At 33.8% G+C, this 144,179-nt stretch overlaps 9 protein-coding genes, 1 non-coding gene and 1 pseudogene across 10 annotated transcripts; 6 read left to right on the forward strand and 5 right to left on the reverse strand.

The window, feature by feature from the left end:
* The first annotated feature begins 5,728 nt into the window (after positions 1-5,728).
* Positions 5,729-10,533, forward strand: LOC123229944 (receptor protein-tyrosine kinase CEPR2-like). The gene is made up of 3 exons (XM_044656000.1): positions 5,729-6,256; positions 7,026-9,676; positions 9,956-10,533. The coding sequence occupies exons 2-3, from the start codon at positions 7,123-7,125 to the stop codon at positions 10,324-10,326; spliced, it is 2,925 nt and encodes a 974-aa protein (XP_044511935.1). The 5' UTR covers positions 5,729-6,256; positions 7,026-7,122; the 3' UTR covers positions 10,327-10,533.
* Positions 10,534-10,642: 109 nt separating this feature from the next.
* LOC123229945 lies at positions 10,643-11,986 on the reverse strand. Its single transcript, XM_044656001.1, has 4 exons — positions 11,517-11,986; positions 11,389-11,441; positions 11,122-11,292; positions 10,643-11,039 (listed from the first exon to the last, which is right to left on the reverse strand). Exons 1-4 carry the CDS (start codon positions 11,907-11,909, stop codon positions 10,823-10,825), a joined length of 834 nt encoding a protein of 277 aa, XP_044511936.1. The 5' UTR covers positions 11,910-11,986; the 3' UTR covers positions 10,643-10,822.
* A 6,461-nt stretch (positions 11,987-18,447) lies between these two features.
* LOC123228922 (serine/threonine-protein kinase-like protein CCR4) lies at positions 18,448-21,086 on the forward strand. Its single transcript, XM_044654424.1, has one exon. The coding sequence runs from the start codon at positions 18,589-18,591 to the stop codon at positions 20,896-20,898; it is 2,310 nt and encodes a 769-aa protein (XP_044510359.1). The 5' UTR covers positions 18,448-18,588; the 3' UTR covers positions 20,899-21,086.
* A 1,143-nt stretch (positions 21,087-22,229) lies between these two features.
* LOC123229703 (adenylate kinase, chloroplastic) lies at positions 22,230-30,696 on the reverse strand. Its single transcript, XM_044655617.1, has 7 exons — positions 30,447-30,696; positions 29,636-29,734; positions 24,265-24,393; positions 24,056-24,190; positions 23,732-23,878; positions 23,477-23,551; positions 22,230-22,475 (listed from the first exon to the last, which is right to left on the reverse strand). Exons 1-7 carry the CDS (start codon positions 30,639-30,641, stop codon positions 22,380-22,382), a joined length of 876 nt encoding a protein of 291 aa, XP_044511552.1. The 5' UTR covers positions 30,642-30,696; the 3' UTR covers positions 22,230-22,379.
* A 6,439-nt stretch (positions 30,697-37,135) lies between these two features.
* On the reverse strand, positions 37,136-37,815 carry LOC123228940 (molybdopterin synthase sulfur carrier subunit). The gene has a single exon (XM_044654450.1). It carries the CDS (start codon positions 37,772-37,774, stop codon positions 37,457-37,459), a length of 318 nt encoding a protein of 105 aa, XP_044510385.1. The 5' UTR covers positions 37,775-37,815; the 3' UTR covers positions 37,136-37,456.
* Positions 37,816-44,258: 6,443 nt separating this feature from the next.
* LOC123228763 lies at positions 44,259-47,335 on the forward strand (annotated as a pseudogene).
* A 164-nt stretch (positions 47,336-47,499) lies between these two features.
* Positions 47,500-49,112, forward strand: LOC123228764 (disease resistance-like protein DSC1). Its single transcript, XM_044654218.1, has 2 exons — positions 47,500-48,314; positions 48,444-49,112. Exons 1-2 carry the CDS (start codon positions 47,937-47,939, stop codon positions 48,648-48,650), a joined length of 585 nt encoding a protein of 194 aa, XP_044510153.1. The 5' UTR covers positions 47,500-47,936; the 3' UTR covers positions 48,651-49,112.
* A 17,219-nt stretch (positions 49,113-66,331) lies between these two features.
* Positions 66,332-70,997, reverse strand: LOC123228765. The gene is made up of 4 exons (XM_044654219.1): positions 70,884-70,997; positions 70,688-70,763; positions 68,986-70,555; positions 66,332-68,514 (listed from the first exon to the last, which is right to left on the reverse strand). Exons 1-4 carry the CDS (start codon positions 70,995-70,997, stop codon positions 66,510-66,512), a joined length of 3,765 nt encoding a protein of 1,254 aa, XP_044510154.1. The 3' UTR covers positions 66,332-66,509.
* Positions 70,998-71,247: 250 nt separating this feature from the next.
* Positions 71,248-71,354, forward strand: LOC123230225. Its single transcript, XR_006505037.1, has one exon. It is a non-coding gene; the product is annotated as a small nucleolar RNA R71 (small nucleolar RNA).
* Positions 71,355-82,709: 11,355 nt separating this feature from the next.
* On the reverse strand, positions 82,710-85,851 carry LOC123228925 (receptor-like protein kinase 5). Its single transcript, XM_044654428.1, has 2 exons — positions 83,392-85,851; positions 82,710-83,284 (listed from the first exon to the last, which is right to left on the reverse strand). Exons 1-2 carry the CDS (start codon positions 85,691-85,693, stop codon positions 82,947-82,949), a joined length of 2,640 nt encoding a protein of 879 aa, XP_044510363.1. The 5' UTR covers positions 85,694-85,851; the 3' UTR covers positions 82,710-82,946.
* Positions 85,852-115,695: 29,844 nt separating this feature from the next.
* Positions 115,696-121,640, forward strand: LOC123228766 (disease resistance-like protein DSC1; the record flags this gene model as incomplete). The annotated part of the gene is made up of 8 exons (XM_044654220.1): positions 115,696-116,219; positions 118,157-118,358; positions 118,692-119,222; positions 119,526-119,828; positions 119,924-120,187; positions 120,230-120,823; positions 120,899-121,422; positions 121,550-121,640. Coding segments are annotated over 8 exons (3,033 nt in total), but the record flags the coding sequence as incomplete, so codon positions are not given.
* Positions 121,641-144,179: the final 22,539 nt, after the last annotated feature.

The following is a 144,179-nucleotide window of genomic DNA, read 5'->3' on the forward strand; positions in this document are numbered from 1 at the left end:
ATTACCTGTCACATTAATATTGCTAATAAAATATTACAAATACATTTTTACTTATAAAAATGTAAATAACAAAATATATATTTTAGAATAATATTGATTTACCATCTCCTAAATAGTAGTATTTTTTTTAATGAGCATCTTAGCATGTTTGTTTATTTATTGAAATTACGTGTAAGGTTAAGTGAAAATAATTTTATCTATAAAAAAGATTAAGAAAATAAGAGATTCAATATAAATTCATTTTGTAATCAAATTATTAACGTTTATCTTCAATAATTTGATGTGATTTAATCTTAAAACAAGATTTTACAAAACCGAATTTCAATTTGTTAATAAATAGTGAAACCAGATTTTAGTCAAACCGAACTTGAGTTTAAGTTAACTCAAATTGGTTCAATTTGAAATGATGAACACACCCTCATATATTATAAAAAAAAAAAAATCTATACGAGGGTATTAAACTGACAACAAAAATGAAAAAAATATATACAATCAAGTTAGTTCAGTTTGCAATTCTTTGGCATTTTTGTAATTTTTTGACAATAAAAATGACAAAGAATATTATTACATCATCTTTTATCTTACTTGAATCATTTTGGTGTTTATATTTTATCAATTAGATGAAGAATTTGGGTAATATTTGTTTTCGATTTTAAATAAATGATTTTTTGAATCGATTCTTGCTTATTTTGGATGAGTTAGTTTAGGATTATTGTGTTATAGTAAGTTTATATTCATTTGTTGTTGAAATAGGAGCCAAAAAATGATATTTTGGTTGAAAAATTAGATTTACCTGAAATTTCATTTAACATCCTAATACATCGTTAGATATCGAAATGTCTCTATATTTTCTTAATATTTTTCATTTAATGGCTTCATATATGATTTAATATTAAAATATCTTCATATTTTTTTAATATTTTATTTAATCCCTTTATGTATTATCAAATATCCAAATGTTCCTTATATAAATAAAAGATATAAACTTGATTACCCAATAAATTAAGTTTTAGAATAAAATTTGTATATATACTTGTTATCATCAATTGATTTTTTTCTAATTTGAACTAACAAATACAAATTTTCTTTCTTCTGAACAAACTTATAATGTCAGATATTAAGTGAAAAAATAAAAATTTAAATGATGTGAGAGGTTACCATCTCCAGTCGCCGCCAAATATACTTTACAGTAATATATACATGTTAAACAAATACACCGCCAGCAACCGCCATTCAAGAAGCTTCAAGTCAGCCAAGGCAGCTCCATTCAAGAATAATCAAGAAAGTTGAAGTTGGTTACTATAAATACGCTTGATGCCCAGCCATTTGAATGTGCAAATTAAGAAGCGCAGAAAATTACGTGTGTGCCGTGGTCCTCAAAAATAAAGGGTCCTCAAAAATTAAACTTTACATAAATTAATTATAGCATGGTGAAGTGGTGATTATCATTATTATTTTAATTCTTTCTGCCTTCCATCTTTTTTGTCTTCTGATTCTCCCCTTTTGTCAGATTCCTCCTCAGTTCTATTTTTATTGAATGAACACTGACAATAAATGAAAAGGCCTCTTACACTATATTATGTTCGCCATTTTTCACTTATGATCAACAGCTTGCTATCCCCTACAAAAAATCATTTTAAAGTATGTCACTATTGATACAATTTATAATATTCTAATCATAAGATAAATTAGCGAAAAGTCTTATAAACTTTTTAAAGTATAGTAAATATTTAACTACTTGTAATCAATATAAACCGTTTTATACTATGATTGCATTTATAACATTTATTCAGTTTTTATGAGTAATTTTATGAAATTAATATATAAACTTCATATTATAATTGATAACAACATATTAAAAAAATTCACATCAATGATTAATTAATATATATTTTGTATATCAATTACATATATATACTGAGTAATGGTAAAATGTATTATTTGTAAATATACATATCATTATTAATATTTAAATTAGTATTTATTATAAATATACATATCATTTTTTTTTAAAAAGAGTTAGTAGAAAATTCTAAAAATGAACCTAGCTAGCTATAAATTAATCTATTTATTCGCATTTTCAACCGTCATCACCATCCCAAATACAATCCTTTCAATTTATTTTTTATTTTGCATTATTTGTAATTGGAGGAAAGCTCAGCAGATATAAAATGAAATATTATTAAAAATAAATTATTTAAAAAATTATTAAATATAAATTATTATTATATTTGATAAAAATGTAACAGTTATAAATAATTAATGTATTTCATTGGATGAAATAAAAGAAAATTAAGATGTTATTTATTTAAATGTCCTTAGATATTATTATTAAAAAAAATTTATATATGTTCCTTTTTATATTGATAAAAAATGAGGGCATTTTTATTTTAAAAAATTAATAATTAATATAAAATTATAACAAAATCAAAATTATCTTATAATATTCTAATAATAAAGTAGAAATGATAATCAAATTACCCATTATATTATTTATCACAACATTATTGATAATAAAATAGTATATAAATATTTTATTATTTATAAATTAAACAAAAATAATAGTTTACTGGAATAATTTTTTATAATATTATAATAAATATTTTATGAGGCAAAATATTTACTGAGTAATGGTAAAATGTATTATCTGTAAATAAACAAAGTTTTACTAGTTGAACCTAAAATATATTCTAGCCACTCAAGATTACAGTCCTATCTTTGCCCCTGTCTTATTATGAAATTAAAATTTCCATTGAATTTTATTATGTTTTAGAAATGAAAAAATAAAAAAAAAAAACTATATGTATGAATAAATTTTATTATTCATATAAACTAATCAAAATAAACAATTATATAACTAATCAGTCACATATTATTAATTAGTTTACATAAATAAATTAACAAAAGTGGTTTTCAAGATATATATTAATGGCGGATACTTAAGAATTATGTTGTCTGCATGGCCCCAAAAACCAATATCTCTTTCAGTTTCACCCACGAGAAATTTTTATGGAAACAAGTGGGGGGTCCATGAAAACAACGCAACATAATTTGTGGATAGGTGGCAAATACAGCACAACACAATACGACAGTGCTACCACATAAATATAAGATTCCATGCTTGAAGGAGAATGAAAGAAGCAAGCACTATTGACCAAAGTCTACTCATTCAAAGAAAGGGATGTCAGATAAAAACAACGCGTGCATTGTGATAAATATTATGTCTTTGTTATCATTTCTTGGAAGCATGTAGAGTTTTTCAAGCAGTCTCAATCTTCTCTTTAAGTGATTTCAAGGAATGAATTGAATGGTATGAGATATTTGGTAGGTAATGGAGGATCCAATAACGACTGGCTATGCCTCTGTGAAATTAATATGCTTTATAAACGTTACTTTTGACTTTGTTTTTTTTTCCGTAAAAAAACACAAATGGTAAAAATTCATAGTGTAAAAAAAAAAGATCATTTTCAAATTGAGGTTCAGATTCTAAATAGGTAAATTAAAATTGTGTGTTGTAAATGCGATATCCCATATAATAAAAAACTACATTGATTTAACATTCTAATATATTCATAGATATTTTGGGGTCAAAGTAGAAAAAAAAAAAAAAAGATGAAAATGTTTAATTAGAGATGAAAATGTTTTGTCATAGGTCGGGCTATGACACAACATGACCTATGAACATGATGGGTCATGCTAGATTCGACCTAGTACGATCTATTATCATATCTGGTCAAGGTATCAAAGCTATGGGCAGGATTTTACTAAGCTGTAGACTTCGGCTTGGAGAACTATTTAGTCACTCTCTTATGCTTTTTTGGTCTAATTGACTTTAGAGTTAACCCTCAGGGAGATTTTATTGAGCACACAACATTAAATTAACAAAAAGGGTCAAATTTTAGAGAATTAAAGGCCAACACAATTTATTCTTGATAAAAGAAATGATACGACAAAAATATCTTAAAACTTTCTTTTTTCGATCCAATAGAACTTGCCCAGAATTTTAAACTTTTCTTTTCTTTGGGCAATATGTTAACTTTAAATCTGATTTTGAATTTGATTGAACCTAATTCTACAAATATTCTTATGCCTAAGCCTAATCTCCAAAGACAGAACAGAACAATATTGATGGTTGAGGAGCCTTTTGACGGCCAGAAAACGTAAGAATTTTTAGGCAAAAATAACCAAATTATTCTTCTTTATCTCTTCATCTGCCTTCCATGAATCGAATACAAATAAATTCGAAAAATGAGCACATGTGACCTCCTACAATTATTTATGGCTTTGTTCATGATTATTAAAAATAATAATAATAATAAGAAATTGAGAAATTATAATTATTATAATTTGGTCATATGACTTGGCTTTAATCTTCCAAATTGTATTAACATTTTAATATAGGATTTAGGAAGGATTTGAGTTCATAATAACATAATAATATTTTAGCTACTACACTTTACGGATATTTTTATATAAATTGGTGATAAAAATTATCAAAGAAATAGACTGAATAATAATACTTTTGTCAAGTCAAAAATCTAACTCTTAGTGGGTTGTGCCTAAAAGTTGTGGCAGCATTTAGAATTTTCATACAACACGAATATATTTATGGACACTCAATTAGTAGAATTCCATTATTCAATTGCAATTTATTAAGTTGGATAAACAAATTTTAAAAAATGACATTATAATATTTTTTTTTTATATATTCATTTCTTATCATTATATAAATTTTATCAACTAGTGAAAGCTATATCATAGGGATAATATTTCTCTTTTATATGTCTATTAATTTTGAAAAATCCACACATTTTAAAGATAGATGAACAAGTAGCAATTCATCAAAGAAATCATGTTTCTTCTTATATGTCAAGAGTCCATTGATGAGAAGGGATGGAAAAAGCTTGAACTGAATTACTATGGTGATGAATATAAACGTAATTAAAATTCTTGAAAAATTATTTATTTGGGTATTAATAAATAATAAAATTACATATACTCAATTATATAATAATATATTTATGTAAAAACATAAATACATATAACATATAGTTGATAAATTTATGTCAGGATGTTTGAACAGGGAAATGTTCTCTATAATATATAATTTATTAAATAAATTTATGTATGTACTCCTGTTACATCAATCGATTTTTAGTTTATTATTTATAACAAATAAGTAAATTATAAATTATGTCCAATTTAACTCTTAAAAAACATATTCTATATATTAATAATATATATGATTTTATGTATAAATTATAATATATTATTATATTATTAGTTATTATTTTATTTTTAATTTAAAAAATATTTTTTTTTGGTCACATAATATACTCTGTGTACGTATTGGTGTTACAGAAAATGCAACAAATTTATACTCCCTTTGCCTAGAAGTGAAAGGGTAAAAGCAACTTCTCTTAAGAGTCACCATTGATGAATATCACAGTGAACAATTTACTGAAAACATAATGCCAACAAACAAATTTACTTTCAACGTTTGGATTGAAGATATTGTAACTTAATTTTATATGAGATATCCAGATTCGGTAGTTTTTATTTCAGGAATCACCCCAATAAAGAAATTACTTTGAAAGATACTCGTACGAATACTGATGCAGACATGAACTTGGCCATCTCATCTCATCTCTATCTCTATCTCTTCTCTTGGGTCTTAACTTTGATTACTTCTACTTATCCCATGTGGGATCATTGTCACTATTTCAATAACGCAATCCGAATTATTACTACATCGTCTTCTCCTTTTGTCACTAACCACTTCTGCTTCTTCACTTTCCAATATTTTTTTATTTTTGTCTTCTTCCTTCTTCTCTAAGATTAGTCTTTTTCTTCTTCTTCATTTATTGCTCAGTGCTTAGCTTTGTTTTCTTCTAGGGAGACTTTTATTTCTGTAACTGACAAACTTTTCTTGGGAACTTGGTTTTATTATGATCAAGTGAGTGGCTTTGGCTTTGTCATTCTCTCCCTTTGTGTGATTGGACTTGATTCTAAAGCTCTGCTTTTTCTCGAGAAAAATTCAGCTTTTATTTAGAGTTGAACCGACAATTCTTCCTTTCGGAAGCAACCCACTTGAGTTTTCATCCTCTGTGGATAAATATTAATACAAGAGGCGATACTTCTTTGCTTTCACGAGGTTCTCTCGTTCATGGGAAGTTTCTGAAGGTTTAGAATTTTTACAGAGAAAGTTTTGAATAGCTTGAAGACGTTTAAAGTTTGAAGCTTTTTCAGATTTCTGGTAAATTTATGCATTCTCAGGTTCTTTTTCCTTTTTGTTGAGTTTTATACTGTTTTGTGAATCTTCAATTTACTGTTATTTTTCTTGCTGATGGAATAATGGTTTATTAAAATAGTAGTAAAAGAAACTTAAAAGTTGAATTTGGTTTGAAATCATGACATTCTAATCTGGAAAGCAACTCTATTTTTGAGAGTTTACTTAATTAAAAATAATTAATTTTCAATTTCTTATTAGAATAGAAATCATTCACCCTTCTCTTGAACAGGAAATGATGCAGTGAGGCCTCTCTGTTTTGAAGAGATTTTTTTATTAATTTTATATATATTTTGGAAAATAATATTTAATATCTGGCATGGGTTTATGATGATAAGAAGATTTATAATTATTTTCATAAAATCTGGAAGATTTATGAATTTAATGTCTGTAGCTTCATACTTGTTGATTTTTTTTTTTTTTAATTTAATTTTTTTCTCTTTTTGACTCAATACCACTTAACATATTGAACTCTCTGAACACCTACAAAGCAAGGGAATGAATAACTTCAAAGTACTGTTAAAAGTCTCTTTCTTTTGTACAATAATTTGTTAATCCAACGTAGCCACAATCCACAGCTAAAAACAAAGATTTTCGTTTGAACATCACATTTTTATACTGATCATTTTTATATTATATGGTTTGTTTATTCCTTTTACAATATTGTATTGCTAAATCATAGTTTATTATGAATGGTGAATAATTTATGATTATATTTGAATGTTCTTCTTTTCAGCTGTTTCAAGGATGCTACAGCCAATGTCAATAATGGAGTTTATAATTCTAGCCTAGTGGATTCTTAAATTACCATCTTGTCCCTCAGTTTTTACAAAATGACTAGAAACTTAGCGCTATCCTTGCAAGTCTCGACAGTATTGTGCTTCATTGCTTGTATTTTCCCACCATCAGTGTCAGTGAGTGTTGAAACACAAGCACTTCTTCAGTTCAAAAACCAGCTAATAGATCCCTTGGGGGTTTTGGATTCATGGAAAGATTCTGCACATTCTCCATGCCAATTCTGGGGAATTACTTGTGATTCAGTTACTGGGAAAGTCACAGAAATTTCACTTGATGACAAGTCTTTATCTGGTGAGGTTTCGCCTTCCATTTCGGTACTTGATAGCCTTACCAATCTTTCGTTGCCTTCAAATTCCATTTCTGGGAAGCTTCCTTCAGAACTAAGCAATTGTAGCAATCTCAAAGTGTTGAATGTGACGGCAAATCATATGGCTGGAGACCTCCCAGACCTTTCCATATTGAAAAACTTGCAAATTTTAGATTTATCGAATAACAGCTTTACAGGTAGATTCCCTAGTTGGGTGGCTAAATTAACAGGACTGGTTTCACTTGTTGTTGGTTCAAATAAATATGTTGAGGGTGAAATTCCAGCTAGCATTGGGAACTTGAAGAACTTGACATTGCTCTATTTGGCTGACTGCAATTTGAAGGGTGAAATCCCAGAATCTATTTTTGAACTGAAGGAATTAGACACCTTTGATATATCTAAAAATGCAATTTCTGGGCCTCTCTCAAGATCAATTTCTAATTTCCGGAAACTTACGAAGATTGAGGCATATAGGAACAATTTGACTGGGAACATCCCTCGGGAACTTGCTGAGCTCACTCTTTTGCAAGAAATTGATATATCTGATAACCAGATGTCTGGGGAATTGCCTGAAGGGATTGGAAATCTGAAGAACCTAACAGTTTTTCAATGCTATAACAACAAATTTTCTGGAAAATTGCCCTCTGGATTTGGGGATATGCAACATCTTATTGGTTTCTCAATTTATGAAAACAGTTTCTCTGGGGAATTCCCTGCAAATTTCGGTCGATATTCACCACTCGACAGTATTGACATATCTGAAAATTTTTTTTCAGGTAGTTTTCCCAAGTTTTTATGTGAAGCAAGGAAATTGCATGCCTTGCTTGTCCTGAACAATAATTTTTCAGGAGAGGTCCCAGATTCCTATGATGAGTGCAAAACTCTTCAGAGGTTGCGAATTAATAAGAATCGGTTGTCTGGGAAGGTTCCTGATGGTCTTTGGGCACTGCCAAAAGCAGAAATAATCGATTTTGGTGACAATGACTTTATTGGAGGGATTTCCCCAAATATTCAATTTTCCACTAGCTTGAAAAATTTGGCTCTGCAAAATAATAGCTTCTCAGGGGAGCTTCCTTCAGGACTTGGAAAGTTATCAAACTTGCAGAGACTTGTCTTGAATATGAATAATTTCTCTGGTGAAATACCTTCTGAAATCGGTACTTTAAAGCAGTTATCATCCTTGCATTTGGAAGATAATTCATTAACAGGATCAATACCAATGGAACTGGGCTACTGTACTAAACTGGTGGACTTGAATCTTGCTCGGAATCTATTGAGTGGTAACATTCCACATACATTTTCACAACTGACCTCTTTGAACGCCCTGAATCTTTCTGAAAATAGACTCACGGGTTTTATCCCAGATTCATTTAGGAAACTGAAGCTAAGTTCTGTTGATTTGTCGGAGAACCAATTGTCAGGAAGCGTTCCTTTATATCTTTTAAGGATGGGTGGAGACGAAGCGTTTATTGGTAACAAAGGATTCTGCGTGGACCAAGGTACTAAAACCCTTATGAATTCAAGTCTGGATGTTTGCCCTGGAAAGCAAAGTCAGAAAAAGTTTAAAAATACATGGGTCCTCTTCTGTGTCATAGCAGCTGCCTTGGTTGTTGTTCTAGCTGGATTACTGCTTGTGAGTTATAAAAACTTCATGCTTGAAGCTGATATGCAAAATGATTTGGATGAGGTGAAACATATAGATCCAAAATGGGAACTTGCCTCTTTCCACCAAATGGATATTGATGCTGATGAAATATGTAACGTGGATGAAGAAAATCTAATTGGCATTGGTGGCACGGGAAAAGTTTATCGCCTGGATTTGAAGAAAAATCGTGGTACAGTTGCTGTTAAACAACTATGGAAAAGTGATGCTGTGAAGCTTTTCGCAGCAGAAATGGCGATCTTGGGCAAGATCAGGCACAGAAATATACTGAAACTTTATGCTTGTCTACTGAAAGGAGGATCGAATTATCTGGTGTTTGAGTACATGGCCAATGGTAATCTGTTTGAAGCCCTTCACAAAAAGGTAAAAGGTGGGCAACTAGGACTTAATTGGTGTCGGAGGTACAAAATTGCTCTAGGAGCTGCTAAGGGAATTGCATATCTGCACCATGATTGCTCTCCTCCTATCATTCACAGAGATATAAAATCAAGCAACATTTTACTTGATGAAGATCACGAGCCAAAAATTGCTGATTTTGGGGTTGCAAAAATTGCAGACAAGTCTCAAAAAGGTTTTGAATATAGCTGCTTTGCCGGAACAATTGGTTACATTGCACCCGGTGAGTTTCAAAACTTGTTTTAATGAACAATTTTTCCACCTTGCCCCCATTATGCTCTGTTTAAGCATTATTGATAAAATGGTATTTATAGTTTACATTTGTCTCAAGTGTGATTTCTCATTGGCTTTTTCAATTGAGACAATTGGCTGTATATGATATATATAGCTGCATCTAACTTGTAATTTCTCCTCAATTACTTTATACATTTTCTTTTCCCCTGAATTTTACAAAGTTTTGAGCTGTTCATGACATATTGGCATTCCACATTTGCTCTGGCAGAGATGGTATATACTTTAAAAGTCACCGAGAAGAGCGATGTATATAGTTTTGGTGTGGTGCTACTGGAGTTGGTTACTGGAAGAAGAGCATTGGAGGAAGAGTATGGAGATGGAAAAGATATAGTTGACTGGGTTTCAACTCATCTCTATAACCGTGAAAACATCCTCAAGCTTCTCGACGATGAAGTTGCATCTGTAACCATCCAAGAGAACATGATTGATGTCTTGATGATTGGTGTTCTATGCACCAACAAGCTCCCAGGTCTTCGCCCATCCATGAGAGAAGTTGTCAAAATGCTTGTCAACGCTGATCCTTGCATTTACAGGTCTCCAGATGGTGGCTCAGACAAATCTGGGAAAATCATTCTGTAGTTAAAGGTCTGGTAGTGGTAGCTAATAGCTTATCTTTAAATGTTATAAATTCTCTTTCAATTATTAGTTTCTTCTACATTTTGCCAGAAAAATTGTTGATATTTAATACTTCTGCTTCTTACTTATGAAGCTTTCTCTGTATCATTGAGTGGATTCGAAGTTGTGATATAAATATATATTAAAAATGTGATGTTTGCTATTGTAAAATGCATCTGACTTTTTTTTTTTTTTTTAAATCTAATTTGCTCTTATTCAATGGTGATTCTTGGCTTTGTGCATTCTGATATTCACTATAGAGATGTCAAATGAATCTGAGTTTTGTAACATATGGTTCATCATAAATCATATTCACAATCTTCCAATTGTCATATTAGAATTTGATAAGAAATCTCAAAAAATAGCAGAAAGCTATGGATTAACATATTTGAACATTAACTTCCTGGCTTTGATTTTGTTGCTGATATGACTACGAACAATGTGAAGGAATAATTGTGAATCAATTAACACGTTTAATCATAAGAACACGGCGCTTTCTTCCAATCCAAGTCGACATCCATGGCAGATCACCTGAAACCACTTCGTAACCAGCTTTTGAATACAGTTTACGAGCACCATAATCTTCTTCATAAGCTCTCAGGGCAAGAAATTCAAAGCCCCATATGACAGCAAGCATGTCACATGCTTTCAATAACACACTGCCTATTTTCTTTCTTCTGCAAGTAACAAGTTAACTTATGCATAAAAGATTACAAAATATTTCTGGGAAACTATAGGAAATTGATAATGTGAAATTACCTGAAATTTTTGGAAACAGCCAGGCCAGATACGTATAGGTATTCTTCAGCAGCTCCATGGAGATGTTGAAGAACAGCTTCATCTCTTAGCACTGTCACATCCACTACTCCAACAAGTCTGCCTTTTGATTTTATGGCTTCATTGTTAGGTTCAGCTACCAAACATGCATACCTGTGTAATTAATCAAGTTTGTTTGTCAATGGTTAATTGATTCATATTTTCTCTTCATCAATGCTACACTAATATGAGAGGATAAATTAATGTTACCTGTTTGGAGGCGAGTTCCTGAGTTTGTAAAAAAGCCCAGAAAGCACTTCTGCCTGTAAAAAGAAATGTAAATACTTTGTTCTAAGCTTATAAAAACAATGAAAAGAAAGGGGGAGAAGGAGAGTAACCTTGAAGAATTCAAAGAAAAGATCATCAAAGAAAAGAAGAGGGGTATGAAAAGCTTCAGCTTGAATTGCAGCAACTTTCCTCATCTCATCGTCTTCATTAGCTAACCTTCTTGCTTTCCAACCAAACTCACTCACCAAATACTCAAACTGTTCACCATTTTCACTGCCTTTACCCCCATCTGCTCTATCATTCTCAACTCTGCCTAGTAATTCCACATGCTTATTTGATGAACCAGAAGTGCTTGTTGTACTGCAACATTGGACTACATGAAGACTTCTCCCCCAGCAGGTTTCTGGTTTCTCAAAAGCGCCTCTGCTCCTCAAATAATTTGCACTCCTCAGAGTCAGAGTGGCGGAGCCTGAAGTAGGATAGCTGAGTAGCAATTGAGCCATTGCTTATTGCTTCAATTCTGAAAGAAACTACATGATTTTTGTTCGTGGTATCATTTAGTTTTTGGTTTTAACTCAAGGGATATTAATTGTATTTAAAATAACTCATGAATATTTAATTCCATATTAATTTAATATTGAAACATTATTATGTAACTAAATTGAGATTTTAATCTTGTGTATATATATATATATATATATTAAATTTTCTGATAATATAAAATAAAATTATTTAACCACATGATTATATTATATGTAAGCTTATTTTTGTTTATTAATATTTATGGTTATATAGAAAATATTGTTGTAAAATTTATTATAACTCAATTTTATTTTAAATAGAGTACTATATATAGTGATGGAAATTTTTTTAATTGTTTTTAAAATCAATGAGGGTATTAATAATATTATTGATATTAAAATAAAAAAAAAAGTAAGAGGTGAAGAACAAAGGAGGAGAGATAAGATTTAGGTGCTACTTGATTTTGAGCCACGAATAGAAATGCCACGTGGGAAATACTACACCAGACACGTGGACATCTAAAATTCTTTCGTAGATATGAACTAGGGGCTAAGCTCAAAAACGCTTAGGTCTGATTTTGGGAAATTAATTGACCTATTTTTCGGATGTTAAACAAACAGACATAATCAAATCAAAACCTTCAACTTAACATCACAATTATCCTTCACATCTTTTATTATAATAAACTCTAACCCGTCCATCAACAAAAAGGGCATCACAATCCCATCTGATATAAGTTCTGAAATTAATTGATCATGTGGGGTATGTTAAAATTTTATCACACGAGGGTAAATTGATATTTTATTAAATAAGGTTTAATTTGATACTTACCTTATTAAATAAAATGATCAAAATTTAAAAACTATATATAAAAAATATCTTATGATAAAAAAATATTAGAAAACCTCCTAATTAAAAAAAAAATCATAAAAACCATAAATTAGAACTTATCAAAAAAACCCACCAAGCATACCTTTATTAGATATAGTAATTTTAATTCAAATTTACGATCCTTTCCATGCCCTAACCTTAACAAAGTGAAGGTTTTCTGATAAAAATGAAGGAGAAAACAAGAATAAGGACAAAAAATATTTATATAATCGAGGAAAGTGTTGATAAGGTACATATGTACCCTCCCCAACTTGCTCTATCCTCACTCTTTTATATTAATATTTTTGCTCAAAATACTAATATATTCTTATAATTTTAAATTATTTAAATTTTTTGTTTTACATATCAAGATGGTTAGCATATATTATTTGTGGTATTTGAAATATCGGGTTAGTTAATTTTAATTATTTTTACTATTTAATATATTCATATTGTATTTAGCAGATAAAGAACGGAAAATCATAATCATCACTGTAATAGAGATAAAGATGGGGAATAAGATATTTGGCCTCACCCCTCCTCGTTGCCTTAACCCCCCCTCCCACGTAATAAATTGTTACCTGAAACGCCCTGTGCATGACCCACGTGATTTGAAAAATAACAAATGCACCCCATTTTCAACCCAAACCATCATTTGTGATTTGTGTGGTGATTGTGAATCATATGTAATGATCAAATTACCCTAAACTAACGATTTTCAAACTCGATTTTATCACCAATCGACTCTATATCTATTTTAACACAAATCCATTAATAAATTTATCAAAATTGCAAAGAATTCAAACTATTTCACACAAAAAATCAACCAGAAAAATTGCAACAAAGAACACTCTATATTTACACAAAAATTCTTAAATCTCTACCTTATAAGTTATTAAATACGGTAAAGAATAATTTACTAATATTACTTTTTGTTATTTTTATCACCGAAACACAAGGAAAATTATCAAGACCTTGAGTTTAATGAACAGGGGTATGCATTAAATGTGACTTTGTGGGGGTGAGAATGCAAGATTTCAAAGTTAGAAATGAATTCAATGATTCTTTATACGTGAGTATTTTTGTTACGGTGTAAAGCATTGGCCATATACACTTAACACTGAAAGAATTGGTTAATTATGTTTAGGTTAAGTTAATTGTGGTTAACCTAATTAATTTCTGTTGATTTTTTTCCTGATATAACATTTATAATATAGAATACATATTATTATTATATTATGCAAATTCCCAAATAAAAATTATTTTCATAATTTTTTTTTGGATAATAACCATCTCGATACATAGCAAAAATATCTTTGAAAATTTTAAAATAATTTTATCATGATTAAAACGTTTAAAAACGAAATTATTACAAGTTAATGAATATGTATCCAGATTCTTGTAATCTAATTAAACCTTAAAAAAATATTATTATTAATTCTTATTTTTCTCAATGTTATTTGTAACTGATTATTTGTTTAAAAAAAATGAAACTACTAAAGAGGTATACTTTAAAAGAAAAAAAAAAATTTCCTATGTTGATGCCAAAAAGTTCATAATATTAAGTTCTAATTATGTTAATTTATTGACATATGCCTTTTCCATTATATAAGTTCATATTATTTTTGAGATAGGTAGAATTAACAATTTTAATATTATCTGTTAACCCACACACAAAAAATTGAGTTTCGATTAGGGTTGAGTTTTTCTTATATAAAATTTCTTTTGAGTCAATTCGACATAATTCAAAACTAAATTAAATAGTGTTAGAGTTGATATGCTAACTCTTTCCATTTATATGCAATAATATTATATGAACATACTTTGGGTGGGAAATAGTCCTTTGGCCGTTATCAAACAAATGTTATAACAATTTACTAGTTGAAATAAGATACAAACAAACAACATGCAATCATATCAAAAGTTATAATAGGAAAACATATGATCACTACTTCCATAATTTCCCAACACTAAATAACAATTGGAAAATTAATTATTTTAGTAATTTTTGAATCGCTTATACCTTTTTAATCCTCATTTTTTTATTATACCTTTTTAGTCAAGACTCCAACTTAATCCTATTTTCTAATCTTAGAAACTTACTATTACTATACTTTGTTAATTTGTAAGTTTTTGTTGTTGTTTTTTGGTTAATTTAGTTATAAAATAATTTCTTTACATTAAGTCTAGATTAAAATGAAAAAAAATTTAAATATTAAAAAGTCACGTCTACTTGTCTATACTTTTTTAAGAAAAATCAAAGTATTGTATTTTTCATTCATTTGATCTAAAAAAAACTAAACATTATTTCATATTAATATAAATTTTATGTAAATAATGTATTCTTATAACTAAATTAACTATAAAACAATAACAAAAACGGTAAGAATTTACAAATTAACAAAGTGGAATTCAATCTTACGCAAATAAATTGTAAATTGTAAATTTCAAATCTTCAAACAAAATATCAAATAATATAATTAAATTTTATTTATTTGGATTAAGATGATTTTGATATAATATTTCTTTCTTTAATTTTGAAATGATTTTGAGAATATGAATGAAAATAAGTTTGAAAGGTTAAGGTTCTAAAATTAGGGAAGAGGGGAAAATGAGCATGAACTTGAATCATGGGCAAGGGGTATAATGAACAAATGGGGTTTAAAAAAGTATACTCATCTAATCAAAAAAAAGGGCAAAGGACTATTTCCCACCTAATTTTTAGTCCAATCTCAAAAGTAGTATCAATTCAAAAACTTAAACACCCACCCATAGGTCAACTGTTGTTAGATTTTCCTATTATAAGTAAAGTTAAAATTGTTATGTTATCATTAATATAAAATTCATTAAATTATCTCCTCTGAGTTTTAAAAACTAACAATTTCACTCTTACCTAAAGTTTTTTAATTTTGAAAAGTAACATTTTCCCCTTAAAACCTAAGATTTATTTTTTTTCCTCTCTCTAGCCACCAGTAATGATGCTATCATCACTAAGCTATAGACGAAACTCTAACAACTATCCTAAGTTGAGTCCACGATGCAACAAAATTCGGCCTCCATCTACAACGAAGAGGCACAGTACAATGAAATGTTGGTTCAAAATGCTTCATTTGGACGACGTGACAAAGGTGTCATCTAGGCAAATCTTTTGGATTCTTTCAATCCAAACGATTCCAGATGACAAAATACTCTTAGGAGGGACGATGACAACGTTGAGTTTAAAGGAGAGTCATTGGTGTCCAGAGATGGTTGTCGGAGACCATTGCTTCAAAGTCAATCGATTTGAGCTTTAATTAAAGAAAGAGTAATTTAATTAGTTTGTGAAAGCTGTTCACAAATCAACTAAAAAATTCTGGATTCACATCAGATGCATGTTAAAAAAGAAAAAAAAAATGTTTACCTAATATAATTTCCCATTAATTAATTAATGATAAATAAATCAAAGTTGTCGTCGGTGGGTATAAATAAATATAACATAAATAAAATTCAAAGCAAGCAAAGTGTGTATATATTTAATTTATCTGCGCAGACACGATTCTGGAACAGCTGTGTATTGTTTGTGAATTGATTTTGTGGTATTCATTTTACCAAATCCCACCGCGCTTTCAGGGACTCTTCAACCTAATTCTATTTGAAAATTCTCTCCATTGTAATAAATGATTTTAAAGTCAATTTTCTTCCATCATATCTTATTAATAATATAATAATTCCATCCTACATCATTTTTTTTTTTTCTATTTTCTTTAAAATTTGTTAAATTAATTTGAAAAAGTAATTTGAGAATAAATGGGAAAGAAAATATAGGATTCTAATAATTTGTTAAGTCAATTTTTTATCATTATGGGGAAATTGATTGTTTTTGTCTATATAGGTGGGTGTGAATATAGGCCAAATCACTCTGTCCCACCCAAGGTTTGATGCAAGCGCAACTCTCACCTGTTAACTATTAAAACTCCAATCTCTCATCTATAAACAGATAAAATTAATATAAATAATTAATTTTAAAGATAAAATTATCTTTTAACTAATAATATATTCAAAATAATAAAATATTATCTATTTTTTTCTTTAGATTTAAAAAATTAATAATTTTTTCTATGATTAAACTTTAAAATCTTATATTTTCAATCTTAGAATTTCCTTCTATTTTTCTCCCTTTTGTCGGCGATGTTGCCGGTTGAATTCTCTCTCCTTCCCCTTTTTTGGCTTATTTCTCCCTTTTCTTCTCCTTTTCAATGTTGAAAACCGAAGAGACCCAAGAGATCTCTAGATGAAGCAATTGAAAATAACTTGGGTGAAAGATCTTTGGGTAAAGCAACCAAAGAGACGAAATAAATTAAAAGGGTAAAATAATATAAATTTTTATTTTTTAAATATTATTATTAAATAATAATTTTATCATTGGTTTTAACTAAAAATTTTAACTTATAAATAAATATTTAAATTTTTAAAAATTTAGAGGTAAAACTTTAAAATTTTACCATATTTTATATTAAAAACAAGTTTTTTAGCCTCAAAAACAATGGAGTAAATCAATTTTGAGTAAACAGTAACGCTGCTGCTGTATTGGGGTAATCAGTGTGATAATATGTGGTGGATTTTCCTGCTGCCAAAAACGTTTCGAAATCACCCAATTGAATAATATGGGCGGTGAGGTGAGGCAACACTTTGATCTCCTTGGGCGGTGCTATAAATACACCCTTCTGTTTTATGTACAATAAATACCATTACATACATACATACATACATACATACATACATACATACAATACCGCTAAATTATAATATTTGTTAATTGATTAATTAATTTTGAAAATAAATTTTGGGTACTATATGATTAAATTGTATGTATTCAGTCAAGTCAAAGGACTAGCTAGTTCCGCTAACATCTTTGGAGAAAACTCAAGTGAATGGTAAATTCAAAATTTGGGTATATTTAATAAGATTTATATAAAGAAGAAAGAAAAAGAGATTTACCATTCCCTCCAGCAAAGACTAATTCAACAAGTTGATTATCTTATCAGAATTTCTACCAAAATTTGAAAAATTCAAAGACCTTGACCATCCTTTTCATTTCTGTCAATTTTATCACATTTTACCTTAATTATCCTAGCAATTATATTATAATAATTAATTCAGTACATCTATATAAATAATTTTTACTAATATATATATATACACACAAATTTACTTAATAATATATGAAACGAATGGTTTTAAAATTTTAAAAAAATAAAATAATTACATCATCTAATTATATATAGATAAGTTAATAAATAATATTTATATATCTAATTTTATTCCTTTTATGTGTTATACTTCTAGTCTCTCTAAATCAACATAAACACTTTAAATTTATCAAAAATTATATTTAATTACAGTAAAATCTTATATTGTATATATATATATATATATATATAAATTGAATATAATTATATATATCAACGGGATTCAGGATCTGAATGTCACGTCATCTATTTTTATACAAACTCAATATCTCCGACTCAACCAGGTGACTCACCCGAATTACAACGAGTTTTGAAAAGTGCTGGCGACTAAAACAGAGAGTGAGGTTTCAAGTGTTGACCAGCACCTCTGGTTTCAACATTTTTCCAGAGACAAGTTGTTCACACATACGACTCGGTCGGTCTTTCCTCTTTGGTCCTCCCTGCGTTCCACCAATCCGCGTTTCTCTCTTCATTCTTTACAAAAACACCACCAAACCCATTTCCATTTCATCTTCCTCTCTTCTTCTCAACATGAGATTGCCACAACACCTTTTCTCTAATCATGGCTGCTTTCTTTAATTCTGTTCTAAAACTCTTACTCTTTCTTTCTTTTCTTCCATTCATTTCTTCCCTTTCAACTGTTTCAATATCTGAAAATTCTAACTTCACTTTGATATGTGCATTGGTTGTTTCCCCTACTGGAAACTCCTCTTTTCTCAACTGTTCTAGCTTAGTTGAGAACCTTAATTCTAACGTTACCTTTTCAGGTGTTGTTGGTGGAGATGGTTTCATGTGTACCCTTAGAAACTTTCTTACTTTGTCTTCTTCAGCTATCCATTGCTGGAGGTTTTCTTCAAACGGTACAGTTACGGAACACAAGAGAATTTATCAAGGTCCTCCCGCCATTCAACAACTTGAAGCTGGAAACTCTCATATTTGCGGCGTTGTGAACGGGACTAATAGCCTTGAATGCTGGCAATGGCCTCAGTTCAATTCAAGTTCGATTGTTCAGAGGTTTTCGAGTATTGCCGTTGGTCAAGATTTCGTCTGCGGGTTATCGGAAACCGGCAGTATTAGTTGCAATAATGCAACTACTGTAAATTCTACGGTCATTGATCAAGTGCCCTCTGGTAATTACAGTATAATTGATGCGGGGTTTAGCCATGCTTGTGCAATAAGTTTAAATCAAAGTTTGGAATGTTGGGGAGATGGGGTGGGCCAACCGCCGCAAGATGAGTTCAAAGCTCTAGCCTTGGGAGAAAATCGTAGCTGTGCTTTGCGGTATTCTAATGAAACAGTAGTTTGTTGGGGGCAAGATAATTTTAGTTTGCCAGCAGCTTTACAAGAGACTTATTTTGTTTCAATTGAAGCGAAACGAAGAGTTTTCTGTGGAGTTTTGAAATATAATTTCTCTCTTTATTGTTGGGGTGAAGGAATTGCTGATTATAGAATGGTGTTTGCGAAGGTTTTGCCAGGACCTTGTAGAAGTTCTTGTCCATATGGCATTTTGGATGGGTCCGGCACTCTTTGCGGACAATTGGGATCTATCTGTGAACCACTGCCACCGCTACAAGAATCTAGTCCTCCTCCATTGGCGCCTCCACCACGGTCGTCAGATGAATCCTCGACTAGTGGAGGCTCAGGCTGGAGTGGGAAGATGGTGGCTTTGCTAGTTGTGGGTTGTGTAGGATCATTGTCTTTAGTTCTAGTATTGCTTTTCTTCCTCTACAGGATATGCAAAGGTCGAGGTTGCCGCGTCCACGATTCAGGACGACTCGATGAGAATGGCGCACTGGCTGAACAAGGTTCAGGCCAACACCGAAACCCGCTCGAACAGCCTACAGGACAACCGGTTTTAGAGAAGCGGCTCAGCGGATTGGCTAGCATTGGAACTGCAGGTCACTTGGAAGAGTTTTCATTACAAGTACTACTTGATGCTACGGATAATTTCTCGGAGGATCACAAGATCGGGACAGGAAGTTTTGGTTCAGTCTACTATGGCATATTAGATGATGGGCGTAAAGTAGCTATCAAGCGAGCTGAAGTGTCGAACACCTCCTCGAGAGTTGGTGGCACAAGGCGCCAGGAGGACAAAGATCACGCCTTCCTCAATGAACTTGAATTGCTATCGCGCCTTCATCACAAGAATCTGGTGAGGTTATTAGGCTTCTGTGAAGACAAAGATGAACTTGTGTTGGTTTATGAATACATGAACAATGGGACACTCCATCAGCATCTTCACAAGCTGGAAGACTCACCATTAAGGTCATGGTCTGCAAGGCTTAAGGTTGCATTGGACGCGGCTAGAGGGATTGAATACCTCCACGAGTACGCCGTGCCCCAAATCATACATCGTGATATCAAGTCATCAAACATATTGCTAGATGATACATGGACTGCCAAAGTCTCTGATTTTGGTTTGTCAATGATGGGTCCTGGAGATGACGAGTCTCACCTTTCAATTAATGCAGCTGGAACCCTTGGCTACATGGATCCAGAGTCCTACAGGCTTCAAAAATTGACCACAAAAACTGATGTTTACAGTTTTGGAGTTGTTTTACTGGAATTGTTAACTGGGCTGAGAGCAATTCACAAGAATGAGAATGGAATGCCAAGAAATGTGGTTGATTATGCGGTTCCTTACATAGTTCAGGATGAAATCCATAGAATTTTGGATAGAAGAGTGCCGCCACCAACGCCATATGAAATAGAGGCAGTTGCATATGTTGGGTATTTGGCTGTGGATTGTGTCACACAAGGAGGCAGAGACAGGCCTTCCATGACTGACATTTTAAATAGTTTAGACAGGGCATTAACCGCTTGCACGGTGCCTCCGCCACTCTCCAGATCCACAACAGACTCTTCTACGTGAAACAATATTCAGTGCATTATACATTTCACATCACTAATGTAGAGGAAACCCATTTTTTGTTAATACATGTAAACAATTTTTTCACCATTTCTTGATTGATTAGAGAGGTCTAAAAAGTGTACCATAACCAAGTCAATTAACACAACATTGATTTTTCTTTTTATATATATTATTACTATCATTTTTTATTTGGGTATACATTTATTTCTTTAATTGAATTGTAGCTGTAGCTGTAGACAAAGTCATGGGTTGTTTGAATTTCATTTGAAAATCGTCTTCTTCCAATATGTAAGGTCAATTTGACGTTCAAAAATAAAATTATATTTCAATCAATTATTATAATAATAAGAAAGTTAGACTTGAATAATTAATAACGAGGAAGATGGGTTTGAAAAAGTCCATGGTATTTGGCTTTTGAAGAAAAAAGTTTGAAAGTACCAAATGGTGCAGAGTCGAAATACTGGGTTTCAAGAAGGGTTTAAATTGATATTTGCCATAGAATCTAGGGAGCGAGTCAAATCATATCTGCATCTGCAGGTATACCTACTAAATCTTCATTAGATCCTGGGAAGGAATAAATTATAAATTTTGCTTTGGATTAATTTGGATACTTACACTTTTAAATTTCTTTTTTTTCTGGCTCATTTAGAGTTTTCACTTTTGTCTGACTCTTCTTTTGTTTTGCAACCCAAATCCACTACCCCCTACTCCAAACGCCTCTTCTCCGTTTTTAAAGGTTGTGATGGAGTAAGATTGAATGATGCTGAAACTAATCTTTATTTATGGAAACAAATATGAAGTTGGGTTTATGTTGTTGAAATATTCTTCTAATATTGTTTTAGTTTTGTTATTTGGTGATTGTTTTATGACTGGGTTTTACTGTATATTTTATTAACTCAAGTGGGTTTTAGTGTATGCTTAAAAATATGAGAATTAAATCAATTATGAAACTTATTTTACATGTATTGCGTTTACCTATTGATTATAAATTGATAAAAAGGAAAATCCATAATACAAGTCAAAGCCTAAATGTCAATGGTTAACACAACAGAATTCTTGAAAGGGTAAAAACAAAACAGAGTTGAATTGTACAATCATACAATTCTTTGGACACATGACAAAAACTATTTCACCAAAACACATCCATTTTACGTTTGCAGAATTGGTTGAGTCAAAGGGAAAAGATTGAACAAGAAACCTTAAGAAAGAAATTTAGACTTAATCATGATCATCTCTTTTTCTTAAGACATAATTCAAAAAGTTCAGAAGAGAAAGTCTTTCCAACATCCGTGGATCCCTTCAAATAAATAAGATGCTAAAAGAATTTACACTTGAAAAAAACAATCTTAATCATCGCTTTGAGAATATTTATTATTCGCGCATGTAGTGCTAGTTTCCAACAATTGCAATTACTTTTCAAGTATTTATTATGTATAATACAAGTGTATGATAATTGAGAGAGTTGCCGGAGATACCTTCATCTATGCAGCCAGAGGTGTTTTCTTTTGCTCAACTAGTTTGGTCAGGGCATTGTCAATTTGAGTAAAAACATCCTCCTTTGCCACGTTTCCATTAACCTGAAACCAAATGGATCTTGAATGTCACAAATCACAAAACAGTCTAGTCATCCCTCCAAAGATTTTTCTCCTTTTTTCTTTATTCTAAATACTTCATGCAGAAAGCTAATATTGTTCCCCAGTATAAGAAATTGACACAATAAAAGGGTCACTGCTGAACAGAATCAGCTTCAACATTATTACATTAACCATTAAGCAGTTTTAGGGTTAATCTATATTACAAGTCAATTATCGTTCAACCCGTCATGCATACAAGAATATCATTATAATATGACTTACAGAAAAATGTAAATCAATATATTTTGGGTTGCAGACAAAAAAGGAAAAGCATGGAAATGATGTCTACAAGAGTCATGCTTCAAAATTAAAAGAAAAGAACACTATAATTTGAAGATAGATAATTTTTACAAGGGAGCAAGAAAAAAAGTATATATATGATAAAGAAAATGACCTTAAAATATCTTTCACATCACTAACTCTATGAAAATTCTTTGAAGATAAATTGAATAAAACCAACAACAATCATTGTGTCTACTTCCAACAAGAAGAATCCGTCAAGCACCTTGGAATTCTAACCTACATGTGCTATCGACAATAGAGAGAAAGGATTAGCGGTAGAGCCTCTCAAGCTTTTCACTACTAAAACATTACTCAATCAAGGTCCTTTCTGACAGATTCTGTTCCCAATAAGATCCTTTCCTAGAAAGAAAGAATGAAAACATCTAAAAGAAAGGATACAGTGGCTGATAAACCAATGAACCAAGTTGGACAAAATATACAACGGGCAAATACTGATTTTGGATGTCATTTAAACATATATACATCTAATTGATAAGTGCAATTCTTTTCATGCATTATTTTTTTGGCTATCACTACTGAACTCATTCATCAAAATCTTTTGCTTAAGATCACGACTTCTGCCAAACCCTAGTACTAGTAGCATTTCAAAAATAAGACATAAACAGGTGTGTAAATATGTTGAGAGGGATCATATCACATGCCTTAATTGTTATATCTTCGTACATTGACAGTACTGCCTCCACATTCTGATGATGAGTACGCAAACGTAACTTTACCTATATGGAGCCAAAAAGGAAAATAATATTATAGCTGTCCCATGATAAACTCTGATTAATTGCTAGAACACAATCATACAAGAGGTCAAATCATTATTTGAAAAAAAAACCTACAGGAACCCAAAAAATAAAATTTATTAAGTTAAAATTTTTAAACTAGAAGGAAGAATCTGGTCATGCCTTTTCTTCTGTATCATCAAAGCGTTGGGTAAGCCTTGCAGCTATTTCTTCAGTTTCTGGGGGAGAGTACTTCAAGTGGTATATCTTTCCTGTTACAGGATCTAATCTGCGACCAACAACTCTCTCAACAAGAATATCTTCTGAAACCTGCAAGAAAGGTTGATAGATCCTAAGTATAGTTGTGGAAAGCTCATCCTAAAATTTCACGTGCGTTATCAAATGCTAAACAAGATATAGATAATATACAGAATCAACAGGGAGTTCATGCCTTCTCTCCCTAACAAAATGATGAATATACCAAAAGCAGGAAGACAAAGTCATTACTTCTAAGAGAATGAAAAGATCAGGCTGGAAACCAAAACTCTTAAGAGCAGTAGCCTGAGATAAGCTCCTAGGATATCCATCCAAAAGCCAACCTTTTTCTAGAGAATCTGGCTGCGACAAGCGGTCCTTTACCATCTACAGGATCAAAATCAAGTAATCAAAAAAACGAGTGTGGAGTTTGAGTTTAAAAAAAAATACAACATCCCTACCATGACAACTATTTCGTCAGGTACCAATTGTCCTTTCTCCATGTATTCTTTTGCTCGCTTCCCATTCTCACTTCCTGAAGCAATCTCAGCCCTCAATAAATCTCCAGCAGCAACATGCACCAAGCCATACTGCATATATGAGGATGACTTTGATTCAATCTGCTTTTCCTTGGAAGCATTTAGAAAATAACGAATTCATGCAACAATGATGGACAATTAAATGAACAGGAAACAGCATCTTTGATAGATAAAATATCATTGCATCCAAATAATTATATATGTGTGTAACTGAAAATAAACTAGTGGAATATCAATGCCCTGTAAAGGCAACACACACATATACAGAGAACAAAAGCAAAAATCCTATGTCAACACATTCATTCTCCTCACAATCCCCATCCTCCAACCTGTTCAAGGTTTCACTTTATAGCCCACACCTCTCAAAGCAAACACCCTCAGCAAACCAATTGGCGTTCTATTCTTAGTAACACACATACAGTACCCAATGATTTGAGCACATTTCACTGAGCAAGAACCTGAAGAATATTTTTTAAGATATAATAAATATTTTTACTATAAAGAGCACATTTGTACCACAAAATGAGAATTAAAAACAGAAGAAAAATAGTATCATATAGGGAAAGCAATTAAAAGGTGAGATTATTATACAAATATCATCTTCTAAAGCAATCATTTATGCTAGTCAGGTATCTCGATCACATGCAAGTTCAACTAGCAGGGTGCAAACTGCCACTTATCCACACACACACACACACACACAGAGACACCCCTGTGCACACTGTGTAGTATGTCAGCACATTCAAGCATGCTGTCTGTTTGTGCAGAGATAGTGAGCTGTAAGAAGCTAGAGGCAAAAATGTAAGACTTTGATAGTGTACATTTCACCCTTAGCATCACATATTTTTCAATGTGTCATAGGATAATTACAGCAAAGCCACTAATGAAAGATAACCAGACGGACAAAATCAAGTGGCAAGCGATTTTACATGACTGAAACTTCTTTAACTTGAGCTTTTTGATGCTTTCCTCTGGGGATCCTCTCACTTCTCTTGTACACACCATATATTCAATAATTCAAATCGATCCATTCATCACATATGTGACAAATAAATTTCAAACATCCTAACTCAGTGAAAGCTACTGGGAGAAGAGTACAGATGGATCTGCCATGTCCAGCTGCCTAAAGCTTTGATACTCCTGTATTTACATTCTTAAGCCTTTACCTCTTGAAACTGATCAGCACAATAATTGGGAGGCAGAAACAAACCTAAGGAAAGTAATAGGGCTACATGTGTGAAAGTTCTTCTTAAGTTATAATTTATCCCTCTATTTTTCTAATTAGGGACCCTGATCACCCAAATGTGCAGTGAGCCGCAAGATGAGGCTAAAGAGCACAAGATTTGAGCAGACAACAACATCTGAAGCAAGAAAAATACCTAACTTTCTCAGAGTTTTATTCTGGGCATTGAAATACTCGAGGGAATCATTAATTTCAGAAACTGGAGGTTGAAGAAGGGTTATGACAGCTCAAAGAGAGAAGAAATACTTCTTGATGATATTATTCACGGTGAATTACAACATTAATATAATTGGTATACAACTTATATCAATTTGGTATACAATTCTAAACTAAATTACTAAATTTCTAAAAGAAGGATTTACACATCTCTTTTTTTTAACTACACACTGTTAGGGAAAGAGTCTATGTGAGAAAGAAGGGAAGGAAAGCTAGGCTGTCGGGTGAAGAAAATAGCCAAGTAGAAGAGTTGACTAAGAGCAAAAAGCTATTAGGGGGACAAGCAACAGACAACCAGGAGGAGTCAGAGTTCAAGCCATCAGAAACCTAGACCACTGAAGTCTTATATGTTGAGTTGGCGGTGCAGAGAAAGCAAAGGATGATGAGGAGATGAATAAAATGGAGAGAGGAAGAGTGAAGAAAGAGGAGGAAAAAATAGAAGAAAGAAGAGAAGAAGAGACCCAACCTCTCGAAAGCTAGTGAAAGTGTTTCTGGTGTTCATTTCCATTTTCTGTGTTATCCTTTTAAGTAGTGCTTCATTTTCATTTGTTTTGTGTTATCCTTTTGAGTTGTGGGAACTATTGTAAACAACCTTTGCAACTTGAATTATGCGATTACTGTAGTACACTCAGTTCCAATATTACAGTGGCGTTGATTTAATCAGTATTACTGTTACATTGCTATTACATTCAGTTTACAATAAATATAAACAGTAGACATTCCTGAGCCCTTCAAGTCTTGTTCCAACTTCTACCAACTTGCAGATTCACAGGTGAACTAGGGAGCCCTGGAGTCTAGCCACAGGTTTGTAACATAGTGGTATCAAAGCATGACGAGAATGGAATCAAGGGTAGAAGGAATCGAAAAAGAGATGGCTGAAATGAGATGTAAGATGGAAGAGATGAATCAACAGATGATAGAGTTGAATAGGGAGACGAATAGCAGAATGGGGAACCTAGAAACCAATGTGGAGTCCCTCCATGGCTACCTTTGGGAGCTACGAGATGCCATCGTCGGGAAAGGGAGCAAAGACAAGGGAAAGGCTCTAATGGACCAACAGGAGTCCCCACCGTACTCTCCTCCACCATCGGAAGCAACCGCTCCCCCACCCCCTAGAGGGAGTGTTGGGTATTGATGAAACCATCTCAAAAGGGAGGTGAGAAGGAAAAGTGTTAGGTGGACAGAGAGACATCCCATATCGACATTTGGACTTATTGGTATTCAATGGCGAGGATGCACTTGAATGGATTTTTAAATGTGAACGATATTTTGATATCAACAATCTGAACGAGAGGGAGAGTCTTACTACAGTAGGGGTATGTATGGAAGGAATCGCGCACAGATAGTTGAAATGGAGAGAGAAACGATGAGCATTCAAAAGTTGGTCGAAGTTTAGAAATGTCGCATTGAAGAGGTTTCGATCGCGACAGGAGTGCACCCCCGGGAAAGAACTCTTAGCTCTTTGGCAAACCCACTCCGTTTTGGAATACCAAGGTCGGTTCGAGCTGTTGTCTTCAGTAGTAGACGACATGAAGGAGGAAACATTAATGGATTTATTTATGAATGGATTGATGGAAGACGTTCGTACGGAAACAAAACTTTATCACCCAAGGGATTTAGAGGAGGCAATGCAACACACAATAGAGGTGTAGGAGAAGAACGAAATTATCGATGGAAAATATGGAGCCCGACCCAACAAGCCCAACCTGAAATACATGCCCAACCCAATCCGTGATACAAACCAAATTTTAATCTCCAACCCAGTCAATCAACAACCTAGCCGAGCCTAAAGCCAGACAGCTTCCAGCCCAACCCTCAACTTCAATCCAAGTCAAAACCGCCAAGCCAACCAGACCCAAACTCCTGTGCTTGACCCAAACCAAAACCCAAATGGCACCCATTATGTGCCCCAGAACCGACAAAACTCCCATCCAAATGCAAGCGTTGCATTTAGGGCTCCAATCAACTCAGGGGCATCCACTTCAACATTCCTGCAAGACACCAACTATATCATTTTTCCTTTATTAATATTTTATCTCTTTAGCTAATCTTAATTACAAATCAAACTCGTACTTGACAATCAATCCTTATGAGACCAACATTTTTCTATATTATTTAATTGACTCTTACACTTGTGAGCTATAGACAACAAACAGGGATGTTCCTAACATGTGTTGCCAATAAATTAAAGTCGTGTAAATTAGGGAAAATCAATGGAAATTCATTGTAAACACTTACCTGCAACAAGCTATTGTAATCCTTTTTGTGAGTTAATAAAAAGGTTGGGTTTTCTCATATATTGAGCTTCTCATTTTCTACAATTCTTATTGTGTTTGCATGCAACTCAAATGGGCAACTTAGTGTCATCATAAGGCTACAAAGTTCATATCAACACAAAACCTTGTCACATCTTTCTTCAGAGGCAACTGCATCTGTTTGTCCATTTTATTTGCTTTCATCCCAACATATTTGGATTTGATACAATAAAAATTATTCCAATCAACAAAATTACAATTCTAAGACAAGTAAAGACAATCGGGATCTATCCTAAGGCAATAAAAATTTTTTGTTGGGGGGCCAAAGTACTTCGTATCATTTTTGTCATAGGATGATGCATTCAAGTTTATTAATGATTTATTGTTACAACATGGTAATGGTTCGCAATCAGTCTCTGAACAACAAGATTCATTATTTGATGCTAGCAGCCTTGAGAATGGGCCTGTTGCTGAAGCTAAGTTCCTGAAGAAGGTTATTCGAACAATTGTTAAGAGCACTTTTTGGGGCTAGTGTTGGAAAGGGAAGCAGTGGCAATAAGATGCCAATATTGGAGGATTATGTGACTAATTTGACCACGTTACTAAAAGAAGGTAAGTTGGATCTTCTTTTTGGAAAATTGCCACAAATGAAGTGTGTTACCCAAATTTGGGGTCATTGAACTAAGAAAAATCAACGTCCGATCGGAGAACCTGCTGTGGCAGTTAAAAAGAAGGCACTTAGCATCATTATGAAATAGTTGTTGCTTTGAAGGCATGTAGACATGATGGTTTAGTTGTTGAAAAGTGGAGATTGTTCCAATCAATTTGGTTTCATTTGGATAATTCTGATCTTGTTGTCATCAATTGAATGTGGTTTGTGTGATGAAATGCAAAAAGGAATGGGCTGGGATGTTGAATAGATGGCTTCTGATGTTGCCTTCTCAAGACCTTCCATGTTTGAAGTTATGAGTCATGGTAAGGGCTTTGATACCATGTAATTTAAGAGAAGAATTACTTCTTGATGATATTATTCATGGTAAATTACACCATTTATATAATTAGTGTACAACCTATATTAATCCAGTATACAATTCTAAAAAGAAAACTAAATTACTAAATCACTAAACTTAAGGGTTTACATATCTCTATTTTTGTAACTAAACATCTATCTACAGCTCATTTTCCTATAGTAGTTATATCCTGCTATCTTGAGATTATTCAGATCCATGATTTCCCACAAAAGTGATTGTGAAAAAATGGCAATTTGAAAACTTGCAGCCGATTTGAAACTACTAAGGAAAGAATATAAAAAGGCTTTATAAAAAAGAACAACTAATCCTTAAAACATCGACCCAAACACACTACCATACCAAAGAATAATCTTACACTGCCCAAGTATTCTACATATCTATTAAAAAGAATAACATAAAATCACTCAATTATATCATATTAAACACAATTTCTGCATGAAATCACAAGAAATCTGAAAACTCCAATAAAAATAAACATGAAATAATGGCCTATAAACTCAGGAACCCAGGTCCCAAAATGGCAGAATGAAAAGAAAAGAGCAGCTTACTTTCTTAGTGATGAGCTCACATTGAGTACCTTTACCAGAAGCAGGAGCGCCTGATATCATTATCTTTAAAGGCTCTGCCTTTGCTGATGATGCCATGACCTGTTAATAGCTCACACCAATTATAACAATTTAATCTAATTAAACGGCACAAAATTCCCATAAAATGATTCAAAACTTCAGAAACCACATTGAACCCATTTACCCAAAAAAAAAAAATTCATCTAATTAAACCACAGAAAAACCCCCTAAAAGTGATTGAAACTTCAAGTCACAGTGAAAAAACATAAAAAACAGCACTTTCTCCCAATAAGCTACACAAAAAACTACATCAAATGATTCAAAAGTTAAGAAGCCACATTGGACCCATAAAGAAAAACAAAACTTTATCTAATTGAACTACATAAAAACCCCCTATAAAGTGATTGAAACTTGGAGCTGTGAACCAACTAAAAAAAAAGCACTTTCTCCCAATAACCTACATAAAAGCCCCCAGAAATGATTCAAAACTTGAGAAGCCATTTTAAACCCACAGGAAAAAAAAAAAAAGTCTCCCTAATTAAGCAAACGAAAAACCCACCATAGATTGATTAAAACTTGAGAGTCCAAATGAACCTACCTAAATACAAAAATAAATAAATACCAGTAAAAGAACACCACCGCGTCTAATTAAATTACAGAAAACGCTATAAAACCAATCGAAAACTTCAGAGTCACTTTGAAGCCACATTAAAAAAAAAAAAGGAATATTCTCAAAATAAATCACACAACAACCCCAAAAATAATGCAAAAAAGGAAATTCAAAAGTTCCCACCTGGAAATTTGTGGCCTTGGGTAAATAGGTCGTCCGGAAACTAAGGTATTCATGTGAATTGAGAGAGAAAGACGCTGTGTTAGAAGCAAAGCTCAAATGGGTGGGGGAAATGTGCTTAGGTTTATTTGAAGAGGAAGGAGAAAGAGAATTAGCTTTCACATTCATAGGCGAATTTACGCAGCAGGTTGAAGCCATTTCACTGCCACTGCCTCCGCCTCTCTCCCCGACGGTTTCTTATCTTCACGTATGCGGCATTTATATTTTTTCCGGATAATATGACTTTAAAAATATTCCACTTCCCTCCTATAGTTTTGATTTGTGTTCATTTGGGCCCTTTTGTTTTGGTCTTTAAAAATTTATAATAAAGTCGTTACTACATAATCATCCCTTAGATTTGACTTTGAGTTGTCAAAATATTATTTTATTATTGAATTATCTCTGACTTTTAATTTTCAATTAATAAAATAATTTAAATATAAAACATATTGATGTCATTTAAATCAAAAAGTAATTTATATTTTAGTTTAAAATGAAATAAACATGACTGACTTTCAATTTAAAGCTTTTCTAGAATGAAGGTATACACATTTGATTCGTTTGGAAAAATCTTCTAACAAACTATTGTAAATAAATTCAGAATATATCAAACCAAATTGTTCTCAATTTTATATCAATCAATCTAAAAATTTTAGTTTAATTTATGGTTTGTGGTTTGAACTTATAATTTTGTTATATATAATTTAAATACACAGATAATATAATATTGTATAATTAAAGAATTTTAAATTGTAGATAAATTAACATCTACTCACATGATGATACATCATTTATATATCCAAATTATGTACATATAGTATTGTTCTCTCTCTATGTATGTATATGTGTAAGTGTGTGCGTGTATATATATATATATATATATATATATATTAAAAATTAAACCAATAAAAAATACACTAAATTGTGGGTGCAATTCGATGCATGATTAATAAATAGGTAAATTATAGTCAATAGAATGATATTTTTGAGGTGATTCAACTTATTATTAAAAAGCTTACATTCATTGTTATGTTATTAGAATTTCTGATTACAATTTACCAGTTATAGTGTAAACATAAAAATTGTTGTCCTTAAGTCAATGTATAATCCTTATTTTATAGGACCAAATGGAAGGTTACATGTGTAATTATATAAATGAATATTAGAACCTCAATATAATGAATCTGAACAAATTCCATTGTTATAAAAGATGATCATGTGTTCTCAATTTGATAAAAAGTGATCCTTACAATGTAATGATAGAGAATGAAAAAAGGCATGTTTGAAAGATTGAGAAGAAATAATTGTGACTATCAAATTATGTTTTTTCTCCTATTTCTAATAAAGAGTTTTTTATCCACATTCTGAGTTAACCTATGTGAACATGATGCGGTCAGTTGTTGTAGATAGCTCGCATCATTTTTTAGGATAATTTGCATAAGTTCAACTAAAGAGTAGTACATGTATGTGTGTGTGTGTGTGTGTTTTTTTTTTTTTTTTAATCCTAATCTAATTATTAGTATTTTCCATGGCTAAATATAGCGAAATTAATTAATTTACCCATTTTTCATGGCTAATAAGAAATTTACCCCTATTTTTGGGGTTTAAACAAAAATACCTATATTTTAAAGGATTTAAATGAAAATACCCTAAATATTCAAAAAAATATCAAAACTACCCTTCATTTATTCTATATAAATCATATCTCTTCATTTATCTATTAACATATACAATTTTATTCATTATCTTCTGGGAAGAAAAAAGAAGTTCGTGATCAAGATTTTGATCAAGAAGAAAGAAGTTTGTGATATCGAGATATTTATACGTACTATAATTTTAATCGTTATTATTTTATTGATAATGTAATTATATATGGTGTTTTATATAATAAATTAGAGTTGCGTGTAAAAATTAAATTGATAAAAATTATACAGGGTATTTTGTAATTATTATAGTAGTAAGGGGTGAAATGATATTTTATAATAAATGGTGTTAGAGGTATTAGATAATATTTGAGAGTAAAATGATAATTTATAATGAATGGCATTAGAGATATTAGATAATATTTGAAGATAAAATATATTTTACAATATAGGGGCAAAGTGATAGTTTCAAAAATTAATATCACATTAATCAAAGTATATTAATAGTCACAATGTGTAATAAAATTATGGAATAGGTGTAATTATGTAATAGAAATAAAATTATAAAATTCAAACATAATAATAAAATAATGTAACACAAATATATAATTAGTATTTTTGATCATGTTATTTATATTGATTATATATTTCGTTGTAGGATAAATCAAAATGAAATGGTTGACAATGTAATAAAATGTATTGGAGGTAACAAAAAATTGATTAAAATTCTCGAGCACACAATATTCGAGGGATTAATCTAAATGGTGAGCGAAAAGTATAACATAGATTGAAAGATATTTAACATTTAGATAAACATGAAAACCAAGGCATCTTGATGACGACATCCCTGTTGAAATTTCGAATGATGAAGATGTTGAGGTTTTTAATAGTCTATCTAATCTCTTTAAAGAATGTGTTCCAATTTTTATAACAATTATAGTTAATGATGATAGTTATAAGATTCAATAAGCAGATGAAGGTTTATAAGGTGGTGAGTTAAGTAATTATCCAGAAGATCGGGAGATTAGTTTAGGAGGGATTCAAAATATCGAGATCAATCTAAAATAAGAATTTTCTAAGGAAGACTTTAAATGCTTAAATGATGTTCATGTTGATGTATTATATAGTGTAGAAGAATTTGTTCGTGACAACGAAGAAAATTTTCCATACTGGAGTGAATTTGAAGGAAAGGTTATACATGATATTCCTATCAAGAAACCAGAGTTTGAAGAGAAGACACACATTAATGAAGATATTAGAGTTACAAGCAGTTTCCCAAAAACAAATCTTGATGGTGGGAATATTCGTATTGATGTATTTCATTAGTTACCACATTTTCCTGACCAACCATCTACATCTAGAAGTCGAGAAGTGCAAAGAGATGGTGATTCTCCAAAAATTGGTATATTATTTTAATGTGAAAAGTATATCATTGATACGATAACTTGAGATGCCCTTGAGAAGAAATATCAGCTTAGAGTGTACAAGTCAGACACACTCAGATAGGAGGTTAAATGTTGTAATAAATAATGTAAATAACGTGCACGAGCAATAAGGGTAGGAGAAAATAATAGTTTCGAACTACATCATATGGATAGCCAACACACATGTTCTGAAGATCAAATATTACTTTATTATAGGCAAGCAGGGGCCTGAGCTTTAGGGCAAATTTTGAAGACCAGATTTATATTGGTTGATCGTGTTTATTAACTAAAGAAGATCATTGTGGACATTGCTAATTGATATAAAATTGATATATCATATGCAAAAGCATGACAGACAAGAAATTAGATACTTCAATCATTGAGGGGTATACTAGAAGAATCGTTTATATTGCTACCAAAGTATTGTTACAATTTAGTACATTGTAATCCAAGAGCCGTGACACATACACTAATGGATGAACATGAATGATTTAAATACTTTTACATGACATTGGGTTGTAATATATGTGCATTCCAACAACATATTCAACCAGTCATTTGTATGGAAGCTGTCTTCTTAAAAGGTAGATATCTAGGTTAATTATTTATCGTTATTGCATTGGATGGTAATAATCATATATACCCATTGGCTTTTAGCATTGGTCTTAAAGAAGATCATAACACATGGTGTTAGTTCTTAACAAAGTTGAAGGATTGTTTGGGTGAAGTACCTCATTTAACAATGATTTCATATGTTAGTATATTCTCTACAATGGTTGAAATATTCCCAAGTGTGCACCATAGTTGTTTTTGTCATCACCTTCACTGTAACATGCAATCTAAGTACAAGAAGAATGCAAAAGTTACATGGATGTATTGGAAAACAACTAAGGGGTACACAGAGTATAAATTTTGAGAGATAATGAACTCATTATCCCGTATATACCCTAATATAGCAAAGTACCTATGTGAGATGGATTTCAACCGGTGGGCAAGAGCATATTTCCCAGGGCATAGATGCAATATAAAACATATGACTGAATAAATATATATACATATACAAATGCTCATAATATAAAAGTCAATCAATATCTTGAAAAAATAATTGTGTAGCTAAACGCGTATGTAGGCGTAACAAGTCCTCAGCCTTAAAAGATAATAGTCGGCCAAGTGTTAAACACTTAATGTAACGTAACATGAACACACCACAATCACCTGATAGGGGTGTCTGCTGCAGTATTTCCACCACTCTATGTAATGCAAATGGATTGTCCCATAGATTACGACTCATATAAGACCAAAATGATGTCGCAACAAGCAAATATGGTATCATCAACATATACCCCAATATCTTTCTACTAAATATCTTTGGATTAACAGTAAAACTTTGTAACGAGTTGTAAACTTTGATCTTCCACTCCTTCAAATCTAGGACACTCGCAACCTACTGTGCATTATTGAAATTTATCAGGATAAAAACCTGTACATATTGACAAAATATATATATTAGACCTTGATTTAGTAGTTTTTGTAAAGTAATTTATTATTGAATTCTAAACTCATCGACCACACCTTAGGGTTGCAAATACAAGTCAGGGGGATAGTCCGTGTCCACTAGTCATGGGAAGAGTGGAGGAAACTAGTAGTTATATTGATCTTTTATTCACATGGTGTACTCATGAAGGATGTTGCAACAAAACAATCCAGAACTATCATCCAATTCTAATGGACCTTCATCGTAACATCATGTTGTTATTGATGTAATAATCACAAAAACGAATCCATACACTTTTAAAAATAGATAATATAACATTATCACGCATCTGAACAATATTCTATATTAAAAAACAAAATTAATTGTATTATGTTTTAGGCATATTAATTTAGGTGTTAGTATGAGTATTGAAGTGTTTTGTAAATTTAAAATGAAAATTTATGTTTTCTTTTTATATTGATAGTTTGCTTTATGATTTAAGATAATTGAGTTATGTTTTAGGTTTTGTTTATTTAAGTATTGGTAAGACTTTGGAAGTGTCTTGTAAATTTAAAATAACAAATTTTGGTTAGTGTGACTCTTGTGATATGTCCCTTGATAATTATTAGGGTTGGACTCAATCCTAACTATTTAAACTCAAATTTAACAAGTTAAATTCAAACCTAAAGAATGGGCATATATTTTTGGGCAAACTAAGTTCAAGCTTAATCGAATTTGAGTTAAAATTTATTTGAATTAAATTCAAAATTAAATTATTTTCAAGCCAAATTTAGAATTCAACTTGTTAATCTTGAACTGTGGTGCATTCTTATCCAAAACATGCAACAACATCCAAAATGCAAAAATCTGTTTTTACTGTTTATTTGAAAGGGGCAGTTTTTCAAATAATTCAATTTGACAATCAAGACGAATTCCAGTCCAAACCAAACTTATATCAATACATTCACAACATAATGAACTATCTTTTGATCTATGGTAGCACAAAAAGGGAACAAGATAAAACAATCAAAATGAAGATAAAAGTTAGTTGCAAATTTGATAATTTCTATGTAACTCTCTGGTGCATACATTTCAAACATACACAAATGTGTTCAACTTTAGATTTTAAAGATGTATAAATGAAACCAAGGCATACAAGAATGATTCCACCAACCTTGGGGTCTTCCACCACTAATCTTCCACCAAGATAATTGGATAAAGGAAATGAGGGATAAAAAACTTTAATGTTTTATCTGAAGTTTCATTCAAAATGCCAACCAACCAAATACAAATGAAGATCCATCATTTTATATAAAAAACATGAACGATAATGATACAATTTTGTCAACAAAATTAATTAAAAATCAACCAAACTCCTCAATGTATGCTAAACCATCCATCATAAACTAAACCCATATCTCATCAATTAACTAGGAAACAAAAGTAGTTATCTTTTTTCCTAAATCTAGGAAATATGTCTCTTATTTTTTGCAGCCAAGTTTCCATCTAGTTCTAAAACAATTAAATATAAAAGTTTGGGTCAAATGGGCTTCTTAAAGATCTTTGGACATTTTGGGCTCAAGATGGACTTTATTTGTTACTTCTTTGGGCTAATGAGTGCAAACTATTCACTTGGACCTTGAGTGCATGCTATGAGGTTATGTCCAAAAGTGAGATTAGACCAAAAAAAGGAAGCAATGCTTTTTTTGGCTTGTGAGTTGTTGGATTTTCATCCTTCTTGGTTTTAAGGGTAACATGGAGGCTTAAAGAAGGCTTGGAACTTGAGAATGGTGATGAAATCGGGTATGCATCAAACTGACTTTTCTAATTTAAAATGATCTAAAACTAAATCTTATTTAGATTTAACCTAAATCAAATCCACCTTTATTGGTTACTACTCTTCGCTTGAGACTGGTTTGAAAACCATTGCATTTTTTCAATTTAATTTCTATTTTAGATATTGTTGTTGAGGTTACATAGGATTCTTGAATTATTAATAAAAGGATTTTGAATCCGTGTTCTTTTTATAAGGGCTAAAATAATTTATTTTGGCTTTTTGACCTATATCATAGGGTGGAATTCAAAAGATATGAAAGATCTCCCTCATACGACTTTCCACATAATTATTTTTTTATGTACATTATTTGTGCACATACTTTTACTGAAAATTATATAAGCAAGTTTACACCACTAACCTTGTCTGGTTCCAGCTTTACATAACATATGGTATGCTATAACAAATTGTTTTGCATACCAAATATCAAATTAAAGGGCAATTGGCAAGAAAACTGATAAATGTGCCATGTACGATAATAAACCTCATAAACAAGTGAAAATGTATTATTTACCTCGTTCCTCTTGGGATCATTTTTTCTGGACATAATACAAATTTAAGCCACCAGTTTTTGTCTTATCCTATATGCACGCAGATATTTACCCGCCGCTTATCGGAGGAATGAGGGCCAATTCATCTTTGTGTTTAACAATAACTGAATCATGTGTGTATTCCTCGTTTAATGCAAGAACCATGCAGCCACGGATCTCTTCCAAATTCGGAAATTTTGCAACAAGCTTGTTCAAGCAATCTTGAGTTGTACTACCATTTGATACTTCTAGAGACAAATCACTCACACCAGTTATATCTCGAGCTGTGGCAAAGAACAATACCTTTATCTGAACAACTGATTTGTTGTTCTCGAAAGGTATGCTATCTGTACTCCCAATCTTAGCCTCTCCTTCGGTAGAATCCATGGTAGATAAAGGAAAGGTGTCAAATCAAATGGAACAACTCACTGCAACAATAGTCCAACAATGACAATTAAAAAATGTGCTAAAAATCAATATCAACAACAAACAAAATTTCCCAGATTTACATTAGACACAGCCAAGAATCAATGTGTTCTGTAAGTGACTAGTGGAAGTGGATGCAGGTCGTTTGTAAATGAAAATAATCAAAACAACCCAGCATAGATTCACAACTAACAAGTGGACGGGATTCAAAGCTTTTCAAAGTTTGATTCTTAATTCTTGCAATTAATCCCAACTTATGTTTCACAATATTCACAATGGCAGAGCCCCCTTATGCCATGGATAAAAGATATAATGTCAATAATACAATTAACTATCCATATTTTTTCTTGCCCCTGCAGCAGTCCATTCATTATATTACCTTGTGCCAATCCCCTCACAATTAAAGACCTCTGTCTCAAAAACTTACATCTAAATCAAATAATATATCTCTTCCATCATGTTACAATTCGTGAAACCTATATGCTTCAGAGTTCTACTGAAAAAGCTACCATTAATATGAGTATAAAACATTCTAGAACCGACTTGAAGACCACAACTATCAGGTTAAGTACACTCTGAAAAGACAGAATCCATCATTCTATTCAAGAACCCTTTCAAGACTGGAATATAATCATCCCTCACCTGAAAAATATGTTCATTTCCCTTTTCTCAAAATGATTAAACTTTCAAAAATTAACTGAAAATCTTGTTCAACAGATAGCTTGAAAGAGGAAAAAATTTTAAGTGGTGAAATGTCAACTACAAAGAGATAGAATGTGTTTCAATGGAGTTATGATGTGTTAGGGAAGTGCCCCTTAAAATGTAGTCGATAAGTGAAAAGGTAAAAATTCTCGACTGTATTGTCTTGCAAAAACTGATAAAACTGTTTTCAAAAACCAGTTTCAGGAGAAGCAAGTTTTCATTTATTCTTTCTGGCAAAATATAAACACAAAGAACAATGAATAGATGTTTTGACAAAAACTAAAGTAAGTGTTTTTCTAAGTTTCTTAAAAGCACTTCTACTCAATGAACCACGTCCACAAAATAAATGAAAATACAACTTTGAACATCGAAAAGCACTTCCAATTATAAAACAAACAATAAAATTTGCTTTCAAAAGTTATGGCCGTGATTCAAACAACAACAAAACCTTAGACGTTTCAGGTCTCCTTAAACCAGAAAAAAAAAAATCTTTTATCTAAACATCAGCAATATATAATACCCATAAAGTATTAAAAATCCAATTATACTCTAAACAAATTGAATGATTATAAGCAATAAATTAGGAAATACATTCACATACATAACCAAATTATTAAAAAAACCCAGAAAGATATACAAATAAAACCGGGTATATGGGAAGAAAATCGAGTATTAAATCTATCGAAGAACAGAGTTACCGAGAAAAGAGACGAGAAGGTCGCGATTCGTTCGCTGAATCTCTGGCGTTCAGAGAAGTGTTGTTTTTGTAGAAGAGGAAGAGGAAGAAGACAAAACGAAGTGACACATTTGGGTACTTTGGCTGGGTAATAAATAAAATAGTTTGTTTTCCAGGGTTCATTCTTTGCAGTGTTTGGTGGATAATTGTTTTTGTAATTTTATATATAAATAATATATATTATTAAAAATTAAAAATAAAATAAAATTGATAGTAAATCTTTATTTATATATAAAATTATTTATAAAAATTATTCTTATATTATAATATTATTGGGGTTTATACTAAATAGACTCTACTTACCTTTATTGGGAGCCATCTAAATAAAATATAAAAATTTCTCTCTCTTCATTGTTGAACAAGATCCTACTTAAAAAATTAAAACCAAAAAACACCTACCAGTTCTCTCATTTAATTTCAACAATTAAAATATAAAATCAAGTAACAAAATTCATTAAATCCAGATATTTTTTTTTGCTCTTTGGTGTGTTGATTTCATTTTCATAGATATGAATTTCATTTTCACCGGTATGAATTTCATTTCATTAGTACGCATTATTGAAACCCAATATGTGTGACACACAATGAAATTTATTTATTATATGTGCGAAGTGGAAGGGCTTTTTGATATTTATTATGTATAATGTATGAGGGACTTATCAAAATTTTATCAAGTGGCTTAATTGACATTGTATAATGAGTAATATGTAGGGGATCTTATAGAAACTTCATTAATACATTAGTTAAAATGTTGGATGTTATCCTCTTGAATAGACACAGAAAGAAATGAATTACAATAGAAAAAAAAACACAATGAATTACAATAATAGAAAATAGAAATCGATGATAATCTAACAAAAATATGACATATAAAAATCAATTTAGTTATTAAGTAAATGTACATATTGATTGTAGACACATCCTTATTCATATAACCCTAAAACTATAAATGTTATCAATGAGATATGTTATGACATCAAAGATGATGATGACAAAGCTTTTATCATTTACCTTCCCAAAAGATGTCCTAATAGTTCTTCTTTTTGTAATTGATATGTCTAACCCAACAAATATGCCTAGTGGACTGTCGAACTCATTGTTGAGGGAAAACATTATCTTCTTATTAACTAATATAGAAATTCAACAACCACAAAATAATGTTGAAGAGGGTGGTGAACTATAATGGGATCAATATGAAAAGAATAATATTAATCATGGTGTTGATGATAATGATTTTCTAGATGGGTTTGATATTGTGTTGTTATCAAATTTAAAGATTGGGTTCATGGATAGAGAGAAAACACTTCAACTTGTGGTACCTTTCGATTATGGGGATGAAATGTATGATATTCTAATTGAAAAACCTATATTTAAAGACATAAATGAAATACATAAATGTTAGGTGATCCTAGTTACTTTTAACCTGTCACTTAAAAATGTGATTGATTTGATACCATAGACTATCATAGAGTACAAAAGAGCATGTGATTCAATGTAGTAACTACCTCTTTTTTCTAGCCAACCAATTATGCCTAAGCTAGCATGTTGTGTCTTTGATTTAAATGGATTAGTGTATGGGCTTTAGATGAGTCGTCCAATTCTTCATGACTCAACCATGCAACACATATGAACAACTCAAGGATAATCATTCGGTAGTCATCCATGTAGGTCGTCTTAGTTTATGAGACAAACAAAATAGGAAAATTGAAAATTTTAGCACTATTTTATTCCGTGTATACAAAATTGTCACTTATCCTAAAGTTTTCACAAATATACCACAACAGTACTCACCTTCCCCAAAATATCCCTCTTCAATCTTTCATGCACAAATTTTCTTTCTTCTTCTCTGCAACATTTTTTTCTCTTCTTCCTCTTCTTCCAAAGTGATAAAGAAATCACTCTCTCTTCTCCCTCATCTTCAAAAACAAAAACAGGAAGGAAAAAACCAAATTCTTCAAAGTAAGGAATTAAAAAAAAAAGGAAAAAAAAAGAACAATCTACAAAGATAAAAAATGACCATCGAAGAAATGACCATCTAAGATGATCATTTAACAGTATTTAACTGGAAAAAGATAAAAAATGGTATTTAAGGATTTAACTAAAAAAAAAACTGGACATTTAAGTGAAAAAAAAAATTGGCATGAAAGTTGCTGGGTAACGCCAATCTTTTGCATATTAATATAATATTATATATATTATATTATTAATAATTAAATATTAATATATATATATATATATAAATCATGGGTTGGCAATTCTGCCAACCCTGGCAACAATATAATATTATATATATATAATATTATAATATATAATTATAATATTTTAATTAATATATTATATAATATATAATCATATATATTAATAATATTATATATTATATATTATATATATAATATATAATATATAATTACCAAGGGTTGACGAGGTAATATTAATATATATTATTATATATAATATAATATGTTATATATTATATTATATATAACATATTATAATATAAAATATTATATATATAATATTATATATAATAAAATATATATAATTATATATTATAATATATTATATATAATAAAATATATATTAATATATTATAATAATATATAATATAATATATATAATAATATATAATATAATATAATATAATATAAGATATTATATAATATATAATTGTAATATATAATATTATATTATATTATAATATAATTTTATATTTTATAAAATATATGTAAAGAGAGTCTGAGGCAATGGGTTGGCGATAAGAGAAATTGGTTTGTAGCATTAATGTAGAGTGGACCCACCCTTTATAAAGCAAAGCAACTGGTGTGGGAAAGGTTGGCGTACGCCAACTGTTAATAATTCCCAGAATTTCCAGATTGAATTAATTTGAATCAAATGAAATTTGAATTAATTTAAATTTGAATTAAATTAAAATTTAATTTAAAAAATTAAAAAGGGTGGGTGTTCATATTTTTTAAACAAAAAAAATTTAATTAAAAAAAATAAAAAGGATTACCTTCTAAAAAAAATTTAATTTAAATAAAAGAGGATTGGCGTTGAGAATAAAAAAAATTAATTAAAAAAAAAGAGGGTCAACGCCAACCCTCTTTTTTTTATATTATTATAATATATATTATATATTATATAAATATAATAATATTATATATTATAATATTAATATTATAATATAATATTATAATATTATATATAATATTTTATATTATAATATATAATATAATATATATTATAATATTAATATATAATATAATTATATATATATAATTAAATAATTATATATATATATATATATAAATCATGGGTTGGTAGAATCGTCAACGCCAAGGGTTGGCGATTCCGCCTACCTTGACAACAATTATATATATAATATATAATATTATAATATATAATTATTAATAATATAATATTATAATATAATAATATATATAATATAATAATATATATAATATATTTTAATATTAATATAATATTATTATAAAATAATATATTATATTATTATAATAATATATTATTATATTATAATATAATAATATATATTAATATATAGGGATATTATATACATATAAGGGTTGGTGTCCCCAACCCTTATATGCACAGCACAGGGTTGGCGTTTAACGCTAACCTTTAAAAATTAAAAAAACGCCAACCTTTTTTTTTATTTTTCAGTTAAATGTCTAGTTTTTTTTTCACTTAAATCCTTAAATATCCATTTTTTATCTTTTTCCAGTTAAATATTGTTACATGGTCTTCTCCCATCGTCATTTCCTCTAAGGTATATACAGTAGATATGTTTGAGTTTTGGTGGGTTGTTTTTTTTTTAAATCCTTACTTTGAAAAATTTTTAATCTGAAAAATTCAGTTTTTTCATTCCTGCTTTTGTTTTTGAAGATGAGGAAGAAGTGAGAGTGATTCCTTTATCACTTTGAAAGAATAGGAAGAAGAGAAAAAAAAGTTACAGAGAAGAGGAGAGAGAATTTATGCATGAAAGATTAAAGAGGAATATTTTAGAGAAGATGATTACTGTTGTGGTATATTTGTGAAAACTTTAGGATAAGTGATAATTTTGTATACACGAAATAAAATAGTGGTAAAAATTTCAATACCCCAACAATATATTAGAAATACTCATAAACGAAATATCAGAGATGTAGTTCATACGTACCACATGAACGTCAGCACAAATCAACAATTAAGCTAAGAAATAGAGAAGGTGACGATGCCAGGATGATTGATGGAAGTCTCGTGCTATGATGCCATGTGAAAAAGATTAAAAAAACAACTGAAAATGTCAAACCCTAATTTCGAAGCACGAGATGGGTGCAGAGAAAAAGGTCGAGTCTGGAACGATATGAATTCATTTTATTGAAAAAATAAAACAAGCCTCAACTATTACAGATTTTTTCGGATATTTATACTCCTCTGACATAAATACAAGTCGACCTTGTTTTTACAGAGTCAGGATGGTCCCAAGATTTATGAATTAATTTTTCACATCCCAACACTTCTGCTCTCTTAAAGTTTGTAGCAGTGGAGAGGCCCAAGAAAATCGTAAGAACTCGCGTGGAAGGGAGCAAGAAAATCTTATAGGCAAAATGTTGCGAACATAAGAAGCACTTACTTGTGGTAAAGTTTGCTTCTTAAAGTTTGAGAATTTCTTTGTTTGTCCTTTTCGTTTATGGCTTCGTCATTATCATTGTCGTGTTGTAATTCCACTGCCCATCAAGCCAAAGTCGATGTTTTTCTTAGTTTTAGAGGCGAGGATACTCGTGATAACTTTACTAGTCGTCTCTATGCGGCTTTGCGTTGAAAACAGATTCAAGCCTTTATTGATGAAAGGGGACTTAAGAGAGGAGATGAAATTTCTCCTGTGCTTTTGAAAGCAATTGAATCATCGAGGATTTCAGTAATAATTTTCTCAGAAGACCATGCTTCCTCTAGCTGGTCCTGGATGAGCTTGTGAAAATTCTTGAATGTAAGAAATTGAATAACCAAATGGTTATACCAGTTTTCTTCAATGTGAATCCATCCGATATTCGGAAGCAAACGGGAACTTTCGCGGAGGCTTTTGCGAAGCATGAAGAACGTTTTAAGGAGATGAGAAACAAGGTTCAGAATTGGAGGAATGCTTTGACTGAAGCTGCCAATTTATCTGGATGGGATTCCTCTGTAACCAAGTAACTATTAATTCTTTACTAAAGTCTATATAAGTTTTCAATTACTAATGCTATATAAGATATAATATTCCTTGCTAAAATCCAGTTATTTAGGAACGATATAAAATCTTAACTGAGTAAATGTATATGAAAATAAGACTTTAGATGTCATTAATTAATTAATTTCTTTTGAAATCTTCTAGTTGGTTGATGCTGTGAGAACTGCGATTACAAAATTGTTTTTATTCCATTATTTATTTGCTGTGAACTTATTGCATCAAGCTTTATGTTCAATACTAGTGACCTTTCTAACCTGTTTTGGGTTTCATAATGATGACAGAATGAGTTTATGGAAAAGTTTGGTATTTTGATTCAATGATTATTTAATCTTGCCTTGTTAATTTGACTCATCAAGAACATCACATGAAAGGCCTTTTGATGAAATTAAGTTCTCCTGCACTATAGGATATAATTTAGCCAATTTTTTTTTTTTTTTCATATATGTGGACAAATTAAGGGTATTTTTAATGAAAAATAACATTAGAAAGTTAGCTTTGCTATTACTAGTCCCCTACAAGAAAAGAAGAAAATAAACTGTTTAGTATTTTTTGCTTATGTCATGGTACATTCCAACTCTCTACTATTTATCTGCACGTTTGTAGGCCTGAGGCAACACTTGTAGGTGAGATTGTTAAAGATATTTTGGAGAAATTTAAAAATATATCAATCTCCGGTGATTCTGATGGCTATGTTGGACTGAACTCATGCATTAAGCATATGAAATCATTGTTATGCATTGGATTGTCAGATTTTCTAATTATAGGAATTTGGGGAATGGGTCGTATAGGTAAAACAACTATTGCAGGAGCGATTTTTAACCAAATTTCTTGTGATTATGAAGGTTGTTACTTTTGTATTAACATTAGAGAAGAATTAGAAAAATGGTGATTAAGTCATCTGAGAGACCAAGTTCTTTCTCAAATATTAGAAGAAGAAAATATCTAAATAGGCACTCCCAAAATTCCTCTATATATCTAGGAAAGACTTCGACACAAAAAAGTTTTCATTGTTCTTAATGATGTGAATAATTTTGAACAATTAGAATTTTTAATTGGAGGGCTTGACCAATTCGATCCTGGAAGTGGAATTATTATAACTACTTGAGATAAACAAGTACTTCATAGTTGTTGAGTGCAGAGCATATATGAGATTGAGGAATTTAACCATAATGAAGCTCATTTGTTGTTTTGTAAATATCCCTTTAAACCATGCCATCCCCCTGAAGATTTTATGGAGCTCTCAAGTAGTGTAATGAATTATGCGAAAGGTAATCCATTAGCTCTTAAAGTATTGGGTTCCACCCTTTTTCAAAAGCCCAAACAAGAATGAGAAAGTGCATTGTATAACTTGAAAATGGTTTGTGATCCCCAAATGGTTTGTATTAATGTTAGAGAAGAATAAAAAAAATGGGGATTAAGTCATCTGAGAGACCAAGTTCTTTCTCAAATATTAGAAGAAGAAAATCTGAAAATAGGCATTCCCAAAATTCCTCTTTATATCTAGGAAAGACTTCGACACAAAAAAGTTTTCATTGTTTATAATGATGTGAATGTTTTTGAACAATTAGAATTTTTAATAGGAGGGCTTGACCAATTCGGTCTTGGAAGTAGAATTATTATAACTATGCGAGATAAACAAGTACTTCATAGTTATGAAGTGCATAACATATATGAGGTTGAGGAATTTAACTATAAAGAAGCTTATTTGTTGTTTTGTAAATATCCCTTTAAACCATGCCATCACCCTGAAGATTTTATGGAGCTCTCAAGTAATGTAATAAATTATGCGAAAGGCAATCCACTAGCTCTTATAGTATTAGGTTCCACCCTTTTTCAAAAGCACAAACAAGAATGAGAAAATGCATTGTATAACTTGAAAATGGTTTGTGATCCCCAAATTCATGATGTGTAATCAGTTATGATAGACTGAACAGAGGAGAAAGAGATATTTCTTGATATTGCCTGTTTCTTTAAAGAAGAGGATACAAATGATGTGGCTTGAATAATGCTAGACAGTCATTACTCTCTTTATTTTGAATTGCGTAACCTTTGTGATAAATCTCTCATAACAATATCAAATAACAAGCTGCAAATGCATGATTTATTGCAAGAAGTGGGTCGAGAAATCGTTTTCCAAGAATTTGCCAAAGAGCCTACAAAATGTAGTAGGTTGTGGTATTGGGAGGATGTCTACAACATATGGAAAAATAATAAGGTAAAGTGCCTAATGAACATGTTTTGATTTTTTATATTAAATTAAAGTCCAATAAACAAACGATCAACCCATACAAATTTTATTGTTATGTACTATAGATTTATGAACTTTTTGTGCTTTTTATATTCACTTATACTTTGTTGTGTTTGTTTATTAGGGCACTGATTCAATTGAAGGCACAGTCTTAGATATGTCGAAAATAAGAGACCTTCAGTTAAGTTTTGGAGCCTTTGCAAATATGTCCAATCTTAGATTGCTGAAGTTTTATACTCCTAAGATTTACAAAGTGTTTGTGAATTTCTCTAAAGTACATCTTCAGTTTGAGGATTTTTCTAAAGTGCATCTTCCTCATTGTCTGAAATATCTTCTAGATGAGTTGAGGTATCTCCATTGGGAGGGATACCCTTCGAAAAGATTGCCATCAAAATTTAATATAAAGAAACTTGTTGAACTTAAATTGCCTTATAGTAAGGTGGAGCAACTTTGGAAAGGAACTAAGGTATAATTTATGATTATATAGTTGTTCTTTCATGTGTAAACTATGTGGTTCATTGATACTGATTTATTTTAGCCTTTAAATTTTTGTTACAGCATGCTTCAAAGTTGAAATTGAAATTGATTGATCTTCATGGGTCCAGATAATTGACCAGGATCCTAGACCTCTCAGATGCCTCTATGCTTGAAGTTATGGACCTCAGATATTCAAAAGTCTTAAAATCTTTCCAAAGATTTCAGGGAATATAAAACAATTGGATATATCTGCAACCAGAATAATAGAAATTCCTACTACCATTTGTGAACTGAAATCTCTTGTAGGTTTAAACTTAGGAATTGCTCAGAGCTAAAGAGTTTCTCAGAAATCTTAGAAGAAACAAAAAATTTACAGTATCTTTCTCTAGCTAGAGCAACAAAAGTTAAGGAGCTGCCATCTTCAATTGAATATTTAATTGGGCTTCTGTGAGTTGACATTGGTGGATCACAAAAACCTTGAGACCATTGCAAGTAGTATTTGCAGCTTGACATCATTATACTCAACATATCTTTCTGGTTGCTCAAAACTCGATAGATTGCTAGATAACTTGGGAATTTAAATGTTTGAGGACCTTTAATGCAAGAAGAACTGCTTTTAGGGAATTACCATCCTCTATTGCTGGTTGTAAAGATCTTCGAGTTCTGGATTGTTCTGTGCGTAGAAATTTGGTTTTTCCTTCATTTTCAGTTTTAGGTTCCTTAACACAATTAAATGTCTTATTGCAATCTAACTGAAATTCCTGAAGATCTTTGTTGTATGCCCTCTTTGGAAATATTAAATCTACAGGGAAACAATTTTAAGAGTTTACCTAGAAGTATTAAACAACTTTCTCAGCTAAAGAATCTTTTGATAAGCAGGTGTGGAATGATTCAATCATTGCTAGAGCTTCCTCTATGTGTACTACTTTTAGATGCAAGGAATTGCAAGAAGCTCCAATCATTGCCAGAGCTTCCATCACACCTAGAAGAATTAAATACAGATGAACTGGAGCTAGTATTTGAGTGCTGTTGCCAATTCGCGTATACCAGATTCGAGTTCATCTTTACAAACTGCCTGCAAATGAATCAAAAAGCATGCAACAATATTTTGGTAGATCTACAACTATGACTTCAACATATGTCATCTAAATCATTAAGACTTTGCCATGAAAAGGTACCTTTTTTATCTTTCACTATCTCTGTGTTCTCAGAAGTCATGAATGTTCATTTTTTATTTCAGGTATATGAAAAAACACGTTCAACTAGTTTGTGTCTACTTGGGAGTAAAATTCCTGATCGGTTTAGCTATCAAAGTTCAGGATCTTCAATAGCTATTGTGCTACCTCAGCATTGGTGCAATAAAAAGTTCATTGGATTTGCTCTGTGTGTTGTTGTTGCATTTGAGGGGAGTTATTGTGGTCGTGGTCTCTATGTTGGTTCTTCTTAATCACCAGTTTCAAACCAATGATAATCATTGGGATCACTTTATATTTGGATTGAACCTTTCTATTACTGGTAGGTGGCCTATCGCATTTATTGATCTTGAACACATTGTACTGGGTATATGATAGGTACCTGGTATACTCAGCCAGCTCTCCGGTGCAGATCGTTGGCCAGAACCTCCCTCACGAAGAAGTATTCCCAACTCACCCAGCAGTGGCTTCCTCCAGAAGCAACCAGTTCCAACAGGCAGGAGTTTCTCAAGGCAAAGCCACAATCAATTTGTATTAATTCAATTAGTAATGACACTAAGAACAATGGCAATTCCGCAATAACACCCTGATTTGTATTAATTCAGAATGCTTAATAAATAAACTGTTCTTCTACAGTGCTTAGTTCCCTTACATTAATTTCATAGACATACAATCAAAATGCAACACACAAGTACACACCCAAAATCAATCTCACGCAGCCATCCAAACCCCGAGAGGATTGGCCCCTTCCTTCTGCTCTCTTTTTTCTTCTCCCTTTTTCTCTTCCTTTTCTCTTTTTATATATACTGCCTCCTCTTGTTGCTTTTCCCGCTCTGGCAGTGTCACCTCAGCTATAGGAGTTGTTATGATGCCTCTTGGCTTCTGCTGCAAGCTTGCTGCTTCATCCTTTGTTGAAACTGGTCCTCTGCTTCTGTTCCATTTTGCTGATCTTCCGCAGTTCCTCCCGCATTGCTGCTAGCATTCTCTTTCTTTTTATTTTTATTTCTCACATAAACCTTTATCCTAACATTGCCCCGCCCATCCAGAGGCACCTTGTCCTCAAGGTGCATGTGAGGAAATAGGCGCCTGATATTGGTGTATAACTCCCATGAATTTTCGCATTCAGGTAAGGTTTTCCACCGGATGAGCAGTTCCAGGAGGCCCTGGGAGGAATACCTGTAGCCCAAGACTTCTTCAGGTTGAACTGTCAGCTCCATATCTTCATTCAAGTAGTTGGGCAGCGGCTGAGACAATATTGATGACCCTACTTGTTTCTTTAATTGTGAGACATGGAAAACAGGGTGTATTTTGGCTTCCTCGGGCAACCGTAACCTATAAGCAACCTGCCCTATTCTCTCGATTACCTCATACGGTCCATAAAAACGTGGGCTAAGCTTCTAGTTCGGGCGAGATGCTAACGAACGGAAACGATAGGGCTGTATTTTCAAAAAGACTCAATCTCCAACCTGAAATTCAATCTCCTTTCTGCTTTTGTCGGCTGTTCTCTTCATCCTCTCTTGGGCTTTGCTCAAGTGGTTTTTTAGTTCGTCCAGGATCTGATTCCTTTCCTGAATTAGGGCCGTCACCGCTTCTATCTTGGAATCTTCCTCCACCCATCTAAGTAGAGGGGGTGGGTCTCTCCCATAAACCGCTCGGAATGGAGTCATCCCGGTTGAACTATGGAAGGTCGTGTTGTACCAATACTCAGCCCAAGGTAACCATCTCTGCCAGTTTCTAGGCTGCCTCCCACAGAAACAGCGAAGATATGTTTCGATGCCTCGGTTTACCACTTCGGTTTGCCCATCTGTTTGCGGATGGTAAGCCGAACTGAATTTCAAGGTAGTCCTTGCCGCTCTGAATAGTTCTTTCCAGAATATACTCATAAAAATGTGGTCCCGATCTGTTACGATTGTACGCGGAAACCCGTGAAGGCGCACAATCTCATGAATGAATATTTCGGCTATATCCTTAGCAGTGAATGGGTGCCGAACCGCCAAGAAATGCCCATATTTCGTCAATCTGTCCACAACCACCAAGATCACACTCACTCCCTTCAGTTTTGGGAGCCCTGTTATGAAGTCCATGGACAAGTCTTCCCACACGTTTGATGGGATCGGCAGAGGCTGCAATAACCTCGCAGGAGAGGCTGCCTCATACTTCATTCTCTGACATACATCACATTCAGCTACAAACTTTCTAATGTCAGATTTCATGCCTTCCCAAAATAGAAAAGAAGTCAGCCTTTTATACGTTCGGAAAAAACCGGAGTGGCCTCCGTAAGATGAAGAGTGAAATTCTGAAATGAGTTGCTGAATGTACCTGGATTGCTTTGAAATGACTAACCTGCCGTGGTACATCAGTATGCCTCCTTTCAGGGAATATCCAGGGAAAGCTGTAGAATTACAGAGCAGCCCTTGAACAATCTGTTTCAGTTTCTCATCTCCTGCTACTTCTTGCTGCACCCATTCGGCCTCCTCCACCTGGAATGCTGAAACGGCTTGCAAGGTTCCCGTGAATTTGGGGTTACGCGACAGGGTATCAGCCGCTTTATTTTCGCATCCCGGTCGATAGATAATTTCAAAATCGTATCCTAGCATCTTCACTAGCCAGCGTTGTTGATCAGGGCCTGTTATCTTCTGTTCTGTAAGGAATTTCAGGCTCCTCTGGGCCGTTCGCACTTTGAAACGCCTGCCTAGGAGGTAATGACGCCATCTCTGGAATGCCAGCACTATCGCCATCAGTTCACGTTCGTAAACGGATTTACTTCGGTTCCTCACAGAAAGAGCCTTACTGAGATAAGAGATGGGTCGTCCCCCTTGCATCAGAACAGCCCCGATGCCGGATCCGGAGGCATCCGTTTCCACCACAAACTCTTGGGAAAAATCTGGGACTGCCAGAACTGGTACAGAAGTCATGGCAGCCTTGAGAGCTTCAAATGCCGCCCCTGGTTCAGGCCCCCATTTGAATGCATTTTTTCGTAGCAAGTTGGTTAGGGGCTCCGCGATTCTTTCGTAACCTTTTACGAATCTTCGGTAATAACCCGTTAGCCCCAAAAACCCCCGCAGCTCTCTCAAGTCCCGTGGTACCGGCCAAGCTTTCATATCACTAACCTTCCGTGGGTCGGCCTCAACCCCTCTCTCAGACACAATGTGCCCCAAATATTCAATCTGCTTCTGCCCAAACATACACTTCTTTTTGTTCAAGACCAGCTGATGTCTCTGCAGGATAAGCATTACCTGCCTCAGGTGTTCCAGGTGCTCTCGAAGGCCTCCACTGTATATTAGGATATCATCAAAAAATACGAGAACGAACTTGCGTAAGAGGGGTCGAAAGATTTCGTTCATCAATTCTTGGAAGGTGGCTGGCTCATTGGTTAATCCGAACGACATTACCAGAAATTCGTAATGCCCTTCGTGTGTTCGGAATGCAGTCTTCTCGACGTCCCCATCTCGAATTCTGATTTGGTGGTACCCGGATTTGAGATCCAGTTTGCTGAATATCCTTGCACCTCCTAGCTCATCCAGAAGCTCCTCAATGGTGGGAATGGGAAATTTGTCGGGTACAGTAATCTGATTCAAGGCCTGATAGTCCACACAAAATCTCCATTCTCCGTCCTTCTTGCGCACTAGGATCACCGGACTTGAAAAAGGGCTCACACTTGGCCGAATGACCCCTGCCGTAAGCATCTCTTGCACCATTTTTTCAATTTCATTCTTCTGATAGTAGGGGTAGCGGTAAGGGCGCAAATTGGGCGGTTGGGCGCCGTCCAATATACGGATTGCATGGTCCTTTTCCCTCCTAGGTGGGAGGCCCTGTGGTTCCCTGAATAAAGCTTCGAACTCCCTCAACAATTTAGTAATTTCTGGCTCACTTGCTTCTTCCTTTATTGGCGAGAGTTCTGAAATCGAATTTAATTCCACCCAGAAAGCTTCCCCTTTTTTTCTGAGGAGTTTGAACAGAACCTTGAGTGAGGCCTCTACCTTCCGTAATGACGACTTCCCCTTTAGTTCCACCTTCTTTCCTTCCCACCTGAATTTCATTGTCTGGTTTCCCCAATTCATCTTGACCTCCCCTAAGTTTTTCAGCCACTCCATCCCTAGAATGACATCCACTCCACCTAAGCAGAAAGGGAGAAAATTCTGTTTGATAATGAGTTCTGGAAGGGTTAGCTGAAGGCCTTCACATCTCCCTATCCCAGAAACCTTCCTGTCATCGCCCAACACCACTGTGTATCTCGCCTTTCGTACAGGAATTTTGAGCTCAGCCACCAACGTCTCAGAGATGAAATTGTGGGTTGCCACACTGTCAATCAACGCTATCACCCTCCTTCCACCAATTTCCCCTACCAATTTCATAGTTTTGGGTGGATCCCCCCTATTACCGAGTTACTGTTTAGGTTAGCCTCTCCTGCATCTTCTTCCGCCGGAGCATCCTCCCCAACCTCGTCTCTCTCTTCGTCAGATTCTTCTTCGGAAATCATAATTCTCAGTTGATGGAACCGACAACGATGGCCTGGAACGAATTTGTCGTCGCACCTGAAGCATAGTCCTTTCTCCATCTTTGCGCGAAACTCGGCTTCTGAGAGTCACCGAAAATTATTGTTCCGCCTCGGGGAGAAGGACGACGTGCTGGACGTGGTTAGTGGACGGAAACGCGGATCATCGGGAGAGTTGGAATGAGCTGGAGCATCTGGTCGATTTTGAAAAGGGGGACGTGTATTAGAGACGCTGCGGGTCGGGCCTGGATTCGGATCCGACGTTGGGCCTGGGACGCTTTTGCTGGGTTGTTACTGGCTGGCCACATAATTGGGCCTGTGATTTGAGCCCAAGGCTGCCGGATGGGGGGAAATAAGTATTGGGCTGGGGTGGGAAAAGTAACTGGGTCGGTCGGTTTGGGCTGTGGGTCGTGGATACCCCTTGTCGGGTCGCCCCAAATATTTTTCATCTATCACCATATTCTTCTTCTCCACCTGACGAGTACGATTCATCGTTTCCACGAGCGTCCGAGGGTGAAACATCTTCACCTCGGCTCTGATTTCTTCGGCTAGCCCGTTGAGGAAGATCACCTTCATCGTGTCCTCCGTCAACCCTTCGACTGCCGCTGACAACATTTCGAAGCGGCTTCGAAACTCCTGCACCGTCCCTGTCATCCGGAGGTCGAAGAGCTCCTCCTGAGCCGTGCGTTCATCGGTCGGAGGAAAACGTTCCATGACTTCTCCTTTAAACTCCTCCCATCCGTTGAACGGTTGGTGCTTCTCTCTCCATTGCAACCAGTGCAAGGCGTCTCCCTCCATGCACACGCCTACCGCCGTCATCTTTTCCCTTCCGTAAGGCGGTTCACCTGAAAGTAGAGCTCGACCTTGGATACCCAGTCAAAAGTCTCCTCGCTATGGAATAGGGGTAGTTCCAGGCGCCTATACTGCCATTCTCTCCTATTTCCTGTTGACACCTCCTCAGCTTCTTCCACGACGTCCTTTGCTTGGTCCTGAAGAGTCGTCGAGTTACCGTTCGTTGGCGGAGAATACGATGGCGATGGGTCGGCTTCCACCCTCACATTCGTCTCCCTCGACCTTGTCTCTCTGTTGCCTCCCTCACGGCTCACCACCGACTCCCTCATCTCCCTCAGATACTCCCTAATCGTTTCCATACTGGCTTCCACTCTTTCCATTCTCATATTCACGTCTCTCATTTCCGACCCTATCACTTCTATCCTCTCTTTCACCGTTGTAACTTCCGCCTCCAAGCCCTCTACTCTTGACTCCATTCTCGTCATGCTCTGATACCAGATGATAGGTACCTGGTATACTCAGCCAGCTCTCCGGTGCAGATCGTTGGCCAGAACCTCCCTCACGAAGAAGTATTCCTAACTCACCCAGCAGTGGCTTCCTCCAGAAGCAACCAGTTCTAGCAGGCAGGAGTTTCTCAAGGCAAAGCCACAATCAATTTGTATTAATTCAATTAGTAATGACACTAAGAACAATGGCAATTCCGCAATAACACCCTGATTTGTATTAATTCAGAATGCTTAATAAATAAACTGTTCTTCTACAGTGCTTAGTTCCCTTACATTAATTTCATAGACATACAATCAAAATGGAACACACAAGTACACACCCAAAATCAATCTCACGCAGCCATCCAAACCCCGAGAGGATTGGCCCCTTCCTTCTGCTCTCTTTTTTCTTCTCCCTTTTTCTCTTCCTTTTCTCTTTTTATATATACTGCCTCCTCTTGTTGCTTTTCCCGCTCTGGCAGTGTCACCTCAGCTATAGGAGTTGTTATGATGCCTCTTGGCTTCTGTTGCAAGCTTGCTGCTTCATCCTTTGTTGAAACTGGTCCTCTGCTTCTGTTCCATTTTGTTGATCTTCCGCAGTTCCTCCCGCATTGCTGCTAGCATTCTCTTTCTTTTTATTTTTATTTCTCACATAAACCTTTATCCTAACAGTATAGTCTTGTTCGGGTTCTTAAGGGAGAATATACAACTGCCTCTTTTAAGTTCTGTCCATCTATCTATGATTACAAAGGCCTTGTAAAAGGTTGCAAGGCGAAATGTTGTGGGGTATCTCTACTATATATACAGCCCAACGTGATCCACTCTGACCTTTCTATCAAGAATTTGGCTCATATGATAACAACAGTGGATCACCTTAAAACTAGGAAGTGCCATGCTGATTACAACCCTAATCAGACTAATTCAACTGAAATTAGAAGTGGAGGAACAGATAATGAGTTAGAGCCATATAAAAGAGTTTGCAAAATTTGAAATCAATGCTTGTTGATTGTGACTCTTCTACAATTAGACTTTTGGGTCTTTGTCTGACTATCAAATCTATTTATGGTTTCTCTATCGACTTCTGGTAATTTACCTATCATAACTTTCATGTTTGTATTAGTTTAAGAATACTTTCAGCTTTATGTTCTTGGGTAAGATATTGTACTGCCCTACCCGCAGTCATAGTTCAAAGTTGCGTGGTGTTTTTGTGATTTATTAAAATTATTTTTATTATTTAGGTTTTTGAGTTTTTTTTTTCTATAATTATCTTATGCATTTTCATTCGTTATGTCTACTTCATGTGTATCTTATAACGTATCTCTTTTGTCTTAGTATTATAAAATTTAATTTCAACTTATTGAATGTCTTTGGCTTCATTGTCTAATTACTTGCCTTTGTTTTTTGATTCAAGAACTTAAAAAGTTGTGTGCACATATCTTTGATGACATTGTTGAATGCTTTTTGCCTGATCCTTAAACAAGCATGCCTGTAGGCTAGTTTTGCTTGCAAAAGTATATACTTCAATTCTCTTGATTTGTAGGCTTGTATGTTTATGTCATTGTGTAGGTATCGAGAACACTTGCACTGATTCATATTTTTCTTGCTAAGTGGTATCCCAAAGTTAATGATATGGCATTCTTGATTCTTTCACAATTTTTTTGGTATAAGTTATATTTATTGCTTGTGCTTTTAAATTGCTAGGTTGAAGAAACATGCAATCATATTTGATTCTTGCAGACTCTAATGGACCTATGATTGGTCAATTTCTTTGATTATGAAAAGGACAAGCATTTTGTTTTGTGTGGTGGAGGGACAATTACTGGTTTTGATTCTCTGTGGAAACCCGATTGCAAAATTGTAGGTCTTTACCTTTTTACTTGTTTAATATAAAGTTTTTACTTAGAGGCTACACTGTTACTGGATGATATGCATACACGTCTAATATAATATTCATTGAAATAGTATTCCATGTCTATTATTTTTACTTGTTGATACTTGCTTAGAAAACAGTTAGTTTGCTTGCTCAGTAGTTTCACTTAGTTGTTCTTTCTTAGTTTTACTTTGTTTATGTCATGTAAGTGAATGTTGTACTTTGCATTGTTGCTCTTCACTTGAGAAGTAAACCTATACAAGAAGATAATAATCAATCAAGTTAGCTAAAACTTGTATGCTTATATTACAACTTAAAGAATCAACATTGAACTAATTAGTGTTGTGTTCATTTATCTTCATGTTACAAGGATTATACTGGCAGTATTCCTGAACAATAATAGTGGGGTTTTGCACATTATTCTCGACAATGTCTAGGTCCTCATAAGAATTAAGCTATGTCTTGATTCTTACACCATTATCAGTGCCTATGAAAGTGCAATTTCTCACTATCAAACAATAATTTTGATCTCATTTGGAGTTCTTCGAACACTACCAAAACTAATACTATTTATCGGTCTATATACATACTACAACGTAATGCATATCTAGCCATGACATTCATTGTAGTTATACATATCAATTTGTGTAGTTAATTGTTGCAACTACACTTGTAATTTTTTGTAGCTTATCGTAGCTAGAAGTGGCACAACTAAAAGTGAGCCATGTAAGATTTACATAGCTCAAAATGTTATATTTGATGAATATAATTTTTAATAAAAGATTTTTCTTTTAAGGGTTTAAGTTCTTGTACCACTAAGTTTATGGTTTCTTCTTCTATTTAGCAAAAGTTTTCTTCAATCCAAGTGCAAAATTGTGGCTTGGTATCTACTAATTAGATGCTTGAATGGTCACAAAGGTAGGACTAGATTCGAACCGAGCCAGCTCAAGCTTGAGCTCGAGCTCTACTCGGTCGAGCCCAAAATGAGTTTGCCTTAGCTAAGCTCAGTCGAGCTTGAACTACTCGTCAAATTTTCTAATTAAAATTTTTGATACAAAACGACGTTGTTTTGATCAATATGTATTAAAACGAAATCGTTTTGATAACGAAAAAGAAGCTGCGCCAAATTTGAGTCGACCTTAGCTGAGCTCGGTAGAGCTCTAGCTCGAACTCAAGCCAACTATATATGAACCGAGCAGAGCTTGAGCTTGACTCGGTTCAGCTCGAATCCAACCCTACACAAAGGATCTGTTAGAAAGTTAGTGAATGGGTAGGTGTTTAGGACCCACAGATGTGCTTAATGTATTTTGGGAAAAAAAAATTTATGAAATTATGAAATTTTGTCTCATTATATAGAGATCATGCACAATCGTGCACCTAATATTTATCTTATCTATACAATCTGTGATTATCTAAATTTTAGGGCAAATAAGATCCATGTATAATCCTTATTTAAGGGTAATGCATGCCTGTGTATGATTCATGCACAATTGTGTATAGGCCAAAATTATCCATGTTGAATTTATCCTTATCTAATTGGACAAAGTCCAATATCCATAATTTCTATCACAATTAAACACATTAGGATTATTACACCTTGGTCCCTAAATGCAATAACTTGCATTTTGAGTTCAAAGACTGAAAATTGTCTATCTAGATATCGGACCAGATTCATCTCGAATAATTTTATGCCTTCAAAGGCTCTTCACTTGATAAACTCTTATTGTATGTAACTTATAGACTCTTGGTTAAATTAGTAGCAGACAAATTTGTATCGAGCCTACAACTCGAAAGTCGTTCGTTCATAGACTAAGATTGGTTTATAGCAAGGTATCATAACTATATGACTAACGAATGTGTTAACAATTTACTCTTAACTTGTTAGGAACACTATTACTTATGTAATTCAATCCTTTCATCATACGATATCTCTTTGAGGCAGAGACATATATTATGTGTCTAGTTAAGGGAGCCCTCGATATGCATAAATTGACATTTATATTAACGACTATACGATATTAGATTGAACATCAACTCAATGATACTGTAGCCACAAATTTATGTAGTCATCAATGTTTGTTAGTAGACTTATCAAAGATATCAGTTCTTATGTTCAGGATTGACAAATCTTATGTTAATCCATCATAATCTTTGTACATATCTTGATATGGCCAATTGTTAGAAGTGAAGTAGGATTTCGTCATCCTCACTTTGGGCTATTGAATCTTTGATGTGTGTAATATGTGCTAGAAATAGTTATGGATGTTTTAAGAAAGAAATGGTATGGTAAGCACATTGTATTTGTATGCAAATATTAAATATGATTAAAAAAAGGTGCAAGAATATGTTGGTGGTGGTATATGATGATTGATATGTATGTTAAGCATGTGAACAAGTATTCTAGGGTGATAGAAATGACATATAAGGTAGAGATAAACGTTTTGTGCATTAGGAAATAAAGCCTAATCACTGAAAAACACTAGAATTTTAGGGTAGACAATGGTGCACAATTGCACACAGTTGGACAATTGGACATGGTCGAGGAAGAAGATGACAAATTGTGTGTGAGTGCATGGTTGTGAACTTGTGTAAAAAGGAAGTGAATAGATGTGTAGTATGGGGTGCAAGCCCGCACATAAAGTAGTAGAATACGCGGTTGTGTGTGCAAGGGGTGCATAATCATGACGAGTTGGAATTAGTTCATAGATGTTAGGGAGACATTAGAAGACCAGTAGTCAAAGTATCATTGCACGACCATGACTTAAGAGAGTGTACGCTTGTGCATAGTTAGTAAGGCGAAGCAAGGTCGGTCACACTTGTACATGTCAGACAAATTATAATTTTACCTATTTACTATATGTTGAAACAGGGCAAGGGATTTAAATAGCCGTATTAGAGGAAATTGAAAGTGATTAGTAAATGAAAGATGTTTAACTATATGAAAAATGACATAGACCCTAAATGAAATAGATTTAGGTTTAATTCAAGAAAAGTTATGAAAAGTGAGAAATGGCAATGAACATTGAAATAAGCACCGACTGTGTGCAATGTGGCATAAAAATATGTGAAAACATTTAGATTTAGCTAGATATCTATTAGAGGTCTCATGCACTCGACGTCAGGGCACATAGCAGTTCATTTTATCTAAGGTGCATGGAAAAGGAGAACTGCACTAGATCATTTCTCGCGTGGTCAGTAAAATGCTTCATGTACACTTTTATGGTAGAGGTCATCTGAGAATTGTTTTAGTTAACAATCATGTAACTATGTATACATAGAAAGGGAGAGACTACGATTATATTCCTCATGTGACTAGGGCTGGATTCAAGCCAAGTTGGGCTTGAGCTCGATTTGATTTACATATAGCTAAAGCTCGAGCTCGTGAAAGCCAAACTCGAACTCGATTTGAATTCAATTTGACTCGTTTTTCAGTATTAAAATAATATTGTTTTAATATATATTGGTCAAAACGACATCGTTTTATATTAAAATTTTTAATTGAAAAATCTGGCAAGTAGCTTAAGCTTAGCTAAGGCTAGCTCATTTCGGGCTTGTTCTAGTTGAGCTCGAATGTGAACTCAAATGGGCTCGGTTCGAGTCTAACCCTATATGTGAATATAGTGTTGATGTTGAGTTAATTGTAAGCTTGGCTGGCAATGTGTTATGTGCACTAGTAGTAGTAGACATTTAGGTTATTCTTCAGATTTGCTTTCACAAGGCATATGGGATCCCTGAGTTCATGAGGTAGGTATTCGATTGATATTATGAGCTTAAGACTAGTCATCCGGGATGATAATTCATATGGAGAAAAGACATATGAAATGTCATAGTATAGTCTAGATGGACATCTAGGATGCTGTAAAGCATTTGAGAGAGTAGAACTCATATTTATTAAAAACATAGTTTTGCTTAAATTGCCAGTTTAAGTTTTATTGTTATTTAGGTGCCTTAATAGGTCACCTATTTACTTAGTGTTGTAACACTCACATGCTCTTTTGTGTAGTTTTGCAAATAGGTATGGTAAATGGAAGGGCATATAGGAGAGCCTGTGGGTTAGCTTATGGCGAGCTACGTGAAGAGAGGGCCTAGTGTTTGATGTTCAACTTATTTTATTGATTTATGTTTCAAATTCAATTTGTACCTTATATTAGGATTTATGCACTCTATGTATGATTTGAGTTATGTTATGATTTGTGGATTTTGTCTTATATAATAAATGAATTTTTTCAAACACCTTTTTCATGCATTTTAAGTTAAGTGTATCATGCTTTGATATATTTTTTAATTTTGTTCTATGAATGTTAAGTGAAGTTTTAAGTTAATATCTCTTTAAATCTATATTCCTTCTAGAGATATGTATTTGGAGAGAGGTGTTACACATTTTGGGAATTTAAATAGAAATCCCATGGACTTTGCTCTATTTGAATAACTTTAGAAAATTGCATTAGAAAAAAAAAAAAGAAATTGGAGGAAGTTGCCATGAAAGAGCATTGCCTTCCTTTTATTTTCACAAGTAACGATACGGAAGAGACTAACAAACCTTTTTGAATTTCATAGCACTCAAACTTAGAGAGAAAAAGAGAGGAGAAGCTGTTGTGTGTTCACTAAGGAGATCGTTGGAGAAACCTCTGCCACGGGAAGACCAACATGATCGTTGGAGGAGAGATAGGCCATTAATCCTTAATTTTCTTGCACCTAAGCCTTGTCATTATGTTGTGCTTTGTATGTTTCTAAGAGTGCAGATTATGTATATTATTTATGAGTGTTTGCTTAGTCTTTATATGTGAGAGATCACATGTGCTTATAATGTTTGTGTGGGTTATGGAAATAAGAGAAATGTCATATATGTAAGTATACATTGGAATGGAGTTTGGTAATTTATGTTAATGAAATTTGTGTGAGCACAAGAACTTGTAGATAAAGATTTGTAATGGATGGTTAGAGATGTTAGGACTCCTGGAACTCTAGATCAATAAAAGTCGGCGGTAGAGTATGACGGTCGAAAGTATGACATATGTGTATGAGAATTTCACGGTTGTGCCTTAGTTAGGTCATCACTCAGCCTTGTCGGAGCTAGGTTGGTGGCCTAGGCAAGTTTGGAGTTCACTGGGGTGTCGAATGCACACTTGTAGGAGCACTATCGTTGATACATAGTGTACATCACAATTGTGTAACATGCACGCTAGGCATGAATCGTGTAATCAGGTTGTACTCCATAAGCTGTTTGTCAATGTTGGGTATTCGATTGAGGCACCAACAACTTCAGTCTAGCCATTGCCCATACAACATTTACTCAACCCCCAGTCTAGCAGATGATTGATGTGAAGGGGACAGATGCACTTGATTTATGGATTAGCAAGTAGATAACAATCGCCGGAGTTTCTTTGGACTTGAGTAAGGTGAAGACTCTAATAAAATGTCTGAGACTGAGGTTAGTTGAGGAGGTTCAGAGTTTCCTGGGGTTGGTCGACTATTATAGATTATTTGTTGAGGTTTTTGTTTTTTTCCAAATTAGCCTGACCGTTGACAGAATTAACTCGTATAAATATTCCTTTTCATTGGTCTTTAGATTGCAAGGATAGTTTCTAGGTTTGGAAATAGAGATTGACCATAACTTCGGCTGGTACGTGCTGTCGTTGACACCCAAATTAAATCCTAAATTCCTGTAACAAAAATGTAGTAAAGGAAAGTAGGGATCGATCCCTCGAAGAGCCTTGATTAGTACGTCGTTACAAATAATCGAAACAAAGAAATAAAAAGGGGGTTTTGAACTGAATGCAAATTATAATGGAAAACAATAAATAAAAATTCAGGAAAGTAATCTAAAAGGAATAAATTGATTTAACAAACCTTGGTCTTCGGTCACATCCACCAATGGAACTACGATTGATCATCGAAACAAAATATCAAATTAATTAATTGAATATTCGTTGTGGTATTAAATTTACCTGTCATTCCTTACGATTAGTTAACCAAAAACATGTATTCCAATTAACCCTTATTGATTAATAATTCGGATACGATCTCGAATTTAATTAAACAATAGCATTACGAATTAGAAAGACCAACGAAGCAAGACAACACAAACGTACGACGTTGCATTTAATCTAGTTGATTATTTTCCTAGGATTTAAAGTTTCTGACGCAGCAAACGATAAACCTAGTCGCCACTTCGATTAGATGGATTGAACAATTACGGATTCAGCACCTAAACTAGCAATAGATTATATTAATTGATAAACTAATTGCGCATCTTAGAAATCAACCAACACAATCATGAAATATAATTCAGAAAGATAACCAATACTCAAATAATTAAAAGATGCATTAAAGAACAAAAATAAATCTCACAATCATTGTAGTTCCATGGTTTCAGATCCCTTCAACCAAGATAAATTACTCAGCCACTGTAGAACATGTTTCGCTCTCTAATTCTCTCAATACAATGGTTGATCCTTCTCAAATAAAAATAAGAGTTTATATATATTTTCTTCCTACTAAAAATCTGGAAATTGAAACTAATCCTAATCTCCTAATCCAATCAAGCAAAGTGATACATATCTTCCCAAAAAGAAAGGAAAAGGAAAAGGAAAAGATATATATTTTTAATATAAATCCTTCTTCCAAAAATATCATTCCTTATTTAGCTCAATTAATCCTCTTTTCCAGCTGGTGATTATCCTTTTCCTAGGAAGCAAATCTTAATATTTTCTGGACTCTTGCAACAGATCTGGACGTTCAGATCTGCTTTCCGGATTCTGCTCTCATCTTCCACGTGCCCACGCCTAGTCTGCATTACGAAATTTCCAGTTTAATATGTCTGTTGCAGTTTTTCCTCTTTTTGGCCCTATTTATTCCAAAATTGCTCAAATCTTCCTAAATGCAAAAAGATAAGTAATTCCATTAGATTAGATCAAATTTCCACACAACACAAGGGAATTATAAATCAAAATAGTAACAATTATTGGCCTTATCAAATTCCCCCACACTTATCTTTTGCTCGTCCTCGAGTAAAACAAAAACAAAACAAAACAAACTCAAAAGGGGTTCCATCAATCTCTTTTCTCACGATACCAAAAAGTGTGCATACCTCAAAATTCAAACCAACCAAGATTCAAGCATCAACACACATCATTATCAAATTTTACAAGGAAATATGCACAAAGACAAATCAAGATAATCACATTCTAAAGCATGTGTAAAGCTTCGGTGAATCATCCTCACGGTTATCACTCATATCACTCATGTGTTTAATGGTTCGGTGTTTCGCTCAAATTCTTCCAATGCAAACATTCTACCATAAGCTTGCTCATGCACCAAATCTCCACCACTTAGATTATATACATGCATAAATCAAAAGGACTTTATTTTAGGTTGTAATGAGGCTTTGGGTAAAGGTGAGGATTAATGGATACAAAAGGTTAAAACCATGAATATTAACAAAGCATTTAAACACTTAAGGGGAACAAAAATGTAAAGCTAAAGCCACCACATTTCTTTGCTACTTGCCATTGCCCTTTTTCTTCTCTCTTTTTCAACTTCTTTTTTTTTTTTTCTTTCTTTTCTTTTCCCTTTTTTTTTTTTTTTTTTTTTTTTTTGCATAACTAAGAGAATTGACAATAAAACTAGCAACATAGGGCAGTAACAATAACAACATAAGGCAATAACTAAGAGAATTTAAGTCCCCTTTTCCCCCACACTTAAAATTCTTCAAGATAGCAAATTTACCCAGCAACAAATTTTTATTTTAAATGCCCTGCTAATTTTCATGGTTGGGTGAGGATTTTTACTTGAAGGCTTAGGTTTGTAATATGGTTTTAGCACAAAGAATCAAGGGTTTTGTAAGGCTCAAGGGGCTAACTAGGGAGATTAAAATAGGTTGGTTTTTTAAGCTAAAGGTTTTAAAAAAAAAAAATGCCTTTATCATTTTCATGCATGCACATACCAATGTGGTCTCAAAATGGTTCAAAGCAAGTTCTAGAGATATATTCACATGGAAGAATATCACTCATCAAAGAAAACATAGATTGATATGAATGTTTCAATCTTTTTCGGCTCAAAACTCACGGGTTAATTAAATTCACCTCAACTTCAAACAAACTCTAGGACTCAATTATCAAAATTTGTTTAAGTGCATACCCCAATTAATTGAACAAATCAGTGCACAATGCTCTCCTATTGAATCGGCTAAATCCCAAGGCATGCATACAAATTAATTCATTCAAAGTGAGATTAATGGGCTGTTTAGCTGACTAAAAACAGGGAGGGATACACTAGCTGCCATATTAATAAAAATCAAACTTTATCCAGCAATGAACAGTAACATACACAGAACGCAGTAAAGAAAAAAATTTTTTGAGGCATAATAGAACAAGCATATCACATAAGAGGGCAGAAAAAACTGACAGAATACAAGAACATAGCAGAAAAAAAAAAAATTAGAATTGAAAGACAGAGTAGTGAACACACAAATACCCTCCCCCACACTGAAACCAAACATTGTCCTCAATGTTGAAGCAAAACAGAATAATAATAAAACTGAAATTTAAGAGAAAAAGGAAGAAGAAACTTCTCTGGTTTTGTGGAGACGGAAGAACAATTTGAATTATGGAGATGGAGGAGATGGCGGCGTGAATCCTTGCGAATTGAAAAAGGCGAGCAGATTACGCTCCATACGGTCTAATTTCCGTTCACATCTCTGCAGTTGGGTTCCTATACTGTCGAATGAATGAGCATCGGAAGATGATGGAAGATCTCCTTGTGGTTGGGTAATGGTGGGAGCTGCTTCTGCTTGCGTTCTGGGCTGCCTATGTGGCCTGGAATGAGGCGGTGCTGCTGGTCCAGGTGGCAGGAAGCTGAAACTACCATCTGCTTGTTGTCTTACAATCCCCATCCTGTCTAAACAAGTTATATCCAATGGTTCTACCTCACAAGCAGTATGCATGTTATGATTAGAAATATCTAATAAACCCAAGTTAACGGCTAATTTAGTAATATATGAACCAAGGATCAAGGGTTTATTCTTTTTCTGGACCACGGACTGGAATTGGGTGAGTAACCAAAAGCCTAAATTAACCTGAATGTTATGATCCAGACACCATAAAAAATAAAACTCAACTTTGGAAATGGTACCTGCACTATCCCTCCTTCCAGAAAAATTAAAAGCTAAGAATCGTTGTAAATATTTGAACACGGGACTTTTTAAATACGAACTCTTAGAAGCACTAGGATTATAAGGAGCAACATCAACTGACCATTCATGCCATAATTCAGTAGGATTAAAATCAGGATTGTAATCACAGTGGGATCGTACGTAGCGCTCACTCTTTTCATCCTCTTTTTTCAACAACCCCAAAGCAATGTTAAAATCAGAAATTGAACATGAACATTCTTTCCCCATTAGCCTAAACTCAACTATCCCCTTGGTAAACAAATGAAATTCCTCAGCAACATTAAACTGAAATGTTGTATAAAATTCACGGGTGAGTTCAATAAACGCAGGGCAGTCCACATATACATAATTTTGCCAATTTAATCTATTCACTAGCTCATCAATTTCATTACGAATTCCTAATTGCTCAAGAGTGTGAGTGTGAATATACTTACATGGGTAGATTTTTCGCTCACACATGGACCCATACCGTTGTTGGTCTTGCGCATCAATGAATGTATTGAAACCGCCTAATTTGAGTTGTAGGCTGCTGGAGATTTCCAATTGCTTCCCTTTTTGAGTGCGCGAACGTGGACCCGAGCGGACGGAAGCCGTGGTGGTCGGTGGTGGCTGAGGTGACGGTGAATGGAATGATGGTGGAGGCGTTTCATTCGTCGGAGACGGTGTGGACTGTGGCGCGCTATTGCTCGGTGACTCGTCGGAATCGGACAACAGCTCGGGTGTGGATGGTCTCCGATGGCCGGATTTTGCTGCTCGATGACGCTGAGAACGAGTTCGGACCATGGTGTTCGGAATGGAGGCAAGGGGGCTGCTAGGGTTTCGTTTTAGGTGGAGAGGAAATTTTGAGTATTGTGTTTATCGATTATGTCTCTGGAAGAAATTAACTCAGCCATTTTAAACACACAAATGCAGATTGCCCCCTTGGTTTCAAGCAAATATCAAAGCCAAAAGTTGGACTTTTGACAGAAATACATAACCCAGCTCCAGATTACCAAAGTGCAGATTCCTTCCTTCGTGAACATTTACAGAAGGCTAATTGAGACTGGCAGGAGGAAGAAGACGATTGAACAGTAACCTGAAAATAAATTAAAATAAACTCAATAAAAATCATAAAATAATTGCTAATTAACTATCTAAACATCCTAAAACCGAAATTTAAAACGAAAAATTGAACACATAAACCGAAATTAAAGCAATTGTTGAGAAAATTAAAATTGAAACATTAATCGAAGTTAAGCTTGGGTTGCCTCCCAAGTAGCGCCTTTGTTTACAGTCGTCGGCTCGACGTAATGCCTTCATCTATTCATCCATGTACATGGGATCTTTCACCTCCACTTCTCCAACGTTTTCAGTCGGTACTCCTTCGTAAAACATTTTGAGTCTGTGGCCATTAACTTTAAATACTTTCGATGTCGTTAAGCTCTGAATCTCCACTGCACCATGAGGAAAAACGTTAGTCACAACGAACGGCCCAATCCAACGAGAACGTAATTTACCTGGAAATAATCGAAGTCTTGAATGATAAAGGAGAACTTTTTGGCCAAGTGAAAATTCCTTTCTGGAAATCATTTTGTCATGGAAAGCTTTTGTTTTCTCCTTGTAAATTCTAGCATTCTCGTACGCGTCATTGCGAATTTCTTCTAATTCTTGCAGCTGTAATTTCCTATGTTCGCCACTCTCATCCAACTTCATATTGCAATGCTTGACAGCCCAATATGCTCTGTGTTCTAATTCAACTGGAAGATGACAGGCCTTACCGAATATTAACCTATACGGCGACATCCCAATTGGCGTTTTGTATGCCGTTCTGTATGCCCACAACGCATCTTCCAATCGCAAACTCCAATCCTTTCTGGTCGGACCAACTGTTTTCTCTATGATTGATTTAATTTCCCGATTCGAAACCTCAGCTTGTCCGCTAGTTTGTGGATGGTACGCCGTAGCAATCTTGTGTGTTACACCATATTTTTTTAACAGCGCCTCTATTGTTCGGTTGCAAAAATGTCTCCCTTGATCGCTAATTAGAGCCTTCGGAATGCCGAACCTGCTGAATATGTTAGATTTAAGGAAACCTGAAACAATTTTAGAGTCATCAGTTCGGGTAGCTTTCGCTTCTACCCATTTCGAGACATAATCAACTGCCAATAAAATATAGACGTAACCAAACGAAGATGGAAAAGGCCCCATGAAATCAATACCCCAAACATCAAAAATCTCGCAAACTAAAATAGGAGTTTGAGGCATTTCATTTTTCTGCGAAATATTACCTGTTTTCTGACATCGTTCACAAGATTTACAAAATAAGTACGTGTCTCGAAATAAAGTTGGCCAGAAAAATCCACAATCTAGAATTTTTCTTGCTGTCCGTTTTGCTCCAAAATGGCCTCCACAAGCATACGAATGGCAGAATGTAATAATAGAAGAAATTTCAGTTTCAGGTACGCACCTTCTAATAATTTGATCAGCGCAACGTTTCCATAGATATGGATCGTCCCATACATGATACTTTGCATCATTTTTCAGTTTATCTCTTTGAGCCTTAGATAAATCAGTTGGCAGTGTGTTAGTAACTAAATAATTCACCATGTGTGCGTACCAGGGCAGCCTGCAGCTTGCTGAAAATAATTGCTCATCAGGAAATTGCTCCTGCAGATCCTGCTCTGTTTTAACATGAACCAGACGGCTTAAATGGTCAGCAACTCGATTTTCTTGTCCAGCTTTATCCTTGATCTCCAGGTCGAATTCACTCAGCAGCAGAACCCATCTTATAAGCCTTGGCTTTGCCTCTTTCTTTGTAATCAAGTACCTAAGAGCTGCATGATCAGAGTAAATAACCACTTTAGTACCCAATAAATAAGAACGAAATTTTTCTAATGCAAAAACAACAGCCAAGAGTTCTTTTTCAGTGGTCGAATAATTTTTTTGTGCATCATTTAAGGTCATTGATGCATAATATATGGCATGTGGCACCCTTCCAACTCGCTGCCCCAACACGGCTCCTACGGCGTAGTCACTTGCATCACACATTATTTCAAACGGAAGATTCCAATCTGGTGGCTGGATTATTGGTGCAGAAGTCAGCAGCTGCTTCAATTTGTCAAATGCCTTTTTACAGCTTTCATCAAACTCAAAAGTCACCTCTTTCTGCAGCAGCTTACATAATGGCAACGCAATACGTGAAAATTCTTTAATAAAACGTCGGTAAAAACCTGCATGGCCAAGAAAAGAACGAACTTCCCGCACACTAGCGGGGTAAGGTAAAGATTGAATAATATCAATTTTAGCCTTATCTACCTCAATACCCCTAGCTGAAACTACATGCCCCAAAACTATACCTTGCTCAACCATAAAATGACATTTTTCAAAATTTAAAACAAGGTTAGTTTCAATGCATCTTTGTAACACAAGTGTGAGATTCTGCAAACAATTATCAAATGAGTCTCCGTGAACAGTAAAATCGTCCATAAAAATTTCGATAATGTGCTCAACATAATCCGAAAATATACTTACCATACACCTTTGAAAAGTAGCCGGCGCATTACAAGCTCCAAATGGCATTCGTCGATATGCAAAAGTTCCAAATGGACATGTGAAGGTTGTCTTCTCTTGATCTTCGGGAGCAATTGCAATCTGAAAATATCCTGAAAAACCATCTAGAAAATTATAATAAGCTCGGCCAGCCAACCTTTCCAACATTTGATCAATAAATGGTAACGGAAAGTGATCTTTACGGGTTACCGAATTTAATTTCCTATAATCTATACAAACCCGCCACCCATTCTGAACTCGAGTAGGCACCAATTCATCATTCTGATTTTTTACCACTGTGATGCCGGTCTTCTTCGGAACGACTTGAACAGGGCTGACCCATTCGCTGTCTGAAATAGGATAAATTACTCCAGCTTGAAGCAGCTTTAAAATTTCCTTCTTTACCACTTCCATCATTGGCGGATTCAGCCTCCTTTGTGGCTGTCGAATTGGTTTAGCTCCTTCTTCAAGATGAATTCGATTCATGCACGTAGAGGGACTGATTCCTTTTATGTCGGCAATGGTCCATCCTATGGCTGTTTTATGCTTTTTCAAAATCTGTACCAATTTTTCCTCTTGCTGCTTAATTAACTTGCTAGAAATAATCACTGGTAAGGTCTCCCCATCTCCAAGGTACACATATTTTAGGTGATTTGGAAGAGGTTTCAGCTCCAGCTCTGGTGCCTGCAAAACAGAAGGTATCAATTTTTCGTTAGATACTGGTAGCTCAATATAAGATAAATTATTTGCATTTTTCAGCTCTTTGCACTCATTTATCGCTGCTACTGTATTCTGCACATCTGAAATTAATTTAGGTTCATCTCTTTCTTCCAAAATGTTGTCTTGGTTAGCTGCTTCCAACTCATCTTCAGCATCAAAAATTTCCTGCGCTAGAGAATCAATTAAATCAACTGAATATACAGGAAAATCCACATCAGGATATTTCATAACATCATAAATATTAAATTGGACAGCTTCTCCATCAAATTCCATGGTCAATGTGCCTTTGTGAACATCAATTTTCGTTTTAGCAGTTTTCAGAAAAGGTCTTCCCAACAGAATAGGTGCAGATTGGTCATTATTTTCCATGTCAAGAACATAAAAATCAGCTGGAAAAATCAATTTATCATTAACCTGAACAAGAACATCTTCAATTAATCCTTTCGGATATGTATTCGATCTATCGGCCAACTGAATAACTACACCAGTTTGTTCTAAAGGACCCAGATTAAGAGCAGAATAAATGGAATATGGCATTACATTAATGGATGCTCCTAAATCTAACATGGCCTTTTCAATTTTTGTTTCTCCTATGGTGCAAGGGATGCAAAACATACCTGGATCTTTGCATTTTTCAGGAAGCCTCTTTCGAATTATGGCTGAAACATTTTCTCCTACCTTTATTTTTTCATACCTTTTGAGTTTTTGCTTTCTTTTCAATGTACACAGCTCTTTCAAAAATTTAGCATAGCGAGGCACTTGTTTTATTGCATCGAACAGTGGGATATTGACTTCACACTTCCGAAAGGTCTCATATAAATCCGCATTGCTTTCGCACTTCAGTTTTAAAGCTTCAGGAAAAGGAGGAACAGGTTTGTATTCGCTGAAAGGAGGATATTTACCTGTCGATACCTTTTCGGAAGGATTCTTTTCTATTACCGTTTCCTCTCTGTTTTCCGCTTTTTGTGTTGGTACAGGTGGTACAGGTGGTTCTTTAATTGGCATCTCCAACTCTTTTCCACTTCTCAACACTATGGCGCTAGCATTCTCCTTTGGGTTCACCACAGTTTGCGACGGTAGTTTACTTGAATTTTGTGCTTCCAGCCTACTGATTGCAGTAGCCGTCTGACTCATTTGATTCTCCAAATTTTGAATGCTGGTTCTTGTTTCCTGCTGAAATTTCACAGTGTTAGTAGCCATAGTTTTAACAATATCTTCAAGAGATGTACCTGAACCAGAATTTTGGGTTGGTTGCTGCTGTCTAGGAACATAGGGCTGCTGATACGGCTGAAAGTTATTTGAAGGCTGATTCGTATTTGCATTCCCATAACGAAAATTAGGATGATCTCTCCAACCGGAATTGTAGGTATTCGAATAGGGATTGTAATTATGATTTCACTGCTGCTGTCCTAAAAATCCGCCCACTGCATTAGCATGTTCAGAGCAGTCCTCCTGAAGTGTTGGGCACATATCAGTTGGATGTCCTCCTGCTGAACAGATTCCGCAAACTTTCGCTACCTCTGTTTTTCCTACAGCCATTTGACGTACAAGAGTAGTTAGATCATCAAGTCGGCTTTCAAGAGAAGATATATTTACCTCATTGACGCGCCGAGACGAATGGTCTAATCTATTTCCAAATTGTTGTGAATTCGACGCCATATTTGCAATTAAATTCCGGGCTGCTTCAGGTGTTTTGTCGGCCAATGCTCCACCACTTGCCGCATCAATCATATTTCTCTCATTTGATAGAAGTCCTTCGTAGAAATATTGAATAAGCAGCTGGTCACTAATTTGGTGATGTGGACAGCTTGCACAAAGTTTTTTAAAGCGCTCCCAGTATTCGTATAAAGATTCTCCAGTATGCTGCCGAATGCCACAAATTTCTTTCCTTATGCTGGCTGCTCTTGATGCTGGAAAAAATTTCTGCAAAAATAATCTTTTCATCTCATGCCAAGTAGTGATACTTCCAGCGGGTAGATAATACAACCAATCTTGCGCATCATCTTTCAAAGAAAATGGAAAAGCCCTCATCTTGATTTGTTCTTCGGTTACTCCATTCGGTTTCATTCCGGTGCACACCACATGAAATTCTTGTAAATGTTTATGAGGATCTTCACCTGCGGAACCACGAAAAATAGGTAAAAGATGAATTAGTCCAGATTTTAATTCGAAGGTTGCATTAACATCTAAATTCGGAAAAGTGATGCAGTGTGGTTGTTGATTTAAATTTGGAGCAGCAAGCTCTCGTAAAGTCTGATTTTCAGCCATGTTTTCCTCTGTTTCGCAAGCAGATCTGTGTGCTTGCAGTCTTCTTTTCGCTTCTTTTCTCAGCCCTTTTGCAGTCTTTTCAATTTCTGGATCAAACTGTAAACTAGCTTGTTTCAAAGATCGCGTAACGAACATACAAATTAAAAACTCCCCGGCAACGGCGCCAAAATTTGGTACGTGCTGTCGTTGACACCCAAATTAAATCCTAAATTCCTGTAACAAAAATGTAGTAAAGGAAAGTAGGGATCGATCCCTCGAAGAGCCTTGATTAGTACGTCGTTACAAATAATCGAAACAAAGAAATAAAAGGGGGGTTTTGAACTGAATGCAAATTATAATGGAAAACAATAAATAAAAATTCAGGAAAGTAATCTAAAAGGAATAAATTGATTTAACAAACCTTGGTCTTCGGTCACATCCACCAATGGAACTACGATTGATCATCGAAACAAAATATCAAATTAATTAATTGAATATTCGTTGTGGTATTAAATTTACCTGTCATTCCTTACGATTAGTTAACCAAAAACATGTATTCCAATTAACCCTTATTGATTAATAATTCGGATACGATCTCGAATTTAATTAAACAATAGCATTACGAATTAGAAAGACCAACGAAGCAAGACAACACAAACGTACGACGTTGCATTTAATCTAGTTGATTATTTTCCTAGGATTTAAAGTTTCTGACGCAGCAAACGATAAACCTAGTCGCCACTTCGATTAGATGGATTGAACAATTACGGATTCAGCACCTAAACTAGCAATAGATTATATTAATTGATAAACTAATTGCGCATCTTAGAAATCAACCAACACAATCATGAAATATAATTCAGAAAGATAACCAATACTCAAATAATTAAAAGATGCATTAAAGAACAAAAATAAATCTCACAATCATTGTAGTTCCATGGTTTCAGATCCCTTCAACCAAGATAAATTACTCAGCCACTGTAGAACATGTTTCGCTCTCTAATTCTCTCAATACAATGGTTGATCCTTCTCAAATAAAAATAAGAGTTTATATATATTTTCTTCCTACTAAAAATCTGGAAATTGAAACTAATCCTAATCTCCTAATCCAATCAAGCAAAGTGATACATATCTTCCCAAAAAGAAAGGAAAAGGAAAAGGAAAAGATATATATTTTTAATATAAATCCTTCTTCCAAAAATATCATTCCTTATTTAGCTCAATTAATCCTCTTTTCCAGCTGGTGATTATCCTTTTCCTAGGAAGCAAATCTTAATATTTTCTGGACTCTTGCAACAGATCTGGACGTTCAGATCTGCTTTCCGGATTCTGCTCTCATCTTCCACGTGCCCACGCCTAGTCTGCATTACGAAATTTCCAGTTTAATATGTCTGCTGCAGTTTTTCCTCTTTTTGGCCCTATTTATTCCAAAATTGCTCAAATCTTCCTAAATGCAAAAAGATAAGTAATTCCATTAGATTAGATCAAATTTCCACACAACACAAGGGAATTATAAATCAAAATAGTAACAATTATTGGCCTTATCATCGGCCTTGACTCTACCAATTGGTGGTGAGAGATATGACTTGTGTATGGATGCATCATGTCAAAGACTTAGGGCTATCTTAATGCAAAAAGACAAGAAAATCGTATATGTCTTCTAACAGCTGAAGGAATACGAAAAAAGTATCTGACCTATGACTTAGAGTTGGTTGCAGTAGTATTTACCCCATTATTTGTATGATGTGAAGACAAATATATACATTGATCATAAGTCTAAAATACTTCTTCATTTCGAGGGAATTGAATATACGACAATGTCAATGGTTAGAGTTGGTCAAAACTTATGACATGGACATCAAATACCATCTAGGTAAGACTAATATGGTAGCCAATGCTTTGAGTATAAATGTAATGTTGTCTCAAATAACTGCATTTCCTAAGTTACAATGGAATATCCTTCACGAGCAGATTGAGATGGTCATTAGGTTGTTGGCCAGATTAGACATTAGATCGACTCTATTAGATGAGATTAACATAAGGAAGACTATTGATGAGTGGTGCATACAGAGGATACAAATGGTCAGACTTGAGGATGTTAAATTAGTGGACAGTTTGGTATATGAGAAGCACCCTTCACGGATAGTGTATCGACATATTAAGATACTTAAGCGTTGACAAATCCCTTCAGTGAAGGTCTAGTGGCAAAATCAACGAGTTGAAGAGACTACTTAAGAGATAGAGAATGACATGAGACAAATTTTCTCAATTGTTTAAATGAATTTCGAGACCAAAATTCTTTTAAGGGGTGAGAAATGTAATACCCTGGGTGAGTATAAAGGGTAATTCAGTTATTTCCCCATTTTTCGGTACTACATTCTATTATTCAAATTTTTTGGTCTTAAATTGTGTGTATATGCTCGTTTTCAGAGATTGGGTATGCATGAATAGGAACTCGGAAGGGATCGTGTACGACCAGTAATTATGTATATCTTTATGCATATATGGAAATATAATTAAGACATATATATATATACACAAACACACACACACATTAGATAAGGTGCTGGAATAATTATGGATGACAAATAATTGTATTTTGGGAATTTAAATAGAAATCTCATGGACTTTGCCCTATTTGGATAACTCCACGAAATTGCGTTAGAAGAAAAAAGAAATCGGAGGAAGTTGCCATGAAAGAGCATTGTCTTCCCTTTATTTTCACAAGTAACGACGATACGGAACAGATTGACGAACCTTTCTGAATTTCACAGCACTCAAACTCAGAGAGAAAAAAAGATGAGAAGCTGTTGTGCGTCGACTAAGGAAGGAGATTGCCAAAGAAACCTTTGCCACGGAAAGACCAATGTGATTGTTGGAGGAGAGTTAGACCATTAATCCTTAATTTTCTTGCATCTAAGTCTTGTAATTATGGTCTTTGTATGTTATGCTTTTTATGTTTCCAAAAGTGTAGATTATGTATATTATATATGTGTGCTTGCTTAGTTTTTATATGTGAGAAATTACATGTGCTTATGGTGTTTGTATGGGTTACGAAAATTACAGAAATGCCATATATGTAAGTATACATTGGAATGGAGTTTGACAATTTGTGTTCATAGAATTTGTGTGAGGATGGGAAATTGTAGATAAAGATCTGTAATGGATGGTTAGAGACGTTAGAACCCTTAAAACTTTAGATCGACAGAAGTCGGCGGTAGACTAGAATCGGTGATTGACGGTAAGACACGGGTGCATGAGAATTTTGCGATTGTGCCTCAGTTGGGTTATTGTCTGATGCTACCAAAAGGTAGGCTGGTCGCCTAAACACGTTTAAAGTTTACTGGAGTGTCGGATGTATACCTATAGGAGCTCCACCGCCAAAGAGTAGCATACATCAGAGCCACATAACCTGTACGCTAGGCGTGAATCGCACACGCAGGTTGTACGGCGTGAACGTCGGACGTGCACTTGAAGCGTCGGGAGTGCGAAATCTTTGGGTCGATGTGCTATTTATGCACTTAGTGGGGGATAAACTTGCAGCGCCTATAGAGGCGAATCCTCCGTCCTTTTTAAAAGAAAGAAAAAAAATAAAAACGCACTGCATGCCATGAATTAAAAAGGAGAGAGAGACCATGGGTTGTTATATTATGTGTGCGCATATGTGTCAAGTTGTGCCTGTACCAATTACATAACACTCTCATAGGTTGTTATATTGTGTGTACACCTGCAGGGATTAAGGTGCACATGCACCAACTAAAATGCATTTCTATAGGCTTAGATCCAGTGTGCGCACTTGCAGGGATTAAAGTGCACATGCACTGATTAAAATGTATTTCTACAAGCTGGGATCTAGTGTGCACATCCACTCATGTTAGAGTGTACTTGTACTATCTAAAACATATGCATACAACCCAATACACTTGAACAAAGTATTTTGGGTTTGCATTGAATCCTGGGAAGGTAATTTTAGCACTATTCATAAATGAGGGGATATGTTCAATATTTGAAAGGGTTTGTAAAAGACCAAGCTCAAACACATAAAACATAAATGTAAGTGGTATTAAGAGTGTACAGGCCAGTTGATAACACGTCCTTGTATTGAGAGTGCACGAGCCTTTTGATGAGATATCCTGGTATAAAGAATACATGATCGATTGATGAGACATCTCGGTTATAGGAAAAAGAATAAGAATAATTCATTACTTTAATGAGAGGTAAGCGGTACTTAAAATGGGTGTCCACCTCGGTTATGGTTATACAGGGTACTTGAGATGAGTGTTCAATTTGGTATGCATTTGAGACAGATGCCCATAAGAGGCACTTAAGACGAGTGTCCAACCATTGCGCTTGGGGTGCATTCGACAGTGAGACTCTGTTAGGGAAAGGTTAGCAAGGAATATCATCAAAATTGTTGAGTTGTATATGAGTTGTATCTCTAAATTAGGAAAGATATAATTAGGAATAATTAAGGAGATCGTATCTTAGTAAAACTAGGAAAGTATATATACTATTTTCTACTCTAGGATTTAGAAATTCATATAAGTATTGATGTAAATTCACTTTTCAATATATAATATTTTTCTCAAGGTTATTTCATATGGTATCAGAGCCAATTTAGGTATTTAAATTTTTTTTTCCGACGGAGTCTACGTTCTTTTCCGACCACCGTGTTTCTGTCCTTTTTTGGTGGCCGTGTCTACACCATTGTGATCGGTACGACTTCACCGACAATCCCCTGAAAAGAGAGCCACCATTCGTCGATCCACGCGTTGTCACGCGTCGAGCAGATTTCTGACTACCTCCATCGTTGATATGTTTCTCCGGTGAGCGTGCATCGACACCGCGTCTTCCAGTCCTCTTAGAAGACGTCGACGAGTCAGTCTATGGTGACTTCATCGTCATCGGTCATTGGAATCGGCGTCACGCTCTGGTTGTTTCTGTCGCGGATCGTAATCTCTGATCTGCTTTCCCGGCGCGCGTTAGACTACACTACCGGCACTGTTGAACTCGAAAGATTCCGACGAGTAATCACCTCATAGTCTCTTCGCTGTCCGTCGCCGTCGTCGTTTGCCAGAACAGTCCAACAGTGTTGAATTTGCTAATTTTCTTTTATTAATAGCCAGTGAAAGATTTTCAAAATCAGGTGCATTTACTCCATTTCTCTCCTTTCCTGTTATTCCTGCTGAAAAATTATTAGGAAGTGTTAATTATACGTCATAGGCTGCATCTATAGAGTTATGGTTTACAGGACAAGGTTTAGAAAACCATTTGACCGTTCGAGCTACTGATTTGACAGAAACTGATATAAATAAGGCTAGTTGGGTCAAAACTGATGTGTTATTATGTAGTCTGTTATGACAATCTATTGATCCATCTCTCTACCTTATTTACAAAGCTTATAGAACATGTGTTGATATTTGGAATCAAGCCAAATTGCTTTATACTAATGATGTTCAACGGTTATATTCGGTTGTCTCTAATATGGTTAATCTGAAACAACAAGATATGAGTATACTAGACTTCTTGGGGCGGATGTCATCTTTAAAAGCTGAATTTAATGCTATTTTACCTGTCGGGAAGAGTGTAGTTAAGGATTTGACATAACGTGACAAGTTTTTTATGGTCTTAACTCTCACTGCCATTAATCCAGATCTTGCTCTTGTTAGAGATCAAATCTTGGGAAATGCAACAATTCCAACATTGGATGATGTATTTGCTCGTCTGCTTAGAGTTTCCTCTACCACAGGACCCACTGTTACAGATTCTGCTGCGTTAGTCTCTCGATCTCCAAACTACTCTAGAGAGTCAAGTGACAGTGGGAGTAGAGGCGGTCGTCCCAGATGCAGTTACTATAATAGATGGGGGTATACTCGAGACAAATGTTATAAGCTACATGGGAGACCTACACACAATGTCAATGTTGCACAATCAATCCCTCAATCAGCTCCTCTTGATCATCATTAAGAGATTTCAGCAAGACAGTCTCAATCAGTTCCTCAGTCAATTACTCTCACTGGAGCTGATTATGAAGAATACTTTCAGTACTAGGTAACGAAACAGTCATCTCAATCCTCTGTTGCTTCCTTTGCCCAGTCTGGTAATTCGATCGCTTGCTTATCACAATCCTCCACTCTAGGACCTTGGGTCCTAGATTCAGGTGCCTCAGATCATATTTCTGGTAACTTTAGTTTATTTTCACATTTTAATCATTCCAAATCTTTTTCTTTTGTCACACTAGCGGATGACACAAAATCTATAGTTAAAGCTGTAGGACATGCTAATCCATTACCAAATCTCTCTTTAGATTCTGTTCTTTATCTTCTTAATTGCCCATTTAATCTCGTTTCATTTAGTAAATTAACACGAGCCTTGAATTGTTCCATTACATTTACTAATGATGCCTTTGTTATACAGGATCGAAGTTCGGGCAAGACGATTGGCACAGGATGTGAGTCACAAGGGCTTTATCACTTGTCTCTTCCTTCTTCTGCTGCTTGCACTGCTATTGAGTCTCCAACTCTTCTTCATAATCGTTTGGGGCATCCTAGTTTCTCCAAGCTTCAGAAGATGGTCCCTCATTTATCTAGTTTGTCATCTCTTGAGTGTGAGTCTTGTCAACTTGGGAAGCAATCTCGTAGTTCCTTCCCAAGACGTGTCAATAATCGAGCTTCGTCTCCTTTTGAGTTAGTTCACTCCGATGTGTGGGGTCCTTGTCCAGTTAAGTCTACTTTAAATTTTCAATATTTTGTGACATTCATTGATGATTATTCGCGTTGCACATCGATATTTTTAATGAAAAGTCGATCTGAGTTATTTTCTCATTTTCAATCATTTTGTGTCGAAGTTAAAACACAATTTAATTCTTCTATATGCACTTTACGTAGTGATAATGCGTATGAATATTTTTCCACTTCTTTCACAAATTTCATGTCTTCTCAAGGGATTTTTCACCAGTCTTCTTGTGCTTACACCCCACAATAAAATGGGGTTGCTGAGCGTAAAAATAGACACCTTATTAAAACAACTTGTACATTATTATCACATTCACATGCTCCTCTACATTTTTGGGCTGATGCAGTTCTCACTGCTTGCTATCTCATTAATCGGATGCCCTCCTCAGTATTGTAAAATCACATTCCACATTCCATTCTCTTCCCTACTGGCCCTTTATACACTATCCCTCCACGTGTCTTTGGTTGCACATGTTTTGTATATAACCTTTCCCCTGGTCTTGATAAACTATCTGCTCGGTCTATCAAATGTATATTTCTTGGTTACTCTCGTCTCCAGAAAGGTTATAAATGTTACTCTCCTACGACACGTCGTTACTTTATATCTACTAGTGTTACTTTTTTCGAGTTCTCTCCTTACTTCTCTTCATCTGAAACCCAATCTCCTGTCACTGAGACTCTTCTATTACCTACTTTTATTCCTACTTTCGATGTTTATCCTACAGTCGTCCCACAGTTTACCCTCACACAAGATTTAGCATCTGTTTCCCCGATTATTGACTCTCCTGCAGGTATTGATATCACTTCTATTGCTCCAACGACTCCTATTAACTCACTTCTTGCTGCCGTATCTAGCCCGGCTGAGGTCCTACATCTTGATGACCAATTTCCTATTGCTATCCGTAAAGCTGTAAGATCCTCTCGTAACCCTTATCCTATTTATACTTTTCTTAGTTATCACCGTTTATCCTCACCATATTATGCTTTTGTGTCCTCTTTATCCTCCATTTCAGTTCCTAAATCTATTTGTGAGACTCTTTCTAATCCAGGTTGGAGGCAAGCAATGGTGGATGAAATGACTGCGTTACATCATAATGGTACTTGGGAATTGGTGAAATTACCTCCGGGTCATTCCACTATCAGCTGCAGTTGGGTTTACACAGTCAAGACTGGTCCTAATGGTACTATTGATTGTCTCAAGGCCCGGTTGGTTGCTAAAGGTTATACTCAGGTCTATGGTTTGGATTATGGTGACACATTTTCTCTAGTGACTAAGATGTCCTCTGTTCGGTTATTCTTATCTATGGCTGCCATTTGTCATTGGCCCTTGTTTCAGTTAGACATAAAAAATGTCTTTCTTCATGGTGAGCTTTAGGAGGAGATATATATGGAGCAACTGCCTGGTTTTGTTGCTCAGGGGGAGTCTGATTTGGTTTGTAAACTTCGACGCTCACTATATGGCCTAAAACAATCTCCATGTGCCTGGTTTGGATGCTTTAGTACAATTATTCAAGAATTTGGTATAACTCGATGTGAGTTAGATCATTCTGTATTTTACAGACACACGTCGCGAGGAAAGTGCATTTATCTGGTTGTTTATGTTGACGATATTGTTATCACTAGTGATGATCAGGAGGGTATCGATCAATTAAAACAACATCTATTTAATCATTTCCAGACCAAAGACTTGGGAACACTTAAATACTTTCTTGGGATAAAAGTTGCTCAATCTAAGACAGGTATTATTATCTCTCAGAGGAAGTATGCTTTGGATATTTTGGAGGAGATTGGGATGTTGGATTGTAAACCTATTGATTCTTCTATGGACCCTAATACTAGACTTGTGTCAAAACAGGGGGAGCCACTTGTAGACCCTAGAAAATATCAGAGATTAGTAGGTAAACTCAACTATTTGATTATCACAAGACCAGATATCTCTTTTCCAGTTAGTGTTGTCAGTCAATTTCTTCAGTCTCCATGCGATTCTCATTGGGATGCAGCTATTCGGATCTTGAGATAAATTAAGAAAGCACCAGGAAAAGGATTACTCTATGAAGATAAAGGTCATACTCAGATTGTTGGATATTCTAATGCTGATTGGGCAGGATCTCCGTCTGATAGGCGCTCGACTTTTGGATATTGTATTCTTGTTGGTGGTAACTTGGTTTCATGGAAAAGTAAAAAGCAAGATGTTGTAGCTAGATCAAATGCAGAGGCAGAATATCGCGCTATGACATTGGCTACCTGTGAGCTTGTATGGTTGAAACAATTGGTTCAAGAGTTAAAATTTGCAGATATATCATAAATGAAGCTATTGTGTGATAACCAGACAGCACTTCATATTGCTTCTAATCCAATATTCCATGAGAGAACGAAACATATAGAAATAGATTGCCATTTCATTTGAGAAAAGATTTTATCAGGGTGTATAACTACCAACCATGCCAACTCCAATGATCAGCTTGCAGATATCCTTACTAAGTCTCTTGGGAGTCCTCGTATTGAATTCATTTGTAACAAGCTTGGTGCATATGATTTGTATGCTCCAGCTTGAGGGGGAGTGTTGAGTTGTATATGAGTTGTATCTCTAAATTAGGAAGGATATAATTAAGAATAATTAAGGAGATCGTATCTTAGTAAAACTAGGAAAGTACATATACTATTTCCTACTCTAGGATTTAGAAATTCATATAAGTATTGATGTAAATTCACTTTTCAATATATAATATTTTTCTCAAGGTTATTTTATAGAAATCATGAGTACCTACTAAGTATTTATACTCACTATATTCTTTGTTATGTATTTATAGGTAGGGAAGATGACGGGGCAGGCAGGGAGGCAAGTGGTTCGGCACGCTGAGTGGCAAATTTGGCTACTATTATTCCATTGTCTTAGTTAATATTTTCATCAAATTATGCACATTAGGAATTATGATTTTATTTGTAATTGTTAAACTCATTTTCGGGATACCTTTTGGCACACTGACTATTGTAAGTATGTTATGTTATGTAATTATTGGTATGTTTCATGTTAAATTTGGTGTGGTTTCATAGTATGAGTAGGTCTAGCAGATTAAATGCTCCTATAAGCTAATATCAGTGTTGGACATTCGGTTGAGGCACCAATAACTTTAGTCTAGCCATCGCCCATACAACAGTTCACTCATCCCTTAGTCCAACAAATGACTAATGTGAGGGTACATATGCACTCGATTTATGGATTAGTAAGCAGATATCAACCACCAGAGTTTAGGGTTACCATGGATCCAGTTGTAGCCCTCGAGTGGATCTGTCTTGTTTTTCTGCAAGAGAGAAAGCTTTGCACACCTCATATATACAAGAAAGATTACCTTTTCCAAAGTACAAGTAGTCTAAATATTTCATTAGTTATTTAACCAATTCACAATGGTTAATTAAACTAACTACCTGACTTTTAATGGAATTCCGAATCTACAGGAATAATCGGGCGTCATCTCTCAAGCATACTTGTCTAGTGCCATCCATAGGAGGATCTTGCGTAAGGTGATCATCTTTCTCAAGGCTTAATAGATACAGTCGAACAGTTTTACTCCATTCTAGATAATTGGAACCTTTAAGCTTGTGTTCAATAATTGTTGACATCATAGGAACCATTTTAGCCATAGTTATCAATTTAATATCAACCATAATAACGCTCGAAACAACAAAATAGAATAAACAATAAGAAACTGTCAGACTAACCGATTTTTGCAGCAATTGAGTGCATGGATATGCTATATAGAAGAAGAGAATAGCAAAAAAGGAGGTGAAATCTTATCAGGAAGTGAAATTTGGTGATGACGACTGTTTCAGCGACAATGACGCGTGCAACAACGAACAGTGATGGGATTATAGGGATTTGAATAGTTGGTGTTGTTTGAGTCTGACTGTGTTGGTGGTGAGAACTAATGCGCGTCAAAGTAGGAGATTTGATGTGAACGTTTATAGAAGAAACGTGTGACGCATATGGGTCATGCGCTGAGCTTTCGGTGATCGGATTGTGGGAAACAGAGATCGTTGAGGCACACTCCTTTTTAGAGTGGCAGTGAGATCCAATGGTCACTTTACATGGGTGAACTACGAAATTACTCACTAGGGAAGGAAGAAATTTCTAGATTTGCACACTAGGGCAAATCGGGCTCTAATACCATGAACAAAACTAAGATGAAGAGTATATTTTCATTCATGCTTTCACTGTTACAGAGATACATATATATATATACACACACACACACATCAGGTATCCTAAATTAGGAAAAAGGAATATTTGATTCTCATAATTGTGATCTTATAATCAACTTTTACCATAATTAAACTGCTATAATTAAACCCTAGATACTAATGTACATTTTTACATATTCTGTAACAAGTACTAAATTGAGTATTTAGATGATATTTCATCATGTGATTAAGTAATAATTTTTTTTAATTTAAAATCACTTAATCATATGATAACATATCATTTAAGTATTCAATCGAATACTCAAAATTAGGTGTATATAATTTTATTATGGGAAATAACTGGAGGATTGACTAAGATTTCCAAAACCGACTTCATGCTAGGCCTAATAGCAGGTGGCTTGCTTGTACAACGGATCCCTAGGCTGAATACTCGACTCATTTCATCCAAATAGCAAGCTTCTTTGATCTCCTCATCCAAAGCATCGATAATAGGGTTGCCATTTTGAAGATGTCGCCATGCCCATTTGACAAGGTATGTATGTTCATCACCATAATTAGCTTCTCTTCCTGTTGTTAACTCCAAAAGGATCACTCCAAAGCTATAGATGTCTGTCTTCTCATTGACTTTGGTTGTATGAGCATACTCTACATTTCAATATAGAAAAAGGAAAAAAGAAAAGTTTGATGATGGGATAAGTGTTACAGTTTCTCAGTGAAAAACATTTGATCGTAATATTTGGAAGATATGTCACCTGGAGCAATATACCCGAAAGAACCAACCACAGATGACATTGTTTCAAGTTCCCCCTGCTTGGCCAAGGTTTTAGCTAGACCAAAATCTGCTATTTTTGCATTGAACTCTGAATCTAACAGGATATTGCTTGATTTCACATCCCGATGGACAATGGGCGGGCAGCAGTCATGATGCATGTAACAGAGTCCCTTGGCAGCTCCCACTGCAATCTGCATCCTCTTGGGCCAGTCCAGGGCAAAATCATTTTCTGTGAGATTTGAAGAGTGAAACTTAGTGATGTTCGAATCCGTGGAATTCAATCTAAGTTTTCTCTTGCTGTAAGCTTTGAACATGAAGAATGAAAATATCAAGGCCATCAAAAAGACGACACTGTTTGTACTTATAATCAAAGCTAAATATTTTGATGAAATTTCCCTTGATTTTTCAGCTTGAAAACTGCAGATTTTGAGGTTTACAAATGAGCGCCGTGCGCAGAGACCAGGATTGTTGGTGAAGCTTCTGGCATATGCACCATTTTCGAACTCACTAGGGATTTCTCCAATGAGAAGATTGGAAGAGAGATTGAGGCAGGTGAGCTTCAACAAGCCAAGTTGACGTGGAATTTCTCCAGAAAATTTGTTTTCTGCCAAGTCCAAATTATTAAGGACAGTTAGAGAGCCAATTTCCTTCGGAATTTCTCCTGAGAGCTGATTTCTGCTCAGGTTTAAAGAAGTAAGCTTTTTCCATGGTATCAAATTTGAGGGAATGGATCCTGAGAGTTGGTTCCGATCAAGCCAAAGAGTAGTTAAAGAAGGAAAAGGAGTTAGTTCTCCTGGAACTGTACCCGTAAAGAGGTTATTACTGGCCTTAAACACCTGTAGATTCCTCCAAGAACTCACTCCTGCAGGAATTTTACCAGAAAACTTATTGTTGCTGATGTCAACAGAAGATAGGCTCCCAGAAAAATTTTCAGGAAGCTCACCAGTGAACATATTATCACTTATCAATACATATGACAAATTTGATGCCGTCCATAGCCCCACAGGAATTTTGCCACTGAAGTTATTGTTGTAAATCTTGATTATTAACAAACTATTACAATTCCCAAGTGATTCTGGCAATTCTCCGCTGAGATTGTTATCAAATGCTATTAGTCCCAATAACTTACCTCCAGCACCTAAGTATTCAGGCAGCTTGCCTGTAAAGTTATTGGAAGCAACCTCGAATCCAGTAAGTGCTGAATATCGACCAAAGTTTGGAGGAAGAGCACCTGATAATTGGTTGCTGAACAATCTGACATCTATCAAACTCGGAATCTCCCCAACCTTTTCTGGGATTTCGCCTGATAATTGATTGAACATCAAAAGCAAGCTTTCCAAGTTTTCAAGCTTCCCAAAATCATTTGGTATTGTGCCAATCAAATTGTTCTGTGACAGATCGATGACAGTTAGGTTGAGTGATTGAACAACCTGTGGAATCTCTGCCGACAACATGTTTATATAAAGAAATAATCTACTTAAATTCTTCAACATGAAAATACCGTTTGGAATTTTTCCAGTCAAACCATTACGTGATAAATCCAGTGTCTCAAGCGCAGTCATATTGCCAACTGATTCAGGAATTTCACCAATCAAATTTGCTTCAGCCATCAACAAACTCTTCAGGTTTCTCAGTTGCGAGAAATTTGAAGACAGCTTTGATGGCACAAATTTTGCATTACGTGACAAATCTAGTCGCTCCAGATTTTTCAAATTGCCAATATCTGATGGGAAAGAACCGTTAAACTGATTCTGAGGAAGCTCAAGTACCCTAAGCTCCGTTATGTTTCCAATAGTGGCGGGAATGTTGAATGAAAAGTTATTGGAGGCTAGGCTGAGGTACCGGAGCTGAGACAAGCTATCGATATCATGAGGAATGGGACCAACAATAAAGTTCTCAGAGAGGTCTAGGTGCTGAAGTTTAGAACAGTTGTAGAGAACCGTTGGAAATAGGCCGGAAAGATAGTTGTAATGTAGGTCCAGGTGGGTTAGATTTTTAAGGTCGCAAATGAAGGATGGGACTGATTGGGAGATGCTGGTGTTGTAGAGAAATAGTCCTGTGATGGAATTGCGACTGCAGGTGATTTCAGGCCAAGCGCAGTGATTGGTGTTGGATGGGTTCCAGTGAGCGATGGATGGTGGATTTTGCCAATGTTGCTTTAGTTTCATAAGCAATGCGTGTTCTTCATCATACAGTTGGGGGTTTGCAATTGCATAGCCACTGAAGATGAAGAGAAAGGTGCAGAGTAGGATTGCTATTGAAATCGTGGCAAAATTGAACATTTTTGTGGAATTGGGTATTTTGTTCCCACCTTACTCTGTTTTAAAGGATTGTCATGTTGTCTTGTAAGAATAACACACCTGTGAAGGTATCACTGTTGAAGAAGAAGAAGTTGACCACAAAATACATTAATGATTGGTTGTGTTTCTTGTAAAGCAAAGTTTAGGGCTATAATGAGACCCATTTAGAAAAAGTTAATTAGGTTTGGTGTTCGGGTTTATAAAGTAATAAAGATCTCCTCGTTTGGTTTTGCAATTCTAGGCAACGATCGGCCACAAAATATTTCATTTCCGAAAGAATATTATGATCATCATGTTCATAAACCTCCATTTTGATCATCATTGTTAACCACTTTGAAGTCTTAAGAGAAAATAAACCTAGAAGTGTATATCGCTTGACTTCATTCAAAAGAATTTGAGATGTGAATACTACTTAGAATGTGTGTACTATTACAAGACTGTCAAAGGTGTTAGAAATAATTTAACACAAAAATTTATGCGGACAGCTATGAGTATGAATGGAAAGAGTTCAACAAAAAAGTATGAAATTAAGATAGTCTTAAATCTGCAATGAATTCTATTAAAAAACGGGACCAGTGATTTATGGTACGCAGATCGATTGAAGTTATTCTTCTTTTCAGTCGGCCCACTTCACATGTATTTGCTTTTTCTTTTTTTGCTTTTTTTAAATGAATAACCCTATCCAATATGGATTGCTTTTTTTAAAAGAGGACCAACCATATTGAATAGATTAAATTTTAGATTCAATGACTTTATAATTATGAAATTAAATAAATTAAAAATTTGATCTTAATATATCATCAGAAGAGATTTAAACTTATATTTTATTATATATGAAGTATCTTTTTTGTCATTCAAATTATCCTTTAAAGATTTACATGTATTTGTTATTCTTATTTGAATAATATTTTATATATATATATATATTTTATTTATAATTAGATACATAAATAAATAAAAGGTGATAATATATATATTTAATTATAAACTCAAAAATTCTATTTATGCTGTTTTCTGTCAACACTCATCACATTTATTAGTAGTTAACGGTAGATTTCAGAAGAAATAGATATGAAAAGAACTATTATTGATGAAAAACGTGGAAAAAATGTGTAGGGAAGTACAAAAGAATGTATATGAAAAAAGATTTCTATTAAAGTTTTTAATTAGAAATCTGTCAAGTTTTATGGAAGAAGGACACTGCAGAAAACTTTAATAGAGACAAAACTTTTAGCATCCGTGTCAATTACCAACCGCAGTCAACACTCCAAGAATTTTGATGAGCTGTCTACCCCTTTCTACACCCAAGAATATTGATAATTAAAAAAAAAGCCAAAGTACTATTTGCCACCTAAGGTACGCTGCACTCTATTTTCTCTTTTAATTTTAAAAATCTAAAATATTTATCTATAAGCAATTAAAATTAATGAAACTCTAACCCCTTAAAATTAACAGAACCCAAATACCTATTTATGAATAGTTAAAATTAATGATAATAAAAGTAAAATCGTTATTTTATCTATAATATTAAAAATAAACTAAAGTATAATCTCTTTCTACACCCAAGAATGTTGATAATTAAAAAATATTCTGAACATACATGCAAATAATGTTAAAATCAAACACAATGACTTGCATAATAATAACTAGACTTTACCTTAAGCCTTTAAATTAGTAACTCATAAAGTATAATCATAAATTGATCAACTACTTGATCATTTGCTCTCACAGTGCCATATAAGTCTAATAAACTTGATATTTTAAAAGTTTATTTTTTTTAATGTATAAAATGTTTGAGATCTTACAGTAGATCATTCTCAAAATAATTTACCCCAAAAATTGAAAGACAATTATAAGTTTGTCGGGTGTTTAGAAATTGGACTATATACAAAGTTTGTTAACCGTGTACTACACGAAAGACTTTAACAAATATGTTTTAAAGAATCTTATCATTTTCTTTTCCTTGTCAGGACTTTGTAATTATAATGTCTTTCCTATCCCTATTAAGACATAAGAACCTCTATAAGAGTTAAAACACAAAAGGCCCAAAGGTTTGATGTACTAATAAACATCCTTTTAAGGTTTCCAAGATAACAAAATCCTATCATTAATGAATTGTTAAAACTTTTAATTATTTAAATGTTGAGATTTGAATGTGATCATACATTGAGTGATTCTCTTTTCATGAGAATTCATAACCAAGTGCAAGGAGATTGCCTATACTAAACACTATAAGAAAGTGTTAAAATCCTAGTTAAAATGGAATTGGGCTATTTTTCCTATCGCACATTGACTATTTCACGTAGGATTAGTTTTTTTAAATGAATCAGTTAAGTTAATGCTTCACTCACTCTTGTCGAACCTCGCAAATTTGTTTGTCTTCACTTTTCAATTTTTACTTGTTTATTTATTTGCTACATTGATCTTTCATTTTGCATTATTATTAAATTCAATGGAAATATTTGTTTGGTGCTTCAATCACACACAACAATTAGAAGTTACTGAGTATTTACCAAATTTCTCTCCAACTCTTTATCTTAACACTTAAAATTTAACAGTGTGAAATTTTATTATTTAGAAACCTCAGGAAAATTCTTGCTATTCACTCAGACATTAAGGGGAAAATGTATTAACTTCTTTGATAAGCATATTTAGGTATATCATAACTAAATGGCAGGTTTTATATTAAAAAAAAATTATAACATATATATAGAGAAAGCTGTCAATAAAAAATGGACAAAATTTTTTAGACTGTATTATAGATTGCTCTTGGGAAAAATAAATACAAAAATTTTAAAGATAGTTATGGGTTTGTTGTGTCTTAGAAATAGACTTTACAAGAGACATGTCGAGAGTGTCCAACACGAAAAACTTTAACAAATCTTATCCAAGAGACTTGTCAAGAGTGTTTAACACGAAAGACTTAACAAATTTTCCACAAGAGACTTGTCAAGAGTGTCCAACACGAAAAAGTAACAAATCTTATACAAGAGACTTGTCAAGAGCCTCCAACATGAAAGGCTTAACGAATCTTCACCACAACAAATTTTATAAAAGGTGACAAAATTTTTCATCTCAAAAAATCAAAAATTCGTCTCAAAAAGTAATCATAAAAAAATGCGTGTTAGCAAAGGATAATGCCTACAAAAAAATAAATTGTCTTTAATAACTAGTAATTGTTTACGAAATGATGTTTCATCACTAAAGGATACACATTTTGGAACGAAATTTTTTGTCCATAAATGAATTAGATTTTATCCTAAATAACTTTATTTTGTTCCAAAAAGACTAAATTTAGAGACAAAATTTTTCGTCCTTATTTAAGCAAAGAATTTGGGACAAAAATGCGAGACAAAATTTTTCTTCCTTGATTGTGTAGTGCATTAAAGACAAATTTTTTCGTCCTTAATTATACAATAAATTAGGGACAAATTTTTTCATCCTTAATTATGTAATGAATTGTGGATTAAATTTTTTATCCTTGATTATACATTAAATTTGGGACAATTTTTTTCATCCTTGAATGTATAATGAATTAAGAATAAAATTTTTGGTCATTGATTGTACAGTGAGTCAGAGACAAAATTTTTCTTTATTTGATTATGTAAGGAATTAAGGACCAAAATTTTAGTTCTTATTATGTGGTGAATTTGATATAAGAATTTCAATCATAAATTAAAATCAATAGTTATATTAGTCCACGTAATCCAACCATTTATATAAAACAAAATTTTCAACTAATTAAAAATTATTAATCTTATCATATGTTACTATTACAAATCAACTTATAACTAAATACTAGAAAAATATTGTAAATTTATAAATGTAATTATTAAAACATCTAATTATAACTAACTCATAAACAAAAAATATAGAAGGTGTCACCCATTAGTAATTTAAAAGAAAAAACTATGCTTTCTTTGTTAATTGGATGTCAAAATATATCACTTTTGTCACTATTTAAATATGAAAATAAGTACATTACCAATCCATATTAATACCAATCTACAATCAGAACCAGTCTATAAATGTTTTGCAAAATCTAAAATATTGTTCTTCTTCTCTTCTACATCATTACCAATCTACATTTGCATGTCCTTCTTGCATTTGTCCTATCATTCAAAGGGATGAACACTCATAGATGTGTTTAAGATTAAATCGTGGTTCTGAAAGAGAGGGACACATGATCTTAGTAGAGATAATTGTCTTGAATGTTCTTCTAGATAAGCGAGAACACATGTTTTGATAGTTATTTTCAAAAATCTATATAAAGAGTCACGTTTCTAAAAGAATGTTACACATTTTAAACATTTTAGTTCATATAAAAAGTTGAGAGCAAGATTTGACCAAGATGTTCTAGATTTGAGGATCTAAAGTGTCTAAGTTGAATAATTGTTGATATCCTCAAAAGGGAGATAAGTAGAAGATCTCTCTTTTACATAAGAGTATGGATGTTGCATAAAATACATGTGTAATGTTGTTGAATCACTTACCAAATAATATGTTGTTGAACTGATGTTGAACATGATAATCTTTGTTGTCAAGACATGATTTTAAGTTTGTATTGATGGCGAAATTGTTGATTCTATGATATGATGATACTTGTGATTGATAGATTGGAATTATTGTGATGTTAGAATGGATTATCATTTGTTAAGATGTTATATGTAATAAGATTAAGAAAAGGAAGATTATATGACCTTTAGATTGCTTAGAGACATGAATTTGGGATTGAAATTATAGAATTGTTCTCATAAAATAGTATATCAAAATTTCTAGATATAATGAAATGCAAGTTTCCAAGGTTAGGGACAATTGTTCCCTCCATTGAAGAAGTTATGTTGGGTAGTCATTCATAGAGAGTGAATGCTTGTTATAGAATTTATAGAAGTTGTAGTGAACGATTAATTTTTCTAAGGAGGAACATTTGTTACAAAGTAAAAGTGATCAACCATTCCATGATTATTAACAATCATTTCATAGTGAAAGGTCGAATGGTAGTTTAAAGTTAAGTAGTACACAAATTTATGGAACAATATTTTACCGTGAACAAAGTTATGATACATGCCTAATTAGTACATCTGGAGAGGGTGTTACATTGGGATACCTTTACAGGAAAGATGTAGGTCTAAGAAACTTTCAAACTTCCAGGAAGACATCTAAATGCCATTACAAGTGACTTTTTCACTCTTTATCTAGCTTAATAGTCAATGAGACAAGCAACTTTCTTTTGTTGTTAATCGAGACAAAGCTAAACCAATGACTAAACTAGGAATCAAACACAGAAAGCCACCTCATGGTTGTGAAGGCTCATGGAGGAATGATGGTTTGCCTATGTAAGGAAAACCATAATGACAAACGACACCACCACTATACCAAGGTAGGTGCATAATAACAACTAGACATGTCAATTAAACTGAGTTGGGTCAACTAGAAGAACAAAAAAATGCCATAGCCTAGAAAGGCAAAACTTGCTACTATAGTAGTCTGGGCCAAGCCTGTGGGCCTGGCCATCAAGACCATAAGTCGGCCTGTATACTTGTAATACCCTCAGGTATATTCCAGGGGCAATTATGTCTTTTAACCCTGTTTTGAGATTTTTCTCATTTTAAATATATATGTATGGGTGTGTTTTTTATATACGCACATATATATATATATATATATATAAATGCAAAAAGGTCAAAAAGGGGAAAAGAAAAAAGAGAAGGAGATAAGATCAAGGGAGAAAAACAAAAGGCAAAACCAAGACTTTTCCATCATTTTCGTTCATACTCCAGCAGCCACATTCTTCATACTTTTCTTTGTTTTCTTGAAGAAAATAAGGAAGGATTGGAAGGAGTTTGGAAGAGAAGAAAGAAAAGAAAAGAAAATGAAGCACTTGGAAGCTTTGGTAACCAAAGATCTCCTTCCTTCTCCTTTCATCTATGTTTATATGCATGTTATGTGAATATGTTAGTGTGTTTTGGTATTGATTTAAAGTGATCTTGGTGATAAAGGAAGCAAAACAAAGAGGAGGAAGCCAACTTACAAAGATTTGGCTTGAAACAAGGTAAGGATATCCTCCTTGATATGTGACATGTTTTAGGCTTTTGGTTCCTTAGATCTAGGTTATAAATGTTGATTTTGATGTTGAGGAATATTGTTTTGCCATTTGGAATGTCTATGTATGTGATTTTGTTAATGGCAGAAAGTTGCATAATATTTACAGTTTTTGCCACTGAGTTCGTCCCATGTTTTGGCTGCCTTATCTGATGAATTATGAGTGCTATTATATCTTGTTGGAAATCTCTTTGAATCCTCTTTCCAATGATATATAGCTTGTATGAATTAGAGATCATTTGGATTGTTAAAGATTGTATAAACCAAAAGGACTGTTTTACTAAATAAACAGAGGAGGCAGTTTTGTCACTGAGTTTATCTCACGTTTTGACTGCCTTATCTATGGAATCATGAGTGCTATTATATCTTGTTTGAAATCTCTTTGAATTATCTTTTCAGTGATATATAGCTTATATGAATTGGGGATCATTTGGATTGTTAAATATTGCATGAAACACAAGGACGGCTTTATCAAATAAACAGGGGAGGCAGTTTTTGCCACTGAATTTATCTGCTGTTTTGACTGCCTGATTGAATGAATTATGAGTGCTATTATAGCTTGTTAGAAAGCTATTTGAATCCTCTTTTCAACGATATATAGCTTGTATGAATTAGGAACCGTTTGGACTGTGAAATTGTATGAAAAAGAAGGCTGCCCTGTCAAATGAACAGGGCTGTAAACAGTATTTCACAGTTTGGAAAGGAAAGGAAAGGAAAAGAAAAGAAAGGAAAGGAAAGGAAAGGAAAAAAAAAAAAAAAGAAAGAAGAGAAAAAGAAAAGAAATAAAAGTAAGAAAAGGTTGGGACTCAAGATTCAAGGGTCGTCCCAAGAGTAATGTCTGGTGAGTTAGGAATAAATTTAGATGGAAGCGAAATTAGTAAGATATAAGACTCGCATGCATGCTATAAACTATGAGGGGGCACTTTACACTACACCGCCCGTAGTAGGGCACGTCCGCAGTAGGACACATCCGTAGTAGGACATAGATCCCCAATAGGGTCCGCTCGCAGTAGAGCATGCTCGCAGTAGAGCTCAATTCAAATTCAGAAATTGTGTAGTGAAAGAAAAAGAGCTTGAGCTTAGAAAAGTGTCAAATCCCTATAGTTAGCTTCTAGAAAGTATTAAATAGACACCAGATGGGACAAAGTATGACCCAAATAGTAAAGAGTGAACTAAATTACCCCCTCAATCTCTTATAGAGGTTAGGATGTGAGGTTGAGTCCCAAAAATGAGTTAGAACAGGAAAAAAGGATAGTTTACTTAATTTTTCCCCTTACTGAGTGTTCTTATCACTCACTCCCTTTTCTTTCCTGATTGCAGGTACAGGTGATCGAGGTAACTGTGAGGTAGGGTCCGGTCAGCGTAGGTAGATCCGACTGGAGCAGGTTATCTCTGGTTTATATTACATACATACAGTAGCATGCTCTTATCGAATTTTGATTTTTTGAGATTATGGTACAGTTGCATATGATTACTCTCTATTTTCAGATACTTTCAGATGAGTCTTCATATGAGTATATACATCTTTTGTTCGCTTCCAGATTTTCAGTTTTCTTGGAATACTTCCTAAACACTTTTAATGAGAAGTTTATTTTAAAGTATTTTTTAAAAAAGAAAAAAAAATAGACGCTATGAATATTAATTCGTAACATTTCTCCTTCGATAGGTAGTACATCTAGGGAGGGATGTTACAAGTTGGTATCAGAGCATGATTTTGGAACCCAAAAGATGTTTTCTAAAACAAAATGGAGTAATCAATGTAACATAGAGATGGAATACCCTCCAGCCAAGTTGACCACCCTCGCAGCCGATCACTGTAAGTTAAGTTTTCACTTTTACCTGTTGAGTTTTATGAAACTAATGTGTTCATTTTCAGGACTTATGAGCCAAACACCAGTAGATCCCTCTCAGAGGAACCAGAATGAAGGAGCAGCCCCCCAGGTACCCCAGGGGGCACTTAGTGCACATGATGTGCGAGAGATTTTCAGAGAGATGATGAAAGAGCATAAAGGTGCTCCTACACAGGGAAGTGAGACGGCTCATACGCCGCCAACCCAGGGACATGATATGAGGGAGGTTACTTCAGCATCTACAGCAGCCCCAGTGAGGACTCAGTTGCATCATATTTTCAACCTCCCTAGTATGCACCAACCTCAAAAATTTGATGGTGCAAGAGACCCACTAGCAGCTGAAGAGTGGTTGGAATCAGTAGAGAGTGCCATGGCCTTGTTTGACATGACTGACCAAGAAAGAGTGAGATATGCCACTTATCTTTTCAAGTCAGGGGCAAGAATATGGTGGAACTTAGTCAGGGAGACAGTCAATGTCTCAGAAATGACATGGTCAGAGTTTAGGCGCCGATTTGAGGCAGAGTACAGGGGCGCCGATGTTACTTGTATCAGGGCCCAGGAGTTTATCAATCTAGTGCAAGGGACAGACTCTATAAAAGAATATTCCATAAAGTTTAATCAATTGTCCCAGTATGCCCTTGAGATAGCTAGCACAGAAATAGGGTGTATGTAGAAGTTTGTGTACGGGTTGGATCCAGAGATAGCTCGAGATGTTATGACCGGGGCACAGCCACCTAGAACTTATACAGAGCCCTTGATAGAGCTTTGAGGGCAGAGGTTTTTGTTAGGAGGAGGTTTGGTCAAACCACAGGGCAAAAGGTTACACCTCCTTCTACGATGCCAGCTCCCCCAGTGAGTAGTGGTTCAGCTTCAGTACAAAGAGACCCTCCTTCAGAACGAGACAGGAAAGGTAAACGACCTCTCCAGTTCAAAGGCATGAAAAAGAACTGGAAAGGTGGAAAGAAACAAAGAGGACCTGAGATACCAGCTTACCAGAAATGTGGGAAGCACCATAGAGGAAAGTGTTTGACAGGTCAGACAGTTTGTTTCAAATGTCGTCAGCCTAGACATATTGCTCGTTTCTGTACAACTGCCCCAGTGAGAGTAGAGCAGCAGTAGCCTATAGGAGGGGCCACAACCAGAGTTTATACGATCACCCAAGGCCCAGTAGAGGCTAACCCATCAGCAGTCACGGGTCAGATTCTCTATCTTGATACTCCTATTTATGTTTTAATTGATTGTGGGGCTACTCATTGTTTTATAGCCAAAGGTTTGCTTGAGAGGTTAAAGTTACAACCTGTTAGAATAGCCCAGAGGATTATGATTGAATTGCCTGATGGGGGGTCAGTCATTAGTCAGATGATGCTACTAGGACAGAGTATTATGATTCAGGGTCGACAGTTACTAGTGGACCTGATTGTGTTTGAAATGCCAGATTTTGACATGATTTTAGGGATGGACTTTTTGGGGAGATACGAAGCTGAAATTGATTATAAAAAAAAGAAAGTGAGATTCAACCTAGACTGTGGAGATCAATTCGAGTTCGGTGAGGGTCATATCCAGAGTTTGATTATCAGTATGTTAAAAGCTAGTAAAATGTTGAAAAAGGGGTGTACAAGATATTTGGCTCATATAGTGAGCAAGGTTGAGTCAGGCCCAACTATTGAGGAAACACCAGTGGTACGTGAGTTTTCAGATGTGTTTTCAAGTGAGCTACCGGGATTAGCTCCTGAGCGAGAGGTTGAGTTTAGTATAGAGTTGGCACCTGACACAACACCTGTTTCAAGAGCACCCTATCGAATGGCCCCTGCTGAGTTACAAAAATTGAAAAAGCAGCTTCAAGAGTTATTAGATCATGGTTTTATCAGACCAAGCCATTCTCCTTGGGGAGCTCCCATCCTATTTGTGAAAAAGAAAGATGGGTCCATGAGGATGTGCATTGATTATAGAGAGCTAAATAAAGTCACAGTTAAGAACAAGTACCCGTTACCCAGGATTGATGATTTATTTGATTAGTTGAAGGGATCCGTGGTCTTCTCCAAGATAAATTTGAGATCTGGTTATCACCAGGTGAGAGTGGCAGAGAAAGATATATCTAAGACAACTTTCCGAACGAGGTATGGCTATTTTGAGTTTGTAGTGATGCCATTCGGATTGACAAATGCCCCTACGGTATTTATGGATTTGATGAACAGGGTATTCCACGACTGCCTGGATAAATTTATTGTGGTATTCATTGATGATATCTTAGTATATTCTTGTAGTCGAGAGGAGCATGAGCAGCACTTGAGGTTTACCCTCCAAAGATTGAGAGAGAAACAATTGTATGCCAAATTCTCAAAATGTGAATTTTGGCTAGATAGAGTTACCTTTTTGGGGCATGTGATTTCAGCAGAGAGTATATTAGTGGATCCCAGTAAGATTGAGGCAATAGTTGAATGGCAAAGACCAAAGACAGTCAAAGAGGTTCGTAGTTTCCTAGGTTTGGCAGGGTATTATCGGAGGTTTGTGGAAGGATTTGCCAGATTAGTTAGACCTCTTACAACTCTCACGAAGAAAGCAATGCCATTTCAGTGGTCAGATGCCTGTGAGACAAGCTTCCAAGAATTAAAAAGAAGATTGACTACTGCTCCTGTGTTAGCACTTCCAGAGGAGGGAGTTGAGTATGATTTATACACGGATGCCTCACACGGTGGTTTAGGAGCATTATTGATGCAGCGAGGCAAGGTGATAGCATATGCCTCAAGGCAATTGAAAGAATTTGAAACTCGATACCCCACTCATGATTTGGAGTTAGCAGCGGTGGTTTTTGTTTTGAAAATTTGGAGACACTATTTGTATGGGGTAAAATGTAATATTTATACTGATCATAAGAGCCTCAGATATTTCTTCACTCAGAAGGAATTAAATATGAGGCAGAGACGATGGCTCGAGCTAGTAAAAGACTATGACTGTGATATTAAATATCATCCAGGTAAGGCTAATGTAGTTGTAGACGCCCTCAGTAGAAACGTGATGATATCACAATTGACAGTCCAGAGAGAAATTCAGAGAGAGATAGACCGAGAGCAGATTGAGGTCGTGATTGGAGCCTTTGCCAGATTAGAGATTCAGCCTACTCTCATAAATGAGATTCGAGAGGCTCAGACAAGAGATGAGAAAATTCAGAAAGTGAAAGAGGGTCTCGAGGTATATTTTCAAGTATCGAATGAAATTCTCAAATTTAGAGATCGAGTGTATGTTCCCCAGATAACTGAATTGAGACAGAGAATTCTTACAGAAGCTCATAGTTCTCTTTACACTGCCCACCCTGGGGGTGTAAAGATGTATCAGGACTTAAAAAGGCATTTTTGGTGGTCAGACATGAAAAAGGATATAGGCGAGTTTGTTGCTAGATGTCTCACCTGTCAGCAAATTAAGGCTGAACACCAGAGACCTGCAGGGTTACTTTAGCCTCTGCCTATTCCAGAATGGAAATGGGAGCATATCTCCATGGACTTCATTAGTGGACTCCTTAGAGCTCAGAATAGATGTAATGCTATCTAGGTGATTGTTGATAGATTAACTAAGTCAGCTCATTTCTTGTCCATCAAAGATACTACTACCACAGATCAGTTGGGGAGATTATATGTTAGGGAGATTATTAGATTACATGGTGTACCCGGGACCATTGTATCTGATCGTGATACAAGATTTGTATCAGCTTTCTGGAAGAGTCTCCAAAGATCCTTGGGTACTAATTTGGCATTTAGTACAGCTTATCATCCTCAGACAGATGGTCAGACAGAGAGGGTTAATCAGATTTTGGAAGACATATTGAGAGCTTGTTGCCTAGATCATAAAGCTACGTGGGTAGAAATGTTGCCCTTAGTGGAGTTTGCTTACAATAATAGCTACCAGGCGACTATTCAGATGACACCTTATGAGACATTATATGGTAGGAGGTGTCGTTCTCCTCTTCACTGGGATGAGATAGGAGAGAGAGATGTGTTATCTCGATCCCTTGGGCCCGAATTGACCTAGAAAATGATTGATGATGTCCAACTAATCAAGCAGAGAATAAAACAGGCCCAGGATCGACAGAAAAACTATGCAGATCATCGACGCCGAGACTTGGAATTCAATGTAGGTGAATTTGTATTTGTAAAGGTTGCTCCATTCAAGCATTTGATGAGATTCGGAAAGAAAGGAAAGCTAGCTCCCAGATTTATTGGTCCATATGAGATACTTGAGAGAGTTGGTAAAGTGGCTTATAGATTAGCCTTACCAGCGAGTATGGATCGGATTCATAATGTATTTCATGTCTCATCGTTGAGAAAATGCCTTGGTGATCATTCCCAGGTCGTGAATACTGATGATATTAAGTTATCAGAAGGCCTTAGTTATGAAGAAAAACCGATTCAGATACTTGACAGAAGAATTAAACAACTAAGGAACCGACAGATTCCTCTAGTAAAAGTCTTATGGAGAAGCCAGAAGTTAGAGGAGACTACCTGGGAAATGGAGCAAACCATGAAGGAGAAGCATCCAGAGTTGTTTTTGTGAATTCCGAGGACGGAATTCTTGTGAGGGGGGAAGAGTTGTAATACCCTCAAGTATATTCTAGGGGCAATTATGTCTTTTAACCTTGTTTTGAGATTTTTCTCATTTTAAATATATATGTATGGGTGTGTTTTTTATATACATATATATATATATATATATATATATATGCAAAAAGGTCAAAAAGGGGAAAAGAAAAAAGAGAAGGAGATAAGATCAAGGGAGAAAAACAAAAGGCAAAACCAAGACTTTTCCATCATTTTCGTTCATACTCCAGCAGCCACATTCTTCATACTTTTCTTTGTTTTCTTGAAGAAAATAAGGAAGGATTGGAAAGAGTTTGGAAGAGAAGAAAGAAAAGAAAAGAAAAGGAAGCACTTGGAAGCTTTGGTAACCAAAGATCTCCTTCCTTCTCCTTTCATCTATGTTTATATGCATGTTATGTGAATATGTTAGTGTGTTTTGGTATTGATTTAAAGTGATCTTGGTGATAAATGAAGCAAAACAAAGAGGAGGAAGCCAACTTACAAAGATTTGGCTTGAAACAAGGTAAGGGATATCCTCCTTGATATGTGACATGTTTTAGGCTTTTGGTTCCTTAGATCTAGGTTATAAATGTTGATTTTGATGTTGAAGAATATTGTTTTGCCATTTGGAATGTCTATGTATGTGATTTTGTTAATGGCAGAAAGTTGCATAATATTTACAGTTTTTGCCACTGAGTTCGTCCCATGTTTTGGCTGCTTTATCCGATGAATTATGAGTGCTATTATATCTTGTTGGAAAGCTCTTTGAATCCTCTTTCCAATGATATATAGCTTGTATGAATTAGAGATCATTTGGATTGTTAAAGATTGTATAAACCGAAAGGACTGTTTTACTAAATAAACAGAGGAGGCAGTTTTGTCACTGAGTTTATCTCACGTTTTGACTGCCTTATCTATGGAATCATGAGTTCTATTATATCTTGTTGGAAAGCTCTTTGAATCCTCTTTCCAATGATATATAGCTTGTATGAATTAGAGATCATTTGGGTTGTTAAAGAATGTATAAACCGAAAGGACTGTTTTACTAAATAAACAGAGGAGGCAGTTTTGTCACTGAGTTTATCTCACGTTTTGACTGCCTTATCTATGGAATCATGAGTGCTATTATATCTTGTTGGAAAGCTCTTTGAATCCTCTTTCCAATGATATATAGCTTGTATGAATTAGAGATCATTTGGGTTGTTAAATATTGCATGAAACACAAGGACGGCTTTATCAAATAAACAGGGGAGGCAGTTTTTGCCACTGAATTTATCTGCTGTTTTGACTGCCTGATTGAATGAATTATGAGTGCTATTATAGCTTGTTAGAAAGCTATGTGAATCCTCTTTTCAACGATATATAGCTTGTATGAATTAGGAACCGTTTGGACTGTGAAATTGTATGAAAAAGAAGGCTGCCCTGTCAAATGAACAGGGCTGTGAACAGTATTTCACAGTTTGGAAAGGAAAAAGAAAGAAAAGAAAGGAAAGGAAAGGAAAAGAAAAGAAAGGAAAAAAAAAAAAAAGAAAGAAGAGAAAAAGAAAAGAAATAAAAGTAAGAAAAGGTTGGGACTCAAGATTCAAGGGTCGTCCCAAGAGTAATGTCTGGTGAGTTAGGAATAAATTTAGATGGAAGCGAAATTAGTAAGATATAAGACTCGCATGCATGCTGTAAACTATGAGGGGGCACTTTACACTACACCGCCCGTAGTAGGGCACGTCCGCAGTAGGACACGTCTGTAGTAGGACATAGACCCCCAGTAGGGTCCGCTCGCAGTAGAGCATGCTCGCAGTAGAGCTCAATTCAAATTCAGAAATTGTGTAGTGAAAGAAAAAGAGCTTGAGCTTAGAAAAGTGTCAAATCCCTATAGTTAGCTTTCAAAAAGTATTAAATAGACACCAGATGGGACAAAGTATGACCCAAATAGTAAAGAGTGAACTAAATTACCCCCTCAATCTCTTATAGAGGTTAGGATGTGAGGTTGAGTCCCAAAAATGAGTTAGAACAGGAAAAAAGGATAGTTTACTTAATTTTTCCCCTTACTGAGTGTTCTTATCACTCACTCCCTTTTCTTTCCTGATTGCAGGTACAGGTGATCGAGGTAGCTGCGAGGCAGGGTCCGGTCAGCGTAGGTAGATCCGGCTGGAGCAGGTTATCTTTGGTTTATATTACATGCATACAGTAGCATGCTCTTATCGAATTTTGACTTTTTGAGATTATGGTACAGTTGCATATGATTACTCTCTATTTTCAGATACTTTCAGATGAGTCTTCATATGAGTATATACATCTTTTGTTCGCTTCCAGATTTTCAGTTTTCTTGGAATACTTCCTAAACACTTTTAATGAGACGTTTATTTTAAAGTATTTTTTAAAAAAGAAAAAAAATAGACGCTATGAATATTAATTCGTAACATTTCTCCTTCGATAAGTAGTACATCTAGGGAGGGATGTTACAATACTATTCACATAATTATTAAAAAAATTAATTAATAATTATAATATAAAAAATTATAAATATTTATAAGATATGAAAATTTTAGACTTAAAAAAAAATTAGTTGAGTTATTTGGATCAATGTCACATGTATGAGATAACCAAAATTTTAGTTTAGTTGGAACATGATATTGAACATTTATTTATAGTGGGTCAAGGAAGTAAGTGATTTTATTCTTTTAGATATGAGACTCTTTATAAAGTGCAAAAGTGTCTCACATCTAAAATAATATAATCACTCACTCTTTTCACCTATTATAAATAAAGATTAAGCAAAGTAAAATTTAATCAAACTCAAGTTTTAGGCATGAGAACTCACCTAAGGTCTTGTAGAAAATCTAACTCAAAGGCTTGTAGTCCTCTAGGCTTGATGGGCCACGTTGGAGTTGGCCTGGATTCGCCCAATGCACTGATCCCTCTAATAACAACAAATGTAGGAGGAGACAAACATGACAAACTTGCCAAAAAAAAAAAAAGATAAATTATCATGAAAACCACTTTTTACATCATCTTCTTCCATAAAAGCTTTGGACATCAAATTTCCCTCCTTCATTAGACTCAAAGGAAAATGGCTAAAGACAACTTCCAAAGCATTCAAGAAGAGTGGAAAACCATATGGAAAATTTGTGCTTCAATGCAAAAAAATCCATCATACCCATTTAATCTGGACATGAACATGTGTCAATCATCCCTTGATGCAAGCAACACATGTCTAATTGTATTCTAAAAATAAAGATAAAGTGATAAGACATATTCATCGTTCAAAACATACAAGGTCATGATATAATGGCTTACGCAATCTAGAAAGGTACAATGAGATCTTTACATGGTGGAAGATTCTTAAAGTTTTTAAAGTTTTCTCACACTCCAAGAACTAGGAGGAAATGTTATGTGGTCAAATTGAGCGCCTAAAGTCAACCTTTGAAATATATTTAGATACAATGACCAGTGGACAACGACTAAGTAACTCTCGACCTTAAAGCCCACAATGGATCAAGACCTAGACATCTTGACAAATGACTAATGATAAGAAAACTTCAACTTTGTAGATCATAAATAACAAGGTTCTAATGTAGTTATCAAATCTGATTTTCTTAACTGCCAAAGGGCAGTTATTGGGGGTTGATGATGGCAGCTGGACTCTTATTTAAAGTCCAAACTACCTCCCTAAAGGATTATTGCGTTAATTTTTATTAGAGAACAAAATTCTCCACTCTTCTCTTGTAAAACCAATGCACAAATCCTGTCTCTCAAATGGAAATTAGTACGTAGGCAAATGACGTTGTGGAAATAAACTAACGTTAACATCTTGCACCATATTCTAAGAGGCTTCGTTGAAAATTGCATCCAAATATGCAAATCCTTATTTACAAAATTCACAGAATTTGATTCTGACAAAACCCTCATTTGGCATCTAATCTGAGGTGAGGAAAAAACGAGTGAGTTTTTACTCTTAGGTTTTGTTTGGATGCTGAGAAAACTGTTTATTTAGTGGTGTGTTGGTTGATTATAAATTTACGTGCCTTTGTTCTATACAGGAATGTAGATCGTATTAACTATATTTTGGTTGAAATCTATTTCTAACAAGTCATAGCTACTTCTTTGCAGTGAAAGTGGAAAATCAATGCCTATATTGCTATAAGAGACTGTTACAATGCTCAAATAATTGATAACACTTCCTTCTAAGGTCGCTACTATATGTCAAAAGCTCTAGAACAGGTAATAGATAGGTTTCTAATTTATGAGCTTATAATATTTTGTATAAATATCATTTCCTGTAATGACTAAAATGTCCCTTTGGTTGTATTTCAAATGATCTTAATTGCCGTGTTCCTGAATTATGCTTTAAGGGAGAAGGAATAAAATCTTGGTCATGGTACTTGAATGTTATGATGTTGGTTATCAGTTCTTATTTTGGTACTAGATTGGTAATCTTGGTCATGCTTGAAAAGTAGCATGTTATGTTGAATATTTGTTGTGTGTTAATGGTAATCTAGTAAGATGTATCAATGATTCTTTAAGATTCTGTTTCGAGCAATGTGGTCCGATGGATTGGCTAATAGGGATTCTTTTTATTGAATGATCTAACTAGTCCATTGAAGTCTGGTTTCAGAGACGGGGTATTTTTGTCATTTGCACTTGAGCTTGCAAATGGAGTAAACAATTTTTTAAGGCCAATCAGGCCAGACTTTCTTGTGATGATGTTATTTTGGTTGTATGTAAAGGTTTTTATTGTTTTATTGGCAGGGAAAACGAAGATAACAATGTCACTGTCAAAATCCTTTACTATGGAGTTTGTCATTCTGACTTGCATTCTTGCAAAAATGAATGGGTTGTCTCCAATTACCCTCTCGTTTCTGGGAATGAAACTATTTTTTCTTAAAACCATAATGTTTAACATATATCCTACTATTCTTAGAACTGAATTTGATGTAACTACACAGAAATTTGATTGAGTCAGAATCTTTACCGCGTAATGTCCCTGGGTGGGCTGCAACATATTGTTTTATCATATGCTGTTGAATAATTTTGTATTTCTATGCCAAGTCTAGTCCTGGATTGGTGTAAGTCAATTTTATATATTAATTACACACTTTTGTAACTTTTTTTTGCTTCCGGTAATTTGAGCAAATATATTGTAAAGGATGTATTTTCTCTGATTACGGTATGGAGTATATCCGATTATTGCACAGTTGAATTTCAATCTCAAGTATCTAAATCAAACCTCAGTCTTAGACGACGGAGAGCGAGGAAAGCCTTTCTTTACAGTTATGAATAGGCCTCTTTCCAACTTATTTTAATTTATGATAGAAATTCTTGTATCAAATTTATCATATAAACAAGAATGAAAATTTTTGTCCTCAATTCATAACACTATAAAGGACATAAATAATTGTCCTAAACCATCATTTAATCAAGGACAAAAAATTGTCTCTAATTCATTACGCAATCAAGAATAAAAAAATTTGTCCTCAATTCCTTACACAATTAAGGATAAAAAATTTTGTCTTAAATTTATTATACAATTAAGATCAAAAAATTTTGTCTCTAATTCATTATACATTTAATGATGAAAAAATTTGTCTTTTATTTAATATATAATCAAAGGCGAAAAAATTTGTATTTAATTCATTACACATTCAAGGACTAAAAAACGTGTCTTTAATTCAATATGCAATCAGGGACGAAAAATTTTGCCTCTAATTCATTATACATTCAAGGACAAAAAATTGTCTCTAATTTATTGTACAACTAAGGATGAAAAATTTTGTCTCTAAATATGTGTTTTTTGGGACGAAATAGTGTTATTTGAGATGAAATTTAATTCATTTATTGGCAAAAAAAGTGGTCCTAAAATGTAAATTCTTTTATGACGAAACATTATTTCGTCCTTAACGAGGGATTATTAGAGACGATTTCCTTGTTCGTAGGTATTACACTTTGGTAAGGCACATTTTTTGACAATTTGATTTTTTTGTCACATTTGCTTTTTGGGACGAATTTTTGACTTTCTACGACAAATATTTTCGTCATATTCTATAAAATTTGTTGTAGTGGATTTATTGAATTAATATGATATAATAGACACATTATACGATATGATACATATTATCGATATAAATTGATACATTTTTTAGAATAAAATGATGACGTAATGGGATGTATATGAGAAATTTTAAAATTTTAAGAGTGTTTGCGATATTTTTTAAAATAATGATGTGTTAATTAGAATTTTGTATTATTTTTGAGTGTGTTTTATTTTTTAAAAGTCGTATTATACAATACGATACGCCACAAAAAATTAAGTTTTTGATATACGATATAATATACGATTCAATTATTATTTATTATCATTGTGCTTGTTTTTTCTTATGTCAAAGTAATTATTTTATGTATTTTCTAAAATTTTCTTCATATTAATATTATGATTTTTTGTAAAATTATGAAATTAATTAATTAAATAATTATTTTCAAGTTGTCCTTTTATTGTTAATATGTTTAGTTTTTTAAATATTCATTATATTACTCATTATTTTAATTGAAAATGAGAACATTTTTGTCCTAAATTTTAATATGTATAAAACTGTATCAAAATTATGATTAATTTGATAATTTTTAATATTTAAAATAGAGGTAATAATCAGATTACTCATTAAATTAATTGTCATATTATTTTTGCTAATATAAAATTATTAGAATATTTTATTACTTAACAAAACAACAAGATAGTATTAGTAATAAAGTATAAATTATTGAGATAATAAATATTATTTCAAACCAAATATCCGTTGGTATGCATTGTTTATAATTGTTCAATGATTTTATAAATTTCAGACGTCCCATAAAATTTTAGAAATAATAAAAATTCCATTCAAGTGTTAAGATTAAGTAACTACAACTATGATTTAATAACAATAATGTCACAATAATTTCTGATTAAATAACAAAAATCTTTTTAAAATTTAGCATTTGGGGTAATTGTTATTTTTAAAAGTTTAAGGTATATTTTGTTATTTGATAAAATAGGGTTATTAATTACTTAAATATCTCTAACTAGATGTTCAATAGACTTCAAAGATGTTGATGAGATTATTTGTTATCAACTAATATGTATAATTTAAAGCATTGTACAAGTTAGGTTATGATGCACTATCGACAATGAATCCTAATATCTATTATATTATGAGATGAATTATACGTAAAGGGAAAAAAAAGGAAAGAAAGACACAAAGATAAGATACATTAGATTTGATTCATTAATGGGAAGTACTGAATTTAATAGATCCAATTATGATAATTGTGTATATATTAAGAGGCTTCCAGTGGGACCTTATATGTATTTGTTATTGTACGTTGATGATATGTTAATTGTAACATCTAACATAGTTGAGATAAAAAAGTTAAAACAACAACTCAATTTAGAGTTTGTTATGAAGCACTTTGGAGCTACTAAAAGAATCATTGGCATTGAGAATATCATAGACAAACCTAACAAAGGTTGTATGCATCTCACAAGGAGTTTGCCTAGAAGGTTTGGCATGAAAAAAGCTAAGCTATTGTCTACACCTTTTGTTGCTCATTTCAGATTATCAAAAGATTTGTGTTCTAAGATAGATAAGGATATGAGTCACATGTTAGGATTCCAAATGCTTATATAGTTGGGAGCATTATATATTTGATGGTTTGTACTTGATCAAATATTACCCAAGCGGTCAATGTTGTGAGCAGGTACTTAGCCAATCCAGGCAAACCACATATCGATATCATCATGTCACAGAACCAATCACAGATCAAGATTAATCCAAAGTTTAAACTTAGTATGTTTTTCTACTTGAATATCCAAGCCTGATGAATTCACTATTAGATCTTCTCTCAATTGTTGTCGGAACGAGCCTCATCTATGGCTAAAAAATTTCAGAGAGTCAAATCTTTCAAAAGTCTACTTAAATACGTAATGTATGGGATAATGTCAAATCATGCATTAACATGCCTTTTATAAATTTATCAAATTATAATGGCACGAACAGGTATGCATCCAATATGCACAGTTGTTCATACTTTAATATATTCACACGTGATACGTTATCTATTTATCTAACGATGACACCATATAAATAGACATACATTTTTTATTCACAACCATTCATCAACTTAAATTCCACTTTTAATACTTAGTCACATTTTGGCAGAAAAACAAAATAAACCTTAGAGAAACTCACGCACACACATTCTAAACTAAATAATACCTCATATTTTATTTCTCAAGTGAAAAATTGCACCATTTTTCATGAAATTTACATTTAAATAGAAATTTGTAGATTGAAAACAGTTGACAGGTGTACAGTGACATCGACACCATTAACCAACTCACTTGAAAATGACTAACCAAAATCTGACCTCTATCGAATGCTTTCTCAACAACCAATAACTCGTTGAAGCAATGAAGCAGTCTTCTTTGTCGAATGAGCTGCTCTCTCTCCTATTTATTTCTCAGGCACTATTTCTTTCTTTTGTAAGAAAACAACATCGCATTACTTAAGTCCTTTACAGACTGTTTCATTTAACTCCCAAATGCACCATTTTTGCAATGTTTGTTTCAGCATCTTCCCTCAAATCAAACATGTAATGTTTGATTTTCTCTAGAAAAGACTACCATTGTAAAACCAATTCAATTATCATCCCACTACTCTTTTCTTACAACTTATTTACTAATAGCACAATTTCCTACCATAAGTTATTCTATTTATAATAAATTCTTCCCTCAACACTAATATCCTTCTTACTTTTTGTTTCAATAAAACTCACTATTCCCTATACAACAATGTCTTCCTTCAACTGAACTCCATTCTCTATTGAAACATCATTCTCCATTATGTTTATAAGCTGACAAGTCAAAGTTTCGCCATTTTGAACTTGCTCTTCTTCCTTTATTTTCTTTGTCACGCCTTGTATTACTTCTTTCTCGATCAGATACTTCCATCAGACTTAACCTATTTCTCAACATGTAAAACCAACTGGCAAACAATGGTATAGTTAAAATGTCTACGACCTAGAATTGTGACACTCTTCTCCAAAAACATACCCTTACCTAGAATATGCACCCAAAAGACGTGTTAACTTAAAACTTTCCCCCAAACACATGCATCAATTATAACACATGGTAATTATTAAATTCCCACATACCCAAAAGATGCATGTAATATTCACAAAATTGTTTGAGGTTATTTTAGTCTTTTGACTTTGTTTGTGATTGATTGTGCTTAATAAATTGAGTGTATGTGGATTTGGGCTTGCACGACAGTGTGGAAAGGCCACATGCTCGTATATATGATGGTGAGGGCAAAATAGTCTTTTTCTATTAGATGCATGATAATTAGTTAAGTTTGGATGACATGCACGACCATGGTACATGCTGATGTATAAGTAGGCACATGCCCATGCATGGTCAAAGCGTTTGAATTTTTGGATAAGGAGTAGTTTCGCGGTGATTTCGATAGTTACCATTATTAGGGGTACTCGATTATGTGAACGATGATATGGACCCCAACCAAAGTGGTTTTGAATCGAAAACACTAACGATATAATATATGATTCTTATCACAAAGTTTTGTGCAATATGTGTGTTTTACCAAACTTAGTGTAGTGTGGATTCATCATTGAACTATTTGTAGTATGACCTATCACCAAGTTGTGTAAAGTGTGACGTATCATTGAACTATATGTAATATCATTTGTCACCAAGCTTTGTGTAGTGTGACATATTACAGAGTTATATGCAGTGTGATTGTGCCTCGAGCTTTGTGTGGTATGGTGGTGAAAACAATAAGGTTAGTTTGTGTGACCATCTATGTGACCTCAACCTTAAGCTCGACCAACATGTGTATAGGGTACATTGATAGATGACATCGGGGATGTCACGTGCTTTCATAAAATGTTTAGGATGTCATTATACATCGTTGGATAGAAGACATTAGGGATGGTGTAGATAATGATATTAGGCACAGAGTGTTGAGTTATTTGGATAGACATATGCAATACTGGGAAAACATTTGTGATATCACAAGAAGGTTATATAAAGGACACATATGAAAGCATGGATAATTGTAATATGTACACTTTATTGGTGTGAGGTCACCCACTTACCAAGTATGTTTTACTAACTGTGTTCTTTTGTAGTTTTGCAGATAGGTTTGTGGAACAGCAACACAGAGGTGGGAGATCAACAGGTTAGCTTGATATAGTGCATAGGGCAAGGGCATTTTGATCATTTTACATGTTGGACTATATTTATGTATTTAAGTTTATCTGTGATATTTATGCACTCTATTTTATGATTTTCTCATCATTATTGCAAATCCATATAGACCATCAATCCATGTTTACCATCAATAGTTACTTAATCAAGAGAGAATATCATACTTACCTTTCCTTTATCAAACGAGCAAGTTTTCTCGTGGCTTTAGGTGAATTCTGATGACTCCTTGCATCTTAAGGCTTCAAAGTGTCCCTTAAGGCTTTCAATCTCCTCTCTAGTTTACTAGAAATATTTTAGAATAATCAGCCATACCCGTAGCGCTTCTTTTATTTTAACTGAAATCAACCAGAAGCTTTACTCCTTGATTATCACACTAAATAACAGGTGTATTAATCCACTGCATTTTTATCTCTGTTAGTAAATTTTGAATCCAATAAAGCTTCGTAAAGACTTGACTTAAAACTCTATATTTTGCCTTTGTTAAAGACAATGCTACCACCTTTTGTTTTCTTGAACTTTATTACACTAGATTTTCTCCCAAGAAGACACGTAACCTACCGGTTGATCTTTTGTCACTCAAATTTCCTGCCTAATCCACATTTGCATATGCCTCTATTGATAGAATTTAAGCAAGCATAAACACCAATCCATAATTTAAGGTTCCTTTAACATACCTTAGAATCCTCTTAACAGCTTACCATGCCAAATCAGGTCTAGTCATTAACAAATACAACAAAACCCTAATAGTCTCCTATATACTATTGGCTTTTCAAATAACTATCTTCTGAACAAAGCTTTAACCTAATAGCCACTGGAAGAGTTGAATGATTAGCATCATTCATATTCGTTTTGTGTATATTTAGTTTGACACAAACAAGCCCTATTTCATGTTTATGTGTTTAAAATCTCAAGAAATAGCTTAATTCTCTCATATCTTTTAATGCAAAACTCATATTTAAATTAGAAACCAAGGCTTGAATAATTTTGAATCTATCTTTGTTAAAAATATATCATTAACATACACCAATATATACACTATCACCCATTGATTCATGTAGTTAAACAAACTAGAGTCAACCAAGGACTTGTTAAAGCTTTTCAATATTAACTCATCCATAAGCTTGTCATACTAGGCTCTTAAGGCCTACTTTAGGCCATATAAAGCCCTGATCAATTTGCACACATGATTGAGTTTTGTAGAATCAACAAAACCCCTAGGTTGAGTCATATATACCTCCTCCTTTTAACACTTCATTCAAGAAGGAATAATTAACATCAACTTGATGTATAGGCAAATTATGTGACACATCTAGTGTAAAAATGATTCTTAAAGTGATAGGTTTTATAACAAGACTGAAAGTATCATAAATGTCTATTATAGGGGTTAGTTGGAACCCCTTAGCCATTGACCTAGCCTTGAATTTTTGCAAGAACTATTTGCCTTCAGCTTAGTTTTGAACACCCACTTGTGATTAACCACATTCATACTAGACTCTAGTGGAACTAACTCAAAGGTAAGATTCTTTTGCAAGGCTAAAATTCATCTTTCATAGTTTGAAACCATTGAGGCTTAAAGCTCTATAATGTGCGACTTTTGGCTTTACTAACTCTTGACTCATTAGGCTATTGATAAACACTCTTGGTGGAAGTAATGGACCAGTTTTTAATTTGGTTACCGTTGGATGTTTTGAACCAACAGGTGCTACTAGAGACTCATTATCACTCTTGGACAATAAGGTATTTTCTATTGGCAAAACAAGTCTAAGATGGATTGTGGATATACTATCTAGTAAGGATATTATTGGTAGGGAGTCACTTTTTGTAGAAAATGTTTTGTAGACTCAAGACAAGAGTTTAAATTTGGAACTGTGGTATAATTATTTGTTGGAGTATGTTGTGAAGAATTTGAAATATTAAAGGAGTGAAACATCTGTTGTAGATTGAATGTCATGATTCTTATTCTGTTAGGACTAGACTAGAAATATTTTTCTCTACCTCCTTAGAAGGAATGCACATATGAATATTTGATTCTGTATTTTCAGGAATGAAGAAACTTTCTAACATATACTAATTGACAGGAGTTAGGCTGCTAGCAAGTATGTTTTGTTGAAGCAAAGAAAGATTTTTCTTTGAATGAAAACTTACTCTCATTAAAATTGACACTGGTCGAAATAGAAATTCGGCTAGAAGAGGCCAAGCATTTATATCCTTTATGTTGTAAACTATATCCAATAAAAACATATTTTTGTGTATGGAAACTTAATTTGTCTGTTATAAGGTCTTAGATATGCATCCAAAGGTTTTTAAGAAAGAGTAATCATCTGATTCATTAAAAAGCACTTGATATGGTGAAGCTAAAGATTGAACATGAGTTGGTAATCAGTTTATAAGGAAGGCAGTAGCCTGAATGGCTAACCACCAGAAAGATAAAGGCAAATGTGCATGTGACAGAAGTGTTAGACCTGTTTCAACCTAATGCCTATGTTTCCTTTCTACCCTCCCATTTTGTTGATGAATTTATGGACAATAGTGCCTAAAATTTATACCCTTTTCATTAAGAATTGAGGTAAGGCTTCTGAATTCCCCATCCCAGTCACTTTGAATGGTTTTGATCTTCTTATCTAGTTGTTTTTCAATAACCATTTGAAACTTAAGAAAATTTTCCGCAGTCTCACTCTTAGCTTTTAATGGAAAAATCCACAAACCTAGAAAAGTCATCTACTGACACTATATAATATCTAAACCCTTCTACAGGCACTAAGTTTACATGAATGAGTTCAAGAGGATTTTTGGCTATAGACACATAATTAGGAAAAGTTCTTAAATGGTTCTTTCCAAGTTGATAATCATAACAAAATGACATTTTATTAATATTAGAAGCATTCAGCTGCAAAATTTTGAATACAGAACTCAATATTTGTGTACAAGGATGGCCTAACCTCCCATGTCACACACTTGAATCCATTTTCTTAGTATATAAAGCAAAATTCTAGTTATCTTATTATTAAAAACACAAGAAGATTGTTTTATTGACTCAGTAGACACAGTAAAACTTGTAAGGACAACATTGGTACTTGGTTGAAGGTGGTATAACCCATCTCTCACAACCCCTTTGAGAATCACAAATCCAGTCTCCATATCCGTAACAAGACAAGAATCAAATTTAAACTCTACTACAATATTATTGTCTTTGGTTAATTTTGAGATAATCAATAGGTCTTTTGTTATATTAATCACACAAAAAAAGTGACCCCCACAACATACACACCGAACCACCAAGGACCTCAGAAAAATACCCCATACTAAGCAGCTGAGAAAAGGAAGACCACACGCCGCCACACCCATGAAGGAGAACCAAACCCAACCAAGGAACATAGAGCAACACTGAACAAAATCAAGGAGAGCACCAAGACACTGAAGAGGAAAGATAGCGAACAAAGAATAAGAGAGGGGCATAAAGGCAAAAAGGCTCAACTAAGGGGGACGAGGGAGGGGGGAAGGAGGGGAGGAGAACAGGAAAAGCTACTGTAGATGATAGTAACCAATGGACAGAAAAGATTATAGGGACGAAGAAAAGAAATGGGGGAAAAGGGTTAGAGAGAGGTGAGAGCATGGCTTTTAGAGAGAGACTTTGTAACTTCTTAAGGTGTAGGCATTTGTTAATTAAAGTAGTTGAAAGGAAGGAAAAACCTATATGTGAAATATTTAGGCATTCTCTAATCCGCCACGTAAAGTTGTTGTCTGCCTTCATATCCCACCTTATTGTCCAGTTGAGCTGAGTTCGAAATAACATGGCCTCTGGCTTTGGAATCCATGTACCATGCAGGGTCAGCCACTGTTGCTGGAGTAGCAATAAAACCTTTAGCTGCCTTAGTTATGCCAATATTGTTTCCACCTCCTTCATGCCTTTTATTCACTTGTGCTTTCTTAATTGCTCTAGGCTACTGTGAATCAGCCTTACTCACCGTTGTATTCATCACGTGTCCACCATTCTATCCAACGCTAGATGAAAAACTAGATTGTATCGACACATCTTGTCCTCCAAAGTATTCTACTTGTCCAACATTAGCTATATAGGTTATGTCAAATCTATGGTAACATTGCAAAGCTATATGGCCACTCTTTCCACACCTGACATATTACTTTAGGCTAATTAAAACGCCTGCCTTGACCTATCATTTGACTTTGTGGAAAATTTTCAGTTTCAACTTCAGACACACTGCTCATCTTTTGGTTTTCATAGTCTCTACTACCAACCTCATCCTACAATTCTACTGGCCATATTCACTAATCCTCCATGTATATCAAAACCATATACAAAGTGTTCGGACATTCTTTGTTGATACCTTTGTAAAATTGCCTTCGCATCTCCCAGGTTTAAACCACTAGCACATTCATCAAGCTTAGAAGTTATATGCACCAAAGCTGGATTAAATTGTGGTATAATACCATCCAATATACAATTAATCAATTACCCCTCTGTTACATTATGACCACTAGCTATCAATGCATCAGCCACATTTTTCATTTTTCTAAGATATTCATGTATTGTTAAATTTCCTTTTTTTATAGTCTGAAGCATATTTTTTAGACTCAACACTCTCAACTTCGACCTAGCAGTGAAAAAATTCTCTAATTTTATCCAAATTTCATGCACAAAACTACACCTTGCAATGTGACTAAACGTGCTTTCTGATATGGATGCTACTAACCAACTCATCAATAATTTGTCTAGTTTTTTCCACTTATGATATTTAGGATTCTGTTTGTTAACAATATTTCCACATGCATCATTCTCAACAATCACAAATGGAGAAGGACATACAATCACTTTAGTAAATTACTCATCAAGCTCAAAAACACCGACAATATATAAGATTGAGCACGCCGATACTTGTAATTATCTTCAGTAAGCTTTTGATTTATCACCTGAAGCGTAGTCATAGGAAAACCACTTGGCACTGAGATATTATTGTTGAACGCGACACTAGGGTCTACAAACTTCTCTGGAGTGTTTTGAAAATTTGACGACAAGCTAGTCATTGATGCCAATCAAAGGCTTTGATACCATGACAAACAAAAAAAAAAAAAGCTCAGAGAAACTCACACGCACATATTCTAAACTGAATAATACCTCATATATTATTTCTCAAGTGAAAAATTACACCAGTTTTTCATAACATTTACATTTATATGATAGCTATACGGTAACATATACACCATCAACCGACTCACCTGAAAACGACTAACCAAAACCTGACCACCGTCGGATGCCTTCTCAGCAGCCCAGAACTCGTCGAAGCAACGGAACGGTCTATTTTGTCAAATGAGTTGCTCTCTCTGTTGTTCATTTCTCAGGCACTATTTCTTTCTTTTGTAAGAAAATGATGCCGCACTACTGAAGTCCTTTGCACACCGATTCATTTAACTCCCAAATGAACCGTTTTTGCTATTTTTGTTTTAACACATTTACACCTTTGACAATAATTCAAAATAACTCAATTAACTATGAAAAGACAATATTACCCTTTAGACATACATATAATTGTTACATTATGTTAATCTCCAAGATTTTAATTTGGCCCATCAAAAAGAATATGTATAGCTCAGGTTCGAGTTTAACTATGTTCAACAATATTTTAGTTTCTTTTAACTGGAAACTTGGCTTGTTGAGAGAGGAAACCATAATCTCTTTTGATAGGAAACTTGGCTTGCAGAGAGAGGAAACAGTTGGAGGTTGATGAAATTATTGTTGGGCTTTCTAATGCTACAATGGAAAAGAGACTCCTCAGTCCAACAAAGTTCTAAGTGTCGCTGCAGGAAAGACTTACCGTTCGAGGTGGAAAGAGGTTGAGTAACACACAAGGAAGAAAATATATGCAAATATGGATGATTAAAACCTATTTTGCAGGTTGCAGTGCTCATATGGAAGAATTATGTTCTAACATCAGGATGGTAAAATTTTGATTTCCCATCGTTTAAGGCTTTCATCAGGAGATTTGAGAAAAAATGCTTTTATGTACTATATTGGTCCTATGAAGGCATAATCTAAAGTTGGTTTGGTTAGGGTTTGTTTAGGTCAGATTTTTTTTAATTTAAATTCAAACTAAATTTGAGTTAAAAGATCTAACTCATTTTTTAAACCCAATTTTGTTTATTGATCTATTGTATTTTAATTATTTATTATAATTTCATAACTATATAAAACAAAAAACCTAATTTTTTGTTATCCAAATCTCTAATTTCTCCCTATAATTTTTTATAATGATTGAATTTTGATTATATATTATATTATATTAAATTTAATAGTTAATTAGATATTTTACATTTGAATTATTAACTAAAAGATCTATTAAATATATTAAAATTATGCTTGATATTGTTGTATTTTTAGAAACGAATGGGAGGCATGGTTGGCCTGAATGTCCAGACGTGCCCATCTTTAACTCTAGACATAACTAGTCCCGCCTAGGCGGGAGTCATCCAAATGCATCCAAAAACGTAATGATGTGGAGAGAATTTGTGTAAAGCTTATTTTACAGAATTGCTTGCCTAGGCTGACTTGTGGAGAATTTGTGGAAAGAACTTGTCTAGGGGACAGTCAACCATATTCATCCGCAAACGAAACGATGAAAGAATTTGTGTAAAGTTTATTTTACATAAATGAAATCCTTATTATGATTTGCGTTTCTGGACAACAACATAAGCACCTATACATTCATAGTTATTTTATAATCCTTCAACCAACATGGAAAGCAAATTCATAGTTATCTAGAAACTCAACCAAAACCCATGTGAAATATTGGTTTTTTTTTGCTGTAATTCCAGAACCGCAAGTTCATAGTTATCCTAATTCCAGAAACGCAAATTCATAGTTATCCAAAGGCGCAAATTATAATTTATAATAACGAATTCTTTTCTATTTAAGGAAAATTGAAGGAAAGCGTAAAAGGACAAGAAAATTGAAGGAAGGCGTAAAGGGCTGGCAAAGGTTAGGGGTATTTTAGAGACATAGCCATTTTTGTGGTATAACTTACCCAAAAAAAAAAATTGTGGTATAATTGTAAAATTAAAAAAATGGTGGGCATAATGTTTGGACGCATGAAAATTTGTGGTATATTGGTGTGCATTTCAATTTCCCTACATTTATATCCTGCTCCAACGTGTTCTGAGTTTTAATTTCAAGGAATCTTGAAGTAAACGCTACTAAACATATTTCCAAACTCTAGAGACTTGATTGCTTCAAGCAATTCGATGGCTTCTTCTTCTCGTCCTCCAGTCATTTACGATGTTTTTCTTAGTTTCAGAGGGGACGACACTCGCAACGGGTTTACCAGCCACCTCAATGCAGCTTTGTGTAGAAGAAAGATTAAAACTTTCATTGATGATGGACTTAGAAGAGGAGACTGGATTTCATCATCTCTTGTGGAAGCAATTGAAGGATCAAAGATTTCAATCATCATTTTCTCTAAAAACTATGCTTCTTCTAAATGGTGCCTTCAAGAACTCGTAAAGATCCTCGAATGTAAGGAAAAATATGGTCAGATCGTGACACCCATTTTCTATCATGTAGATCCTTCAGATGTAAGGAAGCAAACTGGAAGTTTTGGAGATGCACTTGCTAAGCATGAAGTACAATTTCGGACGGAGAGAGAGATGTTGCAGGGACGGAGATGGAGGAATGCTTTGACGGAAGCTGCCAATATATCTGGGTTTGATTCAAATATTGTTAGGTGAATCCTTATACTTTTATTTTCCCTGAAGTTCTAAGCTTTTATTTATTTTTACTGAAATTCTAATCTTAAGATTAGGCAGTTTGTGTTGTCAAACTTTATTCGCATCATATCATTTCAGATTTTCAGTTAAAAACTCTCAATCATAACCTTATTGAAATAGATTGTATGAAAAATTTTTCAATCCTAAATGTTAACTTTGTACTATTTAAGATGACCAAAACAATAAAACAACTTATATTATATCAAAACACAATATATAATAATATAATTTGTTAGAAAATAATATATTTTTCTGTGTAATGAAATAATTTGTTTCGAAACAATTAGTTTTAAGGGATATTAATTAAAATAACCTATTTTTTTCTTGTATATATATGTAGTCATTTTTTTTCTATTATACATATATGATTTAAAACATAAAATATTTAAAATATCTTTAGACTTTATACTCATTCAACTAAGTATAAAGTTACCCAATCAGGATAAAAAGCTTATATATTCACCCAACTAAGATTAAAATATGACGTAAAATAAGATGAAAATGTAAAAAATTTTGATAACTTTAAGGGTGGGAAGGTTGATTGGGTGGTTGCCAAGCAACCACTGAACCAATTTATTTTTAAAAATTGGCTAGCCAAGTGATATTGACCATGGCCGATTGGCCAACCCATCTATCTAACTACCTAGTCAACCCTAAAAATCATAATCTTTTTCTTTTAAAGACAAAATTAGCTTAAAAACTGATTATATTTGTATGATAAAAAAAATATGGTTATATATATATAAAAGATAAAATAAATAATTATTTTAACCAATATCTCTAGTTTTAACATAAAAGAAAAAAAAACTTGTTTTATCAAAAGAAAACATAGTTTTTACGCTAAACATCACATTTGGACACAAAATGACACGTTTTTTAAAACAAAATTTCACTATTGCAATTTAATTGTTTGCTTATTTTGTCTTTTGAATAAAGAACCTCAATTAATTAACACAAATAAATAATTAAATAATGAAAATATATAAATATATCAATGAAAATTAAAAAAAAATCCACACAAATCAAACAATACAATATACAATTTATGGTTAAATATAAATATCATGAATATTTCGAAGTTAATTATAAAGATATTACCTACCAAACATAATAAATTTAAATAAGCTGTATTGATAAAAATCCTACAAACAAAAATGCAAAAACAAATACTATTTTCCTTTTTTCTAATTCTAATATTTTATTATTATTATATTTTCTCTAATTATATTAAAAAATATATTGGTGGAATTTATCATTAATATTCTTTATTTGTATTATAATGATCGAAATTACCCTTTTAAATTGTTTTATGGTTGAATTAAAATTTCACATATATAATATTAAGGGATATTTTAATAATAAATTGAAATTACTTGATGTTTAAAATCAATTCTGTATTCTTTTTAGCTTTTGAATATGTTTTAATAATTAACATAGTGAAAACTCATTTGAGATGAATAATTATTTTATTGAAGCCGATAAAAATACAAAATATATTTGTATTCAACTTGTTTTTTAATATTGGTCAATTTTTTTAAAATCATTCTAGTAACTTTGAGTTGATTTCGTATTAATCTGATCATGATTTAATTCAAATCAGATTAACCCAAACATAACTCAAATTGTATTTGGTGTAAATAAACTCAATCCTAATATGATTTATTTCATATTGAGTTGAGTTAATGGATTATGCTAAAAATTGTCAGCTCTATTAATATTGCTTTATGGCTTTTTTTTTTGTTCAGGATAAATATATTTCAATAGGGGATTATAGTTATTTGATGGCTATAATATCTAGATTTTAATTTTTATTTGATGTATTTTCTTTATTTTTTTAAACCAAATAAGTTATATATTACTCTTAAAATTTAATTATTTGATGTTTCAATTGTAGGCTTGAATCAACACTTATAGAGAAAATTATTAAATATGTCTTGAAGAGATTGAATAATACGTGTTCTAGTTACAAGAACTTGGTTGGAGTAGCAATGAAGATTCAGACAATTAAATCTTTATTATCTAATGGGTCGAATAATGTATGCAAAGTAGGAATTTGGGGCTTGGGTGGCAGTGGCAAAACAACTATTGCCAATGCAGTATTCAATGAAATTTTAAGTCAGTTTGAAAGTTTTTATTTCATTCAAAATATTAGAGAAGAATCGGAGAAACGTGGATTAACTCAGTTGCAAGAAAAACTTCTTTCTATATTATTAGAGGATGAATGCCCCAATATAAGGCATGCTGCCACAATAGAAAGACTTGGGAGGAAAAAGGTTTTTATTGTTTTTGATGATGTAACAAATATAAATCAAATAAATGGATTGATTGGAGACCTAGAAAACTTGGGTGTAGGAAGTCAAATCATTATAACAACAAGAGATAAACAAGTACTTGTTAGTTGTAATGTGGATCATGCTAGAATATGTCAGGTTGAAGGATTATATGATGATGAATCTTTTCAACTGTTTAGCCAACATGCCTTCAAACAAAACTATCCCATCGATGAAGATTATATGGAGCTGTCAAATAGAGTAATACGTTATGCTAAAGGTGTGTCATTAGCTCTTAAAGTCTTGGGTTCTTTTCTACTTGATAAGGGAAAATATGAATGGGAAAGTACATTGGAAAAATTAAAAAATTGTCTATATCAAGATATTCAAACGGTGCTTAAAATAAGTTATGATGGATTAGATATTGAAGAGAAGAATTTATTTCTAGATATCGCATGCTTCTTCAATAGATGGGATAAACATCTAGTTCGTAGATTCTCTTCAAGTATTGGATTGAGAGTACTTATTGATAAAGCTCTCATAACTATTTCATATGGAAAGGTAGAAGTACATGATTTGCTTCAAGAAATGGGCATGGAAATTGTTCGACAAGAATCCTTGAATAAACTAGGTGAACATAGTCGACTGTGGCTTGATAATGATGTCTATGATGTATTGAACAAGAATAAGGTAAGTACCAAAAATGAAAAATTAGCTTTCAATTTCTATTTTATATCAATTATGAAATCTAGAAAAATTATATCTAGGAGATTATCATTTCAATTTTAAACTATTATTATAAGTCTTAGGTTTCTTTCTTCTTGACAGAAAAAAATTATGGAAAAATGCACTGAACAACAAAAAAAATCCTCATGTATATTTCCTCTGTAACATTAGTTCTTGTGGTAACGGGCTTGGGGTGGTCCTTCTGGGAGGAATATATATTCCTTTAAGTAATTGTGTTGTTAACTCATCATTTGATTTTGATTATAGGGAACTGATAAAATACAAGGCCGACGATTTAATATGTCTGAAATAAGAGAGATACACTTAAATCCTCATGCTTTCTCAGAGGTGGATTATCTAAGATTGTTAATAGTGGATAGATCAAAATACAAAGGCAAATATAATAATGTGCATGGTTTTGAAGAGCTAGAATCTGATTTCACAGAGTTAAGATGCCTCTGTTGGGATTTTTATCCCTTCAAATCACTGCCTTTGAAATTTTATCCTCGGAGCCTTCTTGTACTTATGATGCGTTGCAGCAATCTTAAACAACAATGGACTGGCATCAAGGTATATATATGTTGATTTCATATGATATTTTCTTTTATAAAATTTTAATTTAATTTGTCCTTATAAATTTTTAATATATATATTTTTTGTTACAGGATGTTGCTAATTTAAAATACATTAACCTCAGTCACTCGGAGCATCTACTTATACTCCCAGACCTCTCAGAGGCTCAAAATCTAGAGTGTTTGATTCTAAAAGGTTGTACAAGTTTGTTTAAGATCATTCCTCCTACTCGGAATCTCAATAAACTTGTTGAGTTGAATCTAAGGAAATGCAAAAGCCTCACCAGTCTTCCAATTGGACTTCAATCCAAGTCTTTAAAATATGCTGTTCTCTCAGGCTGCTCTAATCTCAAGACTGCTCCCAGGATCTAATGTAATATGGAACGGTTGTGTTTGGATGGAACTGCGATAAAAGAATTATCTTCTTCAATTGAAAGTCCTTCCAGACTAGTTGAATTGAATCTTGCGGGTTGTTCAAGGCTTGAAACTCTTCCAAGCAGTGTTTGTAATTTGGAATCTATTCAACGACTTAATCTTTCTGGTTTGTTACAGGTAAAGTTTGTTTTAGGGATCCCACGCAATATAAAAGAGTTAAATTTAGACGGAACTGCAATAAAAGAGCTGCCATCATCAATTGAGAATGCATCCCGTCTAGAAAGATTGAGTCTAAAAGATTGTTCAAGCCTTGAGAGCCCACCAACAAGCATCGTGAACCTTTCTAAGTTAAAGCTCCTTAACATAGGTGTTTGCAATAGGCTTCAGTCTTTACCAAAGCTTCCGAGTAATATAGAAGAACTTAGAGCAGATAATTGCAATAGGCTGAAAGCAATTTCAGGTTTGGAGAATCTAATTCAAAGACATTGCGGAAGGATACTCAGCTTCCCTAATTGTGTCAGTCTGAATTGGAATGCAGTCAGAAACATATTGCATGATGCTGCATTGGATATGTACGCAGATGAATTTGAACTATTCAATATGCAAGGGTATCATTCAGTATCTCAATTTCTTATATGAATAAAAAGAAATGATATTAGAAATAACCATTTTTATGTATGGTATATGTATTAGGTACCTGGCAAGCCGCAAGGTGTTATGTGTTTCCCTGGAAGTGAAATTCCCGAATGGTTTAACATTCAAAGTAGGGGATCTGTTATAGAGCTACCAAAAGGTTCATTCAACCATAAGAAATTTTTGGGTTTTGTCTTCTGTGTCATTGTCAAAGGCCGAGATTGGATTAATTTCTTGAATGCTGAGTATGAGTTTCTGGTGAAATGCCTAAATGAATACATGACATTTGATAAAAAAAGGCTTTTCTTTGGACCGACGATCATTAAGTCGGATCACGTATTGCTGGGGTACAATTGCAATACATGTAAAGCTTTTGAATTCTCCTGTGACACGGAGGCCATTATCACTTTCAAACTTGTGAAAAATTTAAACATACTGAAGTGTCGGGTCCGTTTGGTCTTCACCCAAGAAATTAACGAACCTATGAAAAGACCAAGATGTTCCATCCTTGATGAAGAGGAAGCATATTCTACCTCCCAGCGATTTAGATCTTCAAATTTCTTCAAAGCTCAATCTAGCTCAAGGTATTTGAATAAGATATATACCTTCTTTATTGCCTATAATTTAGTGTTGATTTCTTGTTTAAAATATGTTTTCTAATAAAGTTATGTTATGCACTAAATATATTTTATTTTTCCCTGATACCATAAGATGTTCCATGATCGATGAAGAGCATGAGGAAGCATACTCCAGGGGATTCAAGCCTTCAAATTTCTTTAAAGGCGAATCTAGCTCAAAGTAATTAAATAAGATTGGTACCTTCTCTATATACTGCCTATGATTAAGTAATGGTTTCTTTATAATATGATTTCCCGTAATCTTATATATAGACTAAAATAGGTTATATCTTTTCCAGATACATATGAATTGCACTGATATATTCATATATTAATAGTTTGATCTTGATTTTTTCTTTTTTGTTTCTCCATATTATGAATTTGGATGAGAAAAGTTCTGGGTTGCATCAACTACAACACGAGGAGAAAGAAGTGGAAGGGTTCAATCCAAGTACAAATGATTTCAACCCAAGCACCAGTGAATCTAGTAGATTTTCGTCTGATTTGGATACAATCCTTAATATTAAATGGCCAAAGGACTTATTCTCCCCCCAAAGTATGTTGTTTTCCCAAGTTTCTCCCCCATAATTTTGAAAATCTCAAATATCTACCTATGACTGATTAAAATTAATGATTTTAAAGACAAAATCGTTATTTTATCTATAATATTAAAAATGAACTAAAATATAATCTCTTTTTTCTCCCCTAAACTTTAAAAACTAAAAGTTTCCTCCTAACCCAAGCTTTAAAAAATAACAATTCCCCCATAAGGTTTAGTTTCCAGATCTCCGATGTCATTGCCGGCAGTCTCTCCCTCTTGAAGCTTTCTCTCTCTCCACCCATTTGGACATCCGATCGACACCAAATGAGGTTTGGGAGATGACAGGAGATGTAGAGCTTCATCGGAAAGACGAAGCTCTTTGTCTTCCTAAACGAAGACGAAGATCTTGTTTTCATTTAGGAAGATGATTGTCTTCCCAAACGTTTTCTTTTAGGAAGATGATCGTCTTTCCAAATGAAGATGGGATCCTCGTCTCGTCTTCGTTTGAGAAAACGAAAAGCTTTGTCTTCTCGACAAAGCTTTTCATCTCACAAGCCTATTCGATGTCAATCAGACGTCCAAATGGGTGGAGAAAGACCACCAAAGGGAGAGGAAGCTTTGAGAGGGAGAGACTACCAACAATGACCTCGAAGATGGCACCGAAGATCTGAAAACTAAACCCTAAGGGAAAATTGTCATTTTTTAAAACTTGTATTGGGGAAAACTTTTAGTTTTTAAAGTTTAGGGGGGCAAAAGAGATAAAATTTTAAAGGATTAGAGTTTCATTAATTTTAATCGCCTATGTTGGGTAAATAGGATTTTCAAAGTTAAGAGGTAAGAACTTGAGATTAGAGAAAACTCTAGGTGGGAAATAGTCCTTTGGCCATATTAAATCAAATAAAAAATGGATGTGAGAGGCACAAATATGCTGAGCCCCGCTGACCCTAATCCATCTTATTCTGCTATTAATTTAAGTGCAGAAAACTAAATGATATTATCTGGTAAGAAGAATATGTATCAATGTTAGATTTATTTGTTGTTATTTATTTATATAAAAGGTGAAGAAGATTACGGATGAGATCACAACTGATGTTTTAGTTTAGTTCCATTGGCATTTTTAATGTATTTTATTTTTCAAGATATCTTGCTACTAATATACCTCAAATTATATTTTATAAGCTGTTGTCAACCTTCAAGGAAAAGCTGAAGAAGAGGTAATAATAGAAATTACTATCATACATATGCTTGATTGCTTTATCAATGTTGCACAAGTCGTATCCATTATGAGTCTTAGTAATTGTAGCTCCTAAAAGTTTTTGATGTGTTTACATTTGTAGAAGTCTTGTTACCTAACTAGCATAGCCTCAGTTCAAGCACTTTAAAGTAGTAGTATAATTGGATTTATATTCATCTAAGTGGCTATCAAGGAGATATTGTTTCACTTATTATCTTAACTTATAGGAGGCTAGCTCAAGAAGTTTAAATGCAAGAATGGAACAAGCAAAACAATTCCCAAAATCATAAAGCTTATAGGCACATAACCAACAAGTATCTTTATTTAACAAAGACTTGGCAACAACACTAACATCATACTAACATAGCTTGAGTTTCTCAATGACAAGGCAAAATAGGAGAAGGGTTAATGATCCAAACTATTAGATGTAATGCTTAGATCACTATCAGCAAAAATTGAAATTTTGTTCGAATTTGAGGAAATTTCATTATTGAATTTGAGATCCTAATGGGAAAAAAAAAACCTTTTCCTCTCCTTTCCAAGCTCATATGGGGCGATAGCCCTAAAACTCTCCCTTTCCACCTCGTGTGCGAAACTATATGCAATGTGGATACAAGCTGAGATGACAACTATTTTTGGAAGTCAAAGAAGTTTAGCTAGATGGTCAGCTTCAACTATAGCATTGGTGACAAATCTTGCTAAATTTTAGTATGTTTTGTTTATGTCATGTTGTGATAATGTAAGCCATGCTTTGGTTAGTTGTTAGGTAAGAATTAGGTTGCAAACAGTGCCTATTACGAGGTTGTTTTAATGTTTCTGTCATAGATCCATTTTTTAAGCAAAAAGAATGGATTAAAGCTGATTATGTAATATATATATTGTTGTTGAATGAAAGAAGCAGTCAGTTTAGAGCAACCTCAAAAACTTCTTCCAAAAAACTCTTCTTTCATATGTTTTCATTCTGAATTTTGTTTCAAACATAAGCAGCCTATTGTTACAAAATAACAATAGTGGTATCAGAGCCTTCATCCTTGCAAGGCTTATAAATTAAGGAAGAGCATAATCAAAGTAAAGAAGTGAGAAAAAGAAAGAAAAATCAACTAAAGGAGATGGTCTCAAGTAGTTTTAATGAAGGACAGGCACCGGTCTTTAATAGTGAGAACTATGCTTTATGGTTAATGAAGATGAGAGCATATTTGTTAGCCTTTGATTTGTAGGAGGTTGTTGATACAGGGAAGGATTTTGCACCCGTACATGATAACCCTATAATCAATCAGATCAAGTATCACTCGGAAAAGGTGGCTAAGAGGTATAAGACACTATCTTATAGCCATTCAACAATAACTGAGGTCATTTTTAGCAAAATTATGTTCTGTAAAACTGTTAAACAGGCATGGGACAAACTAAGACTTAAGTTCCATGGCAGTGAGAAATCCAAACAATAGCAAGTGTTCAATCTCAAGAAAGAATTTGCTCTATTGAGAATGAAAGAAACAGAACTAGTTAAAGACTACATAGATAGATTCAGGAAGATTGCAAATCAAATCACATTACTTGGAGAAGAAATTACTAAAGCTGGAATGATTGAATAGGTTCTAGTAAGTTTACCAGAAAAGTTTGAGGTAAAAATCTCCTCACTTAAAGATGCCAAGGACCTATAAAAAATGACAGTTCAAGAGCTCTCCAATTCCCAGCAAGCAGTGGAGCATAAGAAAACATATAGAAAGGGCGTTGGAAATGGTAGTGAATGAGCATTTATAGCCAATCAAAGAAAGAAGGGTTATGCTACTAGAAACTCAAATAAGCAGTAATATTACAAGAAAGAAATGAGAGAAGGTGGTGACAACAAGAAAAAATCCAAGAAAGGAAAATTTCCTCAGTGTAGTCATTGCAAGAAATCCAATCATGCAAAAAAGTATTGTTAGTTTAGGTTTGGCATACAATGTAGATCATGAAAGGAATTTGGACACATGAGGAAGGTGTGTAAGAATAAAAGTAACTAGAATCAACCACAAGTTTAGGTAGTGGAACAATAATAACATGACACTCAACAATAAGAAGGAAGGGCAGTGGAGCATAGGAAAACATATAGAAAGGGCGTTGGAAATAGTAGTGAAGGAGCATTTATGGCCAATCAAAGAAGGAAGGGCTATGCTATTAGAAACTCAAATAAGCAGTAATACTTCAAGAAAGAAATGAGATGAGGTGGTGATAACAAGCAAAAATCCAAAAAAGGAAAATTTCCTCAATGTAGTCATTGTAAGAAATCTAATCATGCAAAAAAGTATTATTGGTTTAGGTTTGGCATACATTGTAGATCATGAAAGGAATTTGGACACATGAGGAAGGTGTGTAAGAATAAAAGTAACTAGAATCAACCACAAGTTCAGGTAGTGGAACAATAATAACATGACACTCAACAACAAGAAGAACAATTCTTAACTGCAGACTGTCATGTTTTACTTGCTGATGAACAGGTGTGGTTACTTGATAGTGGGTGCTCAAATCACATGTCAACAAACAGAAGATTATTTATTAACATGAAAGAGAGTGATGTTGCTAAGGTAAGGATTGGCAATGGACAACTAATACTAGTCAAAGGAATATGCATGGTTGTAGTGCATACACAAAAAAGGTACAAGATTCATTTCCAATGTCCTTTATGTTCCTGATATAGCCTTGAATTTACTCTACATTGGTCAGATGATAAAGAAAGGCTATACTTTAAAATTTAAAGATAAAAAATTCATTGTAAAAGATGACAAACAAATAGAAGTTATGGTAATCAAAATAGTGCACAAAACTTTCACTCGCGATTTCAGAAAAACAAGTGTTCAAGCTTTCATTGGTGTGACACTTGATAAAGACCTATGACATAAGAGGTTAGGCCATTTTCACTTAAATGGAATTAATATGTTGTCCAAAAAGAATCTGGTGATAGGAGTACCTAAGTTAATAATGACTCAGGATGTATACAAAGCTTGTGGGCAGGGAAAGAATACTAGATTGCCATTCCCTGATGGAACAACTCATAAAGCAAAAGAAAGGCTCTAACTTGTTCACACAGTTGTGTCTGGACTTATGCAAACTCCTTCATTGAATAACATTAGATACTTCCTACCATTTATTGATGACCTTATAGGGTTCTGCTAGGTGTATTTTTTAGAATTGAAATCTGACATAGCTGCCATATTCATTGCATTCAAAAAACTGGTGGAAAATCAGTATGGTAGTAAAATTAAAAATATAAGAAGTGACAATGGGGGAGAATATACATGTAGTAGCTTTAAAGAAGTATGTAAGGAGGCTGGCATTCATCATCAATTCACAATTCTATATTCACCTTAGCAAAATGAGGTGAGTGAGAGGAAAAATAAAAGCATTATGAAGATGTCTAGATGCTTGCTATTTGAAAAGAAAATGCCCAGAAGTTTTTGGGTAGAGATAGTAAACAATGCAATTACTTGCTTAACAGATTACTCGCCAGAACATTAAACGATTCCACTCCTTATAAGGCTTGGGATATTACTAAGCTTGCCCTTGATCACTTTAAGGACTTTGGCAGCATTTACTAGACTCATTTACTAGAAATCAAAAGAGATAAGTTGGGAGAAAGAGTTGAGATGGGAATTTTTATAGGCTATAGTTATAGTTTAAAAGCCTATAAAATATTCAATCCTGAAAATGGAAAAATTTTAGTTCACAAAGATGTCAAAGTTGATGAGGATGTATGGTATAATTGTGAGGAATAGGCAGTTTAGAGAGAAATTAGAATTGAAGCCAAAGATGAAGAAGCTTTAGCTACATAACTTGAAGTTAGTGATTTTGATAAAGATGAAAATTTTGCTAGAAAAGTGAGAAGTTTGACTGATGTATACAACAAGTATGTTGTAGTAGAAATAGAGCCTTCAAGTTATGAAGAGGCTGCACATTCAGTAAGTTGGAAAACAACTATATAGGATGAGTTCAACCTGATTTAGAAAAACCAAACTTGGGAGTTGACTGAAATACTAGCTGGAAAAAATGTAATTGGGGTTAAATGGATCTTTAAGACCAAGTTGAATCTAGATGGTACAACCAATAAACTAAAGACAAGATTGGCTATAAAAGGCTATGCACAACTGTAAGGTATAGATTATACAAAGACCTTTGCTTTAGTTACCAGATTTTACACAATTAGGATGTTGATTACACTTGTTGCTCAAAAAGGTTGGATGTTATACCAACTAGATATGAAGTCTGCCTTCTTGAATGGTGACTTGAGGAAGTCCTAATTGAGCAACCTCCTGGTTTCATAAAGAAAAGAGATGAGGAAAAAGTGTGCTTGCTAAAAAAAGCTCTTTATGGCCTAAAACAAGTTCTAAGGGCTTGATATAACAAAATTAATTCATATTTGCTTAGACTTGGGTTCAATAAAAGTCTAAGTACAACATGACACCTTTATAATGATCACCCAATAAGAAGTTAATTACCCTATAAACAAGACGTCATTGATAAATAAAAGGCATAACTCCTTCTCACTTAAATTCAAATAATAGATGAAGGTCCTAAATTAAAGGAGCTTCAAATGTATCTTTCCTTCAGAAAATTTGTATATAAAAAGAAGAAAGAAAAGACAAAGAGAGAGAACAAAGAGAATGCAATACACAAAACACAACATCTTGTATCATTCTTGTATTATACTCAAACTAGTGTGAACTCCATGTACATAGGCATTCTTATCATCAGATTGAACCATGTATTAACTTATGTGTCATATCTATTTCATTTGAATGTCTCAACTCATCTTTTCACATACCCATGGTAGACTTATCCAAATCTTGTCAAATTCTAATGCATATATCAGTTGGTGATGAGAAATCGCATTAACATTAGTGTATGTTTATCAAGTTTCCAAGCTTTTCTTAAAAAAACATAACTTCTTTTTCATATAATTTTAAAAGTTAAAATAAACAATAACATGACAACATGATAAATATATTATAACTTTTAATAGCATAAATTTTAACAGTATAATTTTAAATGGTTAATAAAATCAGGGTGATTTTTATTATTTCAAACCTTAGAAGAGTTTTCTCATCACAACAAACCTTAAGGGGGCCCATGTTTTAACTCTTATCAGGGTTTTTATCTCTTGATACAAGTAGAAACCCATTAGAGTTCTCAGTAATGACAAAGACTGGAAAAGGGTAAGGGATTGCTTAAGTTATATGTTTTTGCTATAAGCACTATAACAAATATTTAATTTAAGAGACCAAATATTTAGAGGCGATTTTTAATTTCGTCTTAGAATGTTATTTTGAAGGAAGAAAACTTAATTTCATTCTAAAATGAATATTTTAGGGGACAAAATCATCCCATAACAATAATATTAGGGACGATTTTATATTTGTCATAGGATGATAATTTTAAAACTAAAGATTTATTTTTAAGGATATTTTTTATTTCGTCTCAGAATGATAATTTTAGGGATTATTTTATTTTTGTCCCAAAATGATAATTTTAGAGAATGAAATTTAATTTTACCCCTAAAAACATAGGATTTATTTTTAGGGATAATTTTAACTTCGTTCCATAATGTTACTTTTAGAGATGAAATTAAGATTTTGTCCCAAAATGATTATTTTTAGAGGACAAAATTCAAAATCTGAATTTCGTCCCAAAAACATAAGATTTATTTGTATGGACTATTTTAATGTTGTCCTAGACTGTTGCTTCTAAGGATGATTTTAATTTTGTCCCAAAATGATTATTTTAAGGGGACAAAATCTTAATTTCATTCTAAAATGTTAGTTTTATTGATGAAATTTTAATTTTGTCTCAAAATGATTATTTTATGTGACAAAATCTTAATTTTGTCCCTAAAAATTTAACATTTATTTTTAAGAACGATTTTAATTTTGTCCCATAATGTTGGCGAAATTTAAATTTCATCCCAAAATGATTATTTTGTGACAAAATCTTAATTTAGTCATTAAAAACTTAATATTTATTTTTAAGGATGATTTTAATTTGATCTCAAAATGACTTCCAAAATGAGTATTTTTGGGGATAAAATTTTAATTTTACCCCTAAAAACATATGATTTATTTTTAGGGATAATTTTCATTTCCTCCCAAAATAATTACTTTTAGAGACGATTTTATTTTTATCCCAAAATAATTATTCTTGGGAATGAAATCTTAACTTTGTCTCCATAAACTTAAGATGTATTTTTAAGGACGAATTAATTCCATCCTAGAACGTTACTTTTCAAACGTAGGATTTATTTTTATCCCTGAATGATAATCTTATGAAACAAAATTTTAATTTCATTCACCAAAGATTACAACTCAATTTTAACGACAAAATATTTAGAGACGATTTTAGTTTCATTCTAAAATGATAATTTTAGGATACAAAATTTGAATTTCGTCAAATAAAATTTAGTACTCAATATTAAGGAGATTTTAGTTTCATATTCCCTGAGCCAGTGGTGAGTGACTCAGTTAGTATAAAAAGGAGTGGTGACTTCACTCACTTAAAAAAAAAAAATTACAGTTCCTTAAGCAGTTTTACCATAACTCCTCTTTCCCCTCTCCGTCGCAAGAAACGTGAGGGATCACCTCCTCAATCAACGGCTCTGATACAAAAAACGCCTTCCCAGTCATTTTCTCATCTGATTCTCTCTTCTGCATCATCAGATCAATTAGATTTTTATTCTTTCTTTAAAATTAACTCATCTCTCCTAGTACTTCTCCCTCTCTTCGTTTCTTTATACAACTCGAAACCAGAAACTCCGTTTCTGTTTTTAATTTACTTGTGATTACTAGTACTTGTGATCAATCAGTTCGCTAAGGACATCGTTGAGGAATGCGTTTCCAAGTTCATCAGCTTCATCACTAGCGAGTATTAAATCATAAACTCTGTTTTGTTTTTAATTTACTTGAGAATGACTCTTACAGTTTAGAGAATCTAGATGTGAGAATCGTCCGTCTTCAAAATGGATAAAGATCATGAGCGTGTTGTTGATTGTACTACTCCTAATTTTGATGTGCATGTTCTGGTTTGTTTGCTGCGTCATGTCCATTTATGTTTGACTTGATCTTTGCATAAGATTGATACAATTAAATTTAACTACAAAAAGCATCCTCTGTGTGACATTTACTTGATTTTTACTTTGCCTTTTACAATGGACCCAAGTAGAAGTTGCGCTGCTGGCTGGTTGCGAATTGGTACCTTTTACTATGTGGATGGATGTTTAAACTTTAATTTTTGATGACATCAATTGTAGAGTGACAGATCATAACAAACACACTTTGAAATTTCCATGAAGAATGCGTATTTATGCTAGAAGCATTCCATTGATCATTTAGGTAGATTGGTATTGATGTAGAAGAGAAGGAGAACAATATTTTAGCTTTTGCAAAACATTTATAGATTGGTTTTGATAGTAGATTGGTATTAATGTGGATTGGTAATGTACTTACTTTCATATTTAAGTAGTGACGAAAGTGATATATTTTGACATCCAATTAACGTGGAAAGCACAGTTTTTCTTTTTTTTTTTGGCTAATGGGTGACACCTTCTATGTTTTTTGCTTATGAGTTAGCTATAATTAAATGTTTTAATGATTACATTTATTGATCTGTCCAAGTTGAATAGTTATTCCTTCCTGCATTTTTTCTATAGTACTTAATATAATTTCTATAATGAATTATCTCATTAACCCGATACATCATCAAAATACCCTTAAGCATACTTCTTGGTGTTATAGTACAGCATAAGAATATTACAATGAAGAATGTGTGGTTGTAATGCCTATTGTAGTTGATTATTGAGATATTTATACATCGAATTAGATTTTATAGGGCTATGGAGTTCAATTATTTCAAAAATCTCCATTTGGTATGTTTAAGAAGGAAGCGAATTGAACTTCACTGGAAAGTAACTTTAATTGCAAAATAATGAGGTAAAGGTTTTCAAAAAAACTATATAATTTGGTTAAACAGTTTCAAAAGTATATATATTTTGGAATTATTAATAGTGATATTGCTTGTTTAAGTTTATGTAAAGAATTAAAAAGGCCAAAAGACTTATTCCCACCTAAGGTATAGTAAAATCTCAAAGTGTTACCTTCTAACTTTCAAAAATCCAAATACCCATCCAAGAGGTAATTTTTATTAAAAATCTCAGTAAAGATTAGAGATAAAACTATCATTTAACAAAAAATTAAAAAAAAAACTAAACTTTTATCACATTCCCCTCCCTCAAATTGAAAATCTCATAATTGCCCTCCTAAATTTTCTTTCAAAGTTTAAAAAGTGACAATTTTTTCTAAGGTATTTTCCTCTTTTCTTCAGCGACGATCTACTGTCTCCAACCATCGGTCATTCTTTCTCTCACCTTATCTCTCTCTCTCTTCTCTGAACACAGATCAATGATAATCGTCTAGAAATCTAGACAATTTCTGTCTAAGAATCTAGATGAAAGTCATCTAGACAAAGAGTCACTTATCGACACTTCATCTAGTTAACGAAAGTGTCATTGTCTAAATGAATCCAGATGATGTTGTGGCTTACGGAGAGATGGCGAGACTTTTCTCTATGGATTAAGGTTAAAAGTGCCATCGCTAGTGGCTATAGTAGGGAGGAAGAAAACCCTAAGTTAGGGGAGGGGGGAATGCTACATTTCAAAGTTTGAAAACTTTAAGTAATGATGAAGTTGTTAGTTGGGGGAAATGTAATGAATTTTTTGTTTTTAAATTTTTTTTTGTTAAATGATGGTTTTACCCTTAACTTTGACTGAGTTTTTTAAACGGAATTTTGCTTATGAGTAAGTGTTGGAGAGTGTCACTTTGGAATTTCACTATACCTTGGGTGGGAACAAGTCTTTTAGCCAATTAAAATTATTGAAGAGAGACTGAAATGTGGAATCATCCATCCATTTTATTATAAGAGTTTTGATTTATATCACCATCTTGTTATTTGTTTATTTGAAATATTGTAGAAAAAAAATATTGTATGATTTGTCATAAAGAATCTATCAATAATATAGTAGTTGATTTGTCTCACACAATTTTAGAGAATTATATTTTATTTAGTGATACGTGCTGTCATCGACACTCAAATTAAAATCCTAAATTCTTGCAAAAAAAATGTAGTAAAGGAAAGTAAGGATCGTTCCCTCGAAGAGTTTTAATTATTATGTCGTCACAAATAAATCAAAACAAGGAAATAAGGGAAGAGTTTGAATTGAATGCAAATTATAATTAAAAACTATAAATAAAAATTCAGTAAAATAATCTGAAGGTAAATAATCAATTAAACAAACTGTGGTCTACGATCACATCTACTATTAAAACTACGATTGATCATCAATACCAAAAATATCAAATTAATTACTCAAATATTCGTTGTGGTATCAATTACCTGTCATTTCTTATGATTAGTTAACCAAAACATGTATTCCAATTAACCCTTATTGATTAATAATTTGGATACGATCTCGAATTTAATTAAACAATAGCATTACGAATTAGAAAAACCAATGAAGTAAGACAACACAAACGTACGATGTTGCATTTAATCCAGTTGATTATTTTCCTAGGATTTATAGCACCTGATGCAGCAAACGATAAACCTAGTTGCCACTTCGATTAGATGGATTGAACAATTACGGATTCAACACCTAAACTAGTAGTAGATTAGATTAATTGATAAAATAATCGCGTGCCTTAACAATCAACCAACACAATCGTGAAAAATAATTCAAAAAGATAATCAGTACTCAAATAATTAAAAAAATGCATTAAAGAATAAAAATAAATCTCGCAATCATTGTAGTTCCATTGTTTCAAATCCCTTCAACCAAGAGAAAATATTCAGCCACTGTAAACCATATTTAGCTCTCTAATCCTCCAATTACAATGATGAATAATTGCCCAGCAAAATAAAAATAAAAGTATATATATTTTCTCCCTACTCAGATTTGGAAATAAAGGTCAATCACAATCTCCTAATCCAACCAGCAAAGGCGATACATATCTCCCCAAAAAGAAAGGAAAAGATATATATTTTAATTTATATCTTTCCTCCAAAAATATTCTTCCTTATCTATCTCAATTAATCCCCTTTTCTAGCTAATAATTATCCCTTTTCAAAGAAGCAAATCTTGACTTTTATGGACTTTTTAAGCTGATCTGGACATCCAGATTTAATTTTTGAATTTTGCTTTCGTCATTTCACGTGCCCACGCCTAGTCAGCATCATGGATTTTTGTTGATTCTTAAATCTACTTCAGTTTTAAACTTCTTGACCCAACTTACTCCAAAAAAAATATTCAAAGCTTCCTAAGTGCAAAAGATAAATAATTTCATTAGATTGAATTAAATTTCCACATAACATAAAGAAATTAGAACTCAAAATAATAACAATTAACGATGTTATCATTTAGAATTGCTAACACCATTTTAATTTGATTATTAAAAGTAAAAATTTGTGCAAAAAACATGAACATGATCAAAATACATATTTCCATGACATACCTCTGCTTGCTTACTGAAGAATCAAGTTGATTAGAATCTCTTATTCTCTTTACAATCACCCTTGTCTTCCTTGTTGGAAAATCACACTAAAATTGCCAACACAAAGCTTGAAACTTAACCTCAAAGGCTTTCTCTTTTTCTGGCAAAACGTTTATGTTTACTTTTGAGATCATGATCCCTAAAATGCAGTTAACATGCCAAATATAAACTATTTTTCACGTAACGCCATACAAGGGCCTGTGTTTCACCACACATGACTGTGTGCCATTTAATTCAAACATTACGAGACGCTCATCTTACCCTACTAATGTGGCATCAATACATAGGTCTGATATCTCCATGCATAATTATGTGTCACTTAAAATCCATACTTTGATATTTTTTTCACATTCAATTGAGCATACATCAATCATAGCCATGTAAAAAGACTATTATGCCCTTGAGACATACCTATGGATGTTACACGAGAATGGCCTCTACATCTTTGTTGTATGCAATAGTGACACGATATAAAACTTTTATGGCTTGTTTCTAGCAGGCTCTTCCATGTCTTGATAATAGGACTTGTAACAACTCATATGGAAGAGTAGGTGAATGTTAAGTGTCAAGGGTAATCCTAATTGATAATAAGAAATAGTTGCTCATATTTTCATAGCAGTTCCTTTTAAAATAAACATGTGTATTTATGCTGACTTAATAAGAACTTCAAAAATATCATATCTTTAATAAAAATATAGTATAAAACCCTTGAATTGGAACAAGTTTTTCCAAAACTTTCCTATAAACAAGGAGTCCAAGTCAATAATGATACATTATATTAATCCCTAACACTTCACTATGCTCTTGAAGAATAGTAGTGTTGTGTTTTCAAAAGTTCATATCTTTGGTGTTTTTATGAATGTTCTATACTTGGATTTTCAACTCATGATGCTAGCTAGAACATTCAACTTCCTTGATTTTTCTACATGAGATAATCAAATTTAATGAAGAAATCATGTCATCTTGCTTGTTTTGGATTCAACTTCTTTGAAATTTAAGAGTACCTCATTGCCACATTATCTATCACAATAATGAATTTAGATCCCAACTAGTAATGTCTCCATATTCTCAAAGCAATTGATGATAATACTTATCTCTTTTTCTTGGACAGTATAATTACATTTCATCTCCTTGGACTTTCTACTCTTAAAAGCTATAGTGTGTTCTCTGTGCATCAAGACACTCTTAACGAAAAAATGTGAAGTATTGATGTGTACCTTAAAAGGTTGACTCTAACATGGTAGAACAAGCATAAGATCTTCCATTATCTTTTGTTTCAATTTGACACTAGATAGTGCATTTTCATACCTTTCTATTCTTGAGTAGCTCAATTAGAAGGGAAACTTTTATCAAGTAACTTTTGATAAACTAGTAGTAGTAGTTGACAATTTTCAAGAAAGATCATAGCTCTATGATAGACCCTCAATCATCAGAGCTTATAACAGGAAGAGCAAATGAGGAAATGCATCTCTAACAGCCCAAAAACAATTGGCAGATCCAAATATGACATCTCTGAATAGAGCTCCAATAGATCAAACACAATTGGCAAAGGAGAATAAAGATCATACAAAGATGGAAACACGGCTAGCCAACCACAAGGACATGGAAACAAATCAAAATCAGAGCAATCAAAGGGATAATGAGGCTGATTTATAGGAAGGCTACATAACGTTAAAAGAGGAGAAAAGTTTCAGAGGAGGGAATCCAGAAAATTAGTAAACCTTTAGGTTGGGTTGAGGCTGGGTAGCCTAGGGACTTTGGAAGCTGTTCACTATAGTTCTGAAGTATTTACTTTGTTTCTTCATTGTTTGGAGTGTTTTGTTTATTTCTTATTTGGCCAATAAAATAGTGTACTCTGCACTATTTCCCATTTAATAAAAAATCGATTTATTTAGTGTTATAACTTGAATATTATCACCTTTTTACAATTATCAAAATACACTTCTTTTACAAACAATAATAATATCTACAAGCATCCAACTGCTAAAAAGTAACCAGAAGACAACAGTGCTTGTAGCAATAAAGCATCATAATTAGGTATGCATCAAAGTGGTATCAGAGTAAGGTGAATTTGGGTTATGGTCAGTACACGTATGGATTCCAAAATCGAGCAAATAGAGAACGTAATTAATAAGAAATTTAGAGCAAACAGAGAAAGTAATTAATAAGAAATTTAGAAACTTGGAAGATGAATTCGGAACAGTAAAAAATGAACTAATGGAGGTTCAAACATAATTGCGTGAATCGCATTCAATGAGAGGCGAAGTGATAGAAATCAAGGATATCCTAGTAGCCCTTTGCTAAAAAGAAATGAAGGGAAAAATGATAGCTGACCAATCAAAGGTACAGGGGAAGCAAGATGAATCAAGATACAGTAAAGAGGGTTCAACGACACTCTTGATAGGGGGAAACCATGAAATTTAAAAGACATGGCAGAGGAGATGTTTACCCGAAGCGAATTGAGATTCTAATGTTTAGAAGAGATAACCCAATTGGTTGGATTTTCAAAGCAGAGAAATACTTCTCTGTTAATCGAGTGAGGCAGAAGGATATGGTGAAGGCAGTAGATGTATGTATGGAAGGAGTCGCCCTAACATGGTTATAATGGGAAAAGGCTCGAGGGAGACGTTCAAGTCGGTATTGGTTGAGGGATTTCAAATAACAAAAGATGGGTCAGCCTATGAGGAGTTGTATTCTCTCCGACAATGGGGTTCTGTTATTGAATATCGATTCCAGTTTGAGAAACTAACAACAACTATATTGGATTTATCAGATGATGCATTGAAAGGGGCATTTATCAATAGGTTATGCGATGAAATCCGAGGAGAAATCAGGGTGATAGAACTGACGACGCTGCAACAGGTAATGAGTATACCTCAACAAGGCGAAGATAGAAACTTGTTGCTAGATCAGGCTAAGCAATGGATTAAAACCACAAAGTCTAACTTCTCTAGGAACCAAACCACTTCAAACCCATACTCAGTAATCACCACAACCCACTCCATCCACTATAGGACCACCTAACCCATTCCAAATAAAATTCACACTACCACACCCATTTCTTTTGCCCGATCTAACCCCATTAACCCCACCCAACCCACTAGCAACACAACGCCAATAATAGTAAACAACCGACTCCTTATAGCTACTAGCAATTCCAATAACAGTAACACTCGACCACCAATAGTAAAAGCTTCAGAATATGCTAGTGGAATGTGACAACTCCTATTTTGTCGCCTCTCAGATGTTGAATAACATACAAAATATCTCAAGGGTTTTTGTTTTCATTGTGATGAGCCCTACGGTCCTAACCACAAGTGCAGCCAAAGATCCCTGCAAGTCTTGATCTTTGGTGATGAAGATAAGATGCCAGAATCTGACGAAGTGTGTTAAAAGCAGCCATAGTGACAGATACAGAAGCAGTAAATTTTCCAGAAGAGTAGATAGAATTGGGAGCCCATTTAGTCGATAGAATCAGCCTATATTAGACATTGAAGGTCGTCAGTGAAATCTTAGGACATGACGTATGCGGCTTAATTGATAGCGATGCTAATCACAACTTTATTTCAGATGCATTGGTTGAAAATTTTAATATTTTTGTATGTCCAACTAAAAATTTTGGGGTAACAGTCAAAGATGGCTATAAAATAAGAGGTTAAGGGGTTTGCAAAAAATTTAAAATTAATAGTGTAAGGAATAGAAATTGTCCAAGATTTCCTACCGTTGAAATTGGGAAATATTGATGTCATTTTGGGAATTGAATAGTTATCTGGATTGGGGATCTTACACTTACCAGATTGGACATTTCTCTGAAGACATTTCTGTGAATAGTTCAAGAGGAAAGTGTTAGGTATTGGGTGGAATGGAATATAGTGGAGGTAGCTCCCAGAGTTCACAAGGTATACTTCCATAAGATCTCGAGAGTTTGTTACAGGAATTTTAGAAGTTATTTGAACCATTATCAAAATTACCTCTGTGATGAGCTAATGATCATATCATCAGCTAGTATCTATAGCACAACCACCTAATATTCGCCTGTATCTCTACCCTCATTATTAGAAGGATGAAGTGGAAAAATTAGTATAAGAGATGTTGGATTCTGGAATCATCTGCCCTAGTGTCAACCTCTATTCTAGTCATATTTTGTTGGTTAGAAAGAAAGACGAAGGTTGCAAGTTTTGCGTGGATTACAGGGCCTTAAATAAGCTTACTATTTTAGACAAATTTCTGATCCCTACAATTGATGAACTTTTAGATGAGTTAGGGGGCACAACTATCTTCTCAAAATTGGATTTGAAATCGAGATATCATCAGATTCAGGTGGTAAAAGAAGAAATTGAGAAAACGGCCTTCAGAACTCACAATGGGCATTATGAATTCCTAGTTATACCATTCGGCTTATCTAATGCCCCAACCACATTCCACGCATTGATGAATAATATCTTTTGGCCTTACTTATGTTGGTTCATATTGGTTTTCTTTGACGACATACTAGTTTACATCCCGGATTGGAATACTCATTTGACTCATCTTAGTACTACATTCCATTTGTTAAAGCAATACCAATTGATCATTAATAAAAAAAAGTGTTTGTTTGTGTGTCGAAAGGTTGAGTATTTAGGGCACATCATATCTGCCTTAGACGTGGCAGCAAATCCTTCGAAGGTTGAGGGCTTGCATGTCTGGCCGATTCCTAAGGATGTCAAGAGGTTAAGGGGGTTCTTAGGCCTTACAGGTTATTATCGTCAGTTTGTCAAAGGCTATGGGAAAATAACTGAACCTTTGACTAGGCTTCTAAAAAAAAAATAGTTTTGAGTAGGGAAAAGATGCACACGAGGCCTTTGATCACCTTAAATAGGCGATGACTATAGTATCGGTTTTGGCAATGCCTGATTTTTCTAAAACCTTCATTATAGAGACTGACACGTCAAGAGTTGGGTTAGGAGTTGTTCTTATGCAAGACGGTAGACCAATCACTTTCATTAGTCAGGCTCTCTCTCAAAGAAATAGGTTGAAATCAGTTTATGAAAGGGAACTCATGGCTATCGTATTTGCAGTTCATAAATGGCGGTATTACTTGTTGGGTCAACATTTCATCATTCGAAAAGATCAAAAAAGTTTGAAATACCTGATGGAACAGAGTATGCTAGGGGCTGATCAACAAAAGTAGGTGGTAAAGCTATTAGGATATGATTTCGAGATCTAATATAAACCTGACCATGAAAATCATGCTACTAACACGTTATTAAGACAAGGTGAATTAACTACTATTTCCACTATCCAGACCACTTGTGCTAATGGTTTATTAGAAGAAATTGCTAAAGACCCTCGTTTTCAGCAAATTGTCTAAGACCTCATTTTAGATTTAAAATCTCACCTGGGTTATTGCCTCAAAAAGGGAGCTTTATTCTATAAAGATCATCTAGTGGTACCACGTCAATCTCTATTTATTTCAAGACTACTTCTAGAATTGCATTCGTCATTAGAAGGAGGACTTTCTGGATTTTTTTGTACCTATAAAAGGATCTCTAGTGTTCTATTTTAAGAGGGTCAAAAAAGTGATATACGAAAATTTGTAGCTGAATGTGAAGTTTGCCAAAGCAACAAGTATAAGGCTCTAAAGCCTGTAGAACTTTTATAGCCCTTACCAATTCTTACTCAAGTCTGGGAGGATATTGTTATGGATTCTATAAAGATCATCTAGTGGTTTTAACATTATCTTGGTTGTAGTAGATCGATTGACTAAATATGACCATTTTATTCCTCTCAAGCATCCATATACAGTACATCAGGTTGTTGAGCTCTTTATTCAAGACATTATTCACTTACATAGCTATCCCTGTACCATTGTATCTGATCACCACAAGGTATTTTTAAGTGTTTTTTGGTTCAAACTTTTTTGTTTTACAGGTACCTCCTTAAAATATAGCTCCGCTTATCATCCATAATCTGATGGCCAGACAGAAGTTGTGAATCAGAGTCTCGAGACCTACCTCTATTATTTTTCTAGTTCTCGCCCTTCTCAAAGGGCTAAGTGGTTGGCCTAGGCAGAATTTTGGTATAATACCACATATCAAGGTGTTGTTGGAATGACATTTTTCAAAGTTCTTTATAGTCGAGACCCTCCAACCCTTTTATGATTTGGTGATGATCACTCCATGGTTGAGGATGCCAACACTTAAATGAAGGAACGAAATCATATTTCAAATGAGCTTAAATACAATTTAATTAAAGCCCAAGAACAAATGAAGAAGTATGCTGACTCTTCTAGACGAGAAGTTCAGTATCATACTAGTAGTTGGGTTTTCTTAAAACTACAACCATATCGCCTTCGTTCCTTAGCTTCCCAGCCTAATGAAAAACTCAGTCCTCGCTATTATGGGCCCTTTCAGATCGTGGAAAAGATACGCAAAATGGCCTATCACCTATCCCTTCCATCATATGCTAAGATCCATCCGGTCTTTCATGTTTCTCATCTTAAGAAGGTTATTGGGACATCCATAACTAGTCAACCACTTCCTCTATGTCTCACGGAGGATGTGGAACTTGACGTATGACCCCAAGAGGTACTCGCCACCCATGGGTCTTCTTCGAATGATTTGGAGGTATTTATTCATTAGGAAGGTCTTCCACTAAATAAAAGTTCATAGGAAACTTACTCAACCTTTGCGACATCATTCCTTTCTTTTCACCTTGAGGACAAGATGGAAGTCTTGGGGGGGAGTATTGATAGACCCCCAATCATTAGAGTTTATAACAAGAAGGGCAAAAGAGGAAATGCATCTCCAACAGCCCAAAAATAGTTGGCAGATCCAAATATGGCATCTCTAAATAGAGCTCCAGTAGATCAAACACAATTGGCAAAGAAAGATAAAGATCATACAAAGATGGTAACATAGCTAGTTAACCACAAGGACATGGAAGCAAATCAAAATCAAAGCAATCAAAGGGATAATGAGGCTTATTTACAGGAAGGCCATATAACGTTAAAAGAGGAGGAAAGTTTCAGAGGAGGGGATCCAGAAAATTAGTAAACCTTTAGGTTGGGTTGAGGCTGGGTAGCCTAGGGACTCTGGAAGCTGTTCATTACAGTTCTGAAGTATTTGCTTTATTTCTTCATTGTTTGGAGTGCTTTGTTTATTTCTTATTTGGCCAATAAAATAGTGTACTCTACATTATTTCCCATTTAATAAAGAATCGATTTATTCAATGTTACAACTTGAATATTACAGCCTCTTTATAATTATCAAAATACACTTCTTTTATAAACAATAATAATATCTACAGGTATCCAACTACTTAAAAACGCCTAGAGGACAACAACGCCTATATTAATAAAGCATCATAATCAGGTACGTATCACTCTACCATTTTCATAGGTGGTTCCCATTTTGCTATGCTTACACCTTTTGTTGTGTTTTTGAGTTGTCAGTAACTAGCAATGCAACATAATCTAAAAATTATAAAACAAACAATCTCATAAAAACCTAGGCTAGGATACCTATTTTGAACATAAATTTCATAATCGTGCATTCACATGCATATGATGTTAATAAGATTATACTTACGTTAGCTGACTCATTCATTCTTTACATGGATAGAGATGATACGTTATTAATCCTTGGGAGGTGGTGTTTTGGTATCTATACTAAACAAAAACTTTGAAGGCTTGTTTTATCATAAAAGGTTGCTAGAGATCTGTGATTGAATGTTTGTGTGTATTGGGTGAGAAGGGCAACTAGGGCTTTTCGAATAAAACTCTATTATAATTTTTCTATGAATGTATGTGTCATTTTATAATATCTGGACATCTGGAACGACTAACTTCTTAACATGACAACGTATAACCAGCAAGCATTATACATGGTCATGCATGGTCAAGGAAAGGTAAAACTGGATTTTTCTATCTTATTGGACAAGCCTAGTTCATTCATGATCTTATATACATTTATTTATAAATGAAGAGTTCTGTTATACTTCACATGTTTACTATATCACTATTACAGATATGTTGTAGTTGTATATTACATCTATATTAGCTACATACATATGACATGTGAAAGGTCCTGATAAGTTTTAATAAACGTTATCAAATTGTTTCCTGTACGTGCAATCTATTTGGGCAATATTATTGTATAGTGGGTGTATGCTATGTCACCATAGTATATCAGTGGATGATATTAGGCATGGTGGATGTACACATGGGTAAACGATAAAACTGTTATATGGTTGGAGAACTGATCAAAGGTTATTATATTATATTGTTTATCAAACATGACCGCTAAACGATGATCACATAGGCATTAATATGTAGTCAATTATACATTATAAATCATACTAATGTATAGATCTTTTGACCTAAGGTATCATTATTGTATTTCGTTTTGGAACGTATGGTTCATATGATATATACCACGAGTCTAATTATGTCTCGTTTAGAAACTAATTTGATCATATGTTACTTGAGCAAGAGGATAGGTGATGATCATACAAGAATCTATCAACTCGATTACTCTTGAGTTCCTATGCGAATATCAAGAAACATGAAAATCTAAGACGCTAGCCAGTACAAATAAAAGTCCACATGAAAAAAGTTTCGATGTGGCATGTTCTGATATATTACTTGATATTCGAAGAGATTAAATATTGGATTTTGACATTCCATGAATCCAAGTTTTATTGCGCTGTGACGACGAAGGGATTAGATTGCATGGTAAGTATGAGTAAGAAAGGTTCATTTGACATTATGTGAAGCTTGTATTTCATTGTGATGTAAGGGTCATACGACATTGCTAGATGACACCATATGATCAATGGGAGCTTCGTTTCGTAGCAGAAAATAAAGTATATCAGTTAACAATAGTTTTGCATTATATAGTGATATAATAAAACGTATTGACTAATATAGGGCCCATGGCTATGTTACTATGAACCTTGAAGGTCACACCTATATTTCAAGGAAGAAAATGGTGTTATGAAGATGAAAATATTTATCCACGATTGGCTAGCACTTTCTAAGGATAAAAATAGTGTTTTTCAAATAAGATTCAAATAAGGGGCAAAATTGTCATTTTATAATTTTTAAATTGTTTAGAAAGTTGAATGAATAATTTTGGACACAAATTATTCAACATGTGTCAAATTATAATTTACTCTTAATTATCAACCAATAGACAATGGACACGTGATTTAACTTGATAAATATTAAGTTTAGGCTTAAAATCGAAGAGAAGAATTAAAAAGAAAAAAGTTTTTCCTTTTCTTCTTCCTTTAGCCATGAAAGCCTCCATTTTTCTTCTTGGAGGGTGCAAGTCAAGAGATCACTTATTTTAGTGATTCAAGCTTCTTAGCTTCAAATTAAATTACAAAGTGCAGTGTAGTTTACATATTTTTATGTTTTATTTCTTGAAATAACATGTAAATTTCATATTACCATTGTTGCAAATGATATGAACATGATCTAAATTATTTAATTTTGTTACCAAAATCCTACAAATGGTATCAGAGCAAGAGTTTAATCCTTGAATGACAAGAATATGCCATACTTTTAGGTGTTTGGAAGTGTTAACAATCAAAACCTAAGATATAAGTTTTGTTATGTGTGATTGGTTCAAACCAAGTGTACATATGTTGTTAGGAATGTCTTAATAGCATTTAAGAACCTTTAAGGTGTTGAAATTGTGTTGGACAAATTTTGACATAAAACTCCTAATTTTGGAAACTTAGGTTTTTTTGAAATTAATGGTTTAATCATGTTTTATACATGATTGTCATGATATTCACATAAATTTTAATCTTGACTTTACATAGAGATATGTTTTTAAGAAAAGTAGTTTGTGATTTGGTGAAGGGCATGAATGAGTTGACATGATTTCCATGTGTTTGGTTGATAGAAATAACATTCAATGTTGATTGAATTGTTATTAATTCATTAAATGAGTATTTCACTTGGTTTGAATTGCATTCTTGATAGCTTGGTTTGGATAGATTACATAATGTGTAACCTTATTCATGCTTGAATAATAATCATATGGTGAGATGAGTTAAGTTTGGGTGATGAATGATTCATATATGTCATGATTTGATGAAATGCATGACACTTGTGAATTTGGTTCACATTAGGCATGTGTTGTGTATTTACTTTATAACTTGTCATTCTAAAACCTTTTTCATGTTTAAGTATGAATTGAAATATGTTTGGTGAGATTTTGGTGAACTTGCTATGTTTTGGAAACATTAAGAGTTAGGGTTTTCTGTTTGGTTTCAAGAAAAATGCAATTTGAATATATGTATAAAATTTTGGTTTAATTACTTTGTATACTTGTTATGGTTTGATCATGTAAACATCAAACATGGGATGTGTTTTGTGTTTTAGGAAACTTGA

The sequence above is a fragment of the Mangifera indica genome, chromosome 11 (assembly GCF_011075055.1).
Source record: "Mangifera indica cultivar Alphonso chromosome 11, CATAS_Mindica_2.1, whole genome shotgun sequence".
NCBI classification, from domain to species: Eukaryota; Viridiplantae; Streptophyta; class Magnoliopsida; order Sapindales; family Anacardiaceae; genus Mangifera; species Mangifera indica.

Coding starts and splice junctions, on each gene's coding strand:
- LOC123229944 (XM_044656000.1), top strand. CDS start 7,123: ATGACTAGAAACTTAGCGCTATCCTTGCAAGTCTCGACAGTATTGTGC. Junction 9,677..9,955: donor AATTGGTTACATTGCACCCG/GTGAGTTTCAAA, acceptor TTGCTCTGGCAG/AGATGGTATATACTTTAAAA.
- LOC123229945 (XM_044656001.1), bottom strand. CDS start 11,909: ATGGCTCAATTGCTACTCAGCTATCCTACTTCAGGCTCCGCCACTCTG. Junction 11,442..11,516: donor TTTTCTTTGAATTCTTCAAG/GTTACTCTCCTT, acceptor TTCTTTTTACAG/GCAGAAGTGCTTTCTGGGCT. Junction 11,040..11,121: donor GCTGTTTCCAAAAATTTCAG/GTAATTTCACAT, acceptor TGTTACTTGCAG/AAGAAAGAAAATAGGCAGTG.
- LOC123228922 (XM_044654424.1), top strand. CDS start 18,589: ATGGCTGCTTTCTTTAATTCTGTTCTAAAACTCTTACTCTTTCTTTCT.
- LOC123229703 (XM_044655617.1), bottom strand. CDS start 30,641: ATGGCTTCAACCTGCTGCGTAAATTCGCCTATGAATGTGAAAGCTAAT. Junction 24,394..29,635: donor GTGAGCTCATCACTAAGAAA/GTAAGCTGCTCT, acceptor TCATATATGCAG/TATGGCTTGGTGCATGTTGC. Junction 23,879..24,055: donor ATCTTTTCATTCTCTTAGAA/GTAATGACTTTG, acceptor CCTTTCTTGCAG/GTTTCAGAAGATATTCTTGT.
- LOC123228940 (XM_044654450.1), bottom strand. CDS start 37,774: ATGGATTCTACCGAAGGAGAGGCTAAGATTGGGAGTACAGATAGCATA.
- LOC123228764 (XM_044654218.1), top strand. CDS start 47,937: ATGTCTTATTGCAATCTAACTGAAATTCCTGAAGATCTTTGTTGTATG. Junction 48,315..48,443: donor AAGCATGCAACAATATTTTG/GTAGATCTACAA, acceptor TTTTTATTTCAG/GTATATGAAAAAACACGTTC.
- LOC123228765 (XM_044654219.1), bottom strand. CDS start 70,997: ATGGCTGTAGGAAAAACAGAGGTAGCGAAAGTTTGCGGAATCTGTTCA. Junction 70,556..70,687: donor AACCCAAAATTCTGGTTCAG/GTACATCTCTTG, acceptor GTAGGCTGGAAG/CACAAAATTCAAGTAAACTA. Junction 68,515..68,985: donor CCTACTCGAGTTCAGAATGG/GTGGCGGGTTTG, acceptor AGTTTCAGCTAG/GGGTATTGAGGTAGATAAGG.
- LOC123228925 (XM_044654428.1), bottom strand. CDS start 85,693: ATGTTCAATTTTGCCACGATTTCAATAGCAATCCTACTCTGCACCTTT. Junction 83,285..83,391: donor TTTCGGGTATATTGCTCCAG/GTGACATATCTT, acceptor ATTGAAATGTAG/AGTATGCTCATACAACCAAA.